Consider the following 144,179-nt stretch of genomic DNA (forward strand, 5'->3'; position numbering starts at 1 on the left):
GCAGGATCCACGCTGCCACGCAGAGTCCAACGTGGGACTTGAACCCACAAACTGTGAGATCCTGACCTGAGCCAAAACCAAGAGTCAAAAGCTTAACCAACTGAGACACCTGGGATCCCCATAAATGCAGTCATTTTTATTGAGTGTGAAGGAGTAGCTTAGAATGTTGAGTTATACTTGAGGGCATTTTGGGGAGAACTGTTTTGCCACATCACAGAGGAGGCCAGATCCAAGATGCTGAAACCTAGGGTGAAGCCAGGGTTAGAAGCAGAGAGAGGAGACAAATGCCAGAGAAGAGAGATGTTGTCTCAGGGGCTGGTGACTGTGGGCCTTGTGGACCAGGGGAGGGAGACTTTATTAAGGGCTGGACTAGTTTAGTGTATGGTGACCTTGGATGTGCACTGTAATGAATGTAGGAATGTGTCCAGACCCCAGAGCAGCTCATTCAGAACCTCTGGGGGAGACACTCAGGCTTCCCTGTGTTGTAGACAGATCTCTGCAGGTGTTTGTCATATGAAAGCAGGTCTGAGAACAGAGCCTCGGCCAGGAATGAGGTTGCTGTTTCTTGCTTAATTGTACTTGACCTGGTACAAATGAAAACGCACACGTACACACACACGTGCACACACACACGCACAGACACATACACACACATAAAAGCCCTGGTCAATACTACAATTTTAAACAACAAAAAAGTCTTTAGCATGTATGCTGTTTAGGATTATCATGACACTGGCGGTGTTGATGATGAAGCCATGAGCGGAAGACAGTTGCAATGATATTTTGACTTCAGAATGATCTCTAGGGCTTATGCACGGTGCTTGACTTTTTTCTTTTTTTTTTTAAAAGCTTATTACTGATTTTTTTTCAGATATATAGGAAAAAAAAAAAGATTCCGGAGATAAGAGAACAAAGCAGACTAGGGCTTACTCATCCTATAAGGTCAGTGTCCCTGTCATTTACCTCTTCATGATCCTTATGTGGCTTCCTCTGATTAAAAGTAGTTGTGTCTATGAACCCCTTCTTTTTTTGACGGTCTCTCTTGGCCAGTCTCCTGGAGGGGGCGGGGTGGGCATCAGCAAAAGGTTAAGAAGAGTTTTCTTGTGCCTTTTTAAGAGTTTGTCTACAGAGTGTGTCATGAGATGGGGGAGCCTGCAATGCTTTTTCTAGAAGTTTCTATCGTTCTCGGGATTTGCTCCAATGGAAGGTAGGGTCATGGTTCGGAATTAAGCACCTACTTGCTGATGCCAGTTAGTTGGACACATTCTGACATTAGAGTCCTAGCCCAATGTTCCAAATGTGAACTGATGTGATACAGGCCCACCATGTGATGTATCCTAAGAAAAAGATCATCATAAGGTTTGGCAGTGGGGCTCTGCGTGTGTGTAAGAAACAAACCTAGGTCAAGGTCAGAGTTGAAGAAACTGAAAAAAGAAACCCAACCCTTTCAGAAGACACAACTCTTCCCTGTCCCTAGGTCTCCCTTAGACCACCACCCAGTGTCACTTCCAGGGAAAAGCCTAAAAATCTAGTCCTAAGAAAACCCTGACTCTGAGAAGGAACCCGGACAGTATGGCCAGGCTGCAGCTGCTGACATGGAAGAAGCTAGACTGGGGATGACAAGGCAGGTCTCAGTGAAAATCTTCCAAGGAGGTAAGGAGAGAAAAAAAAAGATTCCTCATTTACATTGAGAGTAAACTTCCTGTCCTATTGAACAATGAAGCATTCAAAATCCGCCTGAGTAAAAGTCCCCTGATGCTGTGAGAGGGTGAGCAATTTCATGTCAGGCTGTTGTTATGGGATTTATACATGTCCTAGCTAGGGCTTGAGGTGAAAATCGTAGCCAAAAACAATAGCCTTAAACCCCACATGCACAGAAACCTCATTCCAGTGGAGTTTCCTTAAGAGAGAGCCCAGCAGACTTTTCACAAACAAAGTGACTTCAAAGGTAGGCTTGCATCACGAGCCTCCCCCACTTGACACTTCCCTTTAGCCCAGACCTGGCCTTCTGTTTCTTGGTTTACTTTATGAGGTTCTCACACACACACACATTGCAAAGCAATTATCGGAGCTTGCAGGCCAACAGGAAAGTAATTGTAACTGAGTACTTCCTTTGTCAGGCGCTGACGCTGGCCACTGCCTCCGTGATGGGAGGTGTGCCGGGCAACTCAGCACCCGGTGACTCTGCAACCCCTCCCCCACAGTGCGCTCTGGCTGAATTCCCTGGGGGGGGGGGGGAGGGGAGGAAGCCAGTGGGATGGGGGAGTGGGGGAATTTTCTTACATCACTTGACGTGCTTGCCTTCACTCCCAAAATCCTGAGTCATGACTAAAGCCGTATTGCCTCGGGTCTCTGGCTGAAACCAAGAGGTTATAGATTTGGAAACCTGACTCCATTGGCTGACTCTCGTCCAATTCATCAGAGGCAATGTGTATTATTTTGGTTGCCCCTCTTCAAGCTGAAGTGCCTTCTAATCGAGGGGATTACGTGAGGAAAGTGGCTCTGTAGTGGCTTAGTAAACCGATGCCATGCGAAGGGAACGATATTTGACGTTCGGTGAGTTTACAAAAAGGGCTGTCTCTCTGTTTGTTTAAACCGAGATTAAGTGAAAGAAAAAGTTTTTCTTTCCCATCCCAAGACAAATGTGAAACACATGTTTTCCCTTTTGACTTTGTAGTTACAAGGCTCAAACAATTCTCCCCACCCCCCCCTCAGCTGCGAGTTTTCAAGGATTGCAGAATGTTTCCTCTCTTTGGTGGCCAAAGCCAATATGAGCCTTTATATTTCCAGACAGTGGAGCTAATGCTGATGGCCCTGTTGATTCCAGGTAATTGGAGTGTGGGGTGTTCCTGAGCCTACCATTGTCCGGGTAGGTGGGCTGGTAAGATCTAGTGCCAGGAACCCAAGAACTGCGTTCAAGTCATAGCTAGGCCTTGGCCTGCGTGGTCTTGCTGAGCCTCACTTTCCTCATCTGTCCTGCAAAGCAAAACTGGTTGACGCTGAAACATCTCAACTAATTTCCCACTCTGGAGAGACTGTCGGTTCAAGCTGGTTTTTCTGGTAGGTGGAAGACATTCCTAGTTGAGGCACCATTTGCCCGGGCTCCAGGCAGTGTGGCAGACTTCAGTCAAAAAGCCCGCCCTGCCCCTGACTCACTCACTGCCTTGACCTTGAACAACTCACTGCCCTTCTTTGTGAGGCCTTCTCCTTATCTGAGAGAGGAGGTTTGACATTCTTGCCCCTGACATAGTAGTTCAGATATGTGACAAGACTGAATGAGACTAGGGTGAAAAGTACTTTGAGTTCCTTGGACTGAAGAGATCACTCATCTTGGAAGATAAGTTAAAAAAAAAAAAAATGCTAGCCCCAAAATATTTTTTGGATTATCTCAAGAATAAAGTAATGAAAATCAATATTCTTTACTCTTGGCTCTCCTTAAATCGCTCATGGTTCAGGCAAGGCGAGCACCAGCACAGGCTGTGAAAATCAGGATTTCTCCCCCGATGTTGGCCAAAGCAATGTCTTGCTTTTATCATATCGTTACTGCACTCAGAAACCTCCAAGAGTCCCCTTGCCTCCGGCGTTCAATCCAAACTGACATTCAATCCCATTATGACCTGTCTTCAACCTGCATTATTTACCTCCTTCCTTACCCCAAATCTTAGAATTAGTTAGAATCTCCACAGTGATGCCACAAATGCCTCTGTAAATGTCTCCTCACAAGTGGCCAGCCAGGGTCTGCTTGGACACAGTTGGGGGAGAAGCTGTTGATACTCAAAGCAACCCGGAATTTTCTTTGTTTTTTTTATTTTTTTTTATTTTTTTAATGTTTATTTGTTTTTGAGAGGGACAGAGAGAAACGGAGTGTGAGCAGGGGAGGAACAGAGAGAGGGAGATGCAGAATTCGAAGCAGGCTCCATGCTCTCAACTATCCGCATAGAGCCTGATGTGGGGCTCGAACGCACTATGAGATCATGACCTAAAGTCAGACGCTTGACCAGCTGAGCCACCCAGATGCCCCTTAATCTGGAATTTTCTAATAATCCCTCATCATTAGAAGCTTCTCGCTTGTATTGAGTTAGAATCTGCCTCATCATAAAACCCAAGTGCCTGTAGGTCCCACAGAAGCCATCCCAATTCAGCCTCATTCTTCTTCCTTGGTATTTGAAGATGGCCATCAATCATGTCACCCCGAGAAATCCCTTTTCCAGACTAAACAACTACGGCATCTTCAGCAGATTTTTATTGACTTGGTTTTCTGATTCCTAAATGTCATGGTTCTTACTTTTCCCTGGATATGCTTCCAACAGTCAACGTCTCTTTTTTAAAAAGTGACCCTTTGAACTAAATGCAGTGTCTAAATGTGGACGGGTTGGTGGAGCTAGTACTCCTTTGTTTCTGTCACAGTTAGGTTTAAGTAAGAGATGTGGTACTATTCAGTGGCTTAAAGATCTCTCTCAAGGTGAAAGATCCAGGTTAGCGAGTGCTCTGCTCTCTGCAGGCATTGAGGGACCCAGACCCCTTTCCAGCTGGAGCTCTGTTTGCTATTCCATGGGGCATTCCTGTCCAAGCTAGGTTGCTGCCATGTCCTGGATGCAGGCAGCAAGAAACAAAAAGAACATGGTGGGGTGAGGGGTGGTGTATATACTTCTTATGGGGGCCAGCTTTCAACACAGACCGTTTGTTACCATTCCACTAACGACGACGCAATCCTATGGCCACATGCTAGGAAATGTAGTACAACAGGACTGCCCAGTGTCAGCACCCCCTCACCATGGAAGAATGGGACAATGGATGTTGGTGACCTCAAATATGGACAAGCCTCATTGGTCTTTCAGTTCACGGAACACATCAAGCTCCTTCTGCACTCACAGCCCATGCACTCCGGCGTGTTCTGCCTCTCTGCCTCTCCTTCCCTGCACCTGGCCTCAGCTTGACTGCCACTTCTTCAAAGAGGCCTGCCATGGCCACCTCAAGAAAAATGGGTCCCTCATTCTCACCCTCTTTCTGATCTTCATTTGTGTCTCTCCGGGCCTCTGTCACAAGTTGTAGTGATTTCTTGTGTCTTTGTGTCCTTCCCCTAGGAAACTACAGGCTGCCTGAGGGCAGGCACTCTGCCTGTCTTGTTCTCCAGTGTTTTTGCTGCCCAACCCAGTGCCTGACACATATTGGGGGGCTAAATAAGGATTTGTTGAATTAAAGAATATATAGACACCATATGTTTACTAGTCTTTTTTGCCAAATGCATCACTCTGTTAGGTCATATTATGGTAAACTAAAATGTCTCTTTTGATAGCAACTGTTACTGAGACATTTCTCCATGTGCTTCTGGAGTAGTTGATTTTTTGATCTTACTTACAGTCTTTTATATTTATATCTATTGTATTTTAGCTGCTTGTTTGGGTTCACTATTCTAGCCCCAAGAGATCTTTTCCAATACACCCATAGATACATTTATTTTTCCCTTCCAATTTTATATTATCTGAAATTCTAATAGATGCATCCTGTATGTTTCTTTATGTCACTGGCAAACAGGGATGAAGACAGAAAAAAGAAAGGGGCCTAATGTGGAGCCCCAGTCAGTACTGGAGCCCGCCCTCCATCCTGTCATCAGTCCATCCTCAGGCCTCTTTGGAGATGAATGTTTAGTCATACAAACCACACTCTTAACAAGAATCTCACTGCACCTGGCGAGGTCAGATGCCCCACTGAAGTGAGATGCATGGTAGAACTCGGGGCCTTCCATTCCACTCCTGAACAGGACCATAGAAACTTCCAGACAATCACAAGAATCCCCTTGACAATATCCTCCAGTTTACCAGTCTAGTAATCTTATAAAAAACAGGAAATGACTAGTTCTTAATGAATCCATGCTTAGTGACTCCTAACAATTATTGTTCTCTCATAAATGTTTGCAAACCTTTATTTCATAATTTCTTCTGAAACTTTTCCAGGATCTACCCTCCTCTCCTTTCTGGAAGCCGTACCACATTGGTGCATCCTCTGTCCTCAAACACTTCTCCATCCTCACACCTCTGAGCAGTTTCTCCTTTGTTCCTCCTGGTAGGAAATGTTCTTCCTGACTCTGAGTATCCTAACCTCTCCCCTCAAGATCTAGCTTGAAAGTCACCCCCTCTATGAAGCTGTCCCTCACCTCACTGCAGGCCTGCAGTGCCCTGAGTCCCTGTGGTGTTTGTCCCTCCTCTCCAGCCTGTGCCTTGCATGGAACCCTCTCCAAACAAGGTATGCAGATTGAACTGAGCACTGATAATCACCATCTAGTTACACCTAGGAACTAGCTCTTCATCAACCTAAGCTGTGTTCAAGGGCCAGATGGTGTGGTCTTCCTGTGTGTTCGGAATGTGTTTTTTAAGTTTTTTTTTTTTTAAGAAAAATTTGGTAAAGTATTATAAAGTTCCAAGGAAGCTGTAGAATTATTAGATTTTTCTTTTTTAAAAACTTTATTTATTTTGAGTGAGAGAGCTTGAGTGGGGGAGGGGCAGAGAGAGGGAGAGAGAGAGAATCCCAACCTGTCAGGGCAGAGCCCGATGTGGGGCTCAATCCCACGACCGTGAGATCATGACCTGAGCCAGAATCAAGAGTATGATGCTTAACTGACTGAGCCACCCAGGTGCCCCATAGAATTATTAGATTTTTCACACTTAGAGAACCAATCTGTTTGATAAAACATTCTGGGAAATCAAGATGGATAGCGACAGATGATTCATCTGAACTGCAACATTTACAACATTCTGAATGTTCTAGCAGCAAAGGAGACAAATCAAAATTCAGAGCTACAAGCAAAATATTTTGAAAACTGTTTACCTTCTTTTCAGAAGCATATCTAGATTTACAAAAGATTGCAAGCAGGGCTTCTTTAACTACCTTGGTCAATTTAAAATTACTTCATTTTCATATAACTTTGGAAGACTAAATCAATGTTACAAACGCGGTCCACCTGCGTTTCACTTCCCCTGGGTAGCAACAGAATCTGGCAGAGATGCTGATGTCACATCATACCATATTTGAGAGGAAAAACTTAGCTCTATTAGATCATGGAGTCTAATTTCTCCCAATTGCAATTGAAAACTTTGTACCCTGGAGGGGAGGGGTTTCAGAAGGGAACCGTTCTACCACTGCTGGAGTCCCCAGGATCTGTCACAGCACTTACAAAACAAGACCCCCTCCTCTTAGCCTCCTGGGGCCTGCCACCTCCTTCAGACCAGAGAAAAACTTTCCTTTCTATCGAAATGATGACTCTGGCTCATTATAAAAATCCTCTCTGCTGCTTGCTTTCTGAGCTTTAATAAATCCTGGATTACTATGAAAACCACCCAGGCACTGACTCTCCATATTTCCCAACGAGCTGTCTGGAGTTGGCTTCTTCTTCATGAGTAACTTCCCCAAATGTTTGGACAATTGCCCAACGCCATGAACTTACGACTACCAGATAAACTTTGCTGAGCAGGGAAAGAAAACTCATCACAATGTCAGTCTCAGAAAGCTAGCACTGACCTCTCTCTTATTTCTTTTTTGCTCTCTCTTCACTGCCCTTTCTTGCTCGTGGCAATTCATGCCCCTTTTATCAACTAAGAATGGAATTTGTGTTATGACCAAGAACTTACAACATGTGGCTTCTCAGCTTGCCTTTGCTTTCTCTTTCTTATAACTGTTCAGTGATGGGACATCTCAGAGATCAGGAGGAAGCCTGGTTTCCAGTTACTTCCATGCAGTGCTTCACTGTTTTCAAATGTGTCTATCCATTTTTCTAGGAAATTCCAATGCTACAGCTGTTCTTGAAAAGGGGCCACAAACATCTCAGTCAGTTAAGCGTCCGACTCTTGATCTCGGCTCAGGTCATGATCTCACGGTTTGTGAGATCAAGCCCCACATCAGGTTCTGCACTGATGGCAAGGAGCCTGCTTGGGATTCTCTCTCTCCTTCTCTCTGAGCCCCTCGCTTCAAAATAGGTAAATAAACTTTAAAAACAAAGTGGGGGTCATATTAAAGTTTCCCATCTTAATAGTTTCCCAGCTCTTACTCCATGTGTTCTTAGGTCCATGTTCACCATTTCCAGAGTTTCTTTCCAGCCTCACTTTTCCTTTTCTCATTTCTTTCTGCTCTTCTTTCCCCCCAGGGTGAGTGCCTCAGGCCTTACTAGAGCATGTTGCCTCTGTTACTCTCTTAGCAGGTGTTAGGCTGACCCGTGAACTGGCACTGATGCAGGCGCTAAAAAGGCAGCACCATGGGAGTGACCACGAGAGAACCATTCTGGAGGTGGGGGGTGAGGCGCAAAGCCACGCAGTTAGAGCAGTTGAGTAGGTTTAGTGTCTAGAACCCAAACCAGAAGCCAGCTGATTTCTCTTTCTTCTTTGCTTTTCTTTCTTTCTTTCTTTCTTTCTTTCTTTCTTTCTTTCTTTCAGCAGGCTTCACACCCAGCATGGAGCCCAACGCAAGGCTTGAACTCACAACCCTGAGCTCAAGACCTGAGGTGAGATCAAGAGTCAGATGCTTAACTGACTGAACCACTCAGGCGTCCCTAGAAGCCAGCTGATTTCTAAATGTATCTTCCCATCTACAAAATGGTAAATGAAATCTCCTTGAAGTGCAGACAAAAATTTGATTGTGGTTTTTTTTATTGTGGTAAAATACACATAACATAAAATTTACTATTGTAACTATTTTTAAGTGTGCAGTTCTGTGGCAATAAGTACATTGGCATTGTTGTGCAACCGTGACTACCATCCTCCAGAACTTTCTCATCTTCCTGAACTAAAACTTTGTATCTATTAAACAACAAGTCTTCATTCCCCATTCCCTCAACTCCTGGTAGCCCCCAGTCTGCTGTCTGCCTCTATGACTTGACTACTGCAAGTACCTTATGCACGTGGACATACACTATTTGTCCTTTTGTGACTGCCTTATTTCACTGAGCATCGTGTCCTCTGAGTTCATCCATATTGTAGTAGGTGTCAGAATTTTCTTCCTTTTTAAGGTTGAATAATATTCCATTGTGTGTACACACCACATTTTGTTTCTCCATTCGTCATTGATTTGATTTAGATTTTTTAAAGTAGTGAAGTTCGTATTTTAACAGTTAGAAACAGTTGCAGTCAGTGAAATCTGGTAGGAAAAGCGTTGAACTGGACATCAGGAAGCCTGGGTCTTGGATTCAGCTCTCTCACTAGTGACTTAGGACAGATGGCTCCCGCCATGCAGAGGACCCCCTGCATAAGAATTGGCTGGGCCACCTGGGAGGGTTGTAGAGTCCTTGACTCTGCCTCTGAGAGTGGAGCCTGGGAATATGCATCTCTAAAAAGCTCCTGGGTGTTTTCATCTATTCAAGTTTGAGAACCACTGCTCTGGGTCTCATTCTCTCATCTAGGCTAGATCAGAGATTTTTCAAACCAGGCTGTGCCCTTGCTCAGAAGAATGCCACGGTTCTGTAGAGGGACTACAGGGACACTCAGGTAGATGGGTGTGAGGCCCAGAGTGAAGGAGATCTTCAGAGACAGGACCTGGGTCCCCGTTCCTACTTGCTTTACCTCTTTTGCCTCTAAGAATCTACAGAACTCTTAAAAAAATTTTTTTTTAAGTTTACTTATTTGTTTTGAGAGAGAGAGAGAGAGAGGAGCAGAAAGAGGGAGAGACAGAATCCCAAGCAGATTCTGCACTGTCAGTGCAGAGCCCGATGCAGGGGCTCCAACTCACGAACCATGAGATCACAACCTGAGCCCAAACCAAGCTTAATCCACTGAGCCACTCAAGTGCTCCTAGAGTCTACCGAATTCGTAAAAGCAAATGTAAAACCAATAGACTCTATATTAAAAACCACTTCTACTGAAATTCAATGAATCTCAAAATCACTACGTTTATTTTTGAAATTATCATTGAGTTTTATACATGACTGTTTTACAAACTTAATTGGTTTGGGATTCTCTTGTTTGGGATTTAACATAAGGTTGTTTTAATTTAATTTTAAGCTCTGGCAGAAGGTTCCTATATAGATCTGCATGTTCTTCCTGCCAAGCTGCCAGCAGGCCATTTTTGTAGTACATGGGCACTGTAGAATGCATATTTTGGTCCATATGTCATAACTGTACCTAATCTCAATATTTCTAGTTCTTAATTGTAAAACATGATTGGAGACTTTTGGGCAAGATCAGTGTTTGACTCCTACTCTCATCTTGGCTTCACCTGGGCCTCCTTTGCTCTCAGCCAAGTCCCTTAACCTCCTTGGAGGGGACCCCTTTCTCTGGAAACTTCCCTCCCTTCCCAGACCCTCCCACCATTGCCACAGGGTCAGGAGAATGGGCACCTGTGCAGTGCAACTGTCACCCTGCTCTTTCACTGCAGTCACTGACCTGACTCAGCTGGACCATCAGAGTATCTCCCTTGGGGGCCTGTGCCTGGGTTCAAGGACAGTCTGTCAGCCCCCTCATGTGGCTGGGCCTGTGACTGGTGACCTTGGAGTCATGGGCAGCCATCTCAGCCAATGGACTGGGTACCAAAAAGGCATTATGAAGAGAGAGAAGAATGAGTTGCATGTGTAGAAAGAAGCAGAAACAAAAACCCTGAAGGCTTTATAATGACTGACTCTGTGCCTTGGGTTCCATGAGACACCCCTGCTCACTTATAAGTTCCCTTCTGCTTTTTTTTTTTCTTTGCTTAGTTAACACAGGATGGTTTCTGCCACTTGCAATTCTATGTCACTAATATGCCTTGTAAAACAGGAGTCCAATACAATGAATAGGAGAATTATAAGAATCAATTGAGATAATCATATGAATATGCCATAGAAGTATAAATTCTAATTTATCTCATGGTATTATTGTTATCTGAGTCTCCCTTTTCCCCTTTGGATTAAAAATACTATATTTGGGGGCGCCTGGGTGGCGCAGTCGGTTAAGCGTCCGACTTCAGCCAGGTCACGATCTCCCGGTCCGTGAGTTCGAGCCCCGCGTCGGGCTCTGGGCTGATGGCTCGGAGCCTGGAGCCTGTTTCTGATTCTGTGTCTCCCTCTCTCTCTGCCCCTCCCCCGTTCATGCTCTGTCTCTCTCTGTCCCAAAAATAAATAAATGTTGAAAAAAAAAAAAATTTAATAAAAATACTATATTTGTTGGTAAGACTTAATATCCCAAAGTTATTCTTTTCTTTGGAGCAAGACACTGAAAGCAGGAGGAATTTTCAAATGCAAAGAGGGTGGGGATTTTGAAATGCAAATATTTTCAAGTAAGAGTCAAATGCCTGAAAAAAATAATTGAGCTTTATGTGTTTCAGGAAAGGTGCCAGGAATATTCATTCATTCACTGCCTTCTTGCCTGCCCTGAGTCAGGAGTGGGTCTGGGAACCTGTGTAGTTCAGACCCTGAAGGAGCTTATGGGCAAGCCAGGGAGTTAAGGTGTGTTCTAGGTGCTAGGAGGGAGGAAGGACAGGAGAGGGCCACATCTGACCCAACTCAGGAAGACTTCTTGGAGGAAATGATACTTAAGCTAAAGAATGAAGAGGATGAATAGAAATTAGAAAGGGGAGAGACAGAGATTTGGAGAAGAGAGAACAGCCTGCTCAGTGGCCTAGAGCTAGAGGAGAGCGTGATATATACCTGGCGCTGAGTTCAAGAGGTGAGCACTGAGCACTGGTGAGGGGAGCAGGGCCAGAGCATGCAGGGCTTGAAGACCACCCCAGGGAGCCTGGACTTGACTCTGAGGCCCTGCAGAGCTGCTGGAGGGTTTAGGCAGGGGATAATTCTGGTCCTACTTGTACTCTGGAAAAGATACCTTCCGCCAGGGTGGCGAATGTATGTTTGGCAGGGACCAGGTCTGGAGGAAAGTAAGGCCGCTACAGGAACCCAAGGCGAGAGGGGAAGGTGTCCTGAAATCCGCTTTAGGAGAGAAAGATGGGCTTATTCAGTTGATGTATATAACACCCAGATGATTTCACTTGTTCCTCACTTGTAACAAATTATTGTCTCCATTGTACATGTAAAGCTCAACTCACACACTTGCCCAAGCTCACAGAGCCATCAAATGGTCCTGAGGGATGTGGGGTAATAGAATATTAGGCTAGTTCCAGCTTTTATTTATTACTTGTTTATTTTTAATTTATTTTTTAAAGTTACATCCAAGTTAGTTAGCATATAGTGCAACAATGATTCCTTAAGCCCCTTACCCATTTAGCCCATCCCCCCGACAACCCCTCCAGTAACCCTCTGTTTGTTCTCCGTATTTAAGAGTCTCTTATGTTTTGTCCCCATCCCTGTTTTTACATTCTTTTTGCTTCCCTTCCCTTATGTTCATCTGTTTTATATCTTAAGGTCCTCATATGAGTGAAGTCATATGACATTTGTCTTTCTCTGACTAATTTCGCTTAGCATAATACCCTCTAGTTCCATCCACATAGTTGCAAATGGCAAGATTTCATTCCTTTTTATTGCCAAGTAATACTCCATTGTATATATATACCACATCTTCTTTATCCATTCATCCATTGATGGACATTTGGGCTCTTTCCACACTTTGGCTATTGCCAATAGAGCTGCAATAAACATTGGGGTGCACGTGCCCCTTCGAAACAGCATACCTGTATCCCTTGGATAAATGCCTAGTAGTGCAATTGCTGGGTTGTAGGGTAGTTCTATTTTTAATCTTTTGAGAAGGCCAGTGCCAGCTTTTAGCATCTCAGCACAAACTGCTCCCCTCACAGGACTCAGAGAGATAAGACACAGAGTAAGTGAGCCTAATTGTGGGAGAAGAGGTCTAGGTTCAAGGCATGAGTGGTTATCCAGGAGAAAAGGCCTGGGTGTGGTGTTGCCTTGGGAAGTCCTGGGAGAATGTGACGTATGGGGACAGCAGGCAATGGGGGTTTCAGGAGAGGAGCCTTCAGACAGGGGTAGAGGGACACCAAAACCCAATGCTATTTAACAGGTTGGTACGCCTTGGAGAGATAGATAGCCTTTGAATGTGGCCTATGGTGCTACAGGAAAGCCAGACAAGGTGTGGACCAGGGACACTAAAGGTGAGAGCAAGGTCACAGTGCACACATCACAGCACTCAGACTCAGGTTCTTAACTGTGTGATCTGGGGCAGTCAACACAACTTCTCTGAGCTGAGCTGAATGGTCCAACCCACCCCCACGACACAACTGTAAAACTTCTGTGAAATGGTACACATTAGAAGAGCTTTGTAAATCCCATGTAAAGGTGACTTCTATGTTGTCCTGAGTCATAGTTATTATAGTGTAGCCCTCCCCACCCATTTTCCCCCACATCTTCAACCCCTCCTTCGAAGAAGTCTCTGTGAATCTGAGAGAAGCAGTGACAGGCTGTTGGTTGGAAGAGCTGATTGGCTACCTGATCCGATGCCTTCCCAGGACTAGAAGACTCTGACAGAAAGGAGTAGAACTAGTTTTCAAAACACTCGCAAGAGCTTAAAGGAAGAGCATACAGATTTGACCTTAGTTTTAGGTCAAAGAAAAAAATCATTTTATCCATTTGTCTGCCGGGTATTGCATCTTAAATTTCAAACAGCTCCTACCTGCAATAGCTCCCAGGGGACATAGGACCAGTGACTGTGAGTAAAAGGTAATCTAAAGGGAAAAAAGGTGGTGAGGTGGATTTAGGGGCTCAAGCTAGTGAGTTCTGGTTTCCAAAAAAGCCAAGTTTGACTTAGCAGTTGAGATACACCTGATTTTCTGGTAGCACAACTCAAGTTAGAACATTGGACAGGAAGCTTGACAGAGCAACTCAGCTGCATGCAAACTCCAGAAGGTACTTATTGTGGAAATTTATGCGCATACAAAAGTAATTCCCAGAGACGGAACTTCAACCTCATTGTAAAGGTTGGTCCCTGGTCCCCCTCTCCCCTTCCTCCCCTGTAAATGGGTGACACAGCTCAAGGGAAGAGTGAGGATTGATGTGACTGTGTTTCTAATGCCATGACTGGTTTTTTTCAGAGATGGGAGTCATTCTTTGACTTTCCCTTTTGAATACGTTTTTCTGCTGCTGCCTCTTTAATTAGAACTAGAAATTCAATTAAGGAGGGAAAAAGAGAAACAGTACTTTCAAGCCAATTTCTCTGTGTTCCTGAGAGGTTTTGAGGTTAGGTTGCACATATTCATGCTGGTTACCTCTCTGGCTATTAACAGGATGGCATGTGACCTGGCCGAAAGCTGTCGCTGGTCATGGCAACGACCACTACGGTCTTGGCTTCAGAGCCTGCTCTTTAACGTCTTGGCATATAATAACAGTTTTGTTTACCAGGTAAATGGGTTTTTTTGAACATTTACTATTACTATTATTATTATTATTACTGGAACACCTATCAAAGAAAGAGAAAGCAGCCATGCCAGGGTATGATTAGAGGCCACTGTGCTGTATCAAGGACTTCAGGTTTCCTGTTGACTAGCCTACATTTTTCTTTGCACCAACACTCACCACCCCCTGCCCCGCCCCTAAGAAAACTGAACAATGCAAAGTAGAGACAACATAAATGTTTTGATGGGAAAAGTCACGCTATGTTTCTAGGCTACAGTACTTTTTTCAAGTCTCTTAAAAGAAATCACGCTGAGTCCATTTTCAGGGAAGCTCTTGGACCCTGGAGAAATAAGACATCTACTAAATCAGTAGCCCCCACCCCACCAATCATGGTAAACGCTTCCAGACTTGGCTGAGCCAGTATTTACAAAGCAGACTATGAAAATTATCTGAATGTTCAATCGAATTGATATCTTTCTGTGGGAGAATGTTCACAAGGTATAGCTAACTGAAAAGAGAGAGAGAGAGAGAGAGAGAGAGAGATACCACTAAATTAAATGCTTTTGTACACACACACACACACACACACACACACACACACACACAGGAAATACACAATTATGCTATAATGAGTGGTGGGACTATGAGGTAATTTTCTCTTCTTCTTCATACTTTTCTTATTTTTCAAACTTTCTACCATAAGCAGGTATTATACTCATAGTAAAGCATGGTGTTTTATTAAAAGCACAGCCTTTGGAGCCAGACTGCATGGTTCAAATTCTGGTTCTCCCACTTCTTTCAGTGACATTAAGCAAATGACTTAATTTCTCTGTGCCTCATATTCCTCACATAGTGCTGTTATGAGAATTAAAGAGTTAATATGTAGAAAGTTCTTAGAAGATGTCTCGCACATAGTAAGCACTAGCTAAGTATTTGCTAAATGAAGAAGAAAGGACTTTTTAATTTAGTCAAATCATGGTTCATTTTCTCTGGAATGTCATTGGCCATATTTCTATGGGGTTCATATTTTGTAAGTGTTGCTGAATTGAGGACACTTATATCCCTATGCTTCTGTTTGTCCTCACCGAATATAGTTAGTGTGGATGCATGACATTTGATGGGTAGCTCAAATTCTTAAAGTTATTTGCCAGGTCATAACAAAGAGCAGGGATTTCCCAGGGGTATACTATAACCATCCCCCACTCCCTCATTTGGTCATAGCTGAATTACGGCAAGCCTAATTCTCTCCTAAACCACAAGCTATACTATCACAATTTGATTCATGACATTCAGAGAACCGGAAGGATCCTTGACCTTTGGTAAATTCTGCCCCCTTGCCCAGGTTGAAATGCCCTGGGTAAACCTGGTTCAGTGATACGTGCCTCACTTCCTCACGTAGGCCTGGGAGGAGCAGAGGGAAATGAGAACCGGCTTTGTGGTAGATAGTCAAATAGTTGTGAAATTGTTAATGACTGATAGAAAATGAAGGGTATAATGATGAGGCAGAATGAGTTCAGAAGGATCTTTTCCCAGCAACAGGAGAGTATCTACACAAAAGCAAATCCATAAACTTATACATGTCTTACAGACCAAAGAACTGAATGATAGAGATCATTTTTGTTTTGTGATAAAAAAAACATGTGTTGGTGAGGTGTAACCCAGGAACAGACAGAAAGAAAGAAACTGGAAAGAAAGAAGCACAAAATGGACAGTGCCTCCTGCCTGGGGCAGAAGGACAAGATGGTACTGAAAATCCTATAAAACCACACTGATGCTGTTTCCTTTCAGCCAAGGGAAAAACAGTCTAGAAAAAGGAAACTCCAAATCTCTTGTTTACCCAGCTGTCTGTACAAAGTGAATTATTCATGATTAAATGTGAATAATAAACCTATGCAAATATTTGTTGTATTCTCAATTTTGAGGAGGTTGGGGAGTAGCGGGAAATGAAGTCACTTCAGAGTAATTTAGTTAACTATTTTCTTTAGAAACATATCAAGAATATAGATTTTGATTGTTATTTATATATTTCCCTCCCAACACCAGAAAAAAAGGTGTTTTTTTTTTCTTTAGGAGGCTATGTCCTATTGGAAATGACAATCTAAAGCTTTTCTCTTAGTATCATGACATTTATATAATTTCCTTAGAAACTAATTGTGAAAGTTTTTTTTTTTTAATTTTCTGACTTTGGAGGGTTAAAAAGGCTTACAGCAGAAGTTCTTCTATAATGGGAAACCTTAACTGACAAGTTTCCAAGTATCTGCTGCTTACTGTAAATTCTTACCTATAAATTTCAGTTATAGGTTTTTGATAAAGGGAATATTACAATAATACTGATACCTGGCAGTTTTAAGCTGTTTATCATTTTGGTTACAGAATTGGTTTAACAGTTTCCATCAGAACTGTTAGCCCTTTAGCTAGAACTAGGTTAGATTTTATGTAGCTTGTCCATTCTAAGAAACACTTAAAACCCAAGCAATAGCAAGGTAGTGAAAGGTGTCTTATCATCTTGCAACCTCTAACTTTTCAAAGTTAGTTTATACAGTGTGTCATCACCATACCTTCTTAAAGAGTTCATAGCATGCAAATGGCTGTTCTATGCATTCTGTAATCATAAATGAGTTTCATTAATTAAAAACAAAAAAAACTTGCCCCATCCTTAAGCTGAGTTCATTCTGACAAAAGCCCATGTTTCAGTTAACCATAGACTAGGTTCAGATGAATCTCGCTTTTGCTCCACAATAATCTCCATGTCGGGAGGAGGGGCCAGAGAACTGTTCTGGTCTCCCTTGGCTCCTGGGATTTAGGCTCTGTCTAGAACTATTGATGAACGGGCTTGCCCTCCAAGGGAGCTCTCCATCCCTCCTCCCAACTAACCCAGAGTCCAAGCAGAGGGATTCCAGGCACCACACCAGATTTAGAGTAGACTGTCCCCACCCACTGCTTCTGCCTCATGGTTGTTAAAAACCCTAGGTGGGTCACCATCCATGTTTTGCAGCTAATGAAACAGAAGAAATGGGAAGATACATTTCTTGTCCAGAAATAAAGGGAGAACCAAGATAAAGACTAAAATTCAGAATTTGACTAACAAATCTCTAGTAAATTCCCCACATTATCCTACCCTGCACCACCACCCCCACCCCAATCGACCTAGAAACCAATGAATTGGTGGTTTACCAGTAACAAGCACAATTCCTAGCACTATGATTAATCTGCCACTATCTTTTTCTTCTGCAGTTGTTATTTCTGGAGATTTGGACAGTGCAAGATGGACCATACAGAGGAATAAAAGACCAGAAAGTCATCTGAGCTACTCCCCAAACTTTAGGCATACTGCACTGAAACCAATCTAGACTTCCAGAAAAGATAATTCTACCACCTTCTCTCAGATTCAAATCACACTGACTGCATCCTAAGCCCATTCTCTTTTATTCTGTGTTGACTGGAGATAATTATTTTCTTCTTCTTATTATTATTTTTTATATTTATTTTTGAGAGAGAGACACAGAAAGCAAGTGGGGGAGGGGCAGAGAAAGAGGGGAAGACACAGAATCCAAAGCAGGCTCCAGACTCTGACCTGTCAGCGCAGAGCCCAACGGGGGCTCGAACTCATGAACCGTGAGATCATGCCCTGAGCCAAAGTCCGACGTTCAACTAACTGAGCCAACCAGCACCCTGATAAGTATTTTCTTATTAAAATAAACACATTAACGTTGCATTGTAAGGTTAATTGGCAATGTTAATAAGTGGCAAACATAGGTCTCAAATAAGAGATCGAAGTGGTAATAAACATTTGGAAATGTTTGGAAAAATATGATCTATATTTAATAAAACCCAATCAGTGAGTGGAAATTGGCTTCATTATTAAGATTTCCACTATCCTGTTTCTCCTAGGGTCTATAGTTATCTTAGCAAACTTGCCTCTCACTTTATAGGAACCTGTCTGCATTACGATTTAGTTCAGTGGCTTCTTTCTCACACTATTACAGCTGGGGAGCCATTTCATTATGCTGGCAAGTTTCTGAACCTGCAGTATAATTAATTCCTTTAATAGGCTCCTCCTTAGGGAAGGCCCATTAGTAGACATCACTAGGAATTAACATCTTAGTCCAGAAGAAAAGCTCTTTGGAGGCAACAGTGAAACAGATAAATCTTTGTTGAGAGATGTGGCCAGGGGACTTCACCACAATTCCTTGTGGTTTCAGAATGACATGCATATTCTGGGACCCACAGATAGGCAGAGATAGTTGTCATTCTCAGTAATGCCCTGACCACACCAGTTCTTTAACATAAAGAGGTAGTTCTAAAGGTTATAATTTCTTAGAAGAAAGCAGCATGGCTGGTGTGCACACTGAAGGCAGGGGAATGAAACTCTGCTCACTGACAGACTATGCCTATCAAGAAAGGCTACTAGCTATTTAAAGCATACTTGAAGGCTGCTAGACAAATCCGTTTTATTTTATTATTTTTTATGTTATTATTTTTTAATGTTTATTAATTATACATAATAATAATAACTTATTTTTGAGAGAGAAAGAATGCAAGCAGGGGAGGAGCAGAGAGAGAGGGAGACACAGAAACTGAAGCAGGCTGTAGGCTCTGAGGTGTCAGCACAGAGCCTGATGCGAGATTCCAACTCACGAACCCCAAGATCATGACCTGAGCTGAAGTCTGACACTTAATGGGCTGAGCCACCCAGGTGCCCTGACAAATCCATTTTATATTAACCTACTAAGGATTTTTTTTTCCCCTCTGATCTTGTTAAATAGTAATGAAGTCCTTCTGTTGGAGTTTGAGTATTTTCTTGATTATTTTCACATATGGTCTCTGGAAGCAAGATGACTTTGGGTTCAAAATCCTGCTTCTGCTAGCTGTGCGACCTGGGGCAAGTGGTTTAACTTCTCTGTATCTTAGATATCTCCTCTGAAATGGAGATAACAGCAGCACCTACCACATTTGATTTGGGGAGGATTAAATGGATGGGCACATGTAGGTGCTTAAGTAGAGTGCCTGGCCCAGTGTTAGCGCCACTGATGTTGACTAATATGGTGATTAGCTCTGCTGAGTGGAGGTCTCGCCACACCGCCTGCCATGTAGGCCTGAAACACAGAAGCTGAAAAACTCTGACAAAGCAGAGGAGTGGGTGTGTGGGCCCTGGGAGGGGCACTGGCTACAAAGGGACATGAGAGAATGTCTAGAAGGGACAAAAAATGCTCTAGATCTTGATTGTGGTGGTGGTTACCCTGGGGTAAGGTTAAAAAAAAAACAAAAACCCACTCAAATACTTCTTTTCCTGACAAACCCTCCTTAATGTACTAGTCCAGGCCCTAATCACTTTGCTTCTGGGTTAATGCAAAAGTCTCCTGGTTGATTTTCTGTCTCTGAGCTCTTCTCTAATTCCTCCTTAATGTGCCCATGCTCACCCCCTCTGGGACCCCTTCAGTAAACAGGCCTAGAACAGTGTATGTTGCCATTTGTTTAATAAAGAGGGAAAGAAATGAATGTGCATATGCTAGTATGTTTACTTATTTGTGCCTAAAATAGGTCTGGAAGGATATATGAGAAAGTGGTTACATTAGTTACCCTAAGAGGAAGGGAACTGGGTGGCTGGGGACAGGGTGGAAAAGATGTTTTTCATTATATAGTCTTTTGTTCCTTTTGAATTTTACATCATGTGGATGTATTACCTAATCAGAAATAAATAAATAAAATGTAGGAAATAATAAGAACCCTGCCAAGTTCATCTATTCATTCAACAAATATTTACTGGGCACCTACCACTTACCAGGCATATAGCAGAGTTAACGTGTCCATAGCCATGATTGTGTTTCATCAGCAGGATCCTTCATAAACAGTGCGTCACAAGCCCTGTCTGCTTGGTTAGTTTTAAAGCTTGCTTATAGGAGATAGAATGTGCACTGGTTAATTACAGTGGTCATGGCTGGCATATGATTTGGGAAAAAACAAGGTCAGGGTCAATTATGCTACAAAGGATCTCCTTCCATATACTGAAAAGACACAAAAAGGTATAGAGTAGCAAGGATATCAGATAATACCTCATAACTAACATGTACTGAGCATTAAGTTTCTGTGTGCCAAACATTCTTCTGAGTACTTTACCTGTATTAACTCACTTAGGTCTCATAATAACTTTGTAAGGAAGACACTATTATTGCCCCCATTTCACAGATGAGTAAATTGAAGTACAGAGAGAACAAATGACCTGACCAGAGTCACACAACTAGTAAGTAGGATGACCAGGGTTTGAACCCAGGTGATGCCTCACTCCAGAACCCCCTAATTTTAACCTCTTTACTGCTTTTTGGGAAATGGATTTATAAAATCTCCCTTTGCTCCAAAATATCTGTTGAAATTCTATCATTAATAAAAGTGTCATAGAATTTTACAGCTAGCAGAGGCCTCAGTATGCATTGGATTCAATTTTTATCCAAAGGAACAACATCCTGGACAACTTAGCTTGAACACCTCTCATGATGAGGAACTCATTACGTCCAGAAGCAGTCACCAGCTGACAGCTCTAATTGTTAATAAAAACTGTAAAATGTTGATTGCCTTTTGTACCAGGCATTTTGCTAGAGCATGGGGTAGAAATTCTTCAATATACTGGGCCCAAATCTGCCTCCCTGCAACTGCTTCCCACTGGGTCTATGGTCGGCTCTTTGGAACAACACAGATTGTGTCTGTGGTTCCCTGCATGTCATGACATCTCCATATATATTTGAAGACAGCTACAAAGTTCTCCTTAGATTTTATTCTTCCCTGTTTATTCAATCTGTTCTCAGATCACATTCCCTAGGTGAGATTCATTTTTCTTATTAACAAGCCTCTGTTTGAAAATGCAAATGTGGGACAGTAGCATATTAAACCTAATCTGATGCCTCCCTGCCACTGAACTGTCTTGAGAGAAAAGGAGTATCCATCTGGGGAAAGGAGCAGGGAGGGTGTTGAGAAGAGAGGTGACTGGGAGCATGGTTCGACTGCTAGCACAGGTTTGGAGCGGGTGTTGATACAGGATCTCCAGGTGGGCAAAAAGCATCACAGTGATCGTGGGCTCCCAAGACTAAGGAAGGAGACATGCCAAGAGTTAAAAAACAGCAAAACTGATGAACACCTGTTGAGCACTGGCTTTATGCATGCTTAGGGCAGTTAGCTTTCATCACCTTGCTTTAATCCTCACAACAGGGTCACCAGGTAGGTGCCATTATTATCCACATGTTACAGATTGAGTAATATGAGGGCTGGAAGGGGAAATAACTTGTTTAGAAAAAGGCAGTCCAGTTTTGAAGTCAGCAGCCTAAACTTTTCCTTAACTACTTTGATGAAAGGATGATGAAAACCTAACTTTGCCAGCTTACCCCAAAGCTGATTAGTAATTATCCAAATGGAACTCAGATGCCTGAGACTTCCACAGTCTTAAGGAGTTCCGCAATATCCAAATAATGACCCCCAAAAGTCCACTCTTACACCAGGTTTCTGTCCTAAGTATTTGAGTCCTTGAGGAGTGTTCCATGCTCCATCAGTCTGACTTGGATGTTTTTGACTATCTCAGTGAGCCTGCCTCTCCACTTCTGTCATGATGAAACCCCTGTACTGCTGAACCTCATGACACAATTAAGACCAGACTGAAATGTTTAATGAGGCTTTCCCCGAGGATGCCCTATGGAGCAAGTCTCACGTGCAGTTTCCAGCCAGTTTGCAGGGATCAACCTAAAATCACTATAGGTTTACCCACCACCTCCCACACAGTCAGCCAATAGACTTTGTGAGCCCACCACCTCCTACAAAAGTCAGACTCAACAACTCTGACACTTCCAGAAGGTAAAACCTTATTTGCAAAATTGTAGTGCACCCAAGGGGAAGTTACACGAACAGATTAGTATCTCAAGCCTCTCTGTTTCTGGATAGGATCTTGGCTTCACCATTGCATAACCAAAGAGTCCGTTAATTAAGGCCCTAAAGGGTGCCCTCATCCTCTGCAGAAACTGAAAACTGCATAGCAAGTCTCAGCCAGGGCCTCATTACACAACATACAATCACAGTTAAAATATTTCCTTTAAAAAAATACAAACCAATTCTTTCTAAAGAGGATACATTTGGGATAAACAAAGGCATTTTCTCATTTGTATAGAATCTAGATTCACTCAGTGTGGAGAACCTTGCCTTAACTCTTACAAGCAGTTTGTTAAACCTCATTTTATCATCTGGATATTCCTTCTGAATGATGATGATCATAACTGAGAATTATTTGTACTTTAAGAATCTGTGGAAATCTCCAAAGATCCAATACTATTGGATTTGCAACCACAAATTAACAAATGCTAAGATACATTGAAATTGGCTCTAATAGTGTCATTTTAAAACCATACACAACTTTGAACTTGTGTGAATGCAACTTTGACACTGATGAACATTTCCAGCCTCTTCCTGGCAGAAGTGAGCTGGAGAATGAAAGAACCAGACACCAGAGGGACCTGCAAGAGGGGAAATGAAGGTGTGGTTTCGGTGCTTGGCTTCAAAGGCTAGCGGCAATCATGGGTCTAACCCCATCACTTTCCAGCTAAACCAATTTTCTGTAAAGACAGAAAAACCCCAAACGGCCGATGTCAAATTTCCCCTGCATCATTTTTAATTTAACAATGTCCCAGTTTCCAAGCTGTCGTCATCTAGTCTTTGTAAGTGCACTGATGAACCAAGCACAGGCAGGGGGCGGGAATGGCTAGAGTGCACACCTCAGACTCTCCAGCTTGGGGTCTAAGTTTTCATTCTTTTCACTGAAGTTCTAGCTCCTTGATGAACTCGTTCACCCATTCCATTACTATTAAGGCCAGAAATGAATAGACTAGAGAAAAGAAGATTTTTTTTCCCCTACCAATAAATCATTCAGTAAATAGAATTGAAACCCTCCAATTTTGACAGCTGGTTGCACATATGAGCTCTGGTGTGTATAATCAGCTAGTTCACATTTTCATGGTTCTAGGATCCTTTTTTTTTTTTTTTTAAGATTTTATTTTTAAGTAACCTCTATACCCAGCATGAGGCTCGTACTCACAACCCTGAGATCAAGAGTTGCATGCTCTTCCGACTGAGCCAGCCAGTCATACCTCAGATCCTCTTATAATAGATCTCCTTCCCTGTGTGCCTGTGCTCAGCCAAGGGCATAGGCCCGGAAGCTTCTCTCTGCTGCCAAACACACATGCGCACATGCACATATACACACACACATTGGGCATACACATTCCACCTAGTGGCCTCAATAAAAGACCGTTCCTTTGGGGAAGGAGGGTTGTTAACAGAGACAATAAAATCACTATAGAAATTTTCTAGACAAATTCAGATTCTAGACTTTGATCTTAGGCCAAATAATGAAAATCGTAAATATAGATCGAGAGCCAAATTCCCCTTTTAGACAAAATGGTTTCTCCTGAAATCCAGATTGACTAATTACTCCATATAACTAATTTGTTTTGAGTCAAGGACTCCTAGGGTCTTTGTAAAGCTCCCTTGCGTTCACTTATAATGGAGGTATGCTCACTACCTCAGAAGGCAGCCCATTTCAAAATTTTGGCAACCTGTAGAGTTAAAAAGTTCCTCCTTAAACTGAGCAAGATTGACCTCCCATAGTTTTCACCAATTTGGTCTTATATCTACCCTCTGGAGGGACACAAAATAAACTTAATCCCTCTACTAGACAGCTAATCTCTTTATATGATTCTCTTAAAAGAAATTGTGGTGACTCAGGCTACAATCCTATGAAGGATATAATAAACCCAATACCTTTCCCTCCTCCCTGCAGTGGCAGAGTAAGCCTAGTGAGTATACTTATCATGCTGGGAGAGGGGAAAATGCTCCTCCCTGGCAGGCCTTGGATGAGAGTCTGGCAAAGGGTAGTGTTGGACAGACAGGCTTTCTCAGATTTTCCTCTCTGTTATGATAACCCGCAGCCTTCTGCTGGCTAAAGTACATGTCTGGCCCCAGAGATTCTCCTCTTAGTCTGGGTCAGAGGTCCAGGGTTCTTACGTGTGCAATAGAATCCTGGGAGTTCTCTGCAGGGCCCCACCCTCCAAGATTTTGATTTAGTAGAAATGAAACAGGCCCGGTAATTCCGTATTTTAACAAGCGCTCCAGGTGCAGATGTCCTTACTACATTTGAAGAAACATCAAACTAAGTGAAGAAAAACAGAGAAGTAAAAAAAATACTGTGCATTTTGGTTTTATTTAACTGGAAAGCACACATATTCAACATTTAGCTTATTGAAGTCCTATCCATTTAAATTAAGTTATTAAACTGCATGTTACTAAATAATAAAAACACTTTCAGTCACTTATTATTCATCTAATACTAATCATTAAGTCTGTCAAAATTCCCTCAGAATGAGGGAATGAACAGTCTGCAGGTTACAGACTGATAAACTGAAGTGTTTGTTGGGAAGCATTCAATGTGGGCCTTAAGAAGGGAGCCAGTCTTCTGCATTGCAGCCTATTGCCTGTCTCAGGTTGGCCAACAGAGCAGGGCATCGGGCCAGATTTGAGGAAATTTACAGGGAGAGTACACTTTGGTCCAACACTTGGCTGATCAATCTCGTGATTGAAGTTAACATAAAAATCACACCTGCATAAGCACCACCACATACATCCATGCAAGTCTGTGGGAATTCTAATAAAGCTATAGAGGGTTCCAGTACACAGGTTACAACAAGTTACAACATTTCACAGTAGTCTAAATACCTGGGGAGTTTAGTTATGCAAAGAAAACCCTCCTTCCTTTGAGAACAACAGCTTATGTCTTTTCAAAATAGCTGCTGTGGTTCTTTTACAAATATAAAGGCTGTCTTGTCTCTAACTCAGCCTTAAAGTAATGTTATCCCAAGGCAGCCCCAGTAACCTTGTTTTCTTGTGGCAAAGTGAACCCATACTCTACTCAGTAAGTTAGCACTTAGTAAATTGACTAAAAAAGTTGAGCAACAAATTTAGTAAAAGATTTTGGTGACAGGAACTTATTTTCCTATTAAGACACTTCATGCATGTTTGTTGTAAAATAAAATTATTTTAGAATAAACGCAGTGAAGGTATCTAACTTTCATTTTCTGTCAGGGATGAAGACTTTCACCGGTTCGCTGACCTTCCTCTTCTTCCTGGAGCTCTGAGAACTTTGCTGACTGTACACAAAATTCATTCTTTGAGTCTGTGAGAATCACCAGAGAGGCACAATTCAGCAGAGATTTTGACGTCTGCACAAGGCATATACAAGACAGGTAGACCAAGCATTAATCCCTCTAGCTGCATAACGGATCCAAACCTGCTTTCCTGTGGACTGGTTTAGCCCTGCACAGAGGCCCTGCTGCCAGTATCAGAGTCTGGTATTCCAAGTTTCAGGAGCTGAGGTCCCCTGGAGGCAGCCAGTTTCAGGGACAGTTTCTTGGCTCCCTTCAGTGAATTCAGCACATCCAACTCTTAAGGGAAGAGTTGTCAAGGTGTGGGGCCAACAAGGAGCAATTAAGGGTCAGGAGAGATCTAGGGCACTGATTACTTTAGAAGCAAATATAATTGAAGTCCCAATTTCAGTTAGCAGCAACATACAGCCTTATCTTTCCTATCATATGTTCAGATTAATCAATTGGGGAGGACATGACCCTTCTTTCTGCTGGAAGAGAAGTGTATATTATTGATTAGAGGGAAGTTAATTAGTGAATCATCATGGATATATATTTTCCCATTGGGCTTGGATTTAGTAAAGATTTTAAAGCTTATTTTTGCTTAACTGAGAGAACAACTGGATGTGTTATAATCTTGCAAACACTCCCTAATGCCTGTAATTCCAAGAAACACAGAGTTTTTATATTTTCCAGCCACTAGATGGGAGGAAAGGTTTTTCAATATCCTCTCTTCTTTCTTTGGTAGGAAAATGGAATAAAACATATTTTTAAGCAAGATTTGTCAGAATATCTAATAGAGGTTTCTAACACCATCCTGTTTTCTGTTATAGATGTAAGTTTTTGTTATTATTGATATGTTACTACTATAAAATAGTAGGAGTGTCAAGAAAGCACTTAGGTACCATTTAGAACCAAAGATTGGGTCTACAAATGGCTACTTTAATTACTGTTTTTCTTTAGTTTTAGAAAGCATTTGAATTTCTGATCTCAGAAACCACAAATTCTCTTTGGCTTAAACTAAGACATCGATTGTAAAATTCTGAAAAAATAAAATGAGCAGCTCATCAAATAACTGGTTTGTTTAGATATATAAAAGCATGAAATGGTCTGCACTAAAGGGAAAGAAATAGCAACATAAAGCACAACAACCAATTTCTTTATCCAGGAGATGAATTTGTTACAGTGTGGCTGTAAAAAAAAAAAAAAAGCACTCAGTAAAATTCAGCTTTTCTAGAAATGTTGCTTGGGTATGCTTTCCATTCCAATGAAAATTTCCTCACTTCTATCAAGTCTGGGTATACTGAGAAGAAAGGAAGATGGATATACAAATCCTCAAATGACAAGTTGGCCTGATGGTTTAATAGTATTGTTTTCTTTTTCTTCTTTACTCAAAAGTAAACCCGTTGTTTTATTACAAGTTTCAGAACTGTATGTTTATTGCAGTGAGTTAATCAAAACATCTTTAATAATGTATACAATTTCAAGGCAATCAGTGAGGCCTGGGAACTCTCAATGGGTTTATGGAAAACTAGTGCATTCAAAAGCAAGTATGTGATCGGTCAGGGGACACTTTCTAACATAGACAAATAATCTATATTAACTGTATATAAACCAACAATTTATCCATACATTTTTCTGAGTGTATTTCAACTGGCTGAGTTTGCATATATGATGCCAAAGCCAACCAGGCAAGCAAAGGGCCAGTGATCAGGCAGCCTAGACAGATTATCTGGGTGATCCGAGCAACAATGGATGATCATCAAATGATGTCTAATGCACATCATATTATATTTAAACAGTTAGCTTTAAAATTTTTTTTAACGTTTATTTATTTTTGAGACAGAGAGAGACAGAGCATGAACGGGGGAGGGGCAGAGAGAGAGGGAGACACAGAATCGGAAGCCGGCTCCAGGCTCCGAGCCATCAGCCCAGAGCCCGACGCGGGGCTCAAACTCACAGACCGCGAGATCGTGACCTGAGTCAAAGTCGGACGCTTAACCGACTGAGCCACCCAGGCGCCCCTAAACAGTTAGCTTTTAAAGTGTTTCTTTTAGGGGCTCCTGGGTGGCTCAGTCGGTTGGGCGGCCGACTTTGGCTCAGGTCACCATCTCGCGGTCTGTGAGTTCGAGCCCTGGGTCAGACTCTGGGCTGATGGCTCAGAGCCTGGAGCCGGCTTCTGATTCTGTGTCTCCCTCTCTCTCTGCCCCTCCCCCGTTCATGCTCTGTCTCAAAAATAAATAAAACGTTAAAAAAAAATTAAAAAAATAAATAAATAAAGTGTTTCTTTTATACAGACTAACAAGGGGCTACTATGATACACTTACCAATAGGGCCTCAGGAGTAGAGTATCTACATATATGTCTGAAAAAAGCCCTGAAGATACGCTTTGTGCTATAGGAGATTTCCCTACTTTCCATTTTTGGCTTGGTAACATGTTCTCCATTTGAGAAGCCAGAGAACAGGTTTTGCCTTAAGCACAGATAGGATAGCTAGCTGACTTGGTGGCAGTATTTGAACAGCACTGGAAAGGGTCCTTTCTTCTAAATGATTCCATTTATCATTTATTCCTTTATTCATTTACTGAAAAACAAATGTTTACTTGAATGTTCTCCCAGAGTTCTGTATTTGGCCATCTTTTCTCCTTATTCTTCACATTCTGCATATGTCTCCTGGGAATCAGTCACCAATTATAAGCAAAGACCTCCACATTTATATATTCAGCCTAGATCTTCCTTTTGAACTCCAGATCCGTGTGTGTAATCAACTGCCTACTAATGGTCTCCACATGGATGTTCCAAAGAAAACTCAAATGCAATGTGTCCAAATTGGAATTCATCATCTGCCTCTCAAAGCCAACTCCGAATCTTTGTTCCCACTCTCTGTGATTCCCCTAGGGGTGTCCCACTGAAAACCCAAGACTCATCCATGGCTACTCCATCATTCTCACACTACCATCTAACTAACCGCTAATTCCTATTGATCCTACCTCCTTAACAGCTCTCAAATCCATCCATTTTTCTCTACTGCCACTGCCTCTACTTTAGCCCAGGCTAACATCATCTCTCCCAAGTACTAAGTCTTGAACTCCCACTACTACTGCTTCTCCAATCCATTCTCCACTCTGGAGCCTAATTTGTCTTATATGAAATCTGACCATGTCAGTCGCTGTCATCCATCCACTAATGACTTCTCATTGTCCTCAGGATAAAGTCCAGACTCTGTGTGGCCCTGGCCTACCTCCGCAGCTTCATCTTGTCCAGACTTACTGAGAGCTACTTGCAGTTCCCCAAAAGGGCCCTGCTCACTTCGCTCTGGATTTTGCCTTTAATGCCCACTCCCATGCCCTGCTTCCCGCTTCATCACCAGGCCCAGGGTCAGCCCTGGAGTTTCTTCTGCCTACTGGCCTTCTGAGATATCTCTATGGTTGCATTCTGTTCTTACCCCTTTTGTGGCATTTACTACATAGTATTATCAGGCCTATGTATCAGTCTGCTCATCCAGAGGATAAACTCCTTGAGGTTAGTGACAGTATCTTAGTTATCTTTGTATTCCCAGTTCCTGATATCTGGTAGGTGCTCTTAAGTTACTGGCTGAAAGAATGAATGCATTTTTAAGATGAATGTAAGACAAGCCCTGTGCTGGGCACTAGGACGATATCTCTAGCAATAAAAAGATGAAGACACAGACGTTTTCAAGGATCAGGTCTTCTAAGGAAGAGGCATTAAGTGCACGATTATAATATAATGCAATACAATATAATAAAAATCCATTCAATAGCCACAATAGACATCCATTAATTAATTCAGCAAGTATTTATTGAGTTCCAGCTCTGTGCATGGTACTGTTCTAGGTGATTGGGACACATCAGTGAACAAAAGAGACAAAAATCCCTGCCCTATGGATTTTACAATCTAGCTGTGTTACTTTTTGGCTTCCTATTTTCCAAGGACATCTCACTGTTTTTAGGAAATAGACCAAAGTTAATATCTTGGCTTTTTTCCACACACCACCAGTGATTCTTTACATTTCTAGGGAGTGAGAGGGGTCACAGGCTGGCTATAAGACCCTGATGAAAGCTATCCCCTCTCTCCTCAGAATGCTCACACCTGCAACTCACACACTCATCCACTGTGGCAGGCCATTTGAGGGGGCACCCCCGAATATCTCTCAGTTATAATCACTACCCCCCAGGACCTGGCTCTGCCCAGCAGTACCAACCTCACCTCCCCACTTGACCTCTCACTCTCTGCCCTCAGTTTTCTCAAAGCGTACTTCTTCCTGATTCTAGACCTTTGCATATGATGTTCTTCCTGCCTAAAATGTTCTTTCCCCTCTACTTCTTTGTCTAGTTAGTTCATATTCATTCTTTAGATCTCAGATGAAAAATTATTTCCTCAAAGAAACATTCCCTACCTTAATTCCAATTAAGTTAGGTCCCCTAATCATATGCTCTCAATAGAGTTCCAGGAGATCAGGGACATGCCTGTCTGTCTTGGTCACAACTTGTACATAGTAGGGGCTCAATATATATCTCTCGATGAATAAATAAGTGAATGAATCTTCAAAGAGTACTCTGCCTGCAGTGTAGAAAGGTACTTGAGGCATCAAGTGGATGCAGGGTGATGAGTCATACTGTGGTAGTAGTAAGGGGATAACTTGGGTGACAGTCCAGATGAAGAGAAGTCAACAGTGAGAGAAATATTTAGAAGATAGAGTCAGAAGGATGCCCAAATGGATATGACAGTAAAGAACAGGTAGGTAGGTCAATAGTGACTCCCAGTTTCTGGTTTAACTAACTTTATGGATGAAGGTACTGTTCTTTCAGGTAGCGAACAATCGCAGTTTTGAACTTGCTGAGTTTGGAGAACATGTGAAACCCCCAAGTCGACACATTGAATAGGCAGTGGTATATGGAAGTCTGGAGCTCAGGAGAGAGGTCTAGGATAAGGATGAAAACTTGAGAGTCATCAGCACATGGAGGCTAATTAATGACATGGGTGTGGAAGAGTTTGTTTATTGAGAGATCTGAGCGTGAGAAGGGAAAGGGGCCAGGACATAGCCTTAAGGAACTCCAACATTTAGAGATTAGGTGGAAGATAAGCCAAGAAAGGAGATTGAGAAAGAGAGAGATAAAAGAAGACTAGCAGGCTGTCATGTAAAGAAAGCCAAGGGAAGAGAGTTCTAAGAAAGACTGGAGAAAATAAAAGAGACAATGGTGGTGGTAAGTAGTGTCAGTTGCTGGGAGGTCAAGAAAGATGAAGACAGAAATATATATAATTAATTTAGCCACATGGAAATTACTAGGTGCATCGGATTTGTGGGGACAGAAGTCACCTTGAAGTCAGTTGAAGAGTATATAAAAAGTAAAAAAAAAATTGAGACGGCAAATACACAAAATTTTATAAAAGTCAAGAGGGAGTAACCAACTCACACTGGGAAATTTAGAAAAGTCTTCTTAGCAAAAGGGGGACATTGAGTGGGGTCTTAAATAATGAGTAGGAGTTCACCAGACTGGAGACAGTGAGGAGGTGAGGTAAGAAAGTCATTCTAGGCAGAAGGTTCAGTACATTTAAAGACACTGAATCATGAAAACACATGGAAGGTATATGGGAAAGTGAGAAATGTCCCTTTATTGGCTCTTAGGGTTAAATGCTATGTATCCAATACATCCTGTTAAAAATATAAATACTCCTGGGATTATTACTCAATATGATGTTAGTGTAAATTAACTCATCAAATGGTCTCCAAGTGGCAGCCTGCTGAAAGCAGGGCCTCACAGGCCTTGGAAAGCAGACATAAGTTTCAATATAGAAACAGCAGTTCAGGGTACAGTACTTACTTTGCATTAGGAGCTGGATCTGCGTGGGGAGCCAAGGGGGGAGGGGGCAGCCCCAGGCAACCAGGAAATATCATGAGTACTTTATGTGCCTGGGGTGAGATGAGAGTGCAGTGAATTTTGCTTACTTCAAAATTATTTGTCAGGTCAGATCTCACAAAATGTTTTCTCTTTAGAAAACCAGTCCTTACCAGTATAGATTTATAATCAAGTGTTAAGCATGGAATCTTTGGATTTGGAAGTTCCCAGATCAAGAAATTTTATGGTTCAGAGAGGGTGTGTGCCCCTATAAGTAAGTTATAGCAGTGATGTTAGTTTTGGTTCCTCTCTCTTAACATTTATCCTTTTTTTTTTTTTTTCCACAATTAAAGGTAAGTCAACAAGTATAAAATAAATGCTATTAGCTCAAATGTAGGTCAAGTTAACATTGATGAATGAGCAGTAAGAAATTGAATGCTTAAAGAGAACACATACCTCCAACTCCAGCAGAGCTGTGAGCTCTCTTATATGTTGGGAAGTGTCTCATGTTTTATTGGAATTTGTGAATTCATTTACTTTCTTGATTTCCTGAAATTTATGACCAGGGTTCTGGACCACAGATGTCTTTATTTAGGAGGTAAATATGTATTATCCGTAGAGTCATAACCACATATTTCCATTAATATCCAGAAGTTATTATATCAGTTCTCCCTTTCTCCATATTTTCTAAAGCATCATATGGCTTTAAGAGCTCTAGGATTAATTCAGTTATTCAAGAAACATTTTGGGGTACCTTCTCTGTGCCAGATATAATGTGCTAAGCACTAACAGTACAAAGCTGCTCAAGACATACTACATGTGTGTAGGTGTGGTAGGGGGAAACAAACTGGCTACAGATGAAATGATAGTCATGTGTAGGGTACAGCAGATGTTCCAAAAAGATCTTATTAGCTCTTCCTGAGGAAGCTTGGCAAGGCTTCAAAAAGGATGCAGAGCTTGCACTAAATAGTGCAAGATGAAGAGAAATTCACCAGGCAAATGGCATTAGAAATTGAGTTTGCAGGGAGACTATTCTAGACAAAAGGAGCCCAAGTCCAGGTATATAAAGCAGAATATTTTGGAGAACTGGGATAGTTCAGTGCAACTAATATAAAGGGGATAGTGTGGTGGGCTGGGTCAGACAACGTCCTTCTCTGAAATTTGGACTTTGTACTGTAATGGACCGCCATCAAAAGTTTCTAAAAGCAGATTTGTTTTAGAAAGATTCCTGTGGCAGTAGTGTGAATGGTAGACTGGAGAGGAATAAGACAAGGAGCAATGAGGCTACTTCAGAAGAGAACCGATCTGGGCAAAAACAAGAGCAACAAGGAAGTTAGAGAGGAGAGGACTAATAAGGCAGAGGGCTGAGGAGAGAGAACAAATGCCTGAACCCAAACCTTAATATGACTTAATCATTCACTGAAACAAACACAGGGAAGGCAAATAAAGGAGTAAAAAATGACAAAAATTACGTAAGTTTCTGGTAATGGCATTGACCAAGATAGGAAATAGAGGAAGCTCAGGGGATAAGTGGTGGGAGCATGGTGGGGAGGATGGATGGAGAAATAATTGACTCTGTTTTCAAGATTCTGAAATTGGAAGTGAGATATCCAAATGAAGATGTTCACCAGGCCATTGATGATGTGATCTGGAGCTCAGGATGGAGGAAACTGCATTAAGAGCACATACAGAAAGATGTATTCACTATGGACAAAAGATGGGATATTACTTGGGTTGTCTGGGTAGCTCAGTTGGTTAAGCATCAGACATTTGATCTCAGCTCAGATCTTGATCTCAGGGTCTTGATCTGAGGGTCATGAGTTCAAGCCCCACATTGGGCTACATGCTGGGCATGGAGCCTACTTAAAACAAACAAACAAAAAGATAGGATATTACTTGAGGTCTGGAAGGAAGGAGGTAAAAGTAGATATAGATATGTGTACATTTTTTAATATAGGGGAAGGAAGTTGAATTATCCATATTTGATGGCCATAATTATTTTTACAGTGTTGAATTTAGGTTATCCACTTACAAAGGGAAGGAATTGATTTTGGGTGGTGCTTAAGACACGTAAGTGGTGAAAGTCTGAACAATGAGAAAGGCAGCCAATGATAGAAATTTAAAACTAATGTTAATTGTTGCTTAGGTTCTGGACGGTTTTAAGCTATATCACCTTAAAATTAAAATATGTAAGTTTAACATATTAAATTTTTGCTTTTTTTACAAACATTTGAATGCTTACCATAGACCATATACTGTGCACAAATCACAAATATGATCTCATTTATTCCTTATGATAACTGTATGAGTGCAGGGAGGGGTTTTTATTCCTCTTTTACAGATGTGGAAACTGAGCTCAGAGAAGCAAAATGACTTGTTCAGTTCACACAGTAAGTGGAAGTCTTGAACCCAGGTCTCCTGATTTCAAATTTAGTGCTCCTTATAATTTATGTTTTCATCCCAAAGGGGAGAGTGAAAGTAGGAAATTGCAGGAGATTTCTATGTAGGGTTCAAATCCTTCTATTTTGGGTCATAACCTAACAGGACCTCAAACTAAACACAGCCAAAGCTGAGTTCACTATTTTTCCTTTGTAACCAATTTTTCCTCATGACTTTTCAATTTCTATTAATCACCATTTCCCAGTCATCAAAGGTGGAAAACATAGTCACCTTACATTCTTCTCTCATCTAATGCCTACACAGAATTCTTGTAATGAGTAAATGGAATAGCACAGATAGAGCACCTGATATAGCAAGGCATATGCACAAGTCATTCAGTGACTGACAGCTGTTACCATTTCTACTGCCACAGGCATCCTCTACTCCAGCCAAACTGGATTGTTGTAGTCGGCTGAAAAATGAGCTGCCAAAAGATATTCTATGTCCTAATTCCTAGAACCCATGAATGTTACCTTATATGGCAAAATGTGGGGGGGCAGGGATCTTTGCAGGTATGATTAATGATTTTCAGATGGAGAGGTTATCCTGGATTACCTGGGTAGACCCTGCATATAATCACATGTATCCTTTTTATGTTTTTATTTTTTTAATGTGTACTTATTTTTGAAGAAGAGCGAGACAGAGTGTGAGCGGGGGAGGGACAGAGAGAGAGGGAGCCACAGAATCCAAAGCAGGCTCTAGGCTCTGAGCTGTCAGCACAGAGCCTGACAAGGGGCTCGAACTCACAAGCCACAAAATCATGACCTGAGCGAAAGCTGGACACTCAACTGACTGAGCCACCCAGGCCCCCTAATCACATGTATCCTTATAAGAGAGAAGCAGAGGGAAATTTGAACACAGGCAAAGAAGACAACATGACCACCTAAGCAGAGACTGGAGTGATGTGGCCATAAGCCAATGAATGCCAGCAGCCACCAGAAGCTAGAAGAGGCAAAGAACAGAATTTCCCCTAGAGCCTCCAGAGGGAATTTGGATCTGCCTACACCTTGATGTCAGCCCAATGACACTGATTTTGGACTTCTGGCCTCTAGTGGAAGAATAGATTTCTAATGTTTTAAGCCACCAAATTTGTGGTAATTTGTTACAGCAGCCTTCTAAAACTAATACAGTTATATTCTCCAAACATACCTCATTCTTTTCCCTCTTCACTATTTCCTGAATTTCAGAAAATGGAAATCTTCTATGACTTATTTTCTGTTAAATTTTGAATAATTCCTTCAAGGTTAATCTCTGTTAATCTTTAATGGTAGAGGTAGGTAGCAAAAGAATTATTGATACCTACTGTGTGAAAGACATTGAGTAAGGCATTGCACTGCAGAGAGTATAAAACCGTAATATTAATGCAAAAGAATTCCCAAAGAAATTAAACCCAGACCCACATAAAGGACAAATTATTTACAAACATTTATGCTGTCAGAAAAACACAATTACAAAAACGTAATTTGGGGATTTGCTACCTACCTCTACTGTTAGAGAATAACTCTTCAATTACACAGTTATTCATACATCCTAAAGCCGCACTGTTACAGTAGCCATTAGTCAAATGTAACCATTTAAATTAATTAAGTTTAAATCAATCAATATTAAATAAAATTTAAAATTCACTTCCTCAGTTGTATTAGCCACACTTCAAGTTCACATATTAGACGTCACAGATAAAGAACATTTTCATCAACTTTCACAAAAAGTTCTGTAAGACAAACCTCTTTACAGTGGCAATCTGGATATAATCCAAGTAAATAGAAAGTTTCCTAGGGACCATGGTGATAATGGAAATACAGAAACTAAAAATAATTTTTCTTCAAAATGCAAAGACATTTCTTCAAAATGTAAAAATGGCAATTTTCCCAAGATTATTTTATCAAGTTAGTGTAATCCCAATCAAAATTCCAATAGTATGTCTGTTGGAACTTAGTAAACTGATTCTAATAGTCACCTAGAAGAGAAAATGTACAGAAAAATCTTTAAAAAAAGAACTATGGGAGGAAAGGAGTTGCCCTTCCAGATAGCAAAACATAATACAAAGAGTAATTAAAACATAATGGTAATAACTTAGAAGTAGACATATGGATCAGTGATATTGAATAAGAAGTCTAAAAACAAACCTATGTATGCATGGGGCTTTAATTTATGATAAAAGTGGCATTCAAATTAGCAGGAAAGGAAAGACAATTCAAGTAATGCCAACACAATGGGAAAATGTTCTCATATCAGAAAAAAAAAATTCCAGCTAGTTTAAGAAGCCTGATGAAAAAGCAAAACCATAAACTTATTAGAAGAAAATATAGAAAAATTTGCTTATAACTTTAGCACTGGAAAGGCCTTCTCAATCAAGATACAAAATGACAAAACCATGGAAAGACATCCCATGTTTCTAAATTGGAAGATGTAATACTGTTAAGATGTCAATACTACCCAAAGACATCTACAGATTCTGTACAATCTCTGTGAAAATCCTAATGACATTTTTGCGTGTGTGTGGAAATAGAAAATCCACTCATAAATTCATATGGAATTTCAAAGGCTCCGAAAATGCCAAAACAATCTTGAAAAAGAAAAACAAAGTTGGAGGCCTCATACTTCAGATTTCAAAACTTATTACAAAACTGCAGCAATCAAAACATGTACTGGCATAAAGACAGACGTATCAGCCAAGGAATAGAATGGAGAGCCTAGAAATCAATCTTCACCTATATGACCAAATGATTTTCAACAAGGGCGTCAAGAGCATTCAATGGGGAAAATAAAGTCTTTCAACAAATGGTGTTGAGAAAACTGAATATCTGCATGCAGAAGAATGCAACTGGATCCTTACACCACATACAAAAATTACTCAAAATGGAGTGAAGAGGGGCACCTGGCTGGCTCAATCAGTAAAGTATGTGGCTCTTGGTCTCGAGTTTGTGAGTTCAAATTCCACAGTGGAGGTACAGTTTACTCAAAAAATAATAAATAATTTTTTTAAAAAAAGAAAAGCTAAAAAAAGAGTATTGAAGATCTAAACATAAAAGTTAAAACCACAAAACTCACAGAAGAAAACATAGAGGGAAGCTCATATCATTATATTTGGCAAAATTCTCTTAAGATATTTTTTAGACACCAAAACAGAGACAACAGAAGAAAAAACAGCAGTGCCTGAGTGGCTCAGTTGGTTAAGCGTCTGACTTCAGCTCAGGTCATGACCTCACGGTTCCTTGAGTTCAAGCCCCGCATTGGGCTCTGCGCTGACAGCTTACAGCCTGGAGCCTGCTTTGGATTGTGTGTCTCCCTCTCTCTTTCTGCTCCTCCCCAACTCACGCTGTCTCTCTCTCAAAAATAAATAAACTTAAAAAAAAAATTTTTAAAGAAGAAAAAATAGATAAATTGGCTTTATCAAATTTAAATTGTGCCTCAAAGAATACTACCAAGAGAGTGACTAGACAACCCGTGGAATAAGAGAATGTATTTGTAAATCATTATATCTGATAAGAGATTAATATACGGAATATATAAAGAACTTCTATAATTCAACAACAAACAACCTGATTAAAAACCAGGTGAAGGGGGCGCCTGGGTGGCGCAGTCAGTTAAGCGTCCGACTTCAGCCAGGTCACGATCTCGCGGTCCGTGAGTTCGAGCCCCGCGTCGGGCTCTAGGCTGATGGCTCAGAGCCTGGAGCGTGTTTCCGATTCTGTGTCTCCCTCTCTCTCTGCCCCTCCCCCGTTCATGCTCTGTCTCTCTCTGTCCCAAAAAAAATAAATAAAAACGTTGAAAAAAAAAAAAAAAAAAAAAAAACCAGGTGAAGGACTTGAATCAGCATTTCTCCAAAAAAGATATGCAAATAGCCAATAAGCAAATGAAAAGATTTTCAACATCACTAATTATTAGAGAAATGCAAATCAAAACCACAATGAGATATTACTTCATACCCATTAGGATGGCTACTATTTTTTGAAAAACCAAACAGAAAGTAAAGTTTTTAAGGATGACATGGAGAAATTGGAACTCTTGTGCATTGGTGGGGGGAATGTAGAATGGTATAGCTGCTATGGAAAATAGTATGGCAGTTTCTCATAAAATTTAAGATAGAATTAATATATGATCCAGCAATTTCACTTTTAGGTGTATACCCAAAAGAACTGGAAGCAGGAACTTGAACAAGATATTTGTATACCCATGTCAATAGGAGCATAATTCACAACAGCCAAAATGTAGAAGCAACCCAAATGTCCATCAATGGATGAACACAAAAACAAAATGTGATATACACATGCAATGGAATATTAATGTCATAAAATCGAAGAAAATTCTGACACATGCGACAACGTGGATGAACCTTGAGGACACGATGTTAAGTGAATAAATATGCCAGTCACAAAAGGATAACTATTGTATGATTTCACTTGTATGAGGTACCTAGTCAAATTTAAAGAGGCAGAAAGTAGAATGTGGTCACCAAGGGCTAAGGAGAGATATAGAGAGTTATTGAATTTAATAGGTATAGAGCTTCAGTTGGGGAAGATAAAACAGTTCTGGAGATTGACGGTGGTGATGGTTGCACAACAATGGGAAAGAACTTAATGCCACTCAACTGTACATTAAAAATAGTTAAGGGGAGCCTGGGTTGCTCAGTTAGTTGAGCATCTGACTCTTGATTTCAGCTCAGGTCATGATCCCAGGGCTGTGGGATCAAGCCCCACATTGGGCTCCATGCTGAGCATGGAGTCTGCTTAAGATTCTCTCTCTTTCTCCCTCTGCCCCTCTCTCCCATTCATGTGCACACTCTCTAGAATAAAATAAAATAAAATAAAATAAAATAAAATAAAATAAAATAGTTAAAATGATAAATTTTATGTTATATATATATTTTCCACAATTTTTAAAAATGGCACTTCTCTTAAATTCAAGATGATTTAAATTAAAGATGATAGGGGCACCTGGATGGCTCAGTCGGTTAAGCATCCGACATCAGCTCAGGTCATGATCTCACAGTCCATGAGTTCAAGCTCCATGTTCCACTCTGTACCAACAGCTCAGAGACTGGAGCCTGCTTCGGATTCTGTGTCGCCCTCTCTGTGCCCCTCCCCCGCTCACATGCTCACTCTCTCTCTCTCTCTCTCTCTCTGTCTCTCAAAATAAATAAACATTGAAAAGAATTTTTTAAAAAAGATAACAATCTGAAAGATCTATGAAAACTTCAGATGACATATCCTCTGAACCCTAGGAAACTACTCTAGAGAAACATTTCCAATATGCTCATACAGAGAGACATTCCCTGAAACAATGTTCCTAAGGAAAAGTAAAAACAATCTAAATGTTCCAGTAATAGCAGAAAATTAAAATAAACCATATCATTTTACAACGAAGGAATACTATGCAGTAGTTAAAAAAAAAGAATGTGGTTAATCTAAATATACTGAAAAGGAAAAATCTCTAAGAAGTGAAAAAAATCAAGCTTTAGAAAAAGACAGTATTATCCCATTTATGCTTTTTAAATGTCCACAAATCAAATATATGCACATTTATATGTGTGTATATGTATATACACTATATATACACATGTATTTCTATACATTTATAAAGTGATGTCCAATAGAAAAAGAATGGGGGCACCTGGTTGGCTCAGTAAGAGGAGCATGCAACTCTCGATCTGAGGGTTTTGAGTTCGAGCCCCATGTTGGGTATAGAGATTATTATAAAAAAAAAAACTTAAAAAAAATAAAAAGAATGTAAGAAACTATTACAAGCCACATACATAACTTTAAATTTTCTAGTAGATATATTTTAAAAAGTAAAAAGAAAAACAAAACAAAAAAACAAAAAGTAAAAAGAAACAGATGAAATTAAATTTTATTTTATTATTATTTAATGTTTATTTATTTATTTTTTTTGAGAGAGGTAGAGAGAGAGAAAGAGAGGCAGAGAGAGAGGGAGACGAGAATTGGAGCAGGCTCCAGGCTCTGAGCTGTTAGCAGCAGGGCTCGGACTCACTATGAGATCATGACCTGAGCTGAAGTTGGACATTTAACCAACTGAGCCACACAAGCACCCCGATGAAATTAAATTTGAATTGTTTTTACTTAATCCAACATATTGAAAATACTATCATTTCAATATGTAATCAATGAAAAATTATTGGGATATTTTACATTCTTTTCATTTTATACTGTCATCACAATCCAGTATATACTTTACACTTACAGCACATCTCAATTCAAATAATGTAGCTAATAGCTACCATATTGGACAGCCCATCTTATGTCTGTGTGTGTGTGTATGTGTGTGTGTGTGTGTGTGTGCATGTGTGTATTTTAAATACAAAGTCAAAGGCATGGAATATCTTTATGAGTAGTTTTTGAATTATCTATGAGAATGTATTCATGTGTGACTTATATAAAGTTATATTAAAAATAAGTTTCATATTAATTTCCTTATTAATTTTGTTAAAATATGTCTTTTTAATTACTTGATATGTTTATAATCAACATGCTTATTATTTCCTCTTTTGCTTTCCTTTATTTCAATATGATGAAAGTTTCATTATGAAAGTATCTTTGTTTGTAAACTAGAAAGGTAATAAAGGAACGTAAAATAGACTACAAACAAAATAAAGAATATAAGCATAACCTTCATAATTTTTTATATTACATGGTATAATCATAATATTTTGGATATATTAATAGTGTATTATTAAATTTAAAAAAGAACATAAAAAATCTTCCAGTTTATTTGATTTACCTTTATAAATTACAAAATATTCTAAAATTTTATTAGATACTTTTCAATAGAAGAATATCAGTTACTTTCTTACTTCCAAATGTCTGAGTAATTGGCTATTAATTCTGTGGTAGCTAAAGGTAGACGTTTAAAACACACAAACAGGGATGTCTGGATGGCTCAGTCAGCAGGGCATGGGACTCTTGAACTTGGGGTCACAAATTTGAGCCCCACTTTGGGGGTAGAGTGCTTTTAAAAAAAACACAACACATATAAACACACTCAAGCACATACTTGAAGTAATTATAAAAATGAAGAAGTTGTTTCTTGGTTTGTGGCATGTAGGAGGAAACCTACAGGCAATGACATGATGGTGTTATTAGATGTACTAAATTTGACATGGGTTTGCTGATTCTTCAAAAAAGAGATGAAGAGATAATAGATACAGAATTGGAAATGTGATACCTTGCTTCTTATAGATTTGCTATGTAGGTCATTTGCTTGAATCTGAGTGTCTATAAAGTGCTTTAGCAGGTGTTGAAAGTACAGAAATGACTGTAAAGATAGGTCTCATCGAATGTACAGAAAAAGACCACTCTGGTATGAAGACTGTCTGAAATGGATGGTCTCTATAGGTGTGATATCCAAATCTCGGTTTATAACTGCCTAATCTCATTGGCAGGAAGGAAAGAATAAAGTTGACAGCACTTAGGGACTCTATCCCCTACCCACAAAAGCTCTTTCATACAAGGTGGAGGCAGAATGGCAAAGATAACATTCACTCAGAAGTCAGATTTCCACTTTAAATTGGCCCTGAGTTCACTTGAAGAGAAAAAGAAAAAAGAATACCTCAAAAGAGAAATAGCTGGATGTTGACAGGGAGGATAAGTTTTATATGAGGGGCAGACACCTAACCTTAATTTTTTTTTTTAATTTTTAAGTAATCTCTGCCTCCAATGTAGGGCTCAAACTCATGGCCCTGAGATCAAGAGTTGCATGCTCTACCGACTGAGCCTGCCAGGTGCCCCCTAAACTTAATTTTTATTTTACTTTTCCAGCAAATGGTGAAACATTTTCAGTTTCTAACACAAAATAAAAAGAATCATACCTCCCTTTCTGATCTACTTTTATTTTTTTTAATATAGTTGAATCCTTTCAGAATTTTCAATGGCATTAGTTTAGTTAACATATAGTTAATTTCCTGCTTCCACGTATTTTGTTTTGTTTCTCTATTTCAATAACTAATACAGTCACATAGTACAAAGTTTGAAAGGTAAAAATAAGGGTATATAGTGAGACTCTCCCTACTACCCCTGAACCATTCAATTCCTCCTAGACAGCAACCACTGTTAACAGTTTGTTGTATACCCTTCCAGAAACTGTTCTGTTTTCATTTTGAAATCACTCAACTGTTGTAAAATTCCCAATGTCATTATCTTCCATTTGTTTTACTAAAACTGGACCAAGTCCTGGCGACAGTAAGAGTACATGAGGAAATGGAGGGTTGTGACCAAGTAATAGACGTATCTACAAGGTCACTCCTGGTCTACTATCACATGAAGGTGGGCTTTCTTCTTATGGCCTCCAATTATCTTCCCCATCTAGACACCACAAGTTTTCCTCCTGACTAAAGGAAACGAAAGAGGATCAAAGAGTGGAGGGGTAAAAGAGGAGAGTAAGGAAAGCAGAAATTCAAGGTGCTGTGCTAAGTGCTGCTGTGGTGATGGGAGCAATAGGAAGGCATGACAGGAATGGACAGTAGTGTTTCAAGGTAGTGGGGAACACAGATGTGTAAACGATGAACTCTAACCAACTTCTAACACAGGTAGGATGAAGTAAGGGCTAAATAAAGGTATAAGCAGCATACTGTAGGAATGTAGAGGGAAAAGAAGAATAGGGGGAACGACTTCATAAATTAGCCCAGGGCTGGTTGAGCATGTCTGACAAGCTTCTCAAACTGCACACGTTTCCCTGACTCATGAAAACCTAGAACTGGGAGAATGCCAGACCAGTGTGCTGCAGCTCAGTCAGTAGGGAAGTCTTTCAGAACCAATATGGAGAGGAAGAACTTGGCACACGAACAAAAATGTTAAGGAATAATAACAAAAGTCCCACTGAAGCTCACAAACTGGTCTTCAGTTGTGAATCAGAGGAAAAAACATGAGCATTTTCAAAAGCTTTACTAATCAAGGATGCCAGAAATTGCTCACCTCCAGGGGTTGCCATTTACACTGTTGTCTATGTTTTAGGTGTCCTTGGAATTACACAGTGCACAATCAATACAACTATGCATGGCAACCTGCTAGGGCAAACATCAGTTTTTTGACTACCACTTTCTAAACTTTCTAAGCCATCACTAAACTTTTACTTGAGTTACAAGGTATTCCCTTTAGCTAACATTCCTATGACAAGAAAAAACAAACATTTAGAATATTATGAATAGATTTTCTTAAAAACCCAAGGTTGTTGAGTATAAACTGCAGTGTAGCTATGCTACAGAATTTGGCTAAATTATATACCTAAAGTATGACATACTATACATATTTTCCAATCTATAAAGATTTTCCATGAGGGGTTAGGGCTGCTCAGTTTCAAATTAAACAACATTTATTTAGAATATTATTTCGAGTGGAATAGTATTATTGTTGCAGGGCATCTGGCGCACTTTTACTCTGAGGCATTTCAAATTTAATGAGTAAAAATTGAAAGTTTCTTTTTATTTTAGAAGAATTTTTCTGATTTTCCCCCAGTATCTCTCTTTTCATGGCTATTGTCTAATTCAGTGATGTATAGACAACCACCAATTTGAAAACAACATGATTGTTGGGTCATATAAAAGAATTAAAAAATGAGATATGAAACTGATTTTTGTGAGTGCTTAAAGTTATGCCACTATTGTTCCTAATTCCTGATTCTAATATTCCTGATTAGGAAGTGTCTACGTGAAATCAAGAAATATTTATCGTCATTAGATATGACTGTGTTTTGTTCTCCTTGTGTTTTGCAATTAATTGTTGAGTATGCAAGAACTGATTTTTTAAGGTGTGTGTGTGTGTGTGTGTGTGTGTTTTAGTTTGTGAGTATTGAGCTAATGCCTGGTGGTTTTTAGAATTTAGCCACATGTTCCCTTTTTGTGGAAATATTTATTCTGGGGATTTCCACTAAGGGAATTAGAATTAATTGAGCTCTTTTCTGGGGGATAAAGCAGCTAAGGCCATATTTCTATTAGTGCCTTTTTTTTCTTGCCCTACACTAAGAGAGTGTTTCCACATACACAAGACTTAATCTAACAGGTTCTCATGGAATATTACGTATGTAAAATAAGATCATGTATTTAAAAATGTTTGGCACCCCTATCTGGTATATGTTAATCACTCATTACAAACTGGATGTATCTAGTTGATTTTGGTGAATATGTGGTTGCTATAAAGAAATGTACCCTGAGCTGGTCAAGGGATTTTTTAAAAATCTAACTAATCTTGGGGTTTGAAATGTATGAAGTATCTCTGACAGATAAGCCAGATTACATATTCAATAACAAAGTCTTTCATTTCAAATTTTAACTACAAACTTCTGGTGTTCCTGTAAATCCAACAGTGGAAGATGAACTACATACGTTTGAAAGTGCTTAACTTAAATGAAAAAGGAAAAGAGGAACACAGAACCTAGAGACACTGAAAATTGAACTGCATATAAACAGACATCTTTTCAAATCCCACCCAAGAAGCAATGAATAAGCTTGAAAAATTATTCATCTGGTTTTTTTCATGGTATAGTGCAAAGACTCAGAACTAGGGGGCTGGGTTCCATCACTGACTTGCAAGTTTCCATCAGAGTAAAAAAAAAAAAAAAAAAAAAAAAAAAGAAAAAGGAGGGGGATAATATTTGCCATGTACCAAACAGTGATGCTTTGAGGATTAATGACATAATGTCTGTAGAGAGGTTGGAGCTCCTTGGAAAAAAGACACTACATAAATATAAAGTAGTATTAATATTTAGGCTTAGTCCACAATGTGAGACCTGCTTTCTTTGGCTCATGAGGTCATCAGCAGTTTTGTAAGGTGTGCTTAAACACTCACAGAGGAGCTTTGTTAGCTTCCTCGTAAGTGAACTGTAAAGCTAATCTGACCCACCTGGTCAAAGCAGTCACGGAGCCTGTGTTTCCTTTCCATGGCCTCCGGGAAGCTACAGATAGAGTGCTGGGCTCTCTAAAGGAATGAGACATGGCCATGAGAGCACTTCAACAGCATTTAGGACTTCTCAGGAATGCAGTGGGAGTTTGGGAATGTTTTGACTTAGAATTAAACAAAAGTTTAGTCATATCATATCTTGATTTAGAAGAAAGGCTAAATTCGCCTTTCTCAGACAACGAAAATTTGGAATAAGAGTAGGAATGAGAAAGCTACTTTGTGGAATGGTTAGTTTATATCTGTAAAGGATTTGTAGGCAAACTTGGGTATTTTTGTCCTGGGAACATTGTAGTCTCTAGGGGTTGTAGCCTCTTTGATGGCAATATCCTGACTCCTCATCACGGCTTCATCTCTGAAATGGTTATCAAGGGCAATCTTGCAGAAGTTTCAGTTCTGAAGTTTCAAAGGACAATCAATTCAATGTAGACATTGCCTTGCAAAGTCTTGTGGTATAACTGAATGACAGAAATCTTATTGTGATGAAATATTTGCATTTCTCAGTTTTAAAAGATAAAATTAATTTTTATTCAAGGGCCTTAGGCATCAGAAACCACCATCTTCAAAATGTGAGGTTCATGAACTTATTATAATCATTAGCGGTTAATAGCGATTCTGAGGCTGTGTCCATATACCAAAACATCTGAACAAAAGATGAAAACAATGTGAGGGAATTTTTTTTTTTTTTTTTTTTTTTTGGTGGATGTTTTGTTTTACATTGATCTAGGTTGGATGTTCTTTAAGAAATGAATTTGGCACAGTGCCTGTGTGGATCAGTCAGTTGAGCATCCTACTCCTGGTTTTGGCTTGGGTCGTGAACTCAGGGTTCACGGGATTGAACCCTACTTGGGGTTCTTTCTCTCCTCTCTCTGCCCCTCCCTCACTCTCTCACACACTCTCTCTCACAATAAATAAACATTTTTTTTTTCAACGTTTATTTATTTTTGGGACAGAGAGAGACAGATTATGAACGGGGGAGGGGCAGAGAGAGAGGGAGACACAGAATCGGAAACAGGCTCCAGGCTCTGAGCCATCAGCCCAGAGCCCGACGCGGGGCTCGAAATCACAGACCGCGAGATCGTGACCTGGCTGAAGTCGGACGCTTAACCGACTGCGCCACCCAGGCGCCCCTAAATAAGCCAAAAAATGAATTTGGCTTCTTGTCCACTGATTTCTATGGTCTTACAAACTGATTAATATTGATAACATATGCTTTGTTAGGGGAAAGGGAACAAAAATGTTATAGCCTTCTCAACTTGTAGTCAAATTTATGCTAACTAGAATGCATTTTCTAAATAAAATATTGACTTTAGTTCTTCTTCTTCCCATCCCTTGATGAACAGTACTGTCTTAACACCAAACACCAGTGTTAGGTGTAGCAGATCAAGATAAGCACCCTGAACAGGGTAAGGGGCAAAGGCCCAGGGCAGGAGGGTCAGAGCCCTACAGCGGTAAGTTGGGTATCTATATGTGTGTGGGGAAGGTAACGAGGATGGGAGTTTGGTTACATTGGAGGGGACTAATTAAGTATGTTAAGCATAATGGGAGCCAGGTTTCTGACTAGTGGAGAAAAATTACAAATATGGAAAGAGAGAAAACTAGAATGATTTCTATAGTATTGGATTGGAATTGGCAGTATAGGTGTGAACTCGTGGATTTCCATATAGAGACATAAATATAGATGTATGTGTGTGTGCATGCACAGGTTCATACACATAATTTCCAGCTCTGTCCACTGAGGGAGCCCATGTCTTGGCTCCTAAAATAAACTAATAAAAAAGACAGGTGTCCTGGGGTACCTGGATGGCTCAGTCAGTTAAGCATCTGACTCTTGATTTTGGCTCAGGTCATGATCTCATGATTCAGGAGATCGAGCCTTGCATTGGGCTCTGCGCTGACAGTGCAAAGCCTGCTTGGGATTCTCTTTCTTCCTCTCTCTATACTTACATACACGTGCTCTTTCTAAATAAACAAACAAACAAAAATTTTAAAAAACAAAGAAACAAACACATGTCCTTGGAGAAATAGCTGATTCCAGGACTGGAACAAGGAAGGTACAAGATGAGCCTGAAACAGCATGATGTATCAGAATGTTAAGGAAGTACTCAAAGAATTGAGGGGACATGTCAAAGAACACAGAAGCCAGGGGTGCCTGGATGGCCCAGTCAGTTAAGCGACCAACTTTGGTTCAGGTCATGATCTCACAGTTTGTGGGTTTGAGCCCTGCATGGGGTTCTCTGTTGTCAGCACAGAGCCTGCTCTGGATTCTCTGTCCAACCCCCTCTCTCCGCCCCTCCCCCATGCACATGCACACACACACACTCTCTCTCTCTCTCTCTCCCTCTTAAAAAAATAAATATATAATTAAACATTAAAGAAGATAAGAACACAGAAGCAAGCTTGAAGGGGCTCCCACTGGCAAAATCTGAGACAATGAGAGCATCAAAATAAATAATAATAGTAATGGATAAAAATAGGCACCCATGAGTCTATACTGTTATAACTAATGAATGAGAAGTCTGATGAGAAACAGGATAATTTACACAATTTCAAAGAACTTCCCTACAAAACTACTTTAAATTACAAAAGGAGGAGAATAACTCTACGGTAGAGAATGCTGGTAGAAACCACTTTAGTAAGTGACCAAAATAAACATCTATCAGTAATGGACAGATCAAAATCATATGCCATTTGACAAGAAGCAATATGTACTCAGCACCATTTCACTGGTATTTTTGAAAAAGATGCAAAGACCCTGAATCTAATCATGAGTAAACCTCAGACAAACCCACACTGGACATTCTACAAAATAATTGGCCCATTCTATAAGAACTTATCAAGTAGCACTATGTATAGACTTGTTGAATCACTATGTTGTACACCTGAAACTAATGTAACATTGTGTGTCAACTATACTTTAATAAACACAAAACAATTATGGGGCACCTGGGTGGCTCAGTCGGTTAAGCATCTTACTCTTGATTTCAGCTCAGGTCATAATCTCATGGTTTGTGAGTTCTAACCCCAAAACAGGCTCTACACTGACAGTGAGGAGTCTGCTTGGGATTCTCTCTCTCTCTCTCTCTCTCTCCTCCTCCCCCACACTCACGTGCGTACACTCTCTCTCTCAAAATAAATAAACATAAAAAAACACATACACAAAAGCATGTCAAGGTCATGAAAATCAAGGAAAGATTGAGAAACAGTTCCAAGCTAAAGGAAGTTAAAGCAATTTAACAATTACATACAACATGTGATGTAACCTGGATCCTTTTGCTATCATGGACATTATTAGGACAATTGGCAAAACTTGAATGGAGTTTGAGGGTTGGATAATAGTAATGTATCAGAATTAATTTCCTGATTTTCATGGTTGTATTGTGATTATGTAGGAGAATGTCCATGTTTCTAGGAATTGCATGCAGTATTTCAGGAGTGATAAAGCAACTGGTTCAGAAAATCATTTGTGTTGTACTTGCAGCTTTTCTGTAAGAGATTGTTTCAAAATAAACATAAATTTATACAAAAAAGATTATTTATTTTATTTATTTTTTTAAATGTTTACTTATTTTTGAGAGAGACAGAGCGCAAGCAGGGGAGGGGTCGTGAGAGTAGGGGACAGAGGATCCGAAGCAGGCTCTATGCTGACAGCAGTGAGCCCGATGCGGGGCTCAAACTCACAAACTGGGAGATCATGACTTGAGCCAAAGTCAATCACTTAACCGACTATACCACTCAGGTACCCCAAAAAAGATTATTTTAGAGAAAAAAATTGTATATTTTCTTGTTTTTTCCTGTTGATATATGTTTTACACATATAAACAGAATTATTTATATAAATTATACAGAGACAAATATTGTGGAAACTCACATTTATTCTGTTCAAACTTATCTAGTGATTATTTCGAAATGTGTCCACATGCAAATGAGGTGTCAATAAATTTGGCTTGTTCTTGAAACAGAAAGAAAGCCAGAGAAGTGGGATGAAGGAGTGAAGGGAAACTGACAGGAGCTAAAATTGGGAGCCTTGGGCTAGAGCAGATCAGGTATGACCTAGAAGACCATCGAAATTGAGGTGACATAAACAGATATATATCTTTAAAAGAAGATTCTGGGTGCACCTGGGTGACTCAATTGGTTAAGCGTCCAACTTTTTATTTCAGCTCAGGTCATGATCTCACAGTTGATGGGTTTGAGCCCTGCATCAGGCTCTGTGCTGACAAAGCAGAGCCTGCTTGGGATTCTCTTTCTCCCTCTCTTTCTGCCCCTCCCCTGCTTGTGAGAGCATTTTCTCTCTCTCTCTCTCTCTCTCTCTCTCTCTCTCTCTCTCTCTCACACACACACACACACAAAATAAATGAATATTTTTAAAAAATATAAGAAGATTCTAGATGTCTTGTGTCAAACAGTGCAAAGGCAAAAATGAAAGCAGAGAGAGCACTGCAGGGTACGATTTACTTGAGCTAGAGTGGTAGACTTGAGATAGTGAGAACTGGTCAGATTTGAAATATATATTGAAAAGAGAGCTCACTGAACTTGCTGATGGACTAGATGTGGGTTATACAGGAGATGAGCCAAGGATGGCTGCTAAGGTCTTATTAGAGCAACTGGGTAAATGATGGTTTCATTTACTAAGATTGGAAATACTGAAGATGGACTAATGATGGGAAAATAATATGAATTGTGTATTGGACAGTGGAATAGTGGGGAAGAATGCCTGATTAAAGTGCAATTAAATGCCTGATTAAAGAGAACAGAAGGCAGAGAAGTGGACAGAGCAAACATGGACAGTTCTCTTGCAAGATAGATAGGATTTGGTCAATGGAAAGAAGAAAGGCATTCCAGGTAGGAGAAAAGTATATTTGTTAAGATTTGGAGGCAGAAATGAACTTGGTTTGGGGCGCCTGGGTGGCTCAGCTGGTTAAGCATCCAACTTCGGCTCAGGTCATGATCTCGCAGTTCGTGGGTTCGAGCCCCGCATTGGACTCTGTGCTGACAGCTCGGAGCCTGGAGCCTGCTTTGATTCTGTGTCTCCCTCTGTCTCTCTCTCTCTGCCCCTCCCCTGCTCACGTTCTGTCTGTGTCTCTCTCTCTCTGTCAAAAATAAACATTAAAAAAATTAAAAAAAAAAAAAAGAAATGAACTTGGTTTGTTTGTGACAGTGAGAAAAGTGATCCAACTCAAGGAAGGGGAACATATTGGGTAACAGTGGGAAACAAGATGTAAAGTGGAACCAGATCATGAGCAACCTGAAAGCCAGGTAGAGGTGTGTTAACTTGATGTAGTAGGAAACAGAAGTCAGGAGATATTTTAATTAGGGAAGTGATATGATGAAAGTTATAAAGAAGATTAGACTGGCAGTGGTATGCAGGAAAGTGCAGGAGGCTGTGGCAGCAATTCAAATGCAAGAGACTCAAGTTTTGGCAGTAAAATCAGACCAGAGGGAAGGCTTGGGGGAATTTTGATACCTGACCAAATAAGGAAAATGATTTCAAAATTCTGAACTTAAGACATTGAAAGAATAGAGTTGATGCAGAGAGGCAGGGAAACTGGGTAGGAAAATTCATTCTAGATGTGAAAACAGGAGGGCAGTGGTGAATAAAAGGACAAGCATACTGGGGGCACCTGGGTTGCTCAGTCAGTTGAGGGTTGAGCGTTGAGCGTCCCACTTTGGCTCAGGTCATGATCTTGCGGTTCATGGGTTTGAGCCCCACATCCGGCTTGCTGCTGTTAGTGCAGAGCCCGCTTTGGATGCTCTGCCCTGCACACCCCCCCCCTCAAAAATAAAAATAAACATTAAAAAAAAAAAAGACTAGCACACTGGATTTGACACAATGGTGGGACATCAAAGTGGAAATTCCCAATAGAAAGTTAAAGTTCTGGGGCAAGAGGACCCTAGATAAGACATTTGGGAGTTAATAGCATGCATGTGTTGCTTGAAGCCAGAGATGGGATAAATCCTCCAAAGGAAAGTATGTAGAGCTTGAAAAGTATATGGTCAAAGACACTGGAGATGTTGGAGTTTGCTTGCAATTAGAGGTGGGGGGAGGAACAAAAGTGACAGAGAAATGGATGACAGGTCAGACAGATGCAAAGAATGAGAACAGTATAATATCACAGAAATAAGAAGAGTATTTAAAAAGAATATATAGGTAATATGGTAAAATAGATCAAGAAGAATGAAAAAAAGGAGTAAAGACTGTGAGAGCTATTAATTAAAAAGTCATTATTTATTCTGAAGAGAGTAGTTAGGAAAGTGAAGATGAGTGAAGTGACCAGCTTTCTGAGCCAAAGAACAGGTAAGGAGGGTGCAGTAAATGGAAAGCATCTTGTGAAAAATTTGGTAAGGAGAGGAAGGAAAAAGCCTTTTAACTAGGGGGATAATTAGGATCATGTAAAGGCTTTTTTCTACTTAATGGTTACACCAACTTCACTTAAATTTTCCTCCCCTCCTAACTGAGAAGTTTACAATCTTGCTTTTGAACAAAGTCAGGGATTATGACACAAAGCATCCAAAACCAAGTGGAGGAATTTGATTTCTCTGTTGTGTTCTTGTAAACTAACAGGAAGTATCTTTTGGACTTTCAAACTATCCTCTACCAATACTTTTTTTCCTAAATTGAGACTATAATATTCTGAAGATAGAATATGAGTGAGAAGTTTTAAAACATGCACATATTTTCAGATGTCATTATTATACCCAGCAGCCTACCCAGCTGATGTATTTATTTCCAAGTGGAAAATTATGAGTTTATATTCTCTTCCTGAGACTACTTAGACTTAAATCTTTTTTTTTTTAATTTTTTTAACGTTTATTTATTTTTGAGACAGAGACAGAGCATGAATGGGGGAGGGTCAGAGAGAGGGAGACACAGAATCCGAAACAGGATCCAGGCTCTGAGCTGTCAGCACAGAGCCCGATGCGGGGCTCGAACTCACAGACCGTGAGATCATGACCTGAGCCGAAGTCGGCCGCTTAACTGACTGAGCCACCCAGGCGCCCCTAGACTTAAATCTTTAAAATATAATTTTGTAGTAGTTTTTTGGTATTATGAAGTGTTTTTCATGTTTATTTTTTCCCCATAGGTGAATTCTATCTAACATTTATTTTTTTTTTTTTAATATAACTTATTGTCAAGTTAGCTAATATACAGTGTATACCATGTGCTCTTGGTTTCAGGGGTAGATTCCCTTGATTCATCGCTTACATATAACACCCAGTGCTCATCCCAACAAGTGCCCTCCTCAGTGCCCATCACCCATTTTCCCCTCTCCCCTACCCCCACCATCAACCCTCAGTTTGTTCTTTGTATTTAAGAGCTCTTATGGTTTGCCTCCCTCTGTGTTTGAAACTATTTTTCCTCCTTCCCTTCCCCCATGGTCTCCTGTTAAGTTTCTCAAGTTCCACATATGAGTGAAAACATATGATATCTTTCTCTGATTGACTTATTTCACCATATGATCCCATCAATAGATGCAGAAAAAGCATTTGACAAAATACAGCATCCTTTCTTAGTAAAAATCCTCAAGAAAGTCAGGATAGAAGGAACACACCTTAACATCATAAAAGCAATATATGTAAAGCCCACAGCTAAAATCATCCTCAAGGGGAAAAACTGAGAGCTTTGTCCCTGAGACCAGGAACATGACAGGGATGTCCACTCTCATCACTGTTTTTAACATAGTGTTTGAAGTCTTAGCTTCAGCAATCAGACAACAAAATGAAATAAAAGGCATCCAAATTGGCAAAGAAGAAGTCAAACTTTCACTTTTCTCAGATGACATGAGTCTACTCTACATGGAAGATTCTACCAAAAAGCTGCTAGAACTGATAGATGAATTCAGCAAAGTCGCAGTATACAAAATCAATGCGCAGAAATCAGTTGCATTTCTATACACAACAATGAAACAACAGAAAGAGAAATAAAAAAATCGATCCCATTTACAATTACACCAAGACCCATAAAATACCTAGGAATAAACCTAACCAAAGAGGTAAAAGATCTGTATGCTGAACACTATAGAAAACTTATGAAAGAAATTGAAGAAGACACAAATGGAAAAACATTCCATGTTTTTCATGTTTAAATGCACTGCATCTCCTTTAAACAAATCCTTGACATATTTATTTTTTTAGAAACATGTTCACTGACTTCTGGGTAGAGATGGTAGATTGACACATACATTTATTTAGTTTCCTCTCCAAATCCCACCAGAATGCTGGTAAGGAGATATATTTAAAGATCAGAAACCCCAAATTACAGAAAGAATAAAAAAGGAAGACAAAAGCATTGAAATTTTGGGAGCTGGAAAGCAGATACATGAAAGATAACTAACATAGCTGGAAACTTAAACCAGCAGCGACGTGAAGCAAAGACCACCCAAATGAACAGTCTAAGGGATTTCCAGCATCGTGTACTTTTGGAAGAGGATATAAAGAGGATGGGTAGAAGAGCTAAAATAAGATCAACTTAAAGACAGTTATGAAGTTGAAATCCTCAGATCCCTTCCTCAATTTTGCAAACCAAACAGTTGCCCCTTGCTCACCAAGGTATAATATCGTAAGTATTCTCTAGAGAGGGTGATAGTCTTTGGATACTGGGATATACAAAGCACCCTCCAGGAAAGGTTATGGGGAATTAAGTAAAATTATACATACTAAGTGCAGAGACCCTTAGGCTTCCATCTCTATTTGGCTGCTAAAACACTGGGGATTAACACAGATTCTGAGCACAGATTCTTCTGACCAAGAGGAAAAATTTTATTTTTTTAATTAAAAAAAAAATTTTTTCTTAACGTTTATTTATTTTTGAGACAGAGAGAGACAGAGCATGAGTGGGGGAGGGGTAGAGAGAGAGGGAGACACAGAATCCGAAGCAGGCTCCAGGCTCTGAGCCATCAGCCCAGAGCCCGACGTGGGGCTCGAACTCACGGATGGTGAGATCGTGACCTGAGCTGAAGTCAGACGCTTAACTGACTGAGCCACCCAGGCGCCCCTAGAGGAAAAATTTTAAAATACAGACATTAAGAATTCTCCCAAAGGCCTGAAGTTCATTCTACAGTGAAGGCCACAATCATAACCATCTATAAGCTCAGGGCTTTCTAATCTCTCCACTCTTAAATATGAGCAGACAACCGAGAACTAACAGCCATTTTCAGACTTCTGAGGAGAGAGAGGTAGAGGAGATGCACGGAGGTAGAGGTGGAAATGGCAAACAAACAGAGGAAACGGACATACACTGAGAGGAAATCTACTTAGAAATAATTAGTATCTTCTGAGACAAGAGACAATTCTTTGAGCACGAACAAAAACAGGATAGTATAAAAAAGAACATTCAGAAAACAATAACAAAAGGCTCTTAGAAATGAACAGCAATATAAATGAAAACTCAAAAGAAGAGTAGGACAAAAGAGTAAGAGTAAAACAAAAGCAAAAGATACAAAAAATTGGAGAGAAAAGATTTTTTAAAAAATAGGGTACCTGCGTAGAAGGTCCACTATCTATTAGGAGATCTAGAAAGAAACAGAGGAATTTGAGAAGACGACATAATTTTCATCAAGGAAAATAATTCAAGAAAATTTCCCAAAACTGAAGGAGTACCCAAGTTACCATATTTAAATGGGCCACATTTGTGTTTGAGTGACGAACACAAGTAATGAATCTGTATATATAAAAATTATATATTCTGAATACAAGTTCTTTGTCAGACGTATGTATTCAGAATATTTTCTCCCAGTATTGGCTTGCTTTATCATTTTGTTAACAATGTCTTTGGAAGAGAAGTTTTAATAAAGTACCTTTGTAAAAATATCACCTGATTACATATGTGTGGGTATATTTCTGAACTCTGCATTCTAGTCCATTGATTTATATGTTTATCTTCACCACAATGCCACCCTACTTTGTGTAGTGTATTTTTACAGTCTTGATATCTGATAGAGTAAGTTCTCCAACTTTGTTCTTCTTCATAAGTTTTATGACTTTTCTAGGTCCTTTGCATTTCCATTTAAATTTTAGACTCAGCTAATTTTAGACTCAGGTCAATTTCTACAAAAGTGACCTGTGGAATTTTGACTGGGACTTCATTGAATGTATGGATCAGTTGAGGTAAAAGTGACATCTTAATCAAGTTTTCCAATCCATGAACATGGTAAATTTCTTTATTTATTTAGGTCTTCTTTAATTTTTCTCAGCAGTGTTTTATGGTTTTTATTGTACAGGTCTTGGCATATGTCTTATTATTTCAGCTCTAAGTATTTTGAATTTTTATACTACTGTAAATGGCATTGTAAATTTCACTTCTAATTTATCATTGATAGAATAGAGAAATAAAATAGATTTCTATGTATTGAGCCTATATCCTGTGACTTGTTAAATTCATGTTATTAATCCTGAAAGACACTAGTCTTTCTTTTTAAGTAGGCTCCACACCAAGTGTAGGGCTTGAACTCTTCTTGAACCTGAGATCAAGAGTCCGATGTTCGACCAACTGAACCACCCAGGTGCCCCTGCAATCCTGGTAGTATCTTTCTTACATATTTCCTGAAATTTTCTATGTATGTAATCATGTCATTTTCAAAGAAATTCAGCTTTATTTCTTCCTTTCCAATGTGTATGCCTTTTATTTCTTATGCTTACCTTAATTCACTGATTAGGACCTCTAGTATAATGTACAATAGAAATGGTAAGAGTTGATATTTTGTTTCATTCTCTACCTTAGGTGCAAAGTGTTTAGTCTTTCACCATTAAGTATGATGTTACTTTTAGGTTCTTTGTAAATATCTTTTAAAAGGTTGAGGATGTTCCTTTCTATTCCTTGTTTTCTACTAGTTTCATTTAAAAAAGATTTTTTTTAATGTTTATCTATTTTTGAGAGAGAGCATGAATGGGGGAGGGGCAGAGAGAGAGAGAGAGAGACAGAGACAGAGACAGAGACAGAGACAGAATCTGAAGCAGGCTCCAGGCTCTGAGCTGTCAACGCAGAGCCCAAAGCAGGGCTCTTAACTCACAAACTGTGAGATCATGACCTGAGCCAAAGTCGGATGCTCAACTGACTGAGCCACCCAGGTGCTTCTAGAAGTTTCTTTTTAAAAAATTACACATGAGGGGCAAAAGTAAACATTAAAAAATTAAAATAAAATAAAATAAAATAAAAATTACAAATGAATGTTTAATTTTGTGAAATACTTTTTTATTAATTTTTTTAACGTTTATTTATTTTTGAGAGAGAGAGCACAAGCAGGGAAGGGGTAGAGAGAGAGGAAGACAGAGAATACAAGCAGGCTCCAGGCTCTGAGCTGTCAGCACAGAGCCTGAGGCGGGGCTCAAACTCACGAAGTATGAGATCATGACCTGAGCTGAAGTCGGACACTCAACCGACTGAGCCACCCAGGCACCCCTGTGAAATACCTTTTTTGCATCTACAGAGGTGATCATGTGGCTTTCTCCTCTATTCTCTTAATATGGTGAGTTATACTGACTCTTTTTTTTTTTTTTTTTTTTTTTTTTTTTTAGTTACCTTGGTTCTTAAATCTTAAACAAACCTTACATTGCTGGGATAAAACCCATTTAGTCATGATACATTATCTTTTCCACATATTGCTAGATTCGATTTGCTAATATTTTGCTAAGGACACTTGCATCTACAGTCATGAGGGATATTTGTTAGTCTGCAGTTTTCTATTCTTGTAATGTCTTTGTCTGGTTTTAGTATTAGGGTAATGCTAACCTTATAAGATGAGTTTGAAGACTTCTCCTTTATGTTCTTACAGAGTTTGTTTAAGATTAGCACTATTGTTTCCTTATTTGTTTGATAGAGTTCACCAATGAAACCCTCTAGTCTGGAGTTTACTTTATATGAAGGGTTTTAGTTATGAATTCAATTTCTTTAAGCAATACAGGTTTATTAAGTTTATCTATTTCTACATGTGTCAGTTTGGTAATTTGTGTCTTTCAATGAATGTGTTTATATTATATAAGTTATCAAATTTATCAGAATACAGTTTTCACAACATTCCTTTATTTTGCTTTTAATGTCTGTGGAATTGATAGCAATATCTTATCCTTCATGCCTGATGTTGGTAATTTGTATCTTCTCTCTCTATTTCTTAGTCAGTCTAGTTAGAAGTTTACCAAGTTTATTGATACTTTCAATATTTTCCAAATTTTTGTATATTTTCCCAGTATTGTGTTGTTATTAATTTTTAATAGAACTTCATGGTCAGAGAAATACTCATTATAATCCTTTCAATTTAATGACACTTATTTTATGACCCAGAATGTGGTCCAACTTGGTTTTACAAACACTTGTAAGCAATATATATTCTGTAGTTATTGGATTTTGTAAGATTTTGTAAGATTAATGAGGTTAAATCGATTGCTCCATTATTGAGAGAAGAGTACTGAAATCATCAACCATAATTATTGATTTGCTGATTTCTCCTTTAGTTTTGTCAGGTTTCGATTCATGTATTTTGAAACTCTGTTATTAACTGTATATACCTTTAAGATTGACTCATTATTTTGTGATATCTCTAGCTCTGATAATATTCCTTATCCTAAAATCTTCCTTGTCTGATATTAATATTGTCATTCCAGCTTTAATACAAGTAGTCTTTGTGTGGTATATCTTTTTCCATCATTTTACTTTTAACTTATCTGACTCTCCATATTTAAAGTGTGCTTCTTCTAAATAGCATATGTCAATTCATTTGACAACATCTGCCTTTTAATTGAAGTGTTCAGACATCTTACTTTTTTAAAGTTTTATTTATTTATTTTTGAGAGAGAAAGAAAGTGAAAGTGGGGGAGGGGTAGAGAGAGAGAGAGAGGGAGAGAGGGAATCCCAAGCAGGCTCTGCACCACAGTGCACAAACCGTGAGATCATGACCTGAACCATGAGTTCAAGCCCCACACTGGGCTCCACACTGGGCCTGAAGTCTACTTAAAAAAAAAAAAAAAATCATAAAAGCAACAAAAGAAAACAACTCATCACTTACAAGGGAACCCAATAAGGCTAACAGCTGACTTCTCAGCAGAAACAATGGAAGCCAGTTAGGCAATAGGATAACATCATCGAAGTGCTCAAAGAAAAACTGTCCTATATTCTATATCCTATATATCCTATATCAAGCAAATCCATATATGTGTAGATTTATATATACATTAAATAAAAACATCCCCAGATTAGCAAAAACTGAGAGAATTTGTTGCCAGCAGACCCATCTTACAAGAAATACTAAAGAATATGCTTCAGATTAAAAGCAACCCCAAGCGACTCCAGATGGTAATTTAAATTGCCATAATAAAACAAAGGACAATGAAATGGTATTGGTAATTATGCAATTATAAAAGGCAGTGTAGGGGCACCTGGCTGGCTCAGTCAGTGGACCATGCAGCTCTTGATCTTGGGGTTGTAGGGTTTGAGCCCCATGTTGGATGTAAAGATTACTTAAAAGAATAAAATCTTAAAAAACAAACAAATAAATAAATAAACGGCAGTGTAAAAAATAATAAATAAAAGGCATTACAAAGGCATATTTAAAAAGCAATTATACAGGGATGCCTGGGTGGCTCAATTGGTTGAGTGTCCAATTTCAGCTTAGGTCATGATCTAGCGGTTCATGAGTTGGAGCCCCACATTAGGCTCCATACTGTCAGTGCAGAGCCTGCTGAGGACTCTCTCTCTCCCCCTCTCTCTGCCCATCCCCCACTTGTGTGTACTCTTTCTCTCTCAAAATAAATAAAGCTTAAAAATAAAGTAAAAAGCATTGTATAAAATATGTAGGTAATGTATTCTTCAACCTATAACATAAAGAAATATAATATATTTACCAATATCAACACAAAGAAGATGAGTGGGAGCAAAGCTGCATTGGGCTAAGGAAATGACTACAGATGATAAAGTAATAATTATAACAATGTATTGTTGGATTTGTAACATTAATAGATGTATAACAATAATACCATATAAATGGGGAAGGTAGACAATAGAGCCATATAGGAGTAACATTGCTACATTTCCCTGGAATTAAACTAGCAAAAACCTGAAATTTATTTTGATAAGTTAAGATGTATATGATAAGCCCCAAAACAACCAATAAAATATACATATATAGTAAAAAAAAAAAAAAAACTAAAGAAATTTAAATGCCTCATTAAAAATATTCACTCAATGCAAAAGAAAGCAATAAAGGAGGAATAGAGGAACAAAAAGAATGAAACGTGGAAAAGAAAAAGTAAAATGGCAGGCATAAATCCAACTCTATCAATAACATTAATGTGAATGTATTAAACTTGTTACTAGAGATAACGAGAGACATTTTATAATGATAAAAGGGCCAATCCATCAAGAATATAAAATAATTATAAACATATATATATCTAATAATATAACATAAAATTACATGAAGCAGAAACTGATAGAAATGAAGAGAGAAGCAGGCAATTCAACGATAACAGTTGGAGACTTCAATACCCCAATTTCACTAATGAAGAGGAAAACTAGGCAGAAGGTTAACAAGGAAATAAAAGATCTGAACAATAGTATAAACCAAGTAGACCTAACAGATACCTATAGAACACTACACCCATTAGCAGAATATACATTCTTCCCAGGTGCACATGGAACATTCTCCAGCATAGACCATATGTTAAAGCATAAAATAACCTCAATACATTTAAAAGAATAAAAGTAATTGAAATTATGCTCTCTTTACCACAATAGAATAAAATTAGAAATCAAGAACAGAATAGAATTGAAGAAACTCACAAATATGTGGAAATTAAACAACACACTCCTAAAAAAAAAAAAACAGTGGGTCAAAGAAGAAATCAAAAGAGAAATCAGAAAATAGTTCAAGATGAAGAAAAATGAAGACACAACATAACAAAACAAAACACTGCTAGAGCAGAGCTTAGAAGGAATTGTATAAGTGTAAATGCCTATATTTAGAAAGAAGAAAGATCTCAAATAACCTAAATTTGACACTGGAAAAAGTGTAAACTAAATTTAAACAAGGAGAAGAAAGAAAATAATAAAAATTATATTGGAAAATTATTAAATAGAGAATACAAAAACAGTAGAGAAAATTGATGACTCCACAAACTAGTTCTTTGAAAGATCAACATATTTAACAAAATTTTATCCAGATTGACCAAGAAAACAAAACAGAAGACTCAAATTACTAGAGTCTGAAATGAAAGAGGAAACATTGCTACAGACTTTATCAAAATATAAAAAGCATTATAAAGGAATATTAGGAACAGTTAGATATCAATTAGATAACTTAGATTAAAAGGAAAATTCCTAGACACAAACTACCAAAACTGACTCAAGAAGAAATAGAAGATCTGAATAGATCTATGACAAGTGAAGAGATTAAATTAATGGAGGAAAGGAAAGGAAAGGAAAGGAAAGGAAAGGAAAGGAAAGGAAAGAAGGAAGGAAGGAAGGAAGGAAGGAAGGAAGGAAGGAAGGAAGGAAGGAACCTACAAAGGAAAGCTCAGCCCCAGATAGTCTCACCATAGAATTCTACCAAACATTTAAAGAATACCAGCTCTTCACAAACTTTAAAAAGCAGGAGTGAACACTTCCCAACTCATTTTATGAGGCCAGTGTTACCCTGATACCAAAACAGAGAAAGACATCATGAGAAAAGAAAATTACAGGGGTGACTGATGGCTCAGTCAGTTGAGCATCCGACTTTGGCTCCAGTCATGATCTCATGGTTCACGAATTCAAGCCCCCGCAGTGGGCTTTGTGCTGACAGCTCAGAGCCTGAAGCCTGCTTCAGATTCTGTGTCACCCTCTCTCTGCCCCTCCCCCACTCACACTCTGTCTCTGTCTCTCTCTTAAAAATAAATAAACATTAAATTTTTTCTAAAAAAGAAGAAAACTAGGGGCACCTGGGTGGCTCAGTCGGTAAAGCATCCGACTTATGCTCAGGTCATAATCTCACAGTTTGTGAGTTCGAGCCCTGCATTGGGATCTGTGCTGACAGCTCAGAGCCTAGAACCTGCTTTGGATTCTGTGTCTCCCTCTCTCTCTACCCCTCCTCTGCTCATGCTCTGTCTCTCTCTGTCTCAAAAATAAATAAACATTAAAAAAAATATTTTTAAAAAGAAGAAAACTACAGATTAATATCTCTTATACATATGAACATAAAAATCATCAACAAAATATTAGCAAACCAAACCTAAGAACATAAAATATATATTTACCCATGATCAAGTGGAATTTATCTCAGAAATGCAAGCTTAGTTTAATATCTGAAAATCAACAAATGTAATACATCATATCAAAAGAATAAAAAACAAAAATCACACGATCATCTCAATAGATGCAGAAAAAGCATTTAACAAAATCTAACACATTTCATGATTAAAACAAACAAACAAAAAAACCCTATGGGGCACCTGGCTGGCTCAGTGGGAAGAGCATGTGACTCTTGATCTTGGGGTTGTTGAGTTTAAGCCCCACTTTGGGTGTAGAGATTACTTAAATAAATAAAACTTTAAAAACAACAACAACAACACTCAAGAAATTAGGAATAGAAGGGAACTCATTCAATATAGAGCCATCTACAAAAAAAATCATAGTCCATAACATACCTAATGGTGAAAGATTGGATGCTTTACCCTTAAGATCAGGAACAAACCAAAGATGTCCACACTCACCACTTGTATTCAACACTGTAATGGAAATTCTAGCCAGAGCAATTAGATAACGAAAAGATAGAAAAGGCATCCAAGTTAGAAAGAATGAAGTAAAGTGTTATCTATTTGTATGACTTGATCTTATACAGAGAAAATCTTAAGGAATCCAGTACTATTAAAACTAACAAGTTCAGCAAGTATATTAGGACTTCTCCAGAAAAATGTAGAATAGGATGTGTATACGTATATAGAGAGATTTATTATAAGAAGTTGGCTCATACGACTATGGAGTCTGTCTGGCAAGTCTAAAATCTGCCCTATGGGCTGGCAGTCTTGAGACCCAGCAAAGCCAATGAAGCAATTTTAGTCAAAAGGCCAGCAACTTGCAGACCCAGGAGAGCCTATAGTACAAATGAAGTCTGAAGGCAGTCTGTCGGAGAATTCTCTCTTGCTTGGGGGGGATATTTTTGTTCTATTCAGGCCTTCAACTGATTGGATGAGGCCAACTCACATTATGAAGGTCAGTCTGCTTACTCAAAGTTCCCTGGTTTAAATGCTAATTTCGTCATAAAACACCCTCCAAATACCCTTGACACATAAAATTAACCATCATAGCAATGTTGCAGGATACAAATGCAAAATTCAACTGCATTTCTATATACTTACAATGAACAATACAAAAAATGAAGAAAACCAATTATATACACAATAGCATAAAAAGAATAAAATACTTAGGAATAAATTTAACAAAACAAATATAAAACTTATCCTCTGAAAACTACAAACATTCCTGAAAGAAATTAAAGAAAATCTAAATAAATGGAAAATATTCCATGTTCATGGAGCAAAAGGTTTAGTTAGTATTGTTGTCAATAATCCCCAAATTGATCTAGAGATCAATGAATTCTCTATGTGAATCCCAACTGACTTCTTTGTGGAAATTGACAAATTTCTGATTTGAAAATTTAAATGATTCTAAAATTCATACGAAATTGCAAAGGACTCAGATTAGCCAAAACAATCTTGAAAAAAGAATGAATTAGGAGAACTAATACCTGATTGAAAACTTACTACAAAATAATGGTTATTAAGACAGTGTGGTAATGGCACAAAGACGGCTGTACAGACTAATGGAATATAGTTGAGAGTCCAAAAATAAAGCCATGTATCTATGGTCAAACTGATTTTTGACAAGAGCAATAGGGCCATTTCAGAAGGAAAGAGTAGTCTTTTTGAATAAATGGTGTTGGGACAACCAGATATCCACATACAAAAGAAGGTCGATCCTTACTTCATACCATATATAAAAAATGAAGTTGAAATGAATCAAAGATCTAAATGTAAAAACTAAAACCATAAACTCTAAGAAGTAAATATACAGATGTAAATCGTCATGACTTAGGATTTGTTAAAGAATTCTTAGATCTCTCTGTCTCTCTCTCTCTGTGTCTGTCTCTCTCTCTCTCTCTCACACACACACACACACACGAAGCATGAGCATAAGCAACAAAATAAAAATGGATAATTTGGACTAGATCAAAATTAAAACCTATTTGTGTTTCAAAGGACATCATCAAGAAAATGAAAAGACAACCCATAGAATGGGAGAAAATATTTGCAGGTCACATATCTGATAAGAAATTAGACCCAGAAAAAAATAAATAATTCTTACATCTCAACAATAAAAAGACAAGCAATCTAACTTTAAAGTGAGCAAAAAATCTGAATAAACATTTCTTCATGGAAGATATATAAATGAGCAATAAGCACATAAAAAAATATGCTTGACATCTGTCACTAAAAAATGCAAATCAAGGGCACCTGGGTGGTGCAGCTGGTTGAGCATCTGACTCTTGATTTTGGTTCAGGTCATGATCTCACAGTTCATAAGTTCGAGCCCCACATCAGGTTCTACACTGGCTCCCTCTCTCTCTGTGCCTCCCTCACTGGCTCTTTCTCTCTCTCAAAATAAACAAATAAACTTTAAAAAATGCAAATCAAAACCACAATACTATACCACTTACTTCACACCCATTAGAATGGCTAGAATCAAAAAGTAAGAGGATAAGGGTTGGTGAAAAAAGGGAAAATTGGAACTCTTATACACTGCTGGTGGGATTGTAAAATGATGCAGACACTTTACGAGACAGTTTTGGAGTTCAAATAATTAAACATAGAGTTACCATATGACCCAGGAGTGGCACTCTTAGGTACATACCCAAGAGAATTGAAAATAGGTGTTCAAAAAGAACTTGTACATTAATGTCTATAGTGGCATTATTCATAACAGTCAAAAGGTATAAACAACCCAATGTCCATCAATAATGAATGGATAAACAATATGTGGTATATCCCTACAATGGAATAGTATTCAGCCACAAAAAAGGAATGAAGTACAGTAAAACCTTGGATTGCAAGTAACTTGTTCTGTGAGTGTTCCGCAAGACAAGCAAACATTTATAATACATTTTAACTTGAAAAATGTGTGATGTCTTGCAATATGAAGTACGGCAGTACGTGATGCTGACATCACGTGATCACAATTGAATCAATGGTCCCTCTCTCTTGCTACGGGATTGTGGATGATCATCAATGCAATGTCACATTTCCACAAAATCTTCAAAAGGAGGCAAAAGTAAATATCATTGGATAGGTTCCTTAATAAAGTTGCACTAAAAGAAAAAGATCCCATTGAGCCAATAGACAGCAGTGATTCCATTAGTGATAGTAAAAGTCGCCTTACACAATAACTCTCCTCTCTTCTTGTCTCCCTCACACTAACCACACAGGTTTTCAAAGGTAAGTGCAGGTTAATTTGTTTTTCTTTATATTTTGTATTTTATTTATTATTTTGTATTATAGTATAGTATTGTAATCATTTTTACATGAATATTTTTGGGTTGTGAAATTAATCATCTGAGTTTCCATTATTTCTTATGGGTAAATTTGCTTTGATATACAAGTGCTTTGGATTCTAAGCATGTTTCTGGAACAAATTTTGCTCACAAACCAAGGTTTTATTGTACTTATACATGCTACAACATAGATGAAACTGGAAGACATAATGCTAAGTGAAAGAAGCCAGTCACAAAATACTACACATTGTACAACTCCATTTATATGAAATATCCAGAATAGGCAAATCTATAAAGTCAGAAAATATATTACTGGTTGCTCAAGACTTGAGGGAAAGGAGAAATGGGGAAATATGGAGGTGATAACTAAAGGGTTTGGGGTTTCTTTTTAAGGTGATGAAAATGTTCTAAGATTGTGGCAATGGTTGCACAATTTTGTGTAAATACTAAAGACCATTCAATCATACACTTTAAATGGGCAAATGGCATAGTATATGAATTATATGTCAATAAAGTTGTTAAAGAAAGAAAAATGTTGTAGGGGTCCCTGGTTGTCTCAGTCAGTTAAGCATCTGACTTCTGATTTTGGCTCAGGTCATAATCTCATGACTGTGAGATTGAGTCCTGAGTTGCATGCACTCTGTCAGCGCAAAGACTGCTTGGGATTCTCTCTCTCCCTCTTTCTTTGCCCCTTCCCCACTTATAAGCATTCTCTCTCTTTCTCTCTCTCTCTCAAAATAAATAAATATTTTTTAAAAAGAGAAAAATGTGTAAACAGAATCATACAATATGTAGTCTTGATTCTGGCTTCTTCCACTCAGCATAATGCATTTGCAATTGATCCACGTTGTTGCATGTATTCGCAGCTTGTTTCCTTTTAAGTTTATCCATTACCCCATTAAGAAACATTTGAATTGTCCAGTTTTCGAAGATTACAAATAAAGCCACTGTAAACATCTGTATACATGTTTTTGTGCAAACATACGTTATCACTGCACTTGGTATAATAGCTGTTTTAAAGTCTTTATCTACTAAATTTATCATTGCTGACATTTCTGGGTCTGCTTCTACTGACTGATTTTTTTAAATGTTTATTTATTTATTTTGAGAGAGAGAGAGAGTGCATGACAAGTGGGGGTGGGTCGGAGAGAGAGAAAGTGTGCATGGGGGACTGGCAGCGACAGAGAGTGAGGGAGAATCCCAAGCAGGCTTCATGCTGTCACCGCAAAGCCCAATGTGGGGCTCAATCTCACGATTTGTGAGATCATGACCTGAGCCGAAATCAAGAGTCGGACGCTTAACCAACTGAGCCACCCAGGTGCCCCATCTACTGATTGATATTCACTGGTTATGGGTCCATTTGCCGGGGGCACCTGGCTGACTCAGTCAGTAGAGCATGTGACTCCTGATCTTGGCATTGCGAGTTCGAGCCCCACGTTGGGCATAGATACTACTTAAAAAAAGTTTATTCTGCTTTATATGTCAATAAAGTTTTACTGGATTCTGGACAATAAGAATTGTACATAGTTGAGTGTTTGGACTTGGTTGTTTTCCCCTAAAAAGTGTTGAATTTTATTTTGGCAGGCAAGTAAGCCAGATCCTTTCAAGGCTTGTTTTTAAGCTGTTAATAAGATTGAATTTGGAGGACTTCACTAAAGGTTTGGTTTAGTTCTACTGCTAAGGTGTAACCTATCTGGAGTCCCTACTGAATATTCTGGGTTTTCAACAAGGTCTGTCCACGTAACTGGTAATTTTGTGAATATTTCCCAGCGCTGTAACAACTCTAGGAATTGTCTAGCTTACGAATGGGGAGAAAATTCCCCAACAGATTTCTTTGTCCAACCTTATAGAATTTCTAACCACACTTGAGATGCTGAATATTCAACCAAAGACTCAGGGGACCCCTATGCCAACTTCTGGAGCTCTTTCTCTGTATAGGTCCCTTCCTTCTGATATTCTGTCCCCAACTACTTCAGCTTTCTCAAACTCTAATCTCTGTTTCTTCAACTCAGCAAGATGGTCATGTTCTGCTTGTTTTCCCCCTCTCTGTGGTGGTGGTCCCCAGAGTACCTCCTGACAGGCCAATTTTAAGGCTCATCCTGCTTTTCTTCTCTCAGGGATCACAGTTCTGTATTTTCTGTTGTTTAAAATCTGAAAATAGTTGCTTCACATATTTTTCCTAGTTCCCTAGCTGTTCACAGCAAGACAGCAAGTCTGTTAACATTATTTCTTCATGACTAAAAGTGGAATTTGATCATTCTATTGGATTTTTGCTGTCCTGTGGGATTTTTCACATTCTCTCCCATATGAATGAATATAAGATTTAATGGATTGAGTATGAGCTTTGAAGCCAGAGACACCTAGATTCAAATACTGATTCTGATGGTTTGTAATCTGGCAAACTTAGACATGCTACTTAATGTCTATGAACTTTCATTTCTTCAGCCGTAAAATGTTATGCAAAGTTGTTGTTGGGATTAATTGAAACCATGTATATATAGCTCTTTGTGGGCACTTACTGAATGGTGATATTATTTATATAACAGCTATTTGGGAGCACCTGGGTTGCTCAGTGGTTGAGCATCTGACTCTCAATTTCGGCTCAGGTCATGATCCTAGGGGCATGGGATTGAGCCCCAAGTTAGGCTCCACACTGAGCATGAAGCCTGCTTAAGATTTCTTTTCTCACTCTCTCTGCCTCTCTCTCAAGGTGCCTAGGTGGCTCAGTCAGTTAAGTGTCCGACTTCAGCTCAGGTCATGAGCTCACGGTTTGTGGGTTTGGGGCCCAAGTTGGGCTCTGGGCTGACAGCTCCGAGCCTGCTTCAGATTCTGTCTCTCTCTGCCTCTCCCTTAAAAATAAATATTTTTTTAAAAAAGATTCTCTCTCTCCCTCTGCTCCTCTCCCTTGCTTGCTCTCTCTCTAAAAATGTATTTTAAAAAACACAGCTATTTTTTTGTTTTATTTTCCTACACAGTTTTGAATCAGGAATTTGGTTTATCTTTGTGCACACTACCTTTGTATGATGATTCACACATGATAGGCTTCATATAAATCTGCTGACTGAATAAATGTTGATAGCTTACAACTAGAATACTTTAGAATATTACTTTCAACTTTCTTCACAATGAGCTTCATGTAGACTTGTTTAAATATCAAAAATGTGTCATTAGCTATAAAGTTTCTTCTTGTTCTAATTTTGGTTATCAAGGGAGGATCCCTCCATCATGCAGGAAGAAGCTAATTTGAGGTTGTGGCTCCATAAAGTATATACATATAACTTCTGTTTCTAGTTCTTCTTTACCACTATCTGAAGCACCAGTCTTCTGAAGTCTTCGATCTCAGTTTTGAGATCCTAATATAAATGCTAAAAGAATTATTCTCCCTATGATGCCTGGATTTGTTATAAACCATAATCTTTTCTGTTTACCAATAGACAATTTGGCTTCAAATGGAAAACTAGAAGCACATATAAAAAGTATTAGAAAAATTGGCCAACTGAATATAGTTCTAGATAATTAAGTAACATTATTATTTTTTTCCAATGTACAATTAACTAATCTCAACAAAGTCTTCACTTTGAAAAAAAACCCTAATTTTTTTTTTTTTTACTTTTATTTGCATTTATGTTATGCAGTTTACTCTTGGACCATAAATTTTTGTTTCTTGAGTTTCTTCTGGGATATCTTTTTCTTCTATGCAACCTCTTCTTCAGGTTTAGGAAAAATCTGCTCTTTTTCAGTAAGGATCATCTCAGTGTGGCAGGGAAAGCTCATGTATGGGTTAACTTGACTATGAGCCCTGTAAGTTCTATGCCATATCTTGGGGGCTTTGTTCACCTGGATATACTCAATGACCAGAGAATCTACATCTAAACCTTTAAGTACAGCATTACTGTCTACAGTAAAAATTCACCACTCTTTTTGGGCCACTGACTCTGTGTCCAATCCCACTGTTTGGCCTGGGTACACCTACCAACTCCACCATTATAGTGACTGAATGGCACACATTGCTTCTGCAAAGTGATATCTTTCAGATACTTGGTGATTTTCAGATATGCATATCCTTGATGGCCTGGGCAGTTTCACGTGTGTTCTTAAAGTGAACATGAAGATTTGAGCCTCCTGATTTGCATGATTTTTCGAGTTTTCTGGGTCAAGTGAATAGCAAATCATTTTCAGAGATCACCTCAGGCCACTTACAAGAAGAGAAAAAAAATCCTAATTTAATTAGAACCTAATATTCGTTTTAGTTTAGTGATTTTAGTATGATAACATGTATTATTTCAGACTATTAGAAGTATCTTTTTTTTTTTTAGGTTTATTTATGTATTTTGAAAGAGAGAAAGCAGGAAAGGGGCAGAAGAGAGAGAGAATCCCAGGCAGGCTCCGCACTGTCAGCACAGAGCCTGACACTGGGCTAGAACTCATGAACTGCCAAGATCATGATCTAAGCCGAAATCAAGAGTTGGATGCTTAACCAACTGAGCCACCCAGGCGCCCCACAAGAATCTTTTTTTTAGTGTTTATTTATTTTTGAGACAGAGAAAATATGAGCGGGGGAGGGGCAGAGAGGGGGACACAGGATCCAAAGCAAGCTCCGCACTAACAGCAGCAAGCCCAACGCAGGGCTTGAACTCATGAACTATGAGATCATGAGCTAGGCCGAAGTTGGATGCTCAACAAATTGAGCCACCCAGGTGCCCCTCACAAGTATCTTTTTTTAAACAGAACATTTCTAAGTCTTACTCCCTTTTTTAAAATAAAGTTTACTTATTTACTTTGAGGGGAGAGGGGCAGAGAGAGAGAGAGAGAGAGAGAGAATCCCAAGCAGCCTCCAGCATGGAGCCCAACATGGGACTTGATGCCATGAATGGTGAGATCATGACTTGAGCCAAAATCAAGAATTGGACTCTTAACTGACAGAGCCACCCAGGAGCCCCACTCCCCCACCACCACCTTTTTTTTTTAAACAAAACTTATTTATTTTACTGCTAGGATTTAATAATAGTACATTCAAATTGCTCCTACCTAAGATTACTCACTATACTCAACTTTTCTTCTGCTATAATAAATATCAATATACTTATTTCTTTATGTAAGTGAAACATAACAGATAATTAGTGTGGCTCTTCCCATTAGAAATAATTCTCTGATAGGTTATAGAATGATTCATATAAAAAAAAGAAATGACTTATAGGGCTGTGGGAAATTCAACGAACTTTCATTCCTCCTTGCATGGTTAATAGAGGATAACATTTACATTCTATAACGTAAAACAAAAATTAGTTGAAAAAATGTTCCTATTTGACAAAAAGAAACTTTGTGGAAAGGACTATAGCTCCATGATAGAGAATGATGTGTGGTTTTTAAGTCTGAATATTTTCTGTAGATAATGTGCCTTCTCCAACGTTTTCAATAATCAACTCCATTTCCAAGAATCTAAGATATCCTTGCCAACACTACATTGTATCAAATAAAGCATATATGTTCGTGAGATGTGATGCTATGAAAACCACCAGACTATACCTCAAAAATGCAAAACTTCAGTTTAGAGTTTAGTAGGAAAAAATATATTCTAATGAAAAGGCTCTCATTTCAGTTCACTAGCTGGAATACAAAGAAATTCTAAGGAATTCAGAAAATACCTTTCTAGTCCACACTTAAATGGTACCATTTACTTTGATGCTAATGTAATTTACATTCTAATTTCTCAAAAACAAATCATTTTCACTAATCAAATGTGTTAGTATAAAAGGGTAAAAAATGGGCTTCATGCAGGAATAAAATGCATCCAAAAAATGTTCATTGTAACTAAATAAAATGATAAACTATTGAATTGGTTTTTAAGAAATACTTGTGGCTGTTATATTCTTAAAAATTCTGTCTTTAGCTCAAATTCAAAAAACATCATTTGTATGAATTATTTATCCATCAGTTAAATTAATGTGTCACAGATGAGAAAAATATACCATGCTGGATCAAGATTACTAGGTACAAAGGAAAGGCCTAGAGAAAGATGTGTACAGAATATCTAACAATTCTTTCTAACATGGAGGTACAAAGACTCATAAGGAGCTTGGAAAATTAGAAAATTATAGCATATGGGTCCCTATCTAAAAAATTGATACAAATATGAATTCTAAAACAGCTATAATGGTTTAATAAACTAGGACCATCAGTCTTTAGTGATGGGCCACCCAGGCGCCCCAGCCCTCCATTTTTTTTATAGCTGTCTGAACATGTCAGTAATTACTAGAATCCTTTAAGGAGCCTGAGTTAATTATTAGAAAGTATTTTAGTACTCTATTAGAAAGAAGTACTTTTCCCTCATCATTTAAACAGCATAAAATTTGGGGCGCCTGGGTGGCGCAGTCGGTTAAGCGTCCGACTTCAGCCAGGTCACGATCTCGCGGTCTGTGAGTTCGAGCCCCGCGTCGGGCTCTGGGCTGATGGCTCGGAGCCTGGAGCCTGTTTCCGATTCTGTGTCTCCCTCTCTCTCTGCACCTCCCCCATTCATGCTCTGTCTCTCTCTGTCCCAAAAATAAATAAACGTTGAAAAAAAAAATTTAAACAGCATAAAATTTAAATAAGATTCCATATCCAATTCCAGAACATGTGTTGATTGTCACAAGATAGCGAGTTCTTTAAAGAAGCCTGTCCAGGGTTTTCTGTCTAGTATATAGATCTATTGTTATCTGTCCAATTAACTACAACAGAGAAAACAGGCCCAACTTCCCAGTATACTAGGAGGTGCCATTGTGTTTGTGTGCCCTTACTAGCTAGATATTAAGCCCAAACCATCGCTATTAGGAAAGAAGACCTATCCTGAAGGTGTTGCAGAGGTAGATAAAATGATAAGGACACATTTAGGATGGGGTTTTCCAGACAGTTCTATGTAACCCTGTTTTGTTCTAGGATTCCTTCTGGGCTCTGTGTTCTATTTTCCAAATGGAGTTAGGTTTTAAGAGTTCTTATAACTTGAGGCACCTGGGTGGCTTGGTCAGTTAAGCGTCCAACTTCAGCTCATGTCATGATCTCCTGGCTCTATGGGTTTGAGCCTCACATTGGGCTCTCTGCTGTCAGCACGGAGGCCACTTTGGATCCTGTCTTCCTCTCTCTGCCCTTTCCCTGCTTGTGTGTGTGCATGCTATCTCAAAAATAAATAAACATTTAAAAATTAAAAAAAAAAAGAGTTCTTATAACTTAAAAATTTTTTAAATTTCAAACCTGTGTGCTTTTATCATTTCTGAATTTACTGCCAAATTACAATCTCACTTTTACATTGTTCCTTGGATCTTAAGGATTGATCATACCAGAAAATGAATATTTGTACTATTCAAATATTGAATAATTTCAACTACTGATGAAAATTCTTCATATTTCTTTTTCTGTGACTGAGATAAGGAATAAGATGAAAAAGAAAATTGTGTGGAAGAAATTTTTTTCCATCTTATAGTAGTCTCACAACAAGATCATATGTTAAATTGCTTCTTTACTATAGATGACTGGTGAAAAAGCAGTATAAGCTATTTGATCAAAATTTTGTAGATTTTCTATTTTAAAAGAAAATTTTATGATTTAAGAAAGTTCTTAAAAATCTTTGAGTTAGAGGGGTGCCTGGGTGGCTCTGTCAATTAGTTGAGCGTCTGACTTTGGCTCAGGTCATGATCTCACAGTTCGTGGGTTCGAGCCCCTCATCTGGCTCTGAGCTGACAGCTCGGAGCCTGGAGCCTGCTTCAGATTCTGCATCTCCCTCTATCTCTGCCCCTCTCCCATTTGTGCTCTGTCTCTCTCTGCCTCTCAAAAATAAAGAAACGTAAAAAAAAAAAAAATCTTTGAGTTAGAGGTTACCAAAAGTAGAGATTGTAGCAAAGACATAGAATACAGGGAAAGGTATAGAAAGTTCAGTATTGGAATTACAAGTCATGGAGACAGAAGTTCTCTACTGTACTGTACTTTTCAACTTGTTTGGAACGTCCTCTGCCTTAAAATCTGCCAATTAAAATATAATTCATCCATAAAATCACCAATTCAATGAAACCTTCCCACACAGTGCCAATTTATCTTTATTTCTGTATCATAACAGCACAGGCTTTGGAGTCAAATTGCCTTGATCTGAATTGTGGCCCTGCTACTTATTCACTGTGTATGCAGTCTTGTGCTAACTTCTCTAAGTCTGTTTCCTCATTGCAGGGTAATAATAGACTCTACTTCATAAAATAACTGGGAAGATTAAAAGTGACAATACATGTAAAGCCCCGAGAACAATGCTCTGTTGTTAGTTAATATTATTTCTATCATTCATATACTCTCCATTATTATTTGCCATTATATTATGTAGGTATTGTCTCTTCAGCCAGAGTTACCAAATGTAGAAAATATATTTTGTACGCTTTTGTCTTCTTTACAATGCTCAGCAAGGTATTGCTCTTGATAGGAATTCAAAAAACAACCCAGAGAATCTTAGCATGAAAGGGATCTCAGAGGTCAAATAAGTTTAACTTTTTTTCTCTTGCAACACCCTGGAGACCATCATCTATACTCTATTTTTAACACAGTGTGTGTGTGTGTGTGTGTGTGTGTGTGTGTGTGTGTGTGTGAACACAGCTGGCGACAAGAGTTCACCTTTCTCAAGACAGTCAGGTTTATTAAACAATTGTCATTATTAGGAAATCTATCCTGAGGAGGTAGAGAAGCTGGCAAGCTTCTAGAAAATGATTTGGTAATACTCATTAAAGAGCTGTGGAAATTTCAGACTCTGTAAATTTCACTCCTGATACCATATCCTTAAAAAACAAGGAAAATTCTGTCATACATACAAAAGTATTTATTATAACACTATTTATAATAGCAAAATCAAGAACTAACCTAAATGTTTAAAAGTAGGGAAATGGTAGAGTAAGTACCTATATAAAACAAAAGTTCATTAAAATTAGAAATATGAAGATTAAGGTGGGACATATTTATAAAGTTAAGTATAAAAGTAAAACAAATTGTATATATAAACCATGATTAAAACCATATACAAATATGGGTATCTGTGGAAAAAGACTGGAGGTGATGGAACATACAAAAATGAACATTATTGATAAGATGGTAGCAGTTAGAAGATTTGCATTGCTTTTTAAATTACCTTAATGTCATTATAATAATGCCTTCAAATTTTAAAGAGAAAGTTCTTCCTTCTAATGATTCAAAATCAACCTCCTCTCACCCCTGTGATTTTCATTTCCTATCTCTCCTTCTACACTTTGAAGTTACACAAAATAAATGAACTTGAAATATTTGAAAAATGATTATTATAGTTTTACTACCCTCATTCTCTGGTACTCTAGAAGACAGGTTAGAGAGGCAATGCTGACATCAGGGAGACTCAGTAAGGAGACTTAGCTGTCAGTCACAAAGAAAGCAAGGATGACAGCCTGAATCAGCACAATGGCAGTAGAGCCAAACCTGAGAAATATTTCAAAGGCAAAATAGATGGAAATGGTAACCAAAGGGATGTGAGAAGTGAGAACACAGAAGTTGAACACATTCCTGGTCAGGCTGTTTGATAAAATGATGGTTACAACACCAAGGTAAGGAACCTGAGGAAAGAAAGAGCATATTTGATCAGAAGTTGAAATTCTATTTGGAGATGTTGAATTTGAGGCACTTGTAGGATATATATGTCTATATATTGATGGAAAGATCAATTTGAAGTTAGGGGGACAAAACCAAACCAGACAAAACATGAATGAAACAGAGAACAAATAACGTCATACCAAAATATACAAATATTTGAAGGTTGGAGAGAGAAAGGTACTTATATTTACGTTATATTTTATATTTATATTTTTTGGTATAAAGTTATTCATGGGGGGCTTTTATAATTGAAAAATCTCTTCTGTTTCTGTAATTATGTCCCCTTTTTAGAGAAGAACATAGAGAACATCTCTAAACTTCCGAATAGACAAATTTTTTTTTTTAAAAACTGCACACAGTAGTTTTTTTAAAAACTATTTGCCACAGCACACTCTTAAGAGACTAAAAAGGCAACTCATAAAGTCAAAGATACTGACAATACATGTATCTGATAAAGGACTTATACATGGAATATATATGCAGAACTACAAATCAGTAAAAATGAAAGATGATCGATCCAATAGAGCCCAATAAATAAAAATGACAACTTGGAAAGACACTTCACCAAAGAGGATATCCAACGTGGTCAATAAACATATGAAAAGATGCTCACCTTCATTAGTCACCAGGGAACTATAAACTAAAACTACAGTGGCATCCCACTACACGCCCATCAGAACGGCTAAAATTAAGACAGAAAATGCCAAGGGTTGGTGAGGATGTGGAGCAACCACAACTCTCATACATTGCTGATGGGAATATAAATTAGCACAATCACCTTGGAAATTGTTTTGTAGTATCTATTAACACTAAATGCAGGGGCACCTGTGTGGCTCAGTTGGTTAAGCGTCCAACTTCAGCTCAGATCATGATCTCACCGTTTGTTGAGTTTGAGCCCAGCATCGGGCTCTGCTCTCATCATAGAGCCTGATTTGGATCCTCTGTCTCCCTCTCTCTGCCCCACCCCCACTCATGTGCACACACTTTCTCTCTCTCTCTTAAAAATAAACAAACATTTAAAAATAAAATAAAATAAAAATAAATGCACACATATTCTTGACGCAGCAAATCTGCTCCTAGCCGTTCTATTCTCACCGGAAATATGTACATATTTCATTGAGAAACATGTTCGGAATGTTTAGAGCAGTACTATTCATAATAGTCAAAACCAGAAAATTATCTAAATGCCCATCAACCCTAGATGAATGAATAGTGAGAACATGCAAGAATATGGATAAATATCACAACATAATGTTGAGAGAACAAATGGCTCATACTCTGATTCTACATCTATAAAATTAAAAACAAGAGAAACTAATCTATGCTAATAGAAGTCAGGATAGAGATATTCTTATTGAATGACTACAAAGTAAGACTTCAAAGTATTTTGTTTCTTCACTGGGTTTTGATTTCACACGTTTATTCAGTAGGCTGGGACAAAGGTGAGACAAACAGGTTACCTAAGGAGCAAAATTTAAGAACGTGCTTACTCTCACCATGCTTGCTTCACCCTCATCCCAGTCCTGATGTTCAGTTTGTGAATACTTATTGAGCAATATCATTATGATGTGTTTTTCCATATGTAAGTTACACTTGGATTTAAGAATGTTAAAGGAGGGGGGGCACCTGTGTGGTTCAGTCAGTTAAGCATCCGACTCTTAATTTCAGCTCAGGTCATAATCTCTCAGGGTTGTGAGATCAAGCCCTCCACACTAGGCGTGGAGCCTGCTTAAGATTGTCTTCCCTCTGCCCCTGTCCTGCACTCTCTCTCTCAAAAATTAAAAATAAGGGGTGCCTGGGTGGCTCAGTCGGTTAAGTGTTTGACTTCAGCTCAGGTCACAATCTCATGGTTCATGGGTTTGAGCCCTGCGTCAGCTCTGTGCTGACAGCTTGGAGCCTGGAGCCTGCTTCAGATTTTTGTCTCCCACTCTCTCTGCCCCTCCCCTGCTTGCTCTTTCTCTCTCCCTCTCAAAAAAAAAAAAAACATTAAAAATTTATTTTATTTTTTTATTAAAAAAATTTTTTTTTAACATTTATTTATTATTGAGAGACAGAGAGAGACAGAGCATGAGCAGGGGAGGGGCCGAGAGACTGGGAGACACAGAATCCGAAGCAGGCTCCAGGCTCTGAGCCGTCAGCACAGAGCCCAACATGGGGCTCAAACCCACAAACCCACAACCCACAAACAAAACTGACGGAACCACCCAGGCACCCCTAAAAAAATTTTTTAAGAATAAAAGTAAAATAAAATAAAATAAAATAAAATAAAATAAAATAAAAGCAAACAGAATTCTGAGTGACAAACTGTCAGTAAGCTCTTCTCTAGACTTACTTAAATCCTTTCATATAATTTGCTGGCTGAGGAAGGAACTTGAATTGACTGAGTTTACCACAAAATTCTGATCTTTGTATATATAGTTCCTATTAAACATACGCTTGACAAATGTTATCACATGTATTATTTAATCTATCAATTGAATTATTCATTCTCAAGTTGTCTGGTTTCATTTCCATTGGTAAAAGAGAAAGAAATTCTTAATTTTGAAAGATAAAAATCCAGTTGAATCGTGTTCATTCTTTTCTTAACCTTGGTTTTTTGGGGGCACCTGGGTGGCTCAGTCAGTTAGGTGATCAACTCTTGATTTTGGCTCAGGTCATGATCTCACAGTTTGTGAGATCGAGCCCCACATCAGGCTCTGCTCTAACAGCACAGAGCTTGCTTGGAATTCTCTCTCTCTCCCTCCCTCTCTCTCTGCTCCTCCCCCGCTCACTTGCTCTCTCTCTCACTCTCTGTCTCTCGAAGTAAATAAACATTAAAAAAACCTTTATTTTTTTTAAAACTAGCCTATGTTAGCTATATCTTCCTTGAACAGATTCAGAAGAAAGTTGCATCAGACTCTAAAGCCATTAGCATGTATGACATTGTGAAAATACTAAAGATGGAAAAAAAATCTTGTTTGGTTATATTATTTATATTAATTGAAATAAGACCTCTTTCAATATATGAAATACACCACATTTAAAGAATCAGAAAGAACATTCAAAAGTTATTTACTATAGTTATCCCTTTAAGGAAGACTCAAATTATCTCAGGCAAACAAATTAGCATCCTAATGTGAAAATAGTTCCTGAAAAGATTTTATAGCATCATTTCCCACTAAGTGTTCTAAAAACCCTTTATGTCTAGCTCAGAATCCTTTTAATACAATGTTGACACACATTAAACTTTGTTATCTAGATGACAGGGTGTGGATTTACCTAGGACACAGTGGGGCCCTCGCAAGTACTCAACTCTAGTCTCTACTGGAGAAAGTAGGAAGGTAAAGGGCTGAGTCCTATCTATTTGGCTCCAGTGGCTCCAAACAAGCTCCCTGACTTTTCCCAGGGACCTAGCCCAAAGCTTGTCTCTGTCCACATAACCAACAGTTGACTATCATTTTGTTTTCACTCTGACTTGAGATTATCTGTAACTTCTTTTCCACCACCTCTGACCACTCAATTATCCCAGTAGTCAAGAACTTATTTATACTTCCAGTGAGTATGAATAAATACCTAGAATATTTTTTAAATCCTAAAAATGTTACCTATAAATGGAAGAAAGAAATTCATGGGTACCTTTTATAAAATTCATATATTGGAAAGTCTTTTTCTTCTCCTCATAATGGACAATTTCATCTAACAAAGTATATTCCCTTCTTGAAGACAGTACATTTTTACAGTAAAGACTCCCTGAGGTCAGAAGCTAGTTTTGTTTTAGGTTTTATACCTGGCATACTCCATTGGACTATTACTGTGATATAACCTGTGTAGGAACTGGAAAATGTTAGCTATGTTTAACTGAAGCAACAGAGTCTCACTAAAGCTTTGTCTTACATGATTGCTGCATTCTTCTTCTTCCTCATCAAAGTCTAGACCCTGATGGGCAATCTCAGTTGTGCTGTTCTCCTGAAAGAGATTGTTCTTCAAATCAGACACTCTGGTGGCCTCAGTTGTGACTTTTACTTTCATGCTATGAAAGCCAGTGGAGACCAATCCCACTTGCAGGTTTACAGGCTCCCCCTCAAACAGCAGGAAGTGTGAATTTACCCCTTCTTTAAAACCAGGGGGTTGGTAATCATGAGGAGTCACTGCAAAATGAAAAGGGCAGAAAACCAAGAAAACTGTGTTTCAATTTAATCAAGAAGTTAGATTAATCTTTCATGTATAGCAACAGATCTCTCAGATGCTTACAAAATCTCTCTATATAAAATATTACTTCAATGCTTAAGAAGGAATTTGACTAGGGGCGCCTGGGTGACTCAGCCCAGTAAGCGTCTGACTTTGGCTCAGGTCATGATCTCATCATTTTTGTAGGCTCAAGCCCTGCATCAGGCTCTGCGCTGACAGCGTGGGAACCTGCGTGGGATTCTCTCTCTCTGCCCCTCCCCAGCTCATGCTTTCTATAAATAGATAGATAGATAAACAAATTCATAAATAAATACATAAATAAATAGAAGGAATTTGACTAGTGGTCTCCACCTACCTGCATTATAGTAGTGGAGTTTCATAGTAAGTATAACATCATTAGGAAGGGGTCCAAGGTTCTGCATTAGTATGTACAATTTGCGGATCAGTAGAATACTGGCTTTCTTAACATCTTCACTATTTGTCCCACTTTCGAAGCTTGTACTACTACTAGAGCCAAATAGAAAAACAGCATACTTTTCAGTCATATACAATATTGAAAATCTATTTCAAAAAGAACAAAACTCTTTACCATATAATCAAGTAAATATAAAGTAAACATCAGAACACTTGAGAATATCTGTAGAATGTAAATTAGAGCAGTGATTGTACTTTTTGCAATGTATATACAATGGATTTCTTAGGTAGCAAGTTCCTAAGGCATTTTAAATATGACCTGATTTCTTAAAATTTTGAGTTACAAATAACCACATAACAGTGATTCACAAGAATCTACTCCCAAAACCAAGAGCACACTGTACACACTGTATGTTAGCCAATTTGACAATAAATTATATTAAAAAAAAAAAAAAAAGAATTAGAAGACTTGATTGGGTCTGTGCTAACTAGCTGAATGACCTGGGTCAAGTCATTTAGACACTCTAGGTCAGTTAGCTCACTTGTGAGATAAGCTTTTACACATCTCTACACATCTCCAAATAGAAAATCAGTCATCAGCTCTGGGCCTTTCTACTGTCTGGTTATCTGTCAGAGACATCCCCTCCCCTACATGGATTGCAACAATGGCGATCTATTCTTCTAGCTTTTCTTCTTGTCCACACTGCAATAACATTCTCTATATCACTGCTGCAACAACACACCTATAGGAAAATCTGTTCATATCACTCTTGCTTAAAATTCTTCTATTACACCTATCACCTTTCAATCAAATTCAAGAATGGTATGTGTGCAATGCCTTTCATGACCAGCCACACCCTCACCTCCAACCTCATCTGCATTTACTACTCAGTTTCTTTTCACCTACATGCCTTTGCACATGCTGCTCACTTTGCTCATATTGTACTTTTCCCACTTCTTTTTCTGACTCTCCTAAATTCATCCTTTGATAGCTAGCTCATGTGTCACCTCTTTAAGGAAGTTTTTCTTAATTTTTTTTTTTTCAACGTTTATTTATTTTTGGGACAGAGAGAGACAGAGCATGAACGGGGGAGGGGCAGAGAGAGAGAGAGACACAGAATCAGAAACAGGCTCCAGGCTCTGAGCCATCAGCCCAGAGCCTGACGCGGGGCTCGAACTCACGGACCGCGAGATCGTGACCTGGCTGAAGTCGGACGCCCAACCGACTGCGCCACCCAGACGCCCCAAGGAAGTTTTTCTTGATAATTCCCATACATTACTCCTGTTTATAACTGTTTGTATGCTCCCCTTTAGATTATGCATGGCTATATCTTCTCATGCCCACAGTACTGTTTTGTGCCAGCTACAGTAAATACTCAATAAATATTTGTGGGATGAATGAATGAATAAGTTGAACCAAGTTACCTTCTAACCCTAAATATTTTTAATTTCTCTCCAAAATTCTCTTTTCAAATAGGTCTCATATTTGAGTAGTTTCTAGGAAGAACTATCACTGCAATATATTTGCACAATGCCTTTCACATAGTAAGCATTCAATAGTGAAAAATAATCTTAATTAATTGAGTACTGGAGGAAATGTAAATTCATAAAACAGACATCATTAAATGAATACATTTGGTCCTCTTTTGATTTTGAATATATTGTCTACTAAGATTTAACCAATTTGAAATAGGTAGCCTGAGTGAAGGGGCATGTAGCATGTAGCTTATGGGATCTTTCAGTATATATCATATTCATAAAATCATATCATGTAAAATCATACTCAAGACTCTCTTGCACTCTTTTAAAAGGGAAGCTATTTTTACCATGGAAGAGGTGATAAGGTAATTTTGTATGATCAATCATTTAAATAAATGTTTACCTTTAGTTTCTAGGAAACTAGTAATATGCATTACCTTCTCTCCTCCTTAGTAGCTGAAAGATTTGGCCATTTGTGTTACTGCTCACCTCTTGGCATATATGCCTTCATAAAAGAGATTAATCTGGTTGCCAGTAGTACATTTGAATTTTAGAGAGTAAAAGGCAACTGTTTAATGTGGGAGAATATGTATGAAAAGTATATAATCTTTCAAATGCTATATATATATATATTTTTTTTTTTAGTTTATGATGATTAATATTTTAATTCTCATTCCTAGAACTTACTTCCTCTTCACATCCTAGTGCTGTCTGTGTTTTACAAATAAGGGAATAATTAAGGAAGTGAATCTCAGAGAGAAATTCTCAAACTTGCAGTAAATGATAAGACAGAGCTAATAGCACAAAAAATTGAGAATTAGGCCACGTTTCTCTTCAGAGTCATTCCTTTCATGGGCACTCATTCCCCTGACTTGGAGCCCTCTACCACCCAGGGCTTTTCACTATCATCCATCCTCTCCACTTCTATCCTATCTCATCAGCAAAATTAGATCTTTCTGAATCCAAAAGCTACTGGGATAGGAATAAATGTTGCTTTTCAATAAAATATCTCCATCTATACTGGGGACCCTCTGAAGCAAACACCCACGTCTTTGCTCTTTAACCCATTAGTGTATCTAAAATTTGGCACTTTAGGGGCGCCTGGGTGGCTTGGTCGGTTGGGCGGCCGACTTCGGCTCAGGTCATGATCTCGCGGTCCATGACTTCGAGCCCCGCGTCGGGCTCTGGGCTGACAGCTCAGAGCCTGGAGCCTGTTTCGGATTCTGTGTCTCCCTCTCCCTCTGCCCTTCCCCTGTTCATGCTCTGTCTCTCTCTGTCTCAAAGATAAATAAACGTTAAAAAAATTTTTTTTTTAATTTGGCACTTTAGACTTGATAGGAAAAAAACAGTGCTTTCCAGTCTTTTTTCCATACAGGTACACACACAGAAAATTACATTTGTATGACATACTGGGACAAGCAGATGAGAATATTTGTGTCTATAGGCAAATAGTTCAGGGATTTCATCTACTCCAAGCCCAGGCTAGCTATCTTGAGGGCAGAGAAGATCAATATCTTGGCACAGCAATTGAGAAACTTTAGATTAGTGGCTAGATAGAATCTTACAGAGTTCTTCAATCAACAACATGTAGACAGCCTCATTAATATTTCGACTGCTATGCCACCCACCAACCACCATTGCCTCCAAGGACCACCACCATCACTGCCACTACCATCAGGTACCATTTACAGCTTTTTAAAATGTGCCAGGCATGGGCCAAGTTTTGTCTATGCATCGTAATTTAATAGTCACAGCAACCATATGATGTAAATATTATTCATTCCACTGTACAGATGAGAATATTAACATCTAGGGAGGTTGAGTAATCTGTCCAAAGTTAGACCAAAAATAGAGTGTCCCAAGCTAGGTCTCTCTGCCTTAGGAATTGGAACTATTAACCACCAAGCTTGACTGTCTTTAGACCCCACTAACATCACCTATGAGAAGAGGAAAAGAAGCAAAGGAAGACTCTACTCTTACCAATTTCATCCACAGATTTCAGAAATTTAAACGATTATTACAGTCTCTTTCTATAATAGAGGGTTTTTGTAGGATCGGTGGGGAAGTTACAAAGGAAATATAAGGCCTATCTATGGCTTCAAGAAGCTTATGTTTACCTCAATCCTATTTCTCATGTTTATTAAACAATTCATTAGATTCTACCTGTCAAAATCCATAGTGGCTCCTTCTTTTGTGTATTTGAATTTGAACTGGTATATTTCAGTCACTTTCTAGAAACATCAAATGAAACAGAGAAAGAAATTACTTAAAAAAAGGAAATCCAGAACCTTACCTGATGATAGGTGGGGAATATTTTTATTGTATACCTACTATAATACCATATACCTGTTTGTTTCACAGCATTACATCATTCAGGAGTAATATTTCCAGATATAAATATAGCTTAATTTTTCTCCTCCATGCTAAAAATGAGTTAGATGGCAAATTCATTTTGTTAAGTTGATTTATTATTTTGAGAGAGAGAGAGCAAGGGAGGGACAGAGAGAGAGAGAGAATCCCAAGCAGGCTCCACACTGTCAGTGTAAAGCCCAATGCAAGGCTTGAACTCATCAACAGTGAGATCATGACCTGAGCCAAAATCAAGAGCCAGCCACTTAACCGACTGAGCCACTTGGGTGCCCCAAGATGGCAAATTCTATTGTTAGTGTTTCAAAGATGGAGAAACTAAGACACAGATTCAAGTATCTGACCCAGCACAGGTAAATGACAGAGAGACCAGTTGAGAATGCATTCATTCATGTAACAGATATTTATGGAACGTCTACTTTGTGTTAGGCACTGAAGTTAAAGTGGTGAACGTGACAAAAAAGGTCCCTGTTTTCCTGGAATACAAAGCCTAGTGAGAGAGACAGTCAATAAGTAAATAAACAGATAAAATAATTTCAGATAGTAATAAACTCTGTGCAGAACATGAAGAAAAAGCTGTTACAGAGAATTGAAGGGAGAGGTGCTAATTTGGTTTAGAAGGGCCAAAGATGGCCTCCCTGAAGGGATGATGATTGAATTGAGCCTCAGTGACAAAAGGAGGTCATGTGCAGATCTGGGGGAGGGTGAGGTATCCTAGGCAGAGGCAATAGCAATGAAAAGTTCTAAAGTAGGGAAGTAAGCCTCTTTCAGGGTCAAAGAGGAAGCCAAGTGGCTGGAGATGAATAAGCAAGTGAGAGAGTGTAGGAGATGAGGATTGTGGAGACTTATTGGCCATGATAAGGGGTTTGGATTTTATTCTAAGTAAACCAGAAGTATACTAAAGTGTTTTAAGCATGGTAGTGATTTGCATTTTTTTAAAGATCACTCTGGTTATTTTAATAGTGCAGAGGGAAGAAGAGAAACCATGAGAGCAATTAAGAGGCTACTACAGTAATTCCAGGAAGACTAGAATGGCAACAGGAAAACTAGAAAAATTCAAAAAGGAACCAGGATCCGGGTGCCCAGGTGGCTCAATAAATAAACTTAAAAATTTTTTTCAAATATTAAAAAAAAAGGAACCAGGATCTATGACTTCAGATCTTGCTTTTTGATTCTGCACTAAAAACTAGATACCACTGCTATTTGTTCCCCTTACTGTTAACAAATCTAGAAATAAAAAGGGGCACATCCTCATGAGAAACATACTCCATGTAAAATAAAATGATTGTCTAGTAGTTGAAGCAAACGTTCGGTCCGGATACATTGTAAAGTTTGCCCACATATCTAGAGAAGGTCCTAAAGACAGGTAAAGGATATAAGTTTAAGTTAACACAAAAAATGCCCTTCATTCATCTGTTTAAGTATTTGTTCCTTGACACTGTGGGAATGAGGATGTTAGATTGATCAGAAAACGTCTCAATGTTTCTGTTACTTTTCTCTACTCTAAGACTTGGTCTTCCAACTCTGCTGTTCTTAAACCTTTAGCAAACGACTTAATCACAGGTGATCAGGTCCTGGGGAAATTGGCTCATGCTGCTTAAACTCTAAAACAACTAATTCACAGTGGACTTAATTTAAAAGAAAAAAATTTTTCTAGCAAGACAGTCTACTTGGGAAATCAAAGAAAATTTAGAAGACTGTTTTATGAGTACAGTAGGAGAGATGTGTGACACTAGAGGTGCCTACAGCAACACGTTTCCCCCAGACAGGCTAGATACGCAACATCCTCTCTTGGCTAATGCTGGGTGTAATTGCCCTGTCAAGCAAACAATGCCTATTCTTCCTGCCTGCCCATGTTTCACAAAGACTCTAGCTTTCTGATACTCTGAGTTCTTCTATTTTTTTAATTATAACAAGAGGAGATCCTTTAGCAGCTGATGATTTTATTAACACTTTATTATTTGGCCCCTGAAGCAATTAATAAAAGAGTTATGTTTGTAATTTTTTACACAGAATGCTAACCTCTTATAACTTCCATCTGACTGATTTATGACAAAAGATATATTTACAGCAGGCATTAGTCTCTTCTTAACATTTCATAAAATATTTTCCTGCTTTTCAGATTAATGTGTTGCCTAATAAAGATGGGCCTTTAAACCCTCAGTGATGGTTTCTGTTAATCATACTGAATCTATTCACAGATACCAAGGCAACAACAATGTATAACATTGTATAAGGGGTTTGGATTTTATTCTAAGTAAACCAGAAGTATACTAAAGTGTTTTAAGCATGGTAGTGATTCGCATTTTTTTAAAGATCACTCTGGTTATTTTAATAGTGCAGAGGGAAGACCTCCACATTCCGATACACTGGCAAGACCTGTCAGGCCTTTCTCCAAAGCATATTCCAAGTCCACCCATTATTATCTCCCTGTCCAAACCACCACTATCTCTTCTCTTCTCTTCCCTTTTCTTCCCTTTTCTTCCTTTCTTTCTTTTTTTCTTTCTTTCTTTCTTTCTCTTTCTTTCTTTTTACCACTTCTCTTTTCATCTGATCTGCTTACTTGTAAACTATTAGACCAGTAATTCATTCTCTATTCTATAGCCAGAGGGCTTTTGAAAACACAAATCAGACCATGTCACTCCTTTGTTTAAAACACCCCCCAACAGTTTCCTATTGCCCTTAGAATAAAATCCCAAACTACCTTAGCCCACAAGACCTTACACATCTGTCCCCTCTCTACCTTTCTGACCTTATCTTTGGCTTCTTTCCCTCCCACCTGCCAAGTTCCAGGCTCAGGGCACCCTTTCTGTCCATGAACACACAAGATGCCTTCCTGGCTTAGGGCCTTTGCACACCTATACTCTGGAACATGCTGTCTCCAGTTGATGATAATAATATTTGGGCACTGCCCTAAACGCTCTACATTTATTCATTCTTACGCAATCAATGCTCTGAGGTAGTTATTATTATCCTCACTATACATGAATCTAGTAAGGATTTGACTTCAACACCTACAATATTAACTCCTGTGCTATTCTGCCAGTTATGAGACATTGCCTCTCACAGACCTGCATAGGCTGACTCCTCTGGCCCTTCATACTTAGCTCTGAAGGCTTTCCATAGACTGCCCTCCAATCCTTCCTCTTCCATTCTCTGCCTTGGCACTCTCCAGCACACTACTTTTCTTTTATTCTTCATAGCATTATGACTATTTGAAACTCTTTTGCTAGTTTTTGTTTGTTTATTGTTTTTCCTCCCGCATAAGAATGCAAACTTCCAGAGAACAGAGACCTTATTTATCCCATTAACTCCTGTGTTTTTATACCTTGAACAGTGTTAGGCACATAAAGGGAACCCAATTAATATTTGCTGAATTGGGGCACCTGGCTGGCTCAGTTGGTAAGGCATCCAACTCTTTTTTTTTTTTTTTTCAACGTTTATTTATTTTTGGGACAGAGAGAGACAGAGCATGAACGGGGGAGGGGCAGAGAGAGAGGGAGACACAGAATCGGAAACAGGCTCCAGGCTCTGAGCCATCAGCCCAGAGCCTGACGCGGGGCTCGAACTCCCGGACCGCGAGATCGTGACCTGGCTGAAGTCGGACGCTTAACCGACTGCGCCACCCAGGCGCCCCAAGGCATCCAACTCTTGATCTCAGGGTTGTGAGTTCAAGCCCATGTTGGGCCTGGAGCCTACTTAAAAAAAAAATGCTGAATAAATAAATATTCAGCCAGGATAGAGTTCATATTCAATAGGATTTCATCCTTATAAGGAATTTTTTAACACTGAGGTTTCTTTCTTGTTTTTTAATGTTTGTTTATTTTTGAAAGAGAGGGAGAACAGGGGAGAGGCAGAGAGAGAGGGAGACAGAGAATCTGAAGCAGGCTCCATGCTGTTAGCACACAGCCTGCCACAGGACTCAAACTCAAGAAATGTGAGATCATGACCTGAGCCAAAGTCAAGAATCAAATGCTTAACCCACTAAGCCACCCAGGTGCCTCTCTACAAGGGTTTTTTTTTTTTTTAATGTTTATTTATTTTTGAAAGAGAGAGACAGAGTGCGAGCAGGGGAAAGGTAGAGAGAGAGAGAGGGAGACACAGAATCCAAAGCAGGCTCCAGGTTTTGAGCTGTCAGCACAGAGCCTAATGCGGGGCTCGAACCCACCAACTGTGAGATCATGACCTGAGCTGAAGTCAGATGCTTAACCAACTGAGCCACCCAGGCGCCCCAAGGATTTTTTTTTTAAACAAAGTCTCTAAAAGCAAATTGTGACTAGAAACAGGAACCGTGTATAGTTCAGTTCTTGAAGCAATCTTAAAAGTGGATGCTGACCACCTTCAATAGGCACATAGGAATAGATGGTGAAACAGTAAGATACCTAGCCATTCTTTTTTTTAAAAAAATTTTAATGTTTATTCATATTTGAGAGACAGAGAGACACCGAGCATGATTGGGAAGGGGCAGAGAGAGGGAGACACAGAATCTGAAGCAGGCTCCAGGCTCAGAGCCATCAGCAAAGGTGCCCAATGCGAGGCTCAAACCCACAAACTGTGAGATCATGACCTGAGCCAAAGTCAGACGCTTAACTGACTGAGCCACCCAGATGCCCTGAAACCTAGCCATTCTTTTTTTTTTTTTTTTTTAATTTTTTTTTCAACGTTTATTTATTTTTGGGACAGAGAGAGACAGAGCATGAACGCGGGAGGGTCAGAGAGAGAGGGAGACACAGAATCGGAAACAGGCTCCAGGCTCTGAGCCATCAGCCCAGAGCCTGACGCGGGGCTCGAACTCACGGACCGCGAGATCGTGACCTGGCTGAAGTCGGACGCTTAACCGACTGCGCCACCCAGGCGCCCCAATTCTTTACAGTTTTATCATGCATTAAGTCGTGTAAACCTTTTCTTAACATATTCACATTTTGGTTTACACATCTTATTAATACTCTCCACATATTTTGTAGTATGTGTCTATAGGAAAGCTATACTATACCTCATCACTATTTTAGTTATCTCTGTCAGTTCATCTCTGTCATGAAATGGAGCAACCAGAACAAAACTGCAAGTATAGGAACACCACAACTTTGTACAAAACTCCATTGGCCCTTGGATTGGGTAAGCACACTTATTTAAGACAGAGGTTCGCGACTATTATTCCATGAGAGACTCTTCACAAAATCACTACAAATTTTAATCCATGTGTACAATGCTTTTGCCTCAGGTATACATTAATATTGCTATTGTTTGTTTAGTTTTGTTTAGGGAAGAATATACTTCTATAGATATGAATCAAGAAACATGGCACAGTATCAGATAAACGCCAAAGAAAGACTGTGTTTATGTGGGAATGTGGTTTTGTGAGTATATAAAAAAATGAGATTAGGGAGGTGAGTAGTTGTATCAGTGGCTTGATGTTAAACAGCAACTACAAAATAGTGCAATCCCATGGATACTTTTAGGCATTATGAACATTGCTATTCCATAGTTATACTGTACTTATTGCTGACTGGTTTCACCTTCTTTTAAGTCTTTTAATACCCTCAAACATGACACTAAAATTTCTAGTAATCAAAAGTGTGCCATGAACACACAGAAGTTAGGGATCAGTGCTATATGGAACAATCTGCAAGCATTCAAAATATTAAATATTTTTTCTGGGTTATAAATGATAGTTCAGCACCTCATTTTATAAGTTTCTGTTTTCTAACTTCATTATTTTACTTGTATCAAAGCTCATTTAACAGCATCCCCACGTACACCCTCCACTTTAAGAGTTTGTTCTACAGTTAAGCCCAATTTATTCAGCATTTCACTATCTCAAAAGCACTGGTTTCAGACTAGGAGTTTTGTATACATAAGAAAACAAAATAATTAATTGCATTAAGAAAATGACCAATTTAGGGGCGCCTGGGTGGCGCAGTCGGTTAAGCGTCCGACTTCAGCCAGGTCACGATCTCGCGGTCCGTGAGTTCGAGCCCCGCGTCGGGCTCTGGGCTGATGGCTCAGAGCCTGGAGCCTGTTTTCGATTCTGTGTCTCCCTCTCTCTCTGCCCCTCCCCCGTTCATGCTCTGTCTCTCTCTGTCCCAAAAATAAATAAACGTTGAAAAAAAAAATTAAAAAATAAATAAATAAATAAATAAATAAAAAAGAAAATGACCAATTTATTAACAACTTATCAGAAGGTTTTAGTTTGGGAAACTTCCCTCCAAACCTACAAGAAAAAAAAAAAAAGCATTTTGAAACTAAATAAGAGAAAGATAAAAAGCAGTAGTTTGGGGATTGAGGAATTGTTACCCACCTGTATGTACCAGCTTTCTTCCACCTTGCTAAAACAGCTATTTATAATCTTCCCCAAAAAGGATATTAAAAGCTAAAAATGCTTAATCTAGTCTTGAATGCCATCAGTTAGGCTAAATTCATAGGCTTAAGAAAGAAAATTGAAAGCAAAGAAAAGGGAAAGGGAAAAGGAAAAAAAGTTAGGAGGGAAGTAAAGAGAACAGAATGAAAAGAAAGAATAGAGGCCTTCACCTTCCATTTCTGTATCATTGCCACAGCTGCCATTCAAGGTAGCACAAGGAACTATTACATGCCCAGGACTATGAAATTCACTTTGGGACACAGAATACAAGATAAGACACTTCTCCTAAAGAATTCAAAATCTGGTTGGAGAGATAAAGTAATCTACATAAATCAACTGAGAATGTTAAATTGTGAAGTCTTGCTAGAAAAGAAATTTAGAGAAGGAAGAAATTAGTGTGTACAGCATAGGCCAAGAGGCTTTTATGGGAGATTTGAACATAAATTGGCCTTGAGTATGAGTAGGATTTTATAGGAAAGACGTTTAGAGATAAAAGAAGATGTAAAAATCTATGAAAAGGTCAAAAAGAAGAGAATTTAATTGGCAAAAAGGAGAAAAGTTTAGAATTCTGCCATATTTTCCAGAAGGCCACAAACAGAAAAGATTCAGAATCAGTTAAAATAAATAATAAAATGTGATTTTATACAGGCAGAGATTTTTAATTTTAACATGTTAGGGAATAGGCTTTCCTCTATGCTTTTTCTTTAATACCCCTAAGTAGTTTTTAAAATCTCATAATAAATAATTGGTGAAGTTCATAACAAAACACACTGAAAGAGCTCATAATGAGTTACTCTGCTCACACAGTAAGCTAGTAACATAATCAATAGCCTCAACCCAGGTAAACATGTAAATATAAAGCATAATCACATCTCAATGGGTGTTCTTACCTCAGGTTCCTTGGGATTTGTGTAAAGCTGTTTAAGGAAAAATAAACAACATTTAATTTCTGAAACTTACTAGATTATTCCTCACTGAATACTGAATTAAAAATGCTTAAGTAAATCAAATATCTAAGACTCCCAATAGTATCTTCTCATTTTCTTTCTATTCTTAACTATACATACCATGTTATATCCAGAAGCGCACAAAACTCCAAAAAGTCTACAAAACTGCAAAAACAAAAACCTCCAAGTCTTTAAAGTAACTCAAAAAACGAAATCCTGATGGCCAATACATGAAGCAGACAGTATATCCTATATACTCCCCCGTGTATTGTAACATACCTAAGAAATACATAATTTGTGATCTTTTATTAAAACTTCTGATAGATTCGGGGCACCTGGGTGGCTCAGTCGGTTAAGCGTCTTACTCATGGTATCAGCTCAGGTCATGATCTCACGGCTCGGCTCGTGAGCTGGGGCCTCATATCACAGTGCAGAGACTAGTTGGGATTCTGTCTCTCCCTCTCTCTCTGCCCCTCTCCCATTCCCTCCTCTCTCTTTCTCTCTCTCTCTCTCAAAATAAATAAACATTAAAAAAAAAAAAAAAAAAACTTCTGACAGATTCTATTTTTTTTAATTCCAAAATGTCATAGGACACATAAAGAAATTCAGGGAGAAGTGGAGATAGTACTGTTTTAATGTTTTACTTGCCAAAAGACAACAGAGACATGGGCTTGGTCTTTAAATGTGTACTTACTGTAAGTACTGCCATGTGTAGCTTCAAGAGAAAAGAAAACTACTGTTATTATATATTTGTACAGATATTATTGTTATTTTCAATAAAAGCTAATTAAAATATGATTTAAGAGACGTTCAAAGATTTGGGTAGAAGATCTGAAAAAGGGATACTAATTCACTCATGTATTCAAATGTGTATAAATTTACATACATAGGGTTCTGCTGGGGAGAGGAAGGATGCAAAAAAAAAAATACTATCTGTACTCTCTAAAAGTTATATTTTAGTTGAAGAAGCAAAAGATACACAAAATAATTCATTATTATTAAACATTAAATATGCCACAAGTATCTCCAAAAAATTGTCTTTTGAAACTAATCTACTAAAGAAAAAATTTTAAAGTCTGGTATGTCTATAAAACCCCTTGCCCTACCTGCATATATATTACTATAAACAGATTCTCTCTGCTTGAAAGAGTAATCCAATATACAGATAGAGATGCAATCTAGCCTCTGATAAAAATTTAAAAACTAGAATACAAATTAGAAATTTTCCAGACCAGGGGCACCTGGCTGGCTCAGTCAGTAGAGAATGAGACTCTTAATCTCAGGGTTGTGAGTTCAAGCCACACATTGGGTATGGAACCTAGTTAAATTTTTTTTAAAAAGAAAAAAATTAAAAGAAAATTTCTGGACTGATAATTTCATATCAAATTATTCACCTATTTCACCCTGAGGAATAAAACTTTAGTGACACTGTGTGGCTATTTTGGTTACTGCATACAATTTATTTTTAAGACTATACAGTGAAACTTTATATTAATTATTTGATTAATAGTTCATTCATTCATTCAAAAATAGAAATGGCTACTGATTTCAAGGAACATGCAGACCAACAGGAGAGAAAACATTAAACAAAAAAGCAAACAGATAGGTACATCATTACAATCGTGTTAATTGCTATGACAAAGCATCACGAGGTGCTTGAGAACATTAAACAAAAGGACAATCTAGGCTGGGGTAGGGGGTTGTGTGCCAGGAAAGACTTCTCTGGGTAAGTAAATATTTAGGCTGAGACCTGAAAGATACATTGGAGTTAGCCAGGTAAAAGGTATGGGTGGTGAAGAGAATTTTGCAGGCAAAAAAGAATACTACAACAAAAGGAAAAGGCATTTGGCATGTTCTAGAATCCTTGTGTGGCTTGACTATGGTTAGCAATGGTGAGAGTGATGACTTGGAAAGGCAGGTGTAGACCAGATTATACAGGTTCTCTGTGAAGGACTCTCAATGTTATTTTAAAAGTCATGGAAATGGGGTTCCTGGCTGGCTCAATTAGAAGAGCATGCAACTCTTTATTTTGGGGTTGTGAGTTTGAGCCCCACTTTGGGTGTAGAGATTACTTAAATAAATAAAACGTGCATACATACATACATAGCCATGGCAGATTTTCAAGCAAGAGACTGACATGATCAGACAGATTTCTGAAGAATGTAGTGTGGACACTGGGTTAGAATAGTAGGGGATTGAAAATGGGAATAAGGAGACAAATTAGGAGGCTATGTACAATATAGTCTCTTTTTTATAGCTATCTAAAAATACATACATGCTTACTTTAAAGAATTTAAGCACAATAGGAACTGCAAAGAAAACAGGGTAAAATCACCTAAAATTTCACAACTAGAAATAATCATCATCTTCAACAGAACATCTTTCAAAATCTCTAGATACTCAAACTTGACTTTACTCAAACTATCTAAAAATTTTTTTAATATTTTTATTTATTATTCAGAGACAAAGAGAGACAGAGCATGAGCAGGGGAGAGGCAGAGAGAGGAGGAGACACAGAATCTGAAGCAGGTTCCAGGTTCCGAGTTGTTAGCACAGAGCCCGGCGCAGGCCTCGAACTCACAAACCACAGGATTATGACCTGAGCTGAAGTCGGACACTCAACTGACTGAGCCACCCAGGCACCCCTACTCAAACTAATTTTAAAACATTAACTATTTCCTGGGGCACCTGGGTGGCTAGGTCAGTTAAACGTTCAACTCTTGATCTTGGCTCAAGTTGTGATCTCACAGTTTGTGAATTTGAGCCCCACATCGGGCTCTGTGCTGATGGCACAGAAGCTGCTTGCGATTCTGTCTCTCCTTCTCTCTGCCCCTTACCTGCTTATGCTCTCTCTCTCTCTCTCTCTCTCATAAATAAAAACTTAAAAAAAAAAAAAAAACCAACAACATTAACTATTTCCTAGTAGGAAATTAAGATACTAACAACTGAAAAACAAATATAAATACTATTAAGAATCTAGGCCATCCGTCTAAGGTGTTGTCTTTTAATCTCCCAAAACAATAAATTTAATTGATTCAGTCATACAGGTAGTCATTTAAGTAAAATAAACCCATCAAACTAGGTAGATAAACTTTTTACATCACACTGCTATTTTAGTACACCTAACATTGTAATTATTTAAGAAGTGACTCCATTAGACTGTAACCTCCTTGAGTGAAGGAATCACATTTTTCTCTCATCCAGTATTTAGGTACAATGTCTGGCACAGATTAAATAGGTAAGAAAGGAAGGGAGGAAGAGAGGGAATGAAGAAAAGAAGAAAGGAGGGAAAAGAATAAGAGAAGGTGGGAGGAGAGAAGGAGGGAGAGATGAAGGGAAGGGGAAGGGAAGGAGGAAAGTAGAGAGGGAGGGATGGAGGGAGGAAAAAGAGTTAACACTTACATAGTTTTTATTATGTGCCAGGCATTGTACTAAAAATTTAAATCAGTGGTTTCAAAGTATGGTCCCTAAACCAGCAGTCTCAATATCATCTGGAATTTATCTGAAATGCAAATTCTCACATCAGAAATTTTGGGGAGTAGAGCCTGGCAATATGTGTTTTAACTGTCTTCCAGGTGATTCTAATGCAAGCTCACATTTGAAAACTGGTGCTTTAGATTAGTCCATTTAATTCTCAACCCTAAGGAGTAAGTTCTGTTATTATCCCCATTTTGTATATAAAGAAACTGAGGAACCAAGATGCTGGTACTTGCCCAAGATTATACAGGTGTTAAGTGGCAGAAATGGGATTTCCTTCAGACTGATTCCAAAACTTGTGCTCTTAACTATATTGTAGTGCCTGTCAATGATGGATGCTGAAGAATGTTGGAAGGAATTCATTTGAAGCAAAATGAATGAGCACCATTCAGTATGCATTCTCCATTTAAACCTGTCCAAATACTAAAGGCTTTCAAAGTTTAAAAGCCACTTTCTCCCGAAGATTTCCTTCATGCTCCTCACTAGATATAACCCCTCCTTTTCCATATTTCCATTGTAAACAATCAGTATCTTTCCTTTAGCATGCAACAATTTCTAATGAGTACTATGGTTACTTATACTTGTGATAGAGGTGTAGTCAAAATATTTCTGATATTTTTACATAAAAATATCAAACTAATATGAAAAAAATAAACATTTAACAGCACAATATGGCACAGGTATGGGCCAATCGGAAAGGATGCCCATTTAGCCTTGGAGCTGGGTTCCTGGAAGCTCCCCCTGGGCCAGATGTTAACCTTTTAATTGCTAGATTATGAATCAGTCTGGGGAGATCCCAAAAGAGACAGTGATGAGGTGAGGGGGACGCCATGGTGGGGGTCATTCTGGGTCTCAGCGAAGCAGCTATTTACCACCTGATATTTCAATATTTTAACAACAGGCACAGCTGGGCCAGTGTATCATGGCTGATCATCAGCCGTGCATATGAATATCATTTATTTTCTGCCATGGTCTAGAAAATCTTTGTGTGCACAATCCCATATCTGTTTTAATTTTGTATCCCTCAGTCCCCCAGGTCAGTGTTGAATAAATCATAAATAATAACTGTTCAGTGAAAAAGGAAATGTATGAGTGCAACTAAATAATCCTATGTAAGGCTTATTCACCTCAAAATTTCTTAAAGGGATAGGAATTGAGGAAGTTAAAAGAAGATATAGATGGGGAAAAGGAGGGGACGCAGGCAGAAGGTTAATTTATATACATCTTGTCTCTTCAACTAGGACCAGGGCCTCTAAATTTTACACCCTTCATAGCTGTCTTGGACAGCAAGAAAGATCTGATGCACTTAAAATTCAGCTGCATTTTTTAAAACTCCAAGTTACAATACTAGCTATTTTGAGGGAATGTATTATATACATGCACCAAACATAGTTAACAAAATAACCAACATAGAATAAAAACTAGACTTATTCAAGTCTATTTTTTCCTTTCATATCTGTGAATTTAATCACAACTATTTTGAACATATTCAATGTGCTAAATGCCAGATTCTTGTCTCCCCTGTCCCACATCCTCTGGATCTCTTCCAGTGACTTCAGAGGAAATTCTGTGGTCAAAAAGATATGAGTATGTAAAAGAGAAAAGTGAGGGTTTCCTTTCTAATTAATGAAAACAAGACATTAACGAGACAACAAAGACATAAAAAGAAACTGTTTCAGAAATGCAAATGTAGGCAATGGTACACTTATTACACAACAACAAAATAAAGGCCAAACTTTTTTTTTAAGGGATAAAAGATGAGTCTTTAATCTTGGTGTAAATTTAAAAACATCCTTACGTATCTCTTTTCCAAAGCATCAAAACAGCCTTGAATCCTGTCAAGAAATAAATGTTTGATGTCAATTTGGACCAGATGCAAAAGCCAAAAAAAGTTCCAGTACAGCATATTCTTTGCTTTGAGGTACGTTAAATTGGTAATCATTTTACCTCTTACATTTAAACTTTTTTAAAACTCCCAGTGTCATTTAATATGTTGATAGAACTTTATAGGTAACAGGTAAGCAATTTTAAGGTAGGGAACTACATCTTATTTTTCTTTTTGCTTCCCATAATGTTTAGGATACTGATATGCATGTGATGAGTAATCAAATTTTGACTGCTATTTTTCTCTCTTTTTAAAATTTTTGTTACTGAGGTTTAGTTGACATATAGTGTTGTATTTGTTTCAGGAGCCAAATATTTTTCTATCCTTGTACAAGTCCATTTTCTTCAAAAAATAAACTAAATCAATACCTTAAAATTATACAAAATAATTGTTATAAATTTCTAGGAAATTATGGAAAAAAAGATGGAAGGAAGAAAAAGGAAGGAAGGAAGGAGAAGGAAATGGAAGGAAGGGAGGAAGGAAGGAAGGAAAGAAGGAAGGAAGGAAAGTGAGAGAGAGAAAAAGAGAAAGAAGAAAGAAATGGTTTTAAGGAAATGATCTTCCCAGTCTTATGGGTAATTTCAACCATGATAAAAATAATGTTGTTCTACTTTTGCGAATTTCAATTACTTACCATTTGATAATATGCAGTGACCCCGGACATTTTTTATCTTCTCGAAGTATTTTTAAACTGAGGTCTACAAAAATAGAAACACAGTCTATTTTCCTCTACTAAATGATTGCTGTACTAAAATTGTCCATGCTAAATAAGGATATTTCCTTTAACTATTTTATTTGCATAACTTAGCTTTATAGCTTATAAAAACATTTTGAATCTCTAAATATCTACTTTAGAAATAAATTCTATGTTGATGATTAGCTTAGTTCCAATTTTGATTATAGTCTAGCAGTCTCCCCTTCTACAATGCAGCACAACCGAGTTGGCTGCAAAATCAATTTGTGTTACTTCTTTGCTTGTGTTGAATTTCAAGTAATCATAAGGTATTATTGAGACCATTTCCATTAACCAATTTAAAACATGTACCTCAATTCTCAAGTCACTTCTCTCATATTTCTCTCCCTCTCAATGAAAATACAGACGAAAATTCTTCCTATGGATTATTCTCAAATATTAATTTCCATCTGAAATTCAACCACCTTACTATAGTCAGAGAAGAACAGGAAAATCATATTAAAAGAGTTTTAACTTAGAGGTGCCTAGGTGGCTCAGTCGGTTAAGCGTCTGACTTTGACTGGCTCAGGTCATGATCTCGCTGTTGATGAGTTCCAGCCCCACATTGGGCTCTGACAGCTCAGAGCCTGGAAACTCCTTCAGATTCTGTCTCCCTTTCTCTCTGCCCCTCCCCCACTTATGCTTTCTCTCTCTCTCTCTCTCTCTCTCTCTCTCTCTCTCTCTCAAAAAGTAAATAAATAAACATTAAAATTCTTTTTATTTTTTTATTTTAACGTTTATTCATTTTTGAGAGACAGAGACAGAGCGTGAGTGGGGAATGGGCAGAGAGAGAGGGAGACACAGAATCCGAAGCAGGCTCCAGGCTCTGAGCTGTCAGCACAGAGCCCCACGTGGGGCTCAAACTCATGAACGGCGAGATCATGACCTGAGCTGAAGGCAGATTTTCAACCGACTGAGCCACCCAGGCGCCACCCCCCCAAAAAATTTTTTTAAAGAGTTTTGGTTTAGATCACTCTAAAATCAATCACTGATACGGGTATGACTTTGCATGTCACTTCACCTTTTCATGTTGTTTTCCTGTTCTAAAATTGATGTCTCCTCTATCTCTATTGAGATACATGAAAATTACTCCATATTGGTATAATATTTAGAGATTACCAAAAAGAGTGACATAGGAGAACTGAACATATTTATGATGTATGCTACTTTAAGTACAAACATTGAGAGGGAAACATATAACCTCCACTAAAATTATCACAAAAAATAAAGCCATAAGTAATAGTGTTACCCATGTTGAATGAAAGAAAGAGAGAGAGACAGAGAGAGAAACAGAGACAGAGACAGAGACAGAGAGAGAAAGGGCCTGAAATGGAAACACTTGCCCCCCACAAAGAGCAAACCAAGACTTAATTGCAGGAACGTAAACTTTAACCAGTCAATCTGGAATTTCCTGATCAACCCTAGTGAGGTAATCTGTAGGATAGACCCCTGCCTTTTCCCCACCCCCCCAAGGAAGGTGACCCTGTCTGATACAAACTTTTCTTTTCTTTTACTAATGACCTCCTTGTCCCACCCTGCCTATAATAGTTTTCCATTTTGTACAGCTTCTTAGAACTACTTCTATTTGCTACATTGGATATTGCACTATTCATGAATTATTGAATAAAACCAATTAGATCTTCAAATGCATTCAGTTGAATTTTGTTTTTTAACATTTCATCCCCTTACCATGCCTAGGGTAGTGACTGACGCACAATAAACCCTTAATTAATTACCCCAAAAATGTCTTTTTCCAATTTTTCCCAATTCTGTTCCAAATGAAGAGAAATGCAACTCTGTGCTACATATAAACATATTCACAATTACAGATTTATTTTCTATAGATCAAAAGAAGACATGACACAAATGAAGTTGTCATGACTGCAAATATCATGTTTTTGTATTTATAGCACCACATGCCTTTCATTGATGCTAGTATAGAGAATCAAATGTTAAGAAAATTAAATTGGAATGAGGCCAAGGTATATCATTAAATACAGATGTGAGGAACTTTAAGTTAGATCTTGAAAAATATGATCTTACAAGGAAACTTCTAGCTCTTTACATTTATTTTCCTAAATGATAGTTCCCATTTTAGTGACAAATCAGCAAGATTTTTCTGAATTGTTATCACAATTCAGCTTTTAAAGCTAATAATAAAAGATTCTAAAAAATTGAACAGTCCTAGGTACATTTTTTTTTCTTTCAATACAAGAGAAGGAAAGGAGCCAGAAACAGCTTGTAATATAAGGAAATGAGATCATAAGTTTAAGACATAAGAAATAAAAGAGAGGAAAGTAGGAGACCTGGCAATTGAGAAAAGAAAAGCACTATTAGAATAATAATTGTCTCTCCATGTTTATCAACAAATGGGTTTGGCATGAATATGCTTTTCTTCCAGCATATTTATATGTGTCAACAGTATGAAGAGTTTTTCACCTGGCTGCATTAAACTTCCTCAATGCCAAAGTAAACCTCAGAAAACAAACTCAACTGAGGCACAAAATAGTGCAAATCTACAGCGCCCAAATAGATTTTGATCCAGCTGCTGCTTTTATAGGTATGGTTTAGAATTACTGGGCTTGTCTATACAGATTTATTTTCTTCTCAGCCTGTCATTTGGTATCCAGCTAGGAAGTAATGATTCCTATAAGTAGAACCACTAAACATAGTTAAATTAAAATGGAAAATGAGGGGCGCTTGCCTGGCTCAGTTGGAAGAGCATGCAACCAACTCTTGATCTTGGGGTTGTAAGTTCAAGCCCCATGTTGGGTATAGAGAGTACTTAAAAATAAAATCTTTAAAAAAAAAAAAAAAGGAAGGAGTGCCTGGGTGGCTCAGTCGGTTGAGTGTCTGACTGTTGATCTCAGCTCAGGTCCTTGGCCTCAGGGTTGTGAGTTCAGACCCCGTGTTGGGCTCTGCTCTGGGCTCAGAGCCTACTTATAAATAAATAAATAAATAAATAAATAAATAAATAAATAAATAAATAAATAAAAAAAAATTAGCAAACTGATCTTGAAGAACATGCTCATGACTTGGAATTAGCACACTCTGTGAAAAATGAAAGGTGTACTCTTACCAAGTAAAGAAAAAGGCTACAACAGCCAAGATAATCACTGAGTTAAACTTTACCATCCAAATGGCGTTCTCCATAAGAGCTCTCTGGAAACAGGCCCCTTAGATATGTTATACATGAGATAGAAGTAGCAAAAAGTTTCTTCACCATTATCAATGACTCATGCTCATTAGTGATTTGGGATGGAAAAACTGTTTCCTGGGGGAAAAAAGAAAAAGATGAAAAAGATTAGTATTCTTTAATATATTCAACCATCATGCCTTTACCACAGATATGATGGAAAGATTTTTCAAGACTTCAAATCTGATACCTTTACAGATAATCAAAAGGAAACAGGGCTTTGAAAACTGCATTAAAGTTGATCTTTCTTTTCTTTTTTTTTTTTTTTAATTTTTTTTCAACATTTATTTATTTTGGGGACAGAGAGAGATAGAGCATGAACAGGGGAGGGTCAGAGAGAGGGAGACACAGAATCGGAAGCAGGCTCCAGGCTCTGAGCTGCCAGCACAGAGCCCGACACGGGACTCGAACTCACGGACCACGAGATCGTGACCTGGCTGAAGTCGGACGCTTAACCGACTGCGCCACCCAGGCGCCCCAAAGTTGATCTTTATAGGTAAGGCAGTGAAGAAAGGCAGGGACAGTTACCCAAGCAATTCAAGACTAGTATAATTTACTTCACAATGATCCATGGGTTTGAGGTGAAACTGGAGCTTTACTATGATTACATAATCTCCTTCCTTTTCACGTACTCCTCAGATCCCCAATGCAATCTTTTACCCCCTACATTCTCTCCAAAGTCATCAAGTACATCCTATCATCGACCTCTTCTGTCCTCTTACTATGTAACTTCTCTGCAGTGTTTGACACTTCCCACATCTTCCCTCTTCCTTTTCACCTGCCATAACAGTTTTCTTTTGATTTTTCACATATCCCTCTGTATCTATCTCAATCTCTTATTTTTTCCAGTTTTTCTGCCCTTTAAATGTTTAAATTCTCTCTTCAGTCCTTTCTATTTGCATAGCTCTCACTTCTTGGGTAATCTCATCTAGTTTCACTGCTTCAGCTATAGCCCATACAGAGAAGACTTCAAATCTGTTTAAGCCCTACTTCTGTGTTTCTGTTTCGTGAACATCTACTCCTAGGCCACTTTGTAGAACCCTCAAACTCAACTTATCTCTATCACCTTTCACTGAAACCTGATCCCAAGTTTCATTCCCAAATTAATCAGCCTCCACTCCAATCATCCAGGGTAGAAGTTGAGTCATCTTTGGCTTCTCTTTCTTGTTTATAGTTCATACCCCATTTCCAAGCACTAAACCCTATAATTCTCTCTAAAAGAGTTTTCAAATATATCTTCTCCTTTCCCTTCTCACTGTCACTGCCTTGACTTAGGACATATTTACTTCTCCCGTTTATTACATGCTGTAGCCCCGATCTCTCTGCCAACAGCTACTTTCATTCACTCTGTCCTTCATATTGCCATCATTAACTTTAAAGAATATAAATCTTATTATGACATGACCAGTGTTCATATAGGATAGAGTTCAAGTACCTTAGTGGAGCATTTGAGAACTATCAGTCTTGGGGCGCCTGGGTGGCTCAGTTGGTTATGCTTCTGACTTTGGCTCAGGTCACGATCTCACGGTCCGTGAGTTCGGTCCATGAGTTCGAGCCCCACATCGGGCTCTGCTGACAGTTCAGAGCCTAGAGCCTGCTTTGGATTCTGTGTCTCCCTATCTCTCTGCCCCTCCCCTACTCATGCTCTGCCTCTCTCTGTCTCTCAAAAATGAATAAATGTTAAAAAAAATTAAAAAAAAAAAAGAACTATCAGTCTTATCTTTGCCTAGCTCTCTTGCCTCATTTGCCACCCCCTCCTCTCTGCCCCTACTCCCTATCCTCTCCTATGCACCCTACTCTACCTATGTGGAACTACTATTCATTTACTATTCTACTACCATGTATCTCCATGTTTTTGTACTTTGATAGAGTTTTGCAGGATACTAAGGTAAGAAGTTAGAATACTAAAGTTCTGTAAGATATCAGGTAGCCTTCTATAAAATGTATGAGTGCTAACAATAGCTTCCTTCTAAATTATATGTGTGTATGTCTGATATATTGAAAAATTCATAGTTATTCTTAACTGATTGGATAGTCTGCCCTAAGAAATGGTATGCCATATTAGGAATGTCAGAAGAGAGTGACAGACGCATAAATTTTACTTCAGCATATAAGAATTTTCTACCAACTTAAATTCATGTAGAATATTTGCTGATAGTTTGTTTTGCATCTTGAGTTATCACTTCAACATGTTTGTCATATTCAGTATTTACTGTGTACATGTATAAAAATAAAAATGAAAATTTGATCATTTTTGTAACAATTAATTAGTCTGAGACTGTTTTTTGCTCTTATTTAATCCAAGCACAAAATATGTCTCATGAACTCCAGCTGGCATTTGTCAATACATTTTATTTTTAAAGTATTTTCTAAATATTGATGAATTAGACTATATCAAACTTAAGAACTTCTGTTCAAAGAGAACATGGGAGAAGATATTCTCAATACATATATCTGCAAAGGACCCATATCCAGGATATAGGAAGAACTCCTAAAATTCACTAAGGAAAAGACAGACAACCAAAAAGAAAAATGGACAAAAGACTTGATAAGACACTTCATAAAACAGGATATCCAAATGGCCAACAAATAGCACTCAAACTTCATGAGGGAAATGCACATTAAAACCACAATTAGATAACACTACACTACCTACCAAAATGGCTAAATTTTTTAAAAATCAGAAAATACCAAATGTTGACACGGATATAAATCAATCGAAACTTTGAAACACTGGTTATAGGAGCATAAATGGGTACAACCTCTTTGGAAAATTTGCTCAGTGGTATCTACTAAAGCTAAAGATACACATGTTCTATGACCTATATTTCACTCATAGATATACACCTGGCAGATACGCATACCTGTGCTCACCAAAAGAATGTTCATAATAGCATTATTTGTAATAGACCCAAAATGGAAACTATCCAAATGCCCATCAACAAAAGAATGGATGAACAAATTGTCATATATTCCTGTAATGGAATAATATACGGAAATGAGAATGAATGATCTACAACTATATTTAACAATCTACAAATATATTTAACAATTTAATAACATATTTAACAATATGATAACTCTCACAGACAAATCTGAGCAAAAGAGACCACATACAAATGAGCGCTACTGTATGACTTCATCGATATAAAACACAAAGTAAGTGAAACTACTCCCATGCTGTTAGAAGTCAGGATGGTTAAGTCTCTGATGATCTTAATCAAATTCAGAGGTCTTTTTACTATACTACACAGTTTCATCTGTTGAAGTTTTAATAATCCTGTTACTTAGAGGCAGGTACTACCCGCAAATATGCCTTTGATGATGAAGAACTCACAAAAAGCTTTTCTATAGCTATATCCAAAAGACATTCTAGTCATGATTTTGCTATATAAACTTCGTTCTTTGACACACTGGCAATGAATTATCAAATTATATTATATTCCGTTGTTAAAATGTATATAATAAAATAACATATAAGTATACAATAAAATAAATAAATAAAAATATATAATAAAATAAAATAATATAAAATTATAATACTCTTGCATGTATGATAGGAACTTTGGGGACAAATCAGTATGGATCTTAAAAGCCAGGCTAAGGAATTTATGGTTTATTTTACAATCAATGGGAAGTCAGTGGATTTGATCAGGAAAGTGAGTAAAAGAATTGTTTTAGGAATATTAAGCTATAGCAGAAGTAGGAAAACTTAAAGCTGAAGGGGAATTAGGTATGTATGTGGTGTGCATGTGTGTGCATGTAAAATTTTACAGAAAACCGCTTTTTGTACTGACAGAGCCTCAGAAATTAAGGTCTTTTTGAGTAAGTGGGTAATAGTTGGCATGGCATCTATATATGGCACCTTACTGAAAACTTGCCAAAACTTAAAGGTAACACTTGAGTAATAACCATTTGTAAAATTAAATAACCTGGAAGTATAAAGACATTTACTTTAAATATAGAATCTAAAAGGCCATTTGCAGTAATGAAGATCAATAGTTAGAAAAGCCCTCTAAAGTTCTGTTATTTTTCTATATCCTAGGGATTATTTTTCTTAGCTCAACTCTTCTTATTTTTCTTAGCTCAACTGATCTAATACCTTAAGGGTCATCATTGATGTTTTCATAAATGTCAAATACATGAAAATACTGACTTGACAATAAAAAAACACTATGTCAAGCTATTTTAACAAGACAGTGTGCTAATGACATACGTGATGTTTGACAGCTCAGCTGTCAAGTTACATGACCTAAGACAATTACTTTACTTCTCTGAGCTTCAGTTTCCACCTTATTGTGAGGTTTAATTGAAACAATAATATAAAGCCCTTGGCACAGTGCCCAGTACATGGCAAATGCTGAATAAATGTTAGCTTCTAGAATTGTTATTGTTGTTTTAAGTATTAAATAACAAAATCATACAGTCACTTAAAACTTACTGGGAATAGTTCATTCAGTCCAAACTACAAAGATCTGTTTATATTAAAACATTAATTTGTTAATTTACAGAGAGAAAATAACTCCCAAGCTGACTGTAATTCATATATATATACCCAGCTCAGCATTTCCCCCCAGGAAGGAAGCACACTTAGGAAACCAAATGAGATCAGGAATCCAGTGAGTATATTGAATTCAAGCCAGAAAGATGACTACTTTCTCTCTGCCCTAATTCTCCTTCAGCTGGAATCTTGCCTTTGTTTGCTGCAGCTTAATATTCCTAAAACAATTATTTTATTCACTCTCTTTTTTAAATAAATATTTATTTATTTATTTTGGGAGAGAGAGCAAGTGTGGGTGGGAGAGAGGGAGAGAGAGAATCCCAAGCAGGCTCCCCGCTGTCAGCCCAGAGCCCAAAACAGGGCTCAATCCCACGAACCTGTGAGATCATGACCTGAGCTGAAATCAAGAGTTGGATGTTAACCAACTGAGCCACCCAGGTACCCCAATTTTATTCACTCTCCTGACTGAAGAATAAAGCAGGGGCGCCTGGCTGGCTCAGTAGGAGGAGCATGCAACTCTTGATCCTGAGGTTGTGAGTTTGAGCCCCACACTGGGTGTAGAGATTAAATAAATTTTTTAAAAAACTTTAAAAAAAAGTAAAGAATAAAGCATAAATTCCTTAGCTTGGCTTTTAAGATCCATATTAATTTGTTTCCAAAGTTCCCATTCGGTTTTATTTCCTTTTTCTGCCCAACATGATGTCTCTCCACTCCAGTAAGGATACGTTCTTCATTATTCTCTAAAATGTTCATTTCTCATTTTGAGCCAAAGCATGTTGGTAGGTTTTCCTCATAGAATTCTCTTCTCTCTCCTCTACTCAAATCCTTTTTATTATTCAAAGTCTACCTTACATCACATTTCCTTCATGAGTAATATACAAACTATTCCAGTCTATATAAAATCTCTAACTTCCTATAACTTGTATTGTTTTACTCTTTTTCACACATATAATGTATATACTGCTTTCTATATTGGCTTGACTCCTTTAAATCTTATTTCCTTTACCAGATTCTAAACTTCTGGGAGATAAAGATTTATTTATAATATGTATTATATAATACCAAGCTCTTAATTAATAAATGAATGATTCATTAATGAATGTCATGGGACAAGACAGACCTGCCCTTGTGAACTCGGGAAGGATGCCTGACTCTGGCATGCTCCCCCAGGGGCCCAGCCTCCAAGTTCTTCTCAGTGCTCTTTCCTTCAGTCCTTAAAATTACATCATGGTGCATATCAAAAATTTCCTAATTGCTTCAGGAAATGAGGATCTAACAGAGAACTGTTCTCTTTAAACATTTTTTTTGTTCCTGATTTCTTTTACTCTAGAAAATCTAAACATATGAGCATGAAACAAGCACCCAGTCAGTTACTTTGTAGGAATCTATTCTAATTTCTTGAACATCCTCAGCCCATTAGGTAGTTAAAATGTAGACATACTCTGCCAGAATATTATGTGCCAATTAACTGATAAAACTGCTATTTAAAAAAACACCAAAGATTAAAGTCATGATTCTGAACTCACTAAATAGTCATTGATTTTCGTTTAATTCTTAGTAAATACCTTAGATGCTTTGTGAATTTTGATAGAGCGAGAGAGCTGAGCAGTGGCCATTGTAGTAATGTATCAAGATTCTTTTAACAAGTCAAACCTGTGGGGGTGAAAAAAAAATTAGAGACTTTGCCAAAGTAACCTTTTTTGTGACTTTTCCCAAAGAAGGACTATATAATTAGCATTGACTATATTCTTTGGAAAATTAGATTAATAACCATTTTTATCTCCACTACCAGTTTTCTATAAATTTGGCTTACGATCTCTAGACTAGTATTTCCAACCACCCAGTGAGAATTTAAGTTGATTTGCTTGTTCCCAAATACATTTGAAGGAGAAAAATACATTGTAAATTACCTAAAGATTCAACAATATATATTTTTTAAAAATTTTTAATGTTTATTCATTTTTGAGAGAGAGAGAGACACAGAGTGAATGAGTGAGGGAGAGAGAGAGAGAGGGGGGGAGAAACAGAATCCGAAGCAGGCTCCAGGCTTTCAGCTGTCAGCACAGAGCCCAATGCAGGGCTTGAAGTCACCAGCCTAGCTGTGAGATCATGACCTGAGCCAAAGTCAGACTGACTGAGCCACCCAGTCACCGCTCAAGAATATATTTTACTCATCCTTTTTATTCCCTTAGAGGGCAACTGTGTTCTGTGTGTGTGGCTATATAAATATATATAGCAGGAGTTCAAAACACTTCTTTTTTTTCCCCTTTTTTGTTTTTTAGAGAAACAGAGGGAAGGAGAGAGCACGAGTGATAGAGGGAGAGAGGGAATCTTAAGTAGACTCCGTGCCCAGCTCAGAGCCCAACACAGGGCTCAATCTCATGACCCTGGGATCACAACCTGAGTGGAAATCAAGAACTGGACGTGCTTAATTGATTGAGCCACCCAGGTGCCCCAATCCGAGAAATGTTTTTGAGGGGCGCCTGGGCGGCTCAGTCAGTTAAGCATCCAACTCTTGATTTTAGGCTCAGGTCACGACCTGGTGGCTCCATGCATTCGAGCCCCGCGTTGGGCTCTGTGCTGGCAGCATGGAGCCTGCTTGGGATCCTCTCTCTTCCTCTTTCTCTGCCCCTTCCCATTCGCGTACATGCACATGCACATTCTCTCTCTCGATAAATAAACTTAAAAAGATTTCTTGATTTAACTTCATGTGTAATTGGCTTTCAAAGGTAACTCAAAAGTTAAAGTTCACACTTCACACCCATTAGGATGGCTTTTCTAAAAAAAATAGAAAATAGCAAGTGTTGGTGAGGATATGGAAAACTTGGAACCCTTGTGCATTGCTGGTGGGAATCATACAGCTACTGTAAAAAACATTTTGGCAGTTCCTCAAAAAGTTAAACAGAATTATCATATTATTCAGCAATTCCACTTCTAGGTATACCCAAAAGAACCGAAAGCAGAGAGTCAAATACTTGTATACCAATGTTCATAGCAGTATTATTTACAATACCCAAAAGATGGAAACAACCCCAATGTCCATCAACAGTTGAATGGATTTTTTTTTAATGTGGTATATACAATGGTATATACAAGTCTTAAAAAGGAATGAAATTCTGATACATGGTACAACATGGATGAACCTTGAAAACATTATGCTAAGTGAAATAAGCCAGACACAAAAGGACAAATATTGCATGATTTCACTTACATGAGGTAGAGGTGCCCAAAGTAGTCAACTTCATAGAGACAAAGTAGAATAGAGGTTACAAAGGGCTGAAGGATAGAAGGAATGTGATGTTTAAAGGGCATACAGTTTCTGTTCAGGCTGATGAAAATTTTCTAGGACGGACAGCAGTGTTGTTTGCACAACGCCATGATGCACTTAGTCGCCACTGCATTGTATACTTGAGAATGGTTGAGGTGGTGAATTTTATATTATGCATATTTTAATATAATAAAAAAAAATGAATATTGAAAATACATCTAGTTTTGAGGTGCCTGGCTGGCTCAATCGGTAGAACATGTGACTTGATCTTGGAGTCATGGGTTTGAGCCCCACATTGGGGGTAGAGTATACTAAAAAAATAAATAAATAAAACAGAAGGACTTTAAGTTATAAAAAAAAAAGAGAAAGAAATACATCTGGTTTGCACTTCTATTGCTTCACTGGCATAAACAAAGAAGCAAATTCCCTTTTTCTTTTCAAAGATCTTTATTTATTTAAAAAAAAAATTTTAATGTTCATTTATTTTTGAGAGAGACAGAGACAGAATGTGAGTGGGTTAGGGGCAGAGAGAGAGGGAGACACTGAATCCAAAGCAGGCTCTAGGCTCCGAGCTGTCAGGACAGAGCCCGACGTGGGGCTCGAACTCACGAGCTGTGAGATCATGACCTGAGCCAAAGTCGGACGCTCAACCAACTGAGCCACCCAGGTGCCACTGATCTTAATTTAATTTGTATTGGGGCTGCTTTTCAAGTTATGGAGTTCTGACCAAATAACCTATTTAAAGTAATTCCATTCTGGATCACCCAGGATAGCCTGTGACCTTTTGTGTATTGAACAATGCAAGATTCTGGATGATTTTGCAAATAAAAGGCAGAATTATTTGAGGACACGGCCACAAGGTGGTGATAGAGATTATAAACAAGTAATATTTAATTTCTCTCAAATTACTTCTTCAGATCAGCACTAGGGGACACTCTTTTACAATATCCTGTAGGACACTGAAAACCACCTAACAGTCCTTTAGTCCTTAAACATTGCCAGGTGTCTTTTGTTGACTTCAAAATATAGCTTTCATTTCTGTGTATAACCTTCAAATCTGACTCAACACATCAATTGTTTCCCTTAAAACTTCAAGAAATAAAATGAGCAAAATAAGGAACTACAGAAGTTTAAGCCCTAGTTCTGGTCCATTAAGCCATGTAAATGACCCCCTCCTGGGGTAGTTATTAGTCTTAGAGACAATACATAAGAAGAATAGGGGCACCTGGGTGGCTCCGTTGGTTAAGCCTCCAACTGATTTCAGCTCAGGTCATGATCTCACAGTTCATGGGATGGAACCCCACATTAGGCTCTGTGCTAACAGTGCTGAGCCTGCTTGGGATTCTTTTTTTGCCTCTCTAAATAAATAAATAAATAAATAAACATTAAAAAAATAATAAATAATAATGAGAAGAATTTTTAAATAGATTTCTTCATTGATTTAAAAAAAAAATCTATCTATGGGAGTGCCTGGCCGACTCAGTCAGTAGAGCATAATCTCGGGGATTGTGAGTTTGAGCCCTACGTTGGGTGTAGAGATTACTTAAATACATAAACTTAAAAAAAAAATTCTATGATCATAAGACATTCTGATGGCATTTCTAGAGAATCAAGCGCTGAAAAAAGCATCATTCAATTAGGACATAATGGCTAGGACATTATATCTATATAGGAATGTACAGAAACCTGGATTAAACTGATACTATCACTGAAAACTCTGAGACAAATCAGGGCACTTGTTTTTGAGAAAGGATTCAAAGCTGGTTACTATTAGCATTTGGTAAATACCTGAGGAATTAACATTTCTAAAATAAGTAAAGTTAAATTGTATTTACACATATGTGTGTGTGTGAAGAGAAATAAACAGCAGTATAATGTAGTAGAAAGCAGCTTTGGAGTTAAGGAACCTAGGTTCAAATTCTGTTCAACTATCTAGTAGCTTTGTAACTTGGCCATATCACACAATCACCCTGGGCCTCAGTTTCCTTTTTGGTAAAACAGAGACAATAAATCCAACTTCTCAGGGCTCTTACAATGTTTATATGGGGATGTGTACGTCCAGAGAGCATACCTAGCATAATGGTTAAGTACTCGCACTCTTCTGGAGTCACACTATCTAGGATCAAATTTCAGTCTGCAATTAACTTGCCATATCATCTTGGGCAGATTGTGTGCCTCAGTTTCCCCATCTTAAAACAAGGATAGTAATAGTACCAGCTTCACAGGGTTGTGGGATGACTAAATGAGTCATTATATATAGGGCACTTAGAACACTGACAAATATTTCATTATAAGTAATAAAGCATGTTTATTTTTTTTAAATCTTATGTTAGTATTTGAACTCCTAGTTTTCTTCCAGCCTTCCAGTTGTTCCTTCTCATTGTCTACTTCAGACTTTTTTCCCCCGCCCATATCTTAACATTTGTGTTCAGGGTTCTGTACTCTTTTTTTTTTTTTTTTTTTTTCCTTACTTCTAAACACACTCCCTGGATGAACAAACACATTCCCATTGTTTCAATTACTATATCTATTCACATGATTGGATATAAGGAGCCCAGGTCTCTCTGAGGAGTTAGAAATCTATACCTCAGTCTATGAGACAGTTCCACTTTGATGTTCCCAACACATCTAAATGTCAGTTCTTTCCCCCCAAAACCTATTTCTGTTCCCTAGCTCAGTAAATGACATCATCAAATACCTAACTGTTCAAGCCTAAAAACTATGACTCAACTCTGTTCCCTCTCTCATTTCCACATCCAGTCTCCTTAACATTTATCAAATATGTCCATTACTCACTTTATACATGCTGTTATCTCTGCTTTAGATCAGATTAGCCTCATCTTTTGTCTGGACTGCTACAACCACCAGTCTAGTCTGCCTGTCATTGATCCTGCCCTTCTCTGGGCTGTTTTTTGTACCGTAGCCAAAGTTTTCTTTCTAAATTGTGAACTCGATTATGTAACTTCTTAGACTGAAATTCTTCAATGGTTTCCCACTTTGCTCAGGATAAAATCCAAACTCCTTACCATGGCTTCAAGATCTGGCTTATGCCTTCTTAGCCACATCTCTAACCATTTTCCCTTACGCTTTTATGAATCAGCTATTCTTATCTACTTTGATTACCCTAAAGGACCATATTCTCTACAGCTTTCAGGCTTTTGCAATATTCCTTCTGCCTGAAACATTCTCCTCCATTCTCAATTCTTACTTATCTCCTGGACATGGTTTAGTATAATGTTCCCAAGGAATATTTCCTGATTCACTACAGCGAGCAAGTTGGGTTATGTGCCCATTGTAATATATACTGTATCATGGTTGTATTTATGTATCCATCCCACCCTACTGTGAGCTAACATGAGAGTAAAGTTGTCTGTCTAGCTCATTTATTTTTCAAAGTTTTTTTTAAGGTACAATTTAGTGGATCTTGGTATATTCAGGGTTTTGCAACTGTCACTATTAATTCTAGAAGATTTTTGTTCCCCAAAAAGAAACTCTGTCCCCATTACCAAGCACTCCCCACTCTCTCCTCCCCGACACCTTGCAACCACTAATCCATGTTTCATCTCTATGGATTTGCCTATTCTGGACATTTCATATAATGAAACCATGTAATATGTGACCTTTTGTGTCTGCTTTACTTCATTCTTTAAAAAAAAATTTTTTTAATGTTTATTGTTGAAAGACGGAGAGAGACAGAGAATGAGCGTGGGAGAGGCAGAAAGACAGGGAGACACAGAATCCAAAGCAGGCTCCAGGCTCTGAGCTGTCAACCCAGAGCACGCGGGGCTCGAACTCACAAACTGCGAGATCGTGACCTGAGCTGAAGTCGGACACTCAACCGACTGAGCCACTCAGGCGCCCCTGCTTTACTTCATTCTTGAATCCTCAGCACGATTACAGTATTGAAACAAAATAGATGCTCAATAAGTATCTCCTGAATCAATAGAGAGATACTACAAGAACAAGAATTAAGCATCTACAAAAGAATTACAGAATATTAATATTAATAGGTAGAAGGAACTTTGAATGTCATCTACTCCAAACATCTAATTTTCTAGATGAGGAAATCAAGGTCCAGAGAAGTCAACTGACTTAGGGTCAATCAAACATTTAGTGGTAGAACTGAGAATAAAACTCAAGAAACTCTGACTCACAATTTAGGGGTTTTTCTACAATGACTCCCCAAAATAAAATCCCTTTTTGCTTTCACCCCACCTAAAATAACGCACTACCCAGGAAGCTAGGTGGCTCAATCCGTTAAGTGTCCAACTCTTGATTTTAGCTCAGATTATGATCTCATAGTCATGAGATGGAGCCCCACGTCAAACTCTGCTCTGGGCATGGAGTCTGTTTAAGATTCTCTCTCTCTCTTCCCTCTGCCCCTCCCCCACATTTCATGCATGCTCTCTCTCTCAAAATAAATAAATATAGGTAAATAATAAAATGATGCACTACCAGTGCCCTCCTAGTTGTTGGGCTTGCTTGCTTATTTCTAAATACAGTAGTGTCTTTGTGTCTTTTTCTGTTTTTCTAGAATGAGTTCGCTTTAGGAAGGCAAAATGTATCTAATTTTTTTTTAACAGCGAGGCTCTTTTCAACCTCTAACTATTCTGTTGTTACTGTTGTTTTCCCTTTGAGCAGGTGTTTTGTGGAAGTCTCCTATTCAAGTACAAACTCTGCTTAATTTTGAAAGCTCACAAGCTAACAGCCCCAGGAGGTATGACACTACAGATCATGCACTCTTAGAGAATAACTCTGATTGTTTTTTATCACCTTGTTCTAACTCATTATCTAAAAACCTAGGAGAGATTTCATAACTATGGATTTGAAGAACAGAACTCTAACTTTCAAATGTCTTTCACTTATATATTTGCTTGCATATTTGACCCACAAACATCTGAAACTTCACAGGGCATCAATATCTTTCATTTTTATGCTTGTCTACTCTGTGACAAGAATTATGATCTTGAGAAAGAGAAAAGATTTCTGTGCTTTCTCAGATAAAGACTCATGCTAGGCTTACCTCTTGACCTACATCTCAACTGCCCTATTTAAAATGGTGACACAATTGCTTACTGTTTTACCCTTTTATGTGTGAATCCAAGATTCAGATAAAGATTAACCAGCTACTGTTCAGCGCATTAAAGCCTAAGCCACTTTTTTCCTTCTTTGGCCATTGTGAGTGAAGCAAAAACCAGTTTTATTATGTTTGCCCAAAGACAATAATAGCTGATTTCCTAACACTCCCCACCCATCTTTCTCAATCTTCCAAAACCATTTTTTCCCAACAAATCCCCTTTCTCTCAAATGAGTAATATCGAATAGCTGGATTCTAATAAATGCAACTAGATGACCTTTCTTGCCTGATTGGAAGGATGGCTTTACTGAAAGGAAGTACATTTTGACCTAAATGGGCTCAGCAACATAGAATTGGAAGGGAAAGGACACATCCTCTACAGATAATCCAATCTCTTCACTTTAAAGAAAAGGAAAGTCAATTTAGTGGAGGAAAGATAGTCTTTTTAACAAATAGTACTGGAACAATAGGACATGCATAGGCTGAACACCCTCCCCCCCCCAAAAAAGAACAAAACAAAGAAAACCCTCAACCTAAATTTCACACTGTATACAAATATTAATTCAAAATGGGTCATGGATTTTGACAATAGAGAAGAGGAAAACGAAGTTCAACAAAAGAACTTGGTTTGTTGAGGCACCTGGGTGGCTCAGTTGGTTGTGTCCAACTGCAGCTCAGGTCTTGATCTCTTTCATGGTTGGTGAGTTCAAGCCCCACAGTGCAGAGCCTGCTTCGGATTCTACCTCCCTCTCTGTCTCTCTGCCCTCCCTCGCTCACATACTTGCATTCTCCCTCTCTCAAAAATAAATAAACATTAAAAAAAAATTTTTTTTTAAAGAACTTGGTTTGTCAAAGGTCACCCAGTTACTCAGAGGTTTCACAGAGTTTGCTTCCACAAATTATCATTCACCATTTTAATAAATCCCATTTGGCTCTGGTAATTTCTTCTCCCAGCTCACTGAGAATAAATGGTTTCCACTATATTAACTGGGTATTTGTACATGCTATTTTGGTTTTTTAATATCTTCTTCAGGCTATTTCAATTATTCATTCATTCAACATTAACTGGGTGACCACAATGTGCCAGTCATCATCTAGGATTACAGTGATGTAAAATAATACTGTTCACATGGCAAGAGATTGATGATGATCTAATGGGGGAGACATTAGACTCTCGGCCTAATTAAATAAAAAATTCCTATAGGGGCAGGCGCCTGGGTGGTTCACTTCATTAAGAGAGGGACTCATCATTTCTGCCCAGGTCATGAGAACCGTTGGGCTTTGTGCTCACTGCGCAGAGCCTGCTTGGGATTCTCGCTCTCCTTTTCTCTCTGCCCCTCCCCTACTCGCTTTCTTTCGCTTTCTCTCAAAATAGACATTAAGAAGAAAGGAAGGAAGGAAGGAAGGAAGGAAGGAAGGAAGGAAGGAAGGAAGGAAGAGAAAGAAAGAAAGAAAGAAAGAAAGAAAGAAAGAAAGAAAGAAAGAAAGAAAGAAAGAAAGAAAGAAAGAAAGAAAGAAAGAAAGAAAATTCCTTTAGGGGCAAGCACCCAGCTTTATCTTCATTTTCACCAGCGAGTACATGATGTACTGCACACCCCCTCCCATGCTCTGCACATCCGAACACACGTCGGTGATTGGCTAATCTCGCTTTTCAAGACACTTTGTCCCCAGTACTGTTTGGGGAACTAAAGTCCACGGAGATTAAACGGCACGTCCCGGTTAAGGTGGAAAAGGAGTCAAGGTCATTCCGTGCGGACCCATCCCCAGCTCTGTCATCTCCTGATGATTCTGGCAAGAACTGATTCTGACAGAACACCTCCATGTCTGGAGAAAACCTGGCCTAGCTAAATTCACCCCCAAAGCTCCACACCCAACGCACTCCCCCACCCCGCCCCATCCAGACTGGCCGCTGGTTACCCTTGCAGCTTCCTCACCAAGACTCAATCCTGCTTTTCCACCGAAATCTGAATTCAATAGCTACTTTGGTGTTCACAGTACAATTATCGCCACTTTTTTTTTTTTTTTTTTTTTTCCTGGTATATGCGAAAATTTTCGAAATCGAGCCCTGAGGGCGGCGGGGGTGGGTGGGGAGGGTGTTATCTAGAAGCTTCTCTTTGTTTTTTTCCTCAGCAACCCCCCCCCCCCCCCCCCCCCCGCCTTCCCGCTTCTCCTCAGGGTACTTCGGGGCTCAGCGAAATACTTTCAAATGAAACTTAAAGCCTCAAGTAAAAGGAAAGGAAAAGAAAAAAAAATAACCTAAGAACACGGAAGTAACAATGCTCAAGCGCCCTCTTTCTCCGGGGAACCTTGCCTCTGCACAGCCCTCACCTCAGCTCCTCGAGGTCTCTCTCAGATCTCTCAGAAGGATGCCCAACGGCCTTTTCGAGCCCAAACCCTTTCGGGCTCATGAATAGTCAACGACGCCTTTCTGGGTGGGGCGAGAGACACTTACTCATGAATAATTCATAACCTCTCCAAGTCAAGCCCGGGCGGCCCGCCTTGTTCGGCTTCATGAATATGCAAAAAGCTGCCAGAGGCTGCTAACGGCCCCCTGGAGATCCCTGCCCCCTCAGCGCCGGCGTCGTCCGCGCCTGGCCTCCTTCGCTCTGGGTTCCTCGCCTCATGCCCCCCGGTCGCCGGCGCCGCGTCCCTTCTGCCGCCTTCTCGCCCTTCCGAAGGCTGGCCACGCGCTCCCGGGCCTGAGAGACCCGTGCCTGGCTCGCGGCGCCGCACGCGAACCCCGACGGGGCCTTCCGTTCAGGACCACTCGGCTGGCGCAGCCGGTACGTCGAGGACAGCCCGCCGCGGGGCTTGCTGAGGAGACGCCTGCCGGCCCAGGTGAGGCGGCGGCGGGGAGGCCGACGCGGGCGGTGCTGGGTTAAAGCCCGGAGGACCGCTTTTTATTGCGTGCCTGGGACCGGGACTGGCGGCGGGGGGTGGGGGTGAGGCTGACAGAGAGGCCTGAGGCCACTGCAGAGCGGGATGAGGGAGAAGCATCTAGAGCTTTTGGGGACGGCTGTCAACCTGGAAGCGGGAGCTAGAGGTCTAGAGACAGACGTTTTCATCCTTGAGGGTATCTCACTTCTTTCCTAGCATAGACCCAACTTTGCGTTATTTCGAACGTTGATTTGTAATTACGCAAATGAAACCTCAGCGAGGTGATCCCCGTAAGCAGTCGGGTGTTGGTCTCCTCAGATCCTTTCTCACGCGTTCAGGGACATACTCAGTGCCTTGTGGAGCTTTTCTAAGGTTCGTGAACTCCTTTGAACCTCTGCAATGGGATTTCTTAGAAAATGGGTAAAGGAAGCATGGGGTCACTTGAAACCTAGTTTTACTTTGTTTCTGCAGTGAAGGAAAAAAAGATACCAGTTGGTAAAACATGAGTTTATAACATAATGACTAAGCCATAATTTGGGCTAAAATTGTTCTTTAGCGTAGGTTTTTTTTTTTTTTTTTTAATGTTTGTTTATTTATTTTGAGAGAAAGAGCATGTGCGAGCAGGGGAGGGGCAGAGAGAGAGAGAGAGGGAGTGAGAGAATCCCAAGCAGGCTTCCCGTTCAGGGCAGAACTGGACCCAGGGTTGGACCCCACGACCGTGAGAACATGACCTGAACCAAAATCAAGAGTCTGGGCTTCAACCGACTGAGCCACCCAGGTGCCCCAAGTGCAGGTTTTTCTCATCCTCTCCCTGCCAAATTGTGATAGCCCAAAATGGCTCCAGATGTGGTCAAATGCAAAATCGCCCTTGGTTGAGATCAACTGATTTAATCCCAAACTTTCCAGAAGTAATTGCTCTTTAAGCTCCAGCCTAGCAGATGGTCTCTCTGCTCCAGCCCTTTCCGTCATCAGTATTTACCAGCTTCCCTCTGGGGGGACCACTAATCCCTCCGTGGTAGCTGTTCTCGTTCTCATCTGCCCTCAAGTCTCAGCTTTGGTAACTGTGCAAAGAGCCTTCCCCCTCTTCCCTATGCTAATGAAAGTTTCTCTCTCTCCACCCTGCTTGCAAACGCAGTTATTACCTCTCATTACTACTTTTCCTTCCTCAAATGTATCACAATCTGGATTTCATTTATTTGTTAATCTGTTTTTCTTCACCACCTAGAATACAGTAAGCCGTAGTAGAGTCCTCATCCGTCTGGGTCACTCCTGGATGTCTAGTGGCCATCCCAGTGCCTGGTACACAGTGATCACTCAATAAACATTGGAGGATGGAAATATATAACCCTCTCTTCCTCCTAAGTCTAAGTACGTCTGTGGAGTTTCTCCTACTCCTTTCCATTCTCATTCCCTGCTGGGCTCCTTGTGACCTTTGTTTAGAGCTTGAATGGAAGAATGAACGCCTAGAAGCTGTGACTAAATTCTTCACTCTTCCCACTGACTTATCCACTCCTTGAGGGCAGAAACTGTCCTTTATAAAGTTCACTGAAGGTATTCATATAGTTGAATGAACCAATCTATGACTTTAAGGAACAATATTAGACAATTAAAAATTGATAGGAACACTGGGGGCTTTAGAAATTATCAGTTTAGTGACACCTGGGTGGCTCAGTCGGTTGAGCCTTGACTTTTTACTTCAACTTTTGTTGTGATCCCAGGGTTGTGGGATGGAATTCTGTCTCAGGCTCAACGCTCAGCACAGAGATTCTCCCTCTCCACTCCCCGCCCCCCCCCCACCACCACAAGTGTGAGACAGAGAGAGAGAGGAAGGGAAGGGAAGGGGAAGGGAAGAGGAAGGAAGGAAGGAAAGAAGGAAGGAAGGAAGGAAGGAAGGAAGGAAGGAAGGAAGGAAGGAAGGTAGGAAGGTAGGTACTTTAGGGATGAGAGCTTAAGTAATTTGTGCAAAGTCCTCAAGCTTGTTAAGAGACCAAGTCACAAGTCTCACACCTTTCTTTCAAGTCTCTTTTCTAATCTCCAGCCAATCTAGTTTCTTATTCCTTTTCTGTGAACATGACTTAGAGCTCAAACATGAAAATCCCAAGCCAAAGACCTGCTTCTTGTCAACTAAAAGCTTTTGAGTTTGTATCCTTCATCTTTTGATTAAATCTACCCTGGGGATAATGGCCTAATGAGCTCAAAAGTGTATGATATTCAAACGATTACCCATCTTCTCTTGTACCTTTCAGTGATTAGAGATTGGAAATTGTCCCTGTCAGAGCAAAGTACCTTGTTTGTTTTGGAAGGAAAAATGTACATTGTGGGAGAAATTGATCGTTGTGTATAAATTTCCAAATAACCAGTTAAAGTTTGGCCAAACCCTGTATCCAGTAGAAAAATAACATGTGAAACAAATTAAAATAAGGTGGGGAAGGGGAATCTTATTTGAGATGACTTTCCTTGCCTATCACTCTTTAGACAACTGTCTAAACACAACTGTGTTCCTGAAACAGTTGTCACTCCTCATTAATCAGTCTCTGGTTAGACCTTTGTTTTTTGAGAGCTAAAGACCATTTTTCCTTCTCAGTTAAATTCAGGGTTCCTTCTTTTACCTTCTTGATTATTTTATATAGGCAGCACCTGGTTAGTAGAGTCTTGTGGCATCCTCTCAGCTGTTAGGATTTTGGATTTTTTTTTCTGAGGCATCTGACAGCACTTTTAGTCACAGGGAATAGATAAATGTCTGACAGATTGGAACTTTCCCCATCAAGTTCAGTTTAAGCTTGGAAGTCTTCTCCAAAAGATGGTTTACATGAAGGTTGTCAAAAATAGACATATTGAATATAAAATATATTTTCAAGAGGACATCTCTAGATGCATTACCCTTTTCAGTGTACACAATCGTGATACCAAATACAGAGAAAAGAAATTGGGGTGGAGGGAGAAATTAAGAGTAAAGTGTGGTTTCCTTATCCTCTTTACTTTCAACTTTTATTAGAACTCTTAAAATCATAACTTACAATCTTCATAAAGCTAACACCACCATATACATTCATTCATCAAGCATTTATTTTATACCTGCCATTTGTAAAGCACTCTGCTTGGCATTGTGGGGACCAGAGAGATAATAATTTGGTCTCTGAGCTGTGGAAGTTCACAGTTTAGTAAGAATACCTGTAAACACATTACTCACATAGAAAACATTAATGCAATATTAATGGAAGTATAAATTATAAGATGGAATGTAGAAAAGGAAGCTATGCATTCTAAATAATGAATCAAGACAGCTTCACAAAGAAGGTAACATTTTAGGAGGAGAACATGTATATATAATTTCCTTTGCTCATTCTTTGGCAATGGTTAGACAATTTCAAACCGGTAAAAGCAGACATTTTGCCCACCACTTTAGAACTAGGAAAGAAAAGGAGGTGTAAGATTCTTTTTTTCCATTCCTGGTAGCAGCATGCTTCTGAAAGCTGGATGTTACCTTAACAATCCCAAATGCCTCATTCATAGTTAAGAGGAGAGTGCCAGCTGCATTATTTCAAGCCCTTATTTCCACATTATGTTGTTATTTTATTCTGGTCTCCATTGGGGCATATAGTAGCCATGAGATTTTTAATTAATTAATTATTGTCAGTGGTGTTTATAAATGTTTTTATGAATATGACTCTGGAGTCCCAGAATTTTAAGTATCACTGAAAAGAGAAACAAAATGATTTAGAGAACTGAAGTGTTTTTTTTTTTTTTTTTTAATGTTTTCATTTTATTTTTGAGAGAGAGACAGCAAGAGCAGGGGAGGGGCAGGGAGAGGGAGACACAGAATCTGAAGTAGACTCCAGGCTCTGAGCCTGATGCAGGCCTCGAACTCATGAACCATGAGATCATGACCTGAGCTGAAGTCAGATGCTTAACTGACTGAGCCACCCAGGCACCCAAGAACTAAAATTTTGAATCAAGCCTCTATGTGTAAGCTAGCTATATTGCCTAACTTATTTAGGGTAATTTTTAGAGAGAAAGGCAAATAGAAAGGATTGCCAACGTGGCTTTAACTTTTGAACTTGATCCATTCTTTGTCAGCCAAAGAGAAGCCAGTCAGTATGAAATAGGCCTTTCAAAATGAAATAAGTCCAACTATAAGGTTTTATTATAAGCTTCTGCTGCTTCTGCCCATACCCTGGCTACCTACAAAATACAATTCCATGTGTAGGTGACAATTTATCATGGACTTCATGGCCATTCAGAGTTGCATATTGATTTCTACATCCTTTGAATTGATCTTTTTCTGACTGGCAGAAGAATCTTCATGTGGGTTGTATGTTTCTGAGGAAAACTTAGTGTTTAATGAATTGGAATAGGAAATGACAGTGGCTATAAGGGACATGTTGCTGCCTGCTTGAATGCCCTAAGAAATGATGTCAGGGAAGGTAATAATTCTGAAACATAGAAATGTTCTATTTGGCTACTTGTTTCTCTTTTCTGCTGACTAAGGAGTTTTGGTGACATGTAAAATGATGTTATACTTCCCTTAATGTTTATCATTTAATAGGAAAGATTTCAAATGAAATAGATTTTAAACTGGTTTTTCATAACTGCTACTTGGTACATCTTCATAGAGATCTGAGATGAGGTGATGTTCAAAATTTACCACAGTACTGACAGCCTGTGTTTTGAAACCCTTTATTTCTACACATTTTGATGCTTGGAACGTGACATTTACCACAAAAAAGGTTTAGAACTCCTGTGAGACCATAGTGCAGCCTCAGCCCTTTGAGAGGCTTTTTTTCTTCCTTTAATTTATACTAACTCAGTGATAAATGTGTATTAATGACCTCTGGTTGAGAAGGTTATTAATTTAAGATTCAGAATACTTATGATCTTAATCTTAGTACAAATTGAATGCAAATATAAGACATTTGAGGCAGGATGTTCTTTATTTCTCTTTTTATTTAAATTATTGCCCCTTTATTTTCCTTTCTCTCTCTTTCTTTCTTTCTTTCTTTCTTTCTTTCTTTCTTTCTTTCTTTCTTTCTTTCTTTCATTCAAGTAATCTCTACATCCAGCATGGGGTTTGAACTCGTGACACACAGATCAGGAGTCACATGTGCTACTGACTGAGCCAGCCAGGTGCCCCCAATGCAGGCTTTTCTATCTCTTCTCAAAAAACAAACAAACAAACAAACAAACAAACAGCAATTTCTTTCTGCCAAGAGAAAGATTTAACAAGTGGAAAGTGAGTAAGACATTAACAGGAAAATCACGTATGTACATAGCTTTTTTTTTTTTTTTTTAATTTTTTTTTTCAACGTTTATTTATTTTTGGGACAGAGAGAGACAGAGCATGAACGGGGGAGGGGCAGAGAAAGAGGGAGACACAGAATCGGAAACAGGCTCCAGGCTCTGAGCCATCAGCCCAGAGCCCGACGCGGGGCTCGAACTCACGGACCGCGAGATCGTGACCTGGCTGAAGTCGGACGCTTTAACCGACTGCGCCACCCAGGCGCCCCTGTACATAGCTTTTAAAAATGGAAGGGAGGGGGCGCCTGGGTGGCTCAGTTGGTTGAGTGTCCAACTTCGACCCAGGTCATGATCTCATGGTCTGTAGGTTTGAGCCCCCCATCGGGCTCTGTGCTGACCGCTCAGAGCCTGGAGCCTGCTTCCGATCCTGTGTCTTCCTCTCTCTCTGCCTCTCCCTCATTCGCACTTTGTCTCACTCTGTCTCTCAAAAATAAATAAATGTAAAAAAAAAAAAAAAATTAAAAAAAAAAATGGAAGGGAGAAAGAATTTCAAGAAGACCTCATTTAGAGATTTACTGTGACTCACACCTAACAAAACTCCCAGAAAGCCAGATTCCTGTGAAAGTCATATTTTCAAATATGCCAGGGGTTTGGAGCTATGTTAATCTTGGTCACATTAGTGCACAGCACGGAAAGATTTACTGTAGTAAGAGGCACTGGAAGAATTCAAAATATCACCTTATCAATCCTCTGTGGACATCCCTCTCCCTTTATTTTTTGAAGAGTGCCTAGACATAAGACATAATAAATACACATTGAATGAATGCATAGATGTTGAAGAACCCCACATATCCCAGTGATGAACTGGATGTGTTCAAATTATGCCTAATGGAGTTGATCTTTGAAAAGGTTGCATTGCAAATTTCCTGTTTTTGTTGTTAGTATTATTTTTCTATTTATCCTAATTTGAAATCATTATCTTTTTTTGTTACCTTTTTTTCAAGTAGAGCGTATGTACAGAAAACCATCCTCTCTTTAAAATGTACCTTTCATTGGGGCACCTGGGTGGCTCAGTCGGTTAAGCATCTGACTTTTGGTTTCAGCTCACGTCATGATCTCACAGTTCGTGAATTTGAGCCCCACATCGGTCTCTGTGCTGATAGCATGGAGCCTACTTGGGATTCTGTCACCTTCTCTCTCTGCTCCTCCTCTCCTTACTCTTTATATCTTTCTCAAAAAGTAAATTAAAAAAAAGGGGGGGGCACCTGGGTGGCTCAGTCAGTCAGGTGTCCGACTTTGGCTCAGGTCATGATCTCACAGCTCGTGGGTCTCTCTCTGCCCCTTCTCTCTCTGCCCCTCCCCTGCTCACACTTTGTCTGTCTCTCTCTCAAAAATAAATAAACATTAAAAAAAATTAAAAAGAAACAAAAAATAATGAAATTTACCTTTTATTTACATATACATAAAATTCACCACTTTAAAGTGTAATCAGTGTTTTTTAGCATATTTATATAGAGTGGTATAATCACCACTAATTCCAGAACATTTTTATCACCCCAAAAAGAAACCCCATGCTCAGCAATGACTCCTCATTTCTTTCTCCCCTAACCCCTATAAACCATTAATCTACTTTTTGCCTCTATGGATTTGACTGTTCTGGATATTTCACATAAATGGAATCATACAATATATAGTCTTTTGTGTTTGGTTTCTTTCATTTAGTATAAAAATTGAAGTGTGATATTCATGTTGTAGCATGTATCATATCAACACTTCATTTCTTTTTATGGCTGAACAATATTCCGTTGGTGGATATACCACATTTTGTTTATCTGTTCATCAGTTGATGGACATTTGGCTTGTTTCCACTTTTTGGCTATTAAGAATAATCCTCCTGGGGTGCCTGGCTGGCTCTGTCAGTAGACCGTGTGACTCTGTTTTGTTGTGTTTAATGTTTATTTATTTTTGAGAGAGACAGAGTGCAGGTTGGGGAGGAGCAGAGAGAAAGACACACACACAGAATCTGAAACAGGCTCCAGGCTCCAAGCTGTCAGCACAGAGCCCGACACAGGGCTCAAACTGACAAATCACGAGATCATGACCTCAGCTAAAGTCGGATGCTTAGCTGACTGAGCCACCCAGACACCTCTAGAACATGTGATTGTTGAGTTCAGGGTCATGAGTTAGAGCCTCACATTGGGCATGGAGCCTACCTAAAATAAAAATTAAAAAAAAATCCTCCTGAATATGAATTTTCCAAAAAAAATATACAGGTGGCCAAGAGACACATGAAAAAATGCTCAACAATTCCAGTCATCAGGGAAATGCAAATCAAAACCACAATAAGATATCACCTTAACATGGGTTGGAATGGCTAGTATCAAAAAGACAAATAACAAGTGCTGGTGAGCATGTGGAAAAAAGAATAAAAACATTTTTTTTAAGTTTTTATTTTAATCGGGGCACCTGGGTGGCTCAGTTGGTTGAGTGTCCAACTTTGGCTCAGGTCATGATCTCATGGTTTGTGAGTTGGAGCCCTACATCAGGCTCATGTTGTCCGTCTGTCTGTCAGCACAGAGCCTGCTTTAGATCCTCTGTCCCCTTCTCTCTGCCTCACCCCTGCTGTGCTCTCTGTGGGCACCCCCCCAAATTTTTTTAAGTCTTTATTTTAATCACGTGGTGCTCCTCATGACAAGTGCACTTCTTAATCCCCATCACCTATTTCACCCATCTCTCCCCCCCACCTCCCTTCTGTAACTATCAGTTTGTTCTCTATAGTTAAGAGTCTGTTTTTTGACTTGTCTCTCTTTTTCCCCCCTTTTGCTCATTTGTTTTGTTTCTTAAATTCCACATATGAGTGAAATCTTGGTATTCATCTTTCTCTGATTTATTTCACTTAGCTTTATACTCTCTAGCTCCATCCATGTTGTTTGCAAATGGCAAGATGTCATTCTTTTTTATGACTGAATAATATTCCATTGGGTGTGCACATGCGTATATATGTATATACACATATACACTACATCTTCCTAATCTGTTCATCTATCAATGGATACGGGCTGCTTCCCTAGTTTGTCTATTGTAAATAATGCTGCAGTAAACACAGGAGTGCATGTATGTATCCCTTTGAGTTAGTGTTTTTGTATTCTTTGGGTAAATACTCAGTAATGTCGTTGCTGGATCATAGGGTAGTTCTATTTTTAACTTTTTTTTTTAAGATTTTATTTTTAAGTAATCTCTATATCCAATATGGGGCTTGAGCTTACAACCCTGAGATCAAGACTTGCATGCTTTATGCACGGAGCCAGCCAGGTGCCCCTATTTTTAACTTCTTGAGAAACATCCATACTGTTTTCCATAGTGGCTGCACCAGTTTGCATTCCCACCAAGAGTGCAAAACGGTTCCCTTTTCTCCATATCCTTGCCAACTTGTGTTGTTGATTTTAGCCATTCTGACAGGTATGAGGTGATCTCAGTGTAGTTTTGATTTGCATTTCCCTGATGGCAAGTGATGATAAACATCTTTTCATATGTCTGTTGGCTAACTGGATGTCTTCTTTGGCTAAATGTTTGTTCATGTCCTCTGCCCATTTTTTATTTGGATTATTTGGTTTTGGGGCATTGAGTTTTATTAAGTTCTTTATATATTTTGGATTCTAACCCTTTATCAGATATGTCATTTGCAAATAGATTCTCCCATACTGTAGGTTGTCTTTTGGTTTTGTTGATTGTTTCTTGTGTAGAAGCTTTTTATTTTGATGTAGTTCGAATACTTCTTTGCTTTTGTTTCCCTTGTTTCAGGGGACCTATGTAGAAAAAAAGTTGCTACAGTTGATGTCACAGAAATTATTGCCTTTACTCTTTTCTAGGATTTTTATGATTTCAGGTCTCACATTTAGGCCTTTAATCCATTTTAAATTTACTTTTGTGGATAGTGTAAGAAAGTGGTCCAGTTTTATTCATTTGCATGTTGCTGTCTAGTTTTCCCAACACCATTTGTTGAAGAGACTGTCTTTTTCCCACTGGATATTCTTTCCTGCTTTGTTGAAGATTAATTGACCATATAATTGTGGGTTTATTTCTGGATTTTCTATTCTGTTCCATTGACCCGTGTGTCTGTTTCTATGCCAGTACCATACTGTTTTGACTATACAGCTTTGTAATATAACATGAAGTCTACAATTGTGATGCTTTACTTTTGTTTTTAAAGATTGTTTTGGCTATTTGGGGTCTTTTGTGGTTCCATACAAATTTGAGGATTGTTTATTCTAGTTCTGTGAAAAATGGTGTTGGTATTTTGATAGGGATTGCATTAAATGTGTAGATCTCTTTGGGTAGTATAGACATTTTAACACTATTTGTTCTTCTAATCCATGAGCATGGAATATCTTTCCATTTCTTTGTGTTGTTTCAATCTCTTTCATCAGTGTTTTATCGTTTTTAGAGTACAGATCTCTCACCACTTTGGTTAGGTTTATTCCTAGGCATCTTATTATTTTTGGTGCAATTGTAAATGAAATTGATTCCTTAAATTCTCTTTCTGCTGCTTCATTATTGGTGAATAGAAATATGATAAGTTTCTGTACGTTGATTTTGTATCCTGTGGTTTTAACTGAATTCATTTATCAGTTCTAGTAGTTTTTTGTTGGAGTCTTTAGGGTTTTCTTTTTTTTTAATGTTTATTTATTTATTTTGAGAGAGAGAGTGGTTTGCATGAGTGGGGGAGGGGCAGAGAGAGAGGAAGAGACAGAATCCCAAGCAGGATCTGCACTGTCAGCTCAGAGTCTGATGCAGGGCTTGATCTCACAAATTGTGAGATCATGACCTGAGCTGAAATCAAGAGTTGGACACTTAACCGACTGAGCCAACCAGGTGCCCCGTAGGGTTTTCTATGTAGAATATCCTGTCATCTACAAATAGTGAAAGTTTTATTTCTCTGTTACTGATTTAGATGCCATTTATTTTTGTTGTTGTTGTCTGATTGCATAGTACTTCCAATACTATGTTGAATGAGGGTGGTGAGAGTAGACATCCTTGCCTTATTCCTCACCTTACGGGAAAGGTTCTCCGTTTTTCCCTATTGAAGATGATGTTAGCTGTGGGGTTTTCATATATGGTCATTATTATGTTGAGGTATATTCCCTCTAAACCTACTTCGTTGAAGGTTTTTATGATGAATGGATCTTGTACTTTGTTAAATGCTTTTTCTGCATCTCTTAAAATGGTCATATGGTTCTTATCCTTTCTCTTTTTGATGTGATATATCACATTGATTTGCAATTATTGAACCACCCTTGCAACCCAAGAATAAATCCCACTTGATTGTGGTGAATAATTTTTTTAATATATTGCTGGGTTCGGTTGCTAGTATTTTGTTGAGGATTTTTGCATCTGTATTCATCAGAGATACTGGTCTGTAGTTCTCTTTTTTTTGTGGTGTGTTTATCTGGTTTTGGTATCAGGGTAATGCTGGCCTCATAGAATAAATTTGGAAGTTTTCCTTCATTTTCTATTTTTTGGAATAATTTAGGAAGAATAGGTATTAACTCTTCCTTAAATATTTGGTAGAATTCACCTTTGAAGCCATCTGGTCCAGGACTTCTGTTTGTTGGGAACTTTTTGATTACTGACTCAATTTCTTTGCTGGTAATCAGTATGTTCAAATTTTCTATTTCTTCTTGTTTCAGTTTTGGTAGCTTATAGATTTCTAGCAATTTATTTCTTTTAGGTTGTCCAGTTTATTGGCATTTACTTTTAAAAATAATATTCTGTTATATTTGTTTGAATTTCTGTGGTGTCGGTTGTTATTTCTTGTCTCTCATTTGTGATTTTATTATTTGGATTCTTTCTCTTTTTTTCTTGATAAGTCTGGTTAAAGGTTTACCAGTTTTGGGTTTTTTTTTTCCCCCAGAGGCCCAGCTCTTGGTTTCTTTGATCTGTTCTATTGGGTTTTGCTTTGTTTTTTTTTTTTTCCTATATCATTTCTTTCTGCTCTAATCTTTATTTTTTCCTTCCTTCTTTTGTTTTTAAGTTTTGTTTGTTCTTTTTCTAGCTCTTTAAGGTATAAGGTTAGGTTATTTGTTTGGGATTTTTCTTGCTTCTTGAGTTAAGCCTGTATTGCTATAAACTTCCCTCTTAGATCAGTTTTATTGCATCACAAAGGTTTTGAACCATTGTGTTTTCATTTTCATTTGTTTCCATGTACTTTTTATTTCTTCTCTTATTTCCTGGGTAACCCATTCTTTGTTTGTAGCATCTTATTTAACCTCCATGTATTTGTGGCCTTTCCAAATTTTTTCTTGTGGTTGACTTCTACTTTTATAGTATTGTGGTCAGAAAAAAATAATGGTATGACTTCAATCTTTTTGAATTTGTTGGGGCCTGTTTTATGGCCTAACTTGTTATTTCTTCTGGAGAATGTTTTGTGTGCACTTGAAAAGAATGTGTATTTTGCTGTTTTAGGATGGAATGTTGTGAATTTAGCTGTTAAATCAATCTGCTCCAGTGTGTCATTCAAAGCCATTGTTTCTGTGTTGATTTTCTGTTTACATAATCTGTCTGTTGCTGTAAGTGGGGTGTTAAAGTCCTCTACTATTATTGTATTTTTATCAATTAGTTTCTTTGTTATTAACTGTTTCATGTATTTAGGTACTCCTATATTGGGTGTATAAATAATTACAATTGTTATATCTTTTTGTTGGATTGTCCCCTTCGTTATGATACAGTGCCTTTCTTCATCTTGTTACAGTCTTTGTTTTAAAGTCTGTTTTGTCCAATATAAGTATTGCTACTCTGGTTTTCTTTTGACATACATTTGCATGATAAATGTTTCTCCATCACCTTACTTTCAATCTGTAGGTGTCTTTAGTTTTACAATGAGTCTCTTGTAGGCAGCATATAGATGGGTCTTGCTTTTTTAATCCATTCTGTCATTCTATGTCTTTTGGTTGGAGCATTTGGTCCTTTTACATTCAGGGTAATTACTGATAGATATGTATTTATTGTCATTTTTTTTACTTGTTTTGTGGTTGTTTCTAAATATTTTCTCTGATCCTTCCTTGTTTTTCTCTCTTCATTGTTTGCTGGTTTCCTTTAGTGATATAATTGGATTTTTTTCTCTTTCATTCTTTGCATATTTATTAATGTTTTTTGATTTTCAGTTATTGTTAGGTTTGTATATAATATCTTCTGCATATAGCAATTTATATTAAGTTGATGGTCCTTTTAAGTTTGAACCTATTCTTCAGTCCTGTCCTTTCCACACTTTAGATATATTGTGTCATATTTTACATCTTTTTTTTTAAATTAAAACAATTTTTTTTAATGTTTATTTATTTTTGAGAGAGAGAGACAGAGACAGAGCATAAGCAGGGGAGGGGCAAAGAGAGGGAGACACAGAATCTGAAGCAGGCTCCAGGCTCTGACCTGTCAGCACAGAGCCTGATGCGGGGCTCTAACTCATGAACCATGAGATCATGACCTGAGCTGAAGTCAGATGCTTGACTGACTAAGCCACCCAGGCATCCCTTACATCTTTTTATTTTATGGTTTCCTTGAGTGATTTTTTTTTTTTTTTTTTTGCAGAAAACCAATATTTTCTGCAATATTTTTCCGCAATATTTTTGCAGAAATATTTATTTTTGCTGCTTTTCTGTTTCCTACCTTCATATTGTCTTTTGACCTTTCTGCTCAAAGAGTCCCCCTTCTTTAAAACTTTTAAAAATTTTTATTTTTGAGAGAGAGAGGGAGGGAAACAGGGGTAGAGGGAGAAAGAGAGAATCTTAAGCAGGCTTCACGCTTAGTGCAGAGCCCAATGCAGGGCTCAATTCCACGACCCTGGGATTGTGACCCGAGCTGAAATCAAGAGTTGAACTCTTAACTGATTGAGCCACCAAGGTGCCCCTTGAAGAGTCCCCTTTAATATTTTTTACAGGGCTGGTTTAATGGTCATGGACTCCTTTAGTTTTTGTTACCTCTCTTATGTCTCTATTCTGAATGATAGCCTCTTTGGATAGGTTTTTTCCATTCAGCACTTTGAATATATCTTGCCACTCCTTTCTGCCTTGGAAACTTTCTGTTGAAAAATCTGCTGATAACTTTATGCGGTTTCCTGTGTATGTAACTGTCTTCTTTGGTCTTGTTCTTTTAACATTTTTGTTTTATCACTATATTTTGCCATTTTAATTACATTATGTCTTGGGGTGGATCTTCTTTTGTTGATTTTGTTGGTGGTTCTCTGTGCCCCTTGGATCTGGATATCTGTTTCCTTCCCTAGATTAGGGAAGTTTTCAGTTATTATTTCCTCAAATTTCCTACCCCCTGTTCTCTTTATTCTTCTTCTGGGACTCCTATCATTTGAATGTTACTATGTTTGATGGAGTCACTGAGTTCCCTAAGTCTATTCTTGTTTTTGTATAATTTTTTTTCTCTCTTTTGTTCAGCTTGATTACTTTACATTACTGTGTCTTCTAGGTCATTAATTTGTTCCACTGCTTATTCCAGTCGGCTGTTCATTCAATTAAGCATGTTTCTCATTTTGTTTATTGAGCCCTTTATCTTTGCTATGTTATTCCTTATCTCTGTGTTAATAATCTCACTGATAGCCTTCATTCTTTTCTCCAGTCCAGTGAGTATCCTTATGATCATTGCTTTAAATTTTCCGTCAGTCATGTTACTTCTATCTGTTTCACTTAGATCTCTAGGCATGGCCTTGTCCTGTTCCATTTGGAACAAATTCTTCTGTCTTCTCATTTTGTCTAAGTCTTTGTGCCTGTTTCTGTGTTTGGAAAGTCAGTTACATTTCCTGTTCTTGAGAGTAATGACTTTATGAAGAAGAGATCCTGCAGTGTAGTGCCCCCTGTTCCCCAGCACTTGGCATTTCTGGAAGTGTCTGCAATGTGTGTTGCATGCACTCTGCTGTTGTGTCCTATCTGCTTTATCCTTCAGTCCATCATCTGCAGAAGCTCTCTTTGCCTGTTGTAGGTAGTGTTTGGTCCCTGGCCTGAATGTGGTGCATTTTTTACTAGATGTGCTGTGGTCTGCTTGTAAAATGAGACCTGTCACTGCCGCCACTGGAACCAAGGCCTCCCCAAACTCAGTGGGGAGACATGATGGTAGGGGTTTGGGCTGGTCTTCTTGGACAAGGAACCTGCTGCACTGGGACTGAGGCAAGTGTGACTGGGAATGGTGGTTCTTCTGGAGCATGGGGAATGAAGGGCTTGATGTAAACAAGTTAGGCAGGACATGTCTATGCTGTGCTGGTTCCTGCAAGTGGCCCTGTGCTTATGCGGAGGGGTGGGGAAGGGAAATGGCACCAGCCAGTTCCTTTGTTCCTGGAGGGGTCTCTCTGAATGCTGCCTGTCTGGGACATGCTCTGAGGGCAACTAACTTCCCTACTCTGTGCCCTAGGTGCTTTTCAGATCACGAAAGGGCTATTTGCCCTGGCTTTTCTCCAAGAGCAGTGCCAGTGTCTTCCAAGCTCTCCCAGAGTCAAGTGCACTGACCTTTAAAACTCCAGGCTTTGGGGGCACCTGGGTGGCTAAGCCGGTTGAGTGTCTAATTTCAGCTCAAGTCATCATCTCACAGTTCATGAGTTCAAGCCCTGTGTCAGGCTGTGTGCTGACAGCTTGGAGCCTGGCGCCTGCTTCAGAATCTGTGTCTCTCTCTCTCTCTGTCCCTCCCCAGCTCAAAAATGAATAAACATTAAAAAACAACAACAACAACAACTACTCCAGGCTTTAAGCCCTTCTGATTGCAAGACCTCATGAAATTTGAGCCCTCTTGCCTTCCAAGCCAATTGCTACAGGGATTTGTTTTCCCTGAGCACTTCCCTGTGTGCTAGTCTGTCTCTTCTCATTCACCACTGCTCCCTCTCCACTGCAGTGGCCACAATCCATTTCTTTCCCCAGCCACATCCCTGTACTTTCTTTCTTTGATGTGTCCTCTTCTCTGCCTTTAGTTATGGAGTTTGTTCTGCCAGTCTTCAGATAAATTTCTGGAGTATTTTGGATATTTCATAGTTATCTAATTTTGGGGATGAGGGAGGCCAAGGGTCCTCCTACTCTGCCACCATCTTCCCCTCTCATCTATCAAAAGAGGAAAATCTTGCCATTTGCAACAACATGTATGGATCTAGAGGGTATTATGCTGAGTGAAATAAACCAGAGAAAGGCAAATACTGTGTAATTGCATTTATATGTAGAATCTAAAAAACAAAAATGAGCCAATAAAGCAAAACAGAAGCAGACACATAAATACAGAGAACAAATTGGTGGTTGCCAGAGGGGAGGGGGTTGGGGAATGGGCAAAGTGAAATAGATAAAGGGGATTAAGAGGTACAAACTTCCATTAATAAATATGTAATAGTGATGCGAAGTACAGCATAGGGAGTATAGTCAATAATATAACTTTGGTGACAAATGGTATTACACTTACCATAGTGAGCATTTTGTAATGTATCTAAATGTTAAATCACTATATTGTATACCTGAAACTAAATATAATGTTATATGTCAACTATACTTCAATTTGAAATAAGTAAATAAGAATAATCTTGCTATGAACATTTGTGTAGAAATTTTTTCTTTTTTAAGTTTATTTATTCAGAGAGAGAGAAAGACCATGAATGGGGAAGGGGCAGAGAGAGGGAATCCCAAACAGGTTCTGCACTGTCAGCATAGAGCCTGACGTGGAGCTCAAACTCACAAACTGTGAGATCATGACCTGAGCCAAAATCAAGAGTTGGACGCTTAACTGACTGAGCCACCCAGGTGCCCCAGAGTACAAGTTTTTGATTGGGTGTATGTTTTCGTGTCTCTTGGGTGTACACCTAGGAGTGGAATTGCTGGATCATATGGTAACTCTGGTTTTAACTTTTTGAGGAACTGCCAAACTGTTAACAAAGCAGCTGCATCATTTTACATTCCCATCAACAGTGTATGAGGGTTCTGATTTCTTCACATCCTTGCCTTGTCATTTCCATCCCCCCCCGCCACAACTTTTTTTTTTTATAGCTATCCAAGTGGGTATGAAATGATATGTCATTGTGGTTTTGATTTGTATTTCCTTAATGACTGATTGTGGTGAGCATCTTTTCATGTGCCTTTTGGCCATTTGTATTTCTTATTTGGAAAAAAGTCTATTCTAATCCTATACCAACTTTAAAACTGGGCTATTTGTCTTTTTATTGCAGAGTTATAAATGTTCTTTATATATTCTGGATATAAGTGCCTCCTCAGATACATGATTTTGAAATATTTTCTTTTCTTTTTTTTTTTTTCATTGTTAACAGAATTAGATTTTTTTTTTATTTTTTTTTAATATATGAAATTTATTGTCAAATTGATTTCCATACAACACCCAGTGCTCATCCCAAAAGGTGCCCTCCTCAATACCCATCACCCACCCTCCCCTCCCTCCCACCCCCCATCAACCCTCAGTTTGTTCTCAGTTTTTTAACAGTCTCTTATGCTTTGGCTCTCTCCCACTCTAACCTCTTTTTTTTTTTTTTTTTTTTCTTTTTTTCCTCCCCCTCCCCCATGGGTTCCTGTCAAGTTTCTCAGGATCCACATAAGAGTGAAACCATATGGTATCTGTCTTTCTCTGTATGGCTTATTTCACTTAGCATCACACTCTCCAGTTCCGTCCACGTTGCTACAAAAGGCCATATTTCATTTTTTCTCATTGCCACGTAGTATTCCATTGTGTATATAAACCACAATTTCTTTATCCATTCATCAGTTGATGGACATTTAGGCTCTTTCCATAATTTGGCTATTGTTGAGAGTGCTGCTATAAACATTGGGGTACAAGTGCCCCTATGCATCAGTACTCCTGTATCCCTTGGGTAAATTCCTAGCAGTGCTATTGCTGGATCATAGGGTAGGTCTATTTTTAATTTTCTGAGGAACCTCCACACTGCTTTCCAGAGCGGCTGCACCAATTTGCATTCCCACCAACAGCGCAAGAGGGTTCCCGTTTCTCCACATCCTCTCCAGCATCTAGAGTCTCCTGATTTGTTCATTTTGGCCACTCTGACTGGCGTGAGGTGATACCTGAGTGTGGTTTTGATTTGTATTTCCCTGATAAGGAGCGACGCTGAACATCTTTTCATGTGCCTGTTGGCCATCCGGATGTCTTCTTTAGAGAAGTGTCTATTCATGTTTTCTGCCCATTTCTTCACTGGGTTATTTGTTTTTCGGGTGTGGAGTTTGGTGAGCTCTTTATAGATTTTGGATACTAGCCCTTTGTCCGATATGTCGAAATATTTTCTTCTATGAGTTGTCTTCAGTTTCTTGATGGTGTCCTTCAATACCCAAAAGGTTTTAGTTTATCTGTTTTCTGTTGCTTGTGCTTTTGGTGTTATATATAAGAAACCATTGCCAATCCAAGATTACAAACATGTATGCCAGTGCTTTTTACCAAGAATTTTATACTTACATTTAAGTGTACTTGTATTTAAGTCCTCGGCCCATTTTGAGTTAATTTTCGTATATAATGTGAGGTAGGGATCCAACTTCATTTTTTTGGTATGTGAATATCCACTTATCTAAGCATAATTTGTTGAAAAGACTATTATTTCTCTGTTGAATTATCTTTTCATTTTTGTCAAGAATTGACCATAACTGTGAGGGTTTATATCTGTACTTAAGCTTTTATTCCGTTGATACATATGTCTGCTCTTATGCCACAACCATACTGTCCTAACGGTATATAGGACTTAAAAAATATTTTTGACTGTAGTAACTTAAAAAAATTTTTTTTTAATGTTTATTTATTTTTGAGAGAGAGAGAGTTGGGGAGGCGGGAGGGCAGAGAGAGAGGGAAATACAGAATCTGAAGCAGGCTCCAGGCTCTAAGCTGTCAGCATAGAGCCCAACATGGGGCTTGAACTCATAAACTGTAAATTCATGACCTGAGCTGAAGTCGGATGCTTAACCGACTGAACCACCCAGGGACACCTCTTTGTGGTAACTTTTGAGATCACAATAGTGTGAGTTTTCCAACTTTTTCAAGATTGTTTTGGCTATTGTCATTTCTTTGACAATTTTTTGAGTTATTACCTTAGTGGTTTCCTGGGGATTACAATTAATATCTTAATTTATAGCAATCTAGTTCAGATTAATGCAAGTTCATTTCAATAGTTTATAAAAGCTTTGCTTATTTGTAGCTCCCTTTCCTCTCCCTCCCTTCATGCTGTTATCATCACACATATACATTATACATAAACGTTGTAAGTCTGCAACACAGCTTTATAATTACTGCAGTTGTCTTTTACATCAGATAGGAGAAACAACTTACAAACAGAAAATACATTTATGTTCTCTTTATAATTGTCTGTGTATTACTTTACCAAAGCGGTTTCTATTTCTCCATATGAATTTAAGGTACTGTCTGGTGTCCTCTCATTTCAGCCTGAAGGATTCCTTCTATTTTAGAGCAGATTTTTTTTTAATTCTTTTTTTTAAGTTTATTTATTTTGAGAGAGAGCACACACATGCAAGCAGGGGAGGGGCAGAGAGAGGGGGAGAGAATCCTAAGCAAGCTCCATGCTGTGAGCGCAGAGCCCTTCGTGGGGCTCAAACTCACCAACTGTGAGATCAAGACCTGAGCTGAAATCAGAGTCGGATGCTTAACTGACTGAGCCACCAGGTGCCCCTATTGTAGAGCAGATTTGATAGTGAGTGATTCTCTCTCCAGCTGTTGATCTAGAAATGTCTTAATTTCTCCTTTGTTTTTGAAGGATAGTTTTTCTGGATATAAATTCTAGCTTGATGGTCTTTGAATGGTCTAGCTTGATGGTCTAGCACCTTGAATATGCCATCCCACGGCCTTTTGGTCAACATGGTTTCTGATGAAAAATCATTCATTTCCCTTATTCAGGATACCTTCTATGTGATGATTTGTTTCTCTTTCATTGCTTTCAAGATTCTCTCTTTGTCTTTGACTACCAGAAGTTTGATTATGATGTGTCTAAGTGTAGATCTCTTTCATATTATCCAATTTGGAGTTTGTTGAGCTGCTGGGATGTGTAGATTAATGTTTTTCATTAAATTTGAGATGTTTTCAGCCATTATTTCTTTGAATATTTTTTTTCTTTTTTCCTTCCCCTCTGGGACTCCCATTATGCATATATTGGTACTTTTAAAGTGTGCCACAGTCCTCTGAGGTTCTGTCTGTTGATTTATTTTTTTGGTGATCAGGCCAGACAACCTCAAGTGATCTGTTTTTATGTTCACTGATTCTTCTTGCAGCTCAAGTCTGCTGTTGAGCCTTCTAGTGAATTTTTTATGTCAGCTATTTACTTTTTTTAATATTTATTTATTTTTGAGAGAGAGAGAGAGAGAGAAAATAAGCAGGGAAGGGGCAGAGAGAGAGGGTGACAGAGGATCCAAAGCAGGCTCTTTGCTGACAGCAGTGAGTCCAATATGGGGCTCAAACTCACTAACCATGAGATTATGACCTGAGCTAAAGTTGGACACTCAACTGATTGAGCCACCCAGGCACCCCACAGCTATTTACTTTTTAACTCCAGAATTCTAATTGTGTGTGTGTGTGTGTGTGTGTATGTGTGTGTGTGTGTGTGTGTGTGTGTGTGTGTGAGAGAGAGAGAGAGAGAGAGAGAGTGAGAGTGAGAGAGTGACACATTGTGTATGTGTATAAAATTTCTATTCCTTCATCAATATTCTCCATTTGGTAAGACATCATTCTCATACTTCATTTTAGTTCTTTAGTCCATGGTTTTCTTTAGTTACTTAGACATTTTTATGAGCTGATTTAAAGTCTTTGTCTAGTACAATGTCTGGGCTTCCTCAGGGACAGTTTTTCTTGACTGCTTTGGGTGTGTGTTGGGGGGGCGGTTAATTCTTCTTTCTTTGCATGTCTTGTAATTTTTGGTGAAAAGTGGACAATTTAATATAATGTGGCAACTCTGAAAATCAGCCCTCCCCACCAGAGCTCACTATTTATTTAGTGACTTTCCTGAACTAATTCTATAAAGTCTGTATTCTTTGTTATGTATGGCTATAGAAGTCTCTGCTTGAAAACTATTCTATTGTTCCATCCCTCTGTCTCACATTCATTCACTTGCCAAGGTTGATCAGTTTTAATTATATAATTTTTTTAATGTTTATTTACTTTTCAAAGAGAGAGACAGCAGAGGAGGAACAGAGAGAGAGAGAGGGAGACACAGAATCTGAAGCAAGCTCCAGGCTCTGAGCTGTCAGCAAAGAGCCCAACATGGGGCTCAGATTCATGAACCACAAGATCATGACCTGAGCTGAATTCGGATGCTTGACTGAGCCCTAATTACATAATTTTCTTTTATTATTCACCCCTTTCATCTTCATGGCACCACTCTAGCTCAGGTCCCAGCTACTTCTTTTCTTGATTACTATAGAAACATCCAAACTGAACAACAACATTTCTTTCTTTTTTTAAAAAAATAATCTCTACACCCAATGTAGGGCTCAAACTCACAACCTCAAGATCAAGAGTTGCATGCTCTAGGGGCACCTGAGTGCCTCAGTCAGTTGAGCGTCTGATTTTGGCTCAGGTCATGATCTCACGATTCGTAGGTTTGAGCCCCGTGTCAGGCTCTGTGCTGATAGCTCAGAGTCTGGAGCCTGCTTCATATTCTGTGTCTCCTTCTCTCTCTGCCCCTCCCCCCACTCGCACTCTGCGCCTCTCTCTCTCTCTTTCTCAAAAGTAAATAGACATTAAAAAAAAGAGTTGCATGCTCTACTGACTGAGCTGCCCAGGTGCACCTGAACAATTAATTTCTAGCTCACCCTCTTTCTGATTTAAACTACCCCACTACCGGTTTTCTTTCTAAATATGTTTGTTTTTTTAAGTTTACTTATTTTGAGAGAGAGAGAGAGAGAGAGAGAGAGAGAGAGAGAGAGAGAGAGAACACACACAGGAAAGGGGCAGAGAGGGAGAGATAGAGAATCCCAAACAGGCTCTGCACTGCCAGCACGGAGCCTGATGCAGGGTTCAAACTTATGAGCTGTGAGATCATGAACCAAAGTCAGATGCTTAACTGACTGAGCTACCCAGGTGCCCCTCTAAATATGATTTAATCATTATCTTTTCCCTAACCAACTAAAATTTTTCCAAAAAAAATTCAAGGACAATTATGTTTGAGAAGACACAGGCGTGTTTGTAAAATGGGAAGAATCTTGTGGCAAAAGAGTGACTACAGATAAGATAATATAGGGAGTGACTTATGGCATAAAGCCCTAGATGAAGAGGGAATATCTGGCGGTGCCTGGGTGGCTCAGTTGGTGAAGTGTCTAACTCTTGGTTTCAGCTCAGGTCATGATCTCATGGTTCGTAGGTTTGAGCCCCGCATCTGGATGTGTGCTGACAGTGCAGAGCCTGCTTGGGATTCTCTCTCTTCTTTTCTCTTTTCCCCTCCCCCACTCACTTGTTCTCTCTAAAATAAATAAATAAATTTAAAACTTAAAAGGAAATTTAAAAAAAGGAATATCTGACATGGGAACAGAGACAGGGTCTTTATCCTCTGAGACAGGATTGAAGGTGCTAGGGATGTATAGATATAGTGCAGTGATAGAAGGCAGGTAAGAGAGAGAATGAAGATTTTCTTTCCTTTTTTTAGAGTTTGTTTGCTTACAGTGAGAGAGTTAAGTGTGTTCCAGGAGTGTGAGAGAAACTACAGGAAGTGTGTTCCAGGAGTGTGAGAGAGTTTTAGAACAATAATGGGTAAGAAATTAGGATTTCTCAGTTGAGAAATGTAAAATCGTATTAAGAACCTAGTATTATGAAACATTCTTTTTTTTTTTTTGTCTTATGAAACATTCTGAGTAATACTGTCACTGTGTCCTAGGAATTCTTAGTGACACTGGTCTTTATTGAAAAAACCAACTTGTATCCTCTTTGAAGATATCTACTTAAGGTTAATCCTTGTGGACTAGGTGTATTTCTTATATAGTCTTTACAAACTTTTCTATCACATGCCAGACAGATGAACTAATAATAATGATAATCATGTTTTAAATATGCTTTCCCATATATGTTCTCAGACAACACAACCACCAACAGTGACAGGCAAGGCATTAATTGATTCTGCCATTTCACTAATTAGGAAAGACTTAACTAAAAGTTCACGTACCTGACCAGACTGCATACATAGTGAATGTGAAACCAGGAGTTAATCACATTTTATAATCTAGGCTTAATGCTCTAAGTTCTGCTTTTTATAATGTGTACATTAACAACTGTATGAAAACAGGCCATGTGGGTCAGAAATGCTGTTTTCAAGCTGAAACATATGACGTGGAGCACCTGAGCAGTGCAATAAATAGGGTAAGAGTGAGTGCCAATGAAGGCAGAGCAGAGGGCAAAGAATAGTGACATCCATGCTTCCAGTTTAAAGGGTCCTACCTAATATTTTATTTGATCCTACAACAGTTTTATGAAGAAATTATGATTACTCCATTTTATTTATTTACTTTTTTAAGATTTTAATTAATCTTTACACCCAACATGCAGGCTCAAACTCACAACTCAAAAATCAAGAGTCACACACTCTACCAACTGAACCAGCTATGTACCCCATGAATATCCCATTTTAAGCAGTTTAGGAAATGGAATTGCTGAGACCTTAAAATGTTTATCTTAAGGTCACGCAGCTGGTAAGGGGTAAAGTTGGAGATTCAAACCTAGGTAAACACATCATAAATCTCATATTCTTTCTACTAACTTTGATCATACTTGGAATCATTTGCCAAAATTTTTTTTTTAACATTTCTTTATTTTTTGAGAGAGACAGAGAGATAGGGTGTGAGCAGGGGAGGGGCAGAGAGAGAGGGAGACACAGAATCCGAAGCAGGCTCCAGGCTCTGAGCTGTCAGCACAGAGCCCAGTGCACGGCTTGAATTCACAAACCACCAGATCATGACCTGAGTCTAAGTGAGACGCTTAACCGACTGAGCCACCCAGGCGCCCCTCATTTGCCAAATTCTTAACCCTTTATTGTTTTCATTTGTCTCAAGATATTTTCTGATTTCCCTTGTGATTTTTCTTTGGCCCATCGGTTATTCAAATGTACTGTTTAATTTCCACATATTTGTGAATTTTCCAGTTTTCCTTCTGCTATTGATTTTTAGTTTCATTCCATTGTGCTCAGAAATGATACATGGTAGGGTGCCTGGCTGTCTCAGTCAGAAGAGCATTCGACTCTTGATTTTGGGGTCATGAGTTTGAGCTCCATGTTGGGTGTAGAGATTACTTAAAAATAAGATCTTTAGGGGCACCTGGGTAGCTCAGTCGGTTGAGCGTCCAACTTTGGCTCCCGTCATGATCTCGCAGTTGACGAGTTCGAGCCCCGCATCGGGCTCTGTGCTGACAGCTCAGAGCATGGAGCTGCTTCTGATTCTGTGTCCCCCTCTCTCTCTGCCTCTCCCCTGCTCATGCTCTGTCTCTCTCTGTCTCAAAAATAAAGGTAAACATTTAAAAAAAATTTTTTTTTAATATGATCTTTAAATTTAAAAAATGGTACTTGGTCTGATTTCAATCTTCTTACATTTCTTAAGACTTATTTTGTGGCCTTGATTTGTGATCTATCCTGGAATATGTTCCATATGCCCTTCAAAAGAAGGTGTAGCTGCTGTTTTTGGATGAAGTTTTCTTTATGTCTCTTAGGCCCAGTTAGTCCATAGTGTCATTCAAATCCATCTTTCTTTGTTGATCTGTTGATATCCTATCTGGTCATTCCATCCAGTATTGAAAGTGGGATGTTGAAATTTACTACTATTCTGTTACTATCTATTTTTCCCATCAATTTAATCAATGTTTGCTCCATATGTTTGCTTGGTGTTAGGTGCATATATATTTATAGTTGTCATATTTTCCTGATGAATTGCTCCTTTATCATTATATAATGTCCTTCTTTATCTTTCATGAGAGTTTTTGACTTATAATCTCTTTTGTCTGATGTAAGCATAGCCACCCCTGCTCTCTTGGTCACCATTTACATGAAATATATTTTTCATCCTTTCACTTTCAGTCTATGTGTCCTTATATTTCAAGTGAATCTTGTGTTGGATCTTATTTTTTGTTTTGTTTTGTCTTTAATTTATCCATTCAGTTACACTTTGTCTTTTGATTGGGGAGTTTGACCTATTTATATTTGAAGTAATTTGAAGTAATAGGGAAGGACTTATTGTCATTTGGTTAATTGTCTTCTATATGCCTTGTAATTATTTGTCCCTCTTCTCTTGCTACCTTCCATTATGTTTCACTAATTTTTTGATAGTGATATGTTTTGATTCCTTTCTCATTTTTTTGTGTATCTTCTGTAGGTATTTTCTTTGTGGTGACCCTGGGGATTTTAAAAATCATCTTATAACACTCTGTTTTAAACGGATAACAACTTGAGGCACCTGGGTGGCTCAGACGGTTAAGCATCTGACTTTGGCTCAGGTCATGATCTCATGGCTCATGAGTTCAAGCCCTGTGTCAGGCTCTGTGCTGACAGCTCAGAGCCTGGAGACTGCTTCAGATTATGTGTGGCCCTCTCTCTCTACCCCTCCCCCGCTCGTGCCCTGTCTCTGTCTCTGTCTCTCTCTCAAAAATAAACATTAAGAAAATTATAAACTGATAGCAACTTAACAACAGTCATGTACAAAAGTTCTATTCCTTTATATCTCCCTTGCCACTCTGTTTTTGACACGTGTCATCAATTACATTTTTTTTATTTTATACTCATTAACATAGTTTTATAGTTATAGTTATATTTTATACATTTATCTTTTAAACTATGTCCCAGAATTAAAAGTGAGTTATGTGCCATCATTACAGCATTACAGGATTCTGTATTTGCCTATATGTTTACCTTTACCAGAGAGCTTTGTATTTTACATTTTGTACATTTTTGTTCTTATTTATCAGGGAAGATATCTTTTTCTCCTACGTTTTTGAAGGAGAGTTTTGTCAGATATAGTATTCTAAGTTGGCAGTTGTTTTCTTTCAATACTGTGAATATATCTTTCCGCACCCTTCTGGCCTGCAAGTCTTATACTGAGAAATCTGCTGATACTCCTAAGGGAGCGTCCTTGTTTGTGATTTTCTCTTGCCGCATTCAAGATTTTCTCCTTGCCTTTGACTTTGGACTGTTTCATTATCATATTTCTTTGTGTGGACCTCTGTGGGTTCTTTGTTGGAGTCCTTTGAGCTTCATAAATTTGGATGTACATTTCCTTACTCAGATTCAGGAAGTTTCCAGGCTTTATTTATTTAATTTTTTAATTTTTTTTTAATGTTTATTTATTTCTGAGACAGCATGAGTGGGGGAGGGGCAGAGAGAGAGACACACAAAATCTGAAGCAGGCTCCAGGCTCTGAGCTGTCAGCACAGAGCCCAATGCAGAGCTCGAACTCAGAAACCGTGAGATCATGACCTGAGCCGAAGCCGGTTGCTCAACCGACTGAGCCACCCAGACATTATTTCTTTAAATAAACTCTCTCCCCCTTTCTCTCTCTTCTTCTCTGGGGACTCCCATAATACATACATTACCCTGCTTGTTGGTGTTCCATGAATCCCTTAGGTCTTTTTTTACTTTCTTTTCCTCTTTCATTGAAAAAAAAAAAAATTATTCCTCTGACTCAGTAATTTCAAATTCACTGATTCTTCTGCTTGATCATGTGTGCTGTTGAACTCCTCTAGTGAACTTTTTATTTCAGTTACTCTTTTGCTCTAGAATTTGTTTTTTTTCATAGTTTGTATTTCTTTGTTCTCATTTTATCATTTTTCTGATTTCGTTTAGTTATCTGTGTTCTCTTGTAATCCACTGAGCTCCTTAAGATTCTTATTTTGAATTATCAAGTAATTAATGGATCTCTAATTCTTTAAGGTTGGCTCTGGAGACATTGTTTTCCTCTGAGTAGGCCACACTTCCCTGTTTCTTTGTATGTCTTGTAAATTTTTTTGCTAGAATTTGAGCATTTGAAAAAAAATAACTACCTCTTCCAGTCTTATGGACTGGTTTTATATAGGGGAGGACCTTCACCAATCAGCTCAAGTAGAGATTCTAGGGGCTTTACAATCCTTTTCTGGGGATGCATCTTCTCTGAGCTTGTGCATGTAATTTCCCAGTTAGAGAGGTTTCCTGGTTTCTTTTTCAACAATTTATAATTCCTTGCTCTCTCTGGTGTCTCTCTGTGGTACTGCAGGTTCTCTGGTGCTACAGGTCACTGAGTTCTGCTTTGTTCTCAGTGGCCCCCAGGCATCCAAAGTATGCCAGAGCCCTGTCTGGATTCTGAGTCTGGCAAGAAAGGAACCAGTCCTGCAGGCAAACCCTCAAAAGCCAGAATGTTGAACACATGTTCCACTCATCCCTTTCCCTCCCAGAGAAAAAGCTTCAAGTTGAATATTTTCTCCTGATCACACCAAGCTATGTTGGCTTGGAGTAAGGGCTATTACTGGTGAAATGTAATGACTTTTTCTTACCCATTTCAGTTCAGCTGTCCTTGGCTTTGTGCTTACTTGGGGTACTGTGACTTTTTAACCAGTTTCTGGAGTTTTCAAAAAGGCTTTCTGGACTATGGATTATTTTTAAGTCAGTGTCTCTGTTGGGGAACAAGATCTGGGGCATCCTGTTCCACCTTCTTGCTGATATCACTCCAGATTCTTAAATATTTTGAGTTGTGGGTTCTTTGGTAATTTGATAAAAACAAACTTCTTTCTGGGAAAAAATATGTACTTATGTACATACATACATACATACATAAGATACAAAATATGAATTTTGGGAGAGTTGTATGTATACTCATAAGTCCTATCCATGGACTCTGATTTTAAAATTTTGGTATATTGGGGCACCTGGGTGGCTCAGTCGGTTGAGTGTCCGACTTCGGCTCAGGTCATAATCTCGGAACTTGGGAGTTCGAGCCCCGCGTCGGGCTCTGTGCTGACAGCTCTGAGCCTGCAGCCTGCTTTGGATTCTGCATCCCCCTCTATCTCTGCTCCTCCCCTGCTCACACTCTGTCTCTCTCTCAGAAAGAAATGAACATTGAAAAAAAAATCTTGGTATAGTCCATTCCTTGAGTGTAAACTCAGCAGGCATGTATTACTCTAGTCCTACACATTCCAAAGAAAGGACTGACCCTTGACCAGCTGCTGGTACATAATCTCTCAGCCTTTGGAATGTCTTGCCTGATAAGAGTGTTTTTATACACCTGAAACCTTGAGCCACATTGTATCAGTTTGACCAGATAGATCTGCGAACAGTGTGACTTATGGTGAACACTTGTTTCTGTACACCTAAGACCCTGGGTCACACTATATCAGTTTGACCTATGTGGGGCTGGAGACTGTTAGGTAAGGTTAGGCAAAACATGCCTGTGTGACTAACAAATAAAAATTCAAGGGGCGCCTGGGTGGCTCAGTCGGTTAAGCGTCCGACTTCAGCTCAGGTCACGATCTCACGGTCCGTGAGTTCAAGCCCCACGTCGGGCTCTGGGCTGATGATGGCCCAGAGCCTGGAGCCTGCTTCCGATTCTGTGTCTCCCTCTCTCTCTGACCCTCCCCCGTTCATGCTCTGCCTCCAAAAATAAATAAACGTTAAAAAAAAAAATTAAAAAAAAAATTCAAGACACACACACACACACACAGGGTGGCAACCCTTTGCATATGTTGTCACACATCATTGTTGGGAGAATTAAGTGCTGTGTGTGAGACTGGCAGGGTACAACTGGAAACCTGCCCCTGGTTTATCCTGAACTTGGCCCTATGTGCCTTTTCCCTTTGTTGATTCTAATCTGTATCCTTTCACTGTAATAAACCATAACTATGAGTGTCACTGTTTTTCTGAGTTCAATGCATCCTTCCAGTGCATTATTGAAAGTGAGAGTAGTCTTGGGGAAATTCATATTGAACTAGACAATCTGTTATACCCACTGCTGCAATAAGGCCACATGTCTAAGTGCTAGGAAAGTATAAAAGCTCATAGATAAATAAGATTGTGCCTTGGGCTTCAACCTTGGCCCTCTCCAGCCTTCTAAATCTAAGTGATAGAAATCATTTACATGGGAGACATTATTTTCTTTCTTATTGCTTCCAATTTATTTCACCCAATATATCATTCTATATCTTATTCTTTGCATTCTGTATCAGGCTATACTTAAAAAGAATAATTTTTTTTAAGATTTTATTTATTTATTTATTTAAAAAATATTTTTAATGTTTAGTTTTGACAGAGAGAGACAGAGCATGAGTGGGGGAGGGGCAGAGAGAAAGGGAGACACAGAATCCGAAGCAGGCTCCAGGCTCTGAACTGACAGCACAGAGCCCGATGTGGGGCTCGAACTCACGGACAGTGAGATCATGACCTGAGCCGAAGTCGGACACTCAACCAACTGAGCCACTCAGGCGCCCCTAAGATTTTATTTTTAAGTAATCTCCACACCCAACATGGGGCTCAAACTTATGACCCCAAGATCTAGAGTCACTTGCTCTACTGACTGAGCCAGCCAGGCACCCATATAGGGAATCTTTTTGTTTGTTTCATTTTAATTCTTGAAATTAATTTATTTTTAAAAGATTTGTCGAAGTGTAATTTATATACAATAAAATTCACTCTCCATAAGTATATAGTTCTGTGAGTTTAGACAGATGTTTACCACATCAAGATATAAAACATTTCCTTTACCCTGTAAAGTTCCTCACGCTCCCTTTTAGGAAAGTCTCCTCACTCTCCCCCTCCCATGTTCCTAGCAGCTGCTGATTTGTTTTCTGTTCCTATAATCTTGCCTTTTCCAAAATATCGCGTAAATGGAATTATATGGTATGTGTTCTTTTGTGTAGGATTTTTTTTAACCTATCACAGTGCTTTTGTGATTATTCCATATTGTTGCATGTATCAGTAGTTTGTTCCTTTTTATTACCTAGTAATATTCCATTGCATGGAGGCACCACAGTTTGTTTTTCCATTCACCAATTGTTGGACATTTGGATTGTTTCAAGTTTGAGGCTATTATGTGAATTAAGCTGCTATGAACATTTGCATTCAGGTGTTTGTGTGGACATATGTTTTTGTTTCTTTTTTTTTTTTATTTTTTTAATGTTCATTTATTTTTGACAGACAGAGCATGAGCGGGCGAGGGGCAGAGAGAGAGGGAGACACAGAATGGGAAGCAGGCTCCAGGCTCTGAGCTGTCAGCACAGAGCCCCACGCAGGGCTCGAACTCATGGACCGCGAGATCATGACCTGAGCCAAAGTCGGACACTTAACCAACTGAGCCACCCAGGCGCCCCTTTGTTTCTTTTGAGTAAATACTTAAAAACAGGATTGCTGGGGCGCCTGGGTGGCGCAGTCGGTTAAGCGTCCGACTTCAGCCAGGTCACGATCTCGCGGTCTGTGAGTTTGAGCCCCGCGTCGGGCTCTGGGCTGATGGCTCAGAGCCTGGAGCCTGTTTCTGATTCTGT

General features: G+C 38.7%; 1 protein-coding gene, 1 long non-coding RNA gene and 1 pseudogene across 8 annotated transcripts; 1 reads left to right on the forward strand and 2 right to left on the reverse strand.

Moving 5' to 3' along the window:
- Positions 1–21,015: 21,015 nt before the first annotated feature.
- HORMAD2 (HORMA domain containing 2) lies at positions 21,016–114,187 on the reverse strand. Of its 7 annotated transcripts, XR_006707511.1 has the most exons (13): positions 113,952–114,069; positions 104,844–104,931; positions 98,714–98,855; positions 95,483–95,546; positions 94,762–94,798; positions 90,181–90,201; positions 89,430–89,456; positions 81,978–82,045; positions 78,277–78,428; positions 77,628–77,881; positions 25,268–25,451; positions 24,287–24,431; positions 21,016–21,329 (listed from the first exon to the last, which is right to left on the reverse strand). XR_006707511.1 is itself a non-coding variant. In XM_045457762.1 (11 exons), exons 2-11 carry the CDS (start codon positions 104,892–104,894, stop codon positions 25,347–25,349), a joined length of 921 nt encoding a protein of 306 aa, XP_045313718.1. In that variant the 5' UTR covers positions 104,895–104,931; positions 113,952–114,069; the 3' UTR covers positions 24,464–25,346. The 7 variants fall into 7 exon arrangements, 6 of the variants coding, with proteins under 6 accessions (XP_045313718.1, XP_045313720.1, XP_045313715.1 ...); XM_045457762.1 differs by lacking the exons at positions 21,016–21,329; positions 24,287–24,431 and having other exon boundaries at positions 24,464–25,451; XM_045457764.1 differs by lacking the exons at positions 21,016–21,329; positions 24,287–24,431; positions 25,268–25,451 and having other exon boundaries at positions 77,367–77,699; positions 77,841–77,881.
- Positions 25,348–45,949, forward strand: LOC123587771. Its single transcript, XR_006707513.1, has 4 exons — positions 25,348–25,449; positions 32,045–32,051; positions 42,143–42,149; positions 45,933–45,949. It is a non-coding gene; the product is annotated as an uncharacterized LOC123587771 (long non-coding RNA).
- Positions 67,767–68,468, reverse strand: LOC123587770 (annotated as a pseudogene).
- Positions 114,188–144,179: the final 29,992 nt, after the last annotated feature.

This window comes from Leopardus geoffroyi, chromosome D3, assembly GCF_018350155.1.
Source record: "Leopardus geoffroyi isolate Oge1 chromosome D3, O.geoffroyi_Oge1_pat1.0, whole genome shotgun sequence".
Lineage (NCBI taxonomy): Eukaryota > Metazoa > Chordata > Mammalia > Carnivora > Felidae > Leopardus > Leopardus geoffroyi.

Coding starts and splice junctions, on each gene's coding strand:
- HORMAD2 (XM_045457759.1), bottom strand. CDS start 104,894: ATGGCCACTGCTCAGCTCTCTCGCTCTATCAAAATTCACAAAGCATCT. Junction 90,202..94,761: donor ATGCTTTGGAAAAGAGATAC/GTAAGGATGTTT, acceptor TTTCTCTTGAAG/CTACACATGGCAGTACTTAC. Junction 89,457..90,180: donor TACACATGGCAGTACTTACA/GTAAGTACACAT, acceptor TTCCTTAAACAG/CTTTACACAAATCCCAAGGA.